At 37.9% G+C, this 144179-nt stretch overlaps 3 protein-coding genes across 9 annotated transcripts; all 3 read right to left on the reverse strand.

Annotated features, from left to right (window-relative positions):
• Positions 1-52063: 52063 nt before the first annotated feature.
• On the reverse strand, positions 52064-61546 carry FBXO5 (F-box protein 5). 2 transcript variants are annotated; one of them, XR_014317207.1, is made up of 6 exons: positions 61411-61546; positions 56294-57027; positions 55886-55976; positions 54508-54669; positions 52797-53139; positions 52064-52255 (listed from the first exon to the last, which is right to left on the reverse strand). XR_014317207.1 is itself a non-coding variant. In XM_082757112.1 (5 exons), the coding sequence occupies exons 1-5, from the start codon at positions 61432-61434 to the stop codon at positions 52888-52890; spliced, it is 1263 nt and encodes a 420-aa protein (XP_082613238.1). In that variant the 5' UTR covers positions 61435-61546; the 3' UTR covers positions 52064-52887. The 2 variants fall into 2 exon arrangements, 1 of the variants encoding a protein (XP_082613238.1); XM_082757112.1 differs by having other exon boundaries at positions 52064-53139.
• Positions 59922-74607, reverse strand: MTRF1L (mitochondrial translation release factor 1 like). 5 transcript variants are annotated; one of them, XM_082757114.1, is made up of 7 exons: positions 74023-74607; positions 71821-71900; positions 70423-70606; positions 65233-65396; positions 64296-64413; positions 62340-62476; positions 59922-61879 (listed from the first exon to the last, which is right to left on the reverse strand). In XM_082757114.1, the coding sequence occupies exons 1-7, from the start codon at positions 74321-74323 to the stop codon at positions 61676-61678; spliced, it is 1188 nt and encodes a 395-aa protein (XP_082613240.1). In that variant the 5' UTR covers positions 74324-74607; the 3' UTR covers positions 59922-61675. The 5 variants fall into 5 exon arrangements, with proteins under 5 accessions (XP_082613240.1, XP_082613244.1, XP_082613241.1 ...); XM_082757118.1 differs by having other exon boundaries at positions 70423-70581; positions 71821-71961; positions 74023-74161; XM_082757115.1 differs by having other exon boundaries at positions 71821-71961; positions 74023-74161.
• Positions 74608-80642: 6035 nt separating this feature from the next.
• RGS17 (regulator of G protein signaling 17) lies at positions 80643-110258 on the reverse strand (the record flags this gene model as incomplete). 2 transcript variants are annotated; one of them, XM_082757317.1, is made up of 4 exons in its annotated part: positions 80643-80831; positions 83365-83599; positions 87342-87419; positions 110140-110258. In XM_082757317.1, 4 exons carry the CDS (start codon positions 110256-110258, stop codon positions 80643-80645), a joined length of 621 nt encoding a protein of 206 aa, XP_082613443.1. The 2 variants fall into 2 exon arrangements, with proteins under 2 accessions (XP_082613443.1, XP_082613442.1); XM_082757316.1 differs by having other exon boundaries at positions 87342-87431.
• Between the last annotated feature and the right edge of the window lie 33921 nt (positions 110259-144179).

Genomic DNA, 144179 nt, shown 5'->3' on the forward strand with positions numbered 1-144179 from the left:
GCTAAATTTAAGTAAATTTCTCTGAGTAAAGGCAACTTCCTCATACCTGTATGAACGTGCATGGACAAGCTTAGCAGCATGTATCAGTAGCAAGCAGAAAAGGAGAAAAATTATAATAATTTGGAAAATAAGCATATGAAACTCTAGAGCTTTTTATCTTTTTACTCACAACATGATCTTTGTAGCAGCTGAGACAATATCCTAAACTATACTTTTACATTATTCCAGCTATAATAGAGAAGAAAAGAGAGGAAAAAGGATAGAATAACAGTACCCCCAAAGCTACTTAAATTTGAGTGAGAAAATGAAAATATAAATTAATTTGAAACTATGGTAATTTTTTTGTAATATTTCCTCTTTCTGACAGAAGAAAATCCATCTTTCATTTCCAGGCTTATGCAAGAGAAAAAAAAAATATTTTTCCAGCTTAGGAAACATTTTTATCTGTAGAATGTGAGTGACACAAGATTCCATAACTGAAGATACAAATCACTTTTACTCGATTTAACTAAGTATCTATCTTCTTGGAGTTGTTTCAAAATTTTTACGTTAAACAAATGTGAAGTTGTTTTGTTTGATTGTTTGTTTGTTTTTGCTTTTGTAAGCAACAACAGGACCAGTAAAGCCAATGGACTTAGGTTCATTTCCTATTCCTTGTTTTCTTCTTCAGCTCCAATATCTTGATATGCCCCATGTTTTCTAGAGGAGTAAGGGTATTATCCTTAAGTCTTTTTACATTGCTCTTAGATTCCCTCTGCCTGTTCAACCTCTACCCTTGCCTTTTCACACTTTTCACAAGCACACTCAACTTTATCTCTGTTCTCACATTTTTCATCTGCAATCCTCCCTGAAACCTTTCCCCTTTCAGCTATGACCCTCCTGAGCCACCCACTCACTTCTGCTTTCTCTGCCCATGTTTGGTCAGCCAGGAGGGCATCAGCAAAGCTTGCTGGGATGGAGGTTGGCTGGTCGACTCACATGAGTTTTTATTTGTCTTCAGATCCTCTTTTTCTGTGCAGCTAATCAGCCATACGGAAGGGATAAAGTTGAATTATAGCCATCTACTTTCACAAAAATCAAAGCAACTGTTTGAGATATCTAGACATTGACATGTGTAGCTAACAATGACCAAAATTACTTTAAAAAGGGAAAGAGGGGATGCTGACGGCTACTGAAAAAAAAAAAAATATATATATATATATATATATATATATATATGCTCACATAAACCTGATTTTCTTAGGAAGCCAGGCTAAAAACAGTGATCAAATGAGAACAGTATCTGGCCATTTAAATTTAGTACGTTCATCCGCTGAGTAACTCAAAGCTGTGGAAAGAGAGGTTACTGTGAAGGGTTACCAATCCTATGGCTATAGATTTTCTGCATTCAACCAAGCAATTAGAACATCTACCCAGGAAGAGTAAAACTTTCATGCTTAGACATGAAACAGAGATTTGCTAAAAATTGATTAATGTCATATCCTTCTAGTATTTAAAGATAGATTACAAGCTTCTGTCTGCACTGTTAAAAATCTTGCCAAAGAACATTTCTGGTCTGCAAAGCCACTATGTTTTGTGCAGAATAATACAAACACAAAAATCATCCATGTCTGATCCAAAGTCTATCATGACAGATGCCTGCAAAATCATTCCTGTGAGGACAGATCTTTTCATGGATATTAGACACTGAATACTGCTATGTTGCTTGCTAAATTGGGGTAAAATAGCTAATGTCCTTGTGCTTTTCTCAACTGGAGGCAGGAGCACAGTTCACTCACACAGCTCTATCCAGTATCTATCTGAACATCCAGTACAGGACCTTATGTAATTTATAGATGAAAGAGATAAGTATATGATGGTTGCTACATTAATGAGATAGATAAAAATAGAACAAAGACAAAAGAGAAGAGAAAACAAACAATCAAACAAACAAAAAAATAAAAATGGAGAGAAAACTCAGTTAATAATTTCCTTTAATAGCATTTAATCCAATGCAAAATGTGGGTAGATCTCAGATCTCTTAGTCTAGTAGGGAGCACCCATTGTGAGCTAAGAAAGCATGACACAGAAATGTGATTCTTCTAAGTAAATAACCTGGATTCTTCAGTGAAATCTCTAAATGACTACAACTTTTTACTTAGAAAATGTGTCCATATTAGAATCAAACTCAGGCAGATGTGCTCCTTAAAATGTAACTCAGAAAGTAGTGAGCAGCATGGAAAGAGGGAATGGATTAGCAAAACCACCATCACAGCTCCTTAGTCCCAACTCTCAAAGTTGGAAAAAATTTCAGTGCAGTCCAATGTACACTGTGTGCTGTCTGTTAAGAAAAAAAATGTGCTGTGAAATAGGAAATAAAAGTCCAAATAAGCCCATCACACTTTGAACTATCACTAACAGTGACAGCTGATTTTATGTAAACTCAGTGTATAATTATTGCCTATTAGTTTTCACCAAACAGAAGTCTCAAGGAAGGTGACCTATTTTAGGAAAAATCATAAAATATTGCCACAAAAAAAAATAAAAATGATGTGATGTAGCTAGGTATAATAAAAGATTCCCTGTGGTTATTTCCATTAAAAAAGATACAAGTATGTGTCAATGTCTTTTTTACCAATTTAGAAAAATATGTATTTCCATAATTAGGCTAAATCTATCAAAAACCTATCAAATATGTGTCAAACCTGGCAACATGAACAATGTAATTTCATATGGTCATGCCATCTAACAGGGTTTATATTTTTATGATCATTTTAAAAGTTCTAGTGATAAATATTTCTAAATTGAGTAGTGACTAACAAAAGTAAACTCCACATCTTATACACATTTTTTTGGTATTGGAAGTAGACAGAGTGGGGTTTATGTCGTATTTTATGTGGGCTACATCACTGAAGAACCCACTCAATGTGTATGAAAAGCAGGACTACTTTGATTCTTTAGTTATACACTACTTATAAAAGGCTATTTACTTTTTGAATAAACATCTGTTCCTTTACAAAATAACAATATTTTAGCATCCCTGGAAAACCATAGTTTCAATACTAAGTTTAATGCTAAGTTAAGACAATCTTCTGGGAGAAAAAAAAAAAAATTGGACATCTTAAAATTATCTCACCTTATGACTTATCCAAATTCACAGGCTAAAGTAATGTGTTTTTATACCTTGATCAGCAGACTATTTGCTGCCATAAAGAAACAGACCTAATTTTAACTCAGCCTTTGTTTTGCCCAAGTTAATATTCTGATTTAAATTATATTCTTTCCACAGAAAAGCTTGTTTCATGTATCTGTCTCTGTTTAACTGTAAAAGATATGCTGTGTATTCAGTTAACAAAATGAAGTATTGTGCAAATTACCATCAAGGAAGTCCTCAAGTGAATTAGGGGGTGGACTGCATAATGAGAATCTAAGATCAAGGGCCTAAGATGTAACAGTTCTCTTCTGATGGCATATTTATGCTGCATCTGTGCAAAGCACTAGGTAATGTTATTCTAGAGTAAATGGCTGTGATGCAGGAGAGGATTCTCGCTGAGTATTCAGAGGACATTTTATTTATAATACAGAGCCCTCCAGTGCATGAAATAATGTTCCACAGCAAGATGAGAGGGTGAGGTTGGAGATGCATGAGAAAATAGGCACTGCACATACAAGCTGAGCAGATAGACATCTCAGTACAGATATTGTTGGGTAAGAAACAAACCTAGAATATGTTTTTTTTTTTTTTTTTTTTTTTTAATGTTCTTCAATTCAAACAACAGGTACCAAAAAACAAACAAACAAACAAACAAAAAAAACCTGCAGTCACTCTCCTGTGTATGTTAATGCAAATACTTCCAAAGAGAACATATATAGGAAAGCAAACTAGTGCCGATTTTATTTTATTTTAGTAAGTTAAGATATACAATAGGTAGATCGAGGGCTTGTACATGTCTCATTCCAAGATTCTATCACAAGAACAGTGATTTCTATGGTTTAGATAGTTAGCCTCAGCTATCACTGCAGTAAGTTATCATTCTGCAGATTTGTTCACATCTACAGGTAGTTCAAACATTTCACTGTCTTCTTATACTAGTGATGTGTTTGCTTTAATTTTTATGGCCTAAATTTGCATATTAATGTAACAAAATACTTTAATTCATCAGAAGTGACATCCTTAAAGAAGTATTCCTTTGTCAGTTTAAAATAAAAATAGAAAAGGCAGCTTTTTATCATTGGTAAAGATCATTCACCAAGACTGTGGCAGCTCTTCTCATGAAGATCAGCAAAATCGTTGCTTCCAACACCTTACCACGATTTGCAGCTTTAACAAGATATTTCCAGGAATCTATGAGAGAGTGAGAGTTAGGAGGTAGAAACTTACCCTTTTGAGGAGAACAAGGCCATCAAAAATACCCTTGAGAACAAGGGTAATGAGGGGCGGCACAGCAGGCACCAGAGCTGCAATGCAAGGTGATAGGGTCAGGACCCCAGAGCACATTAGTGCATAGGATGGAGGGAAGACAACATGGAGGAACCAGCCTTGTGGCAGCTGGCTGAGACCTGCTTTTGCTATGACAGATGGTGGTAGGTCATAAGGAAGCTAGCTTCTCTGCTTATTACTGATCTCACTACACCCCTGGGAGGCATGTTTGCTGATATCTATCAGTTTATGGACATCCTTGTTCTTTCTACTTCATAATAGAAGTGTCACAGAACATTTATGAAATAGGGACTCTCGATGTTTACAGACCTTGAGCACAGAGCTCCTTGCATACATAAACGTATTTGTTCCTATCCCCTTTCTCAACAAGAAACAGGAGCTGAATCATTCTCATCAAAATGTCACTGAACTTCTGGTTTAGGCTGCTGGCAGTTCAGCTTTCAAAGCCAGTGTCCAGGGACACACAGCTCTAATAAATTCGATGGAAATAACACTGCCACTTGATTGACTCAGACAGTGACAGCAGGTATCAGGCTTGAGGTCCATATGACTGCTTAGTGTAAGCTCAAATCTTCAAAAGCTAAATACTATCAGATTAAAGAAAGAAATCCTGTGCTTTTGACTGTTTTTACTGTTCATTTTGTTAAGTCTGTATTTTCTTTTTAAAACAATTTATTACTGGGACTAAATAGTATAGTTAATCTCCTGCTGACAGGTTCCATCTAGCTCCGCTGATATTGTGAAAAAGAAAAACAGAAAAAAAAAAGAAAAAAAAAAAAAGCATAGAAAGATATGGGTATTTCAGTATTTCAGTTGTAGCTGCAACACATTATCAATTTTATTTTGGGTAAAACAATGAAGACTTAAACTTTTGTGAGTAGCAAACTGTTGCTAAGGTTTCTGGACACTACAGTGAGTCCTAGGACTCTATATAGAAATTTCCTTAAGATGCACAGAACTCTTTTGATAGTGTGTTAAAATAATATCTGTCTGTTGGGAGCCATATTCTTCATACAAAGACCTTCAGCCAAAAAGGGCTGAAACATTTTTGGTCATCCCAAATCAGCCAGGTTACATATAATGTAGAGCCGAATATTTTCAGTGATCTATCTGTTATTCTTTATTATTATTTATTTATTTATTTATCTTTATGCTTCGGGGTTTATTAATTTACAGATCTTCAGTCCTTTTAAAGCAATGTAAGTTCCCCCCGAATCACAACACTAGTCAGGAAGATCATTCATGTCATTCACTAGACTGTTGAACACTGGATTAATATTTATGAATGAACATGTGAAAAGTCTGCCTTTAACATGTAGACATCATTAGCTCTTGTTCATCATCATAACTCGCAGTATGTGAAGGTATCATTAGGTTTTGGTGGAGGGCCACTGAAATAATTCCATAGATCAGAACCAAAGCTGATAAAAAAATATATAATGATAATAATAAATGTATATATATATATAAGAGTTGTGTATGTTCAAGTAACCTGACCTCTTGCTGCTTATGCTAAAATTTGGACAGACTTTTCAGGGAATTTTGTGAAAGTCAGTAAAGTAGCCAGGGTGACAGCTGCATGATTTCTGATATTATAAATAAGCACACTGATTTCTAGGCATCCAGCCATAAGCTCTAGGCAAGAGAGGTGTGAAGTACTTTGATAAATACAGCTTGAGTTTAGAGAGGTAATGGCACCACTATAAGGTTTGACTTGTGTTGGTGCTTTAAGTTTTGAATATCCACTGTTCAGACTTTCCTGGTTTGTAAGATTTTGGGGTAGAGGAATCTTCTGTTAAATCTTCATTATCATAGTGGAGGGAAGAGGAGCTAGTGGGTAAATGGGTATACCAGGTGATGTCCTTGTCCCTGGTAAAACTACATCTGTGACTTCCTGTTCTGTGGCTGACATTGAATTCTTGATAATGATAGCACAGTTCAAATAAATAGGACTCTTATTTGGGTTGAGATAAATCTAGCCAGCTCTGACATGGTGCTGATCTAATAGATGTAGAAAAATCTCATAGATTTTTGTCTTTTTACAATATGGACATCTACGGCTGATCTTCTGTCCTGGGCTTCTTTGTTAATCAATAGATATATATATGTATTTCTAAGGTATCTTAAGCAGATATCTCAAAAAAGTTGGATTCCTGGAAGAGGTATTTCTTCCCAATAACTTCAAAGGGATAATAAAGTGAATGTCTCAGATGCAGATGTCTGCATTTTTGGATATCTAATGATTAAAAAAAAAAAAAAACCTGCTCCATTTACCTCAGATCCTTATATCCAAAATGCTTTCTTCATGACTTCTCTCAAAACGTTCGATCATTTAAGCTTAGCGTTCGGCATTTGTCTTTGCTGAATTGCGTCCAATTTATTTAAATGATTTCCTTAATTTGTCAAAACCTTTTTTAAGTCTGTCCTCATATATGTTTACAGACCCTCACAGCTTGATGTCATTGGAAATTTAATAAGCACACTACACTATTTAATCATTGACTACCTACTCAATGATTCAAGTCACTAATGAGAACATTGATGAGAACCGGGCACAAGACTGATTCTGCAGATCACTACTCAATACGTAATGTTAGCCAACAAAGAACCATTAATAACTACTAAACATGGTTTCCTAACCATTTTTGCATCTGCCTAATAGCAATTTTGTGAAGACTTAACTTCCCTATTTTGTGGAAATGTCACACAAAACAGTTCAAAAACAATAGCGGGGCCAAGATATACAGTGCATATTATCCTGTATATTCAATGCTTCTTATCTGCAGGGGAGAAAATTCAGAAGGTATGATTTGTTTTTCACAAATCTTTATTAGTAGTTATTCACCCTTTTGCTGTTTTGGGAATGTTTATAAAACTATAATTTTCATATTTTCATTATTACAAAAAATGAAGTTAAGATAACTGGTCCATAATTTCCTACCTTCCTCCTACTTCCCTTAAGTGTAAACATTATATTTGCCCTCTTTCCTTCAAGATCTTCCTCTATAGCTCTATAGCAAGCAACACTATTAGTCTGTGCGGGCTTTCTAGGCTATGCAAACAGACACTGAGAAAAAAAAAAAATCTTCTACATCATCAGATCCTGCCCTGGTGCAGAGCTACACAACACAAAAAAAAAAAAAAACAGTATCTCTTGTGTAAAGATTAATGGGTGACTCCATTCACTGATGATGTGAGGATGAATTTTATGAGTTACAGAAAAATATTAAAAAGTTAACTTAAAAAAAAAAAAAGTTTTTAAAAGCCTCAGTTCTTCTCTTTTGCTCTTTGAGTTCTTGTTACTTTATCAGAGATCTCAGTTTTTCTACCCTAAAACATCTATGGATTATTCAAAGGAAGATTTTCTGTTTTATGATGTCTGATAAACTCCATGGTTATTGACACTAAACTCTCAGAGGGATCTTGACAGGTTTGAGAAATAGGCTGACCAGAACCTCTTGAAGTTCAGCAAAGGCAAATGCTGAGTCCAGAATATGGCGAGGAATATGTTGGAATATACATATGTTGGTACAGGCTTGGGACTGACTGTCTGGGAAACAATTTGACAAAAAAAGACTTGAGGGTGCTGACAACAAGGTGATCACGAGTCAGCCGTGCATCCCGAGACCAACTGCCTTCTGGGATGTACTAGCAAGTGTAGAGCCAGCAGGCCTGGGAAAGTGATCCTTCCTCTCTGCTCAGTGCTGGTGAGACCACAGCTGGAGTACTGTGTCCAGTTTGTGCTCCCAAGTACAAGGCAAACACGGACACACCAGAATCCAGCAATATGGTCATGGGCTGGAGCATACAGTGCATGAGAAGAAGCTAAGGAAACTGGGATTTGTCAGCCTGGAGAAGTCTTGGAGGAGACATTATTGCCGTCTACAACTACCTAGTCAGAAGAAACAGTGAGGACAGACCCAAACCCTTACCAGAGAAATACAGTGAAAACACAACAGGCATCAGACACCATGAGTGTGGTGAAACACTGGAACAAGCTACCGAGGGAGATTATGGATTTTCTTTGGAGATATTTAGAGTGGACTCAGCTGAACAAGGCCTTGAATAACCTGCCTAACATCTGTTTTAAGCTAATCAAAGTAAAATGAAAAATAAGGAACATATTTTAAATGGTAAGACTGACTAGATATTAAAACAAACTTAGTTTTGTTTCCATCTCTCAATGTTTGAATACTACTGCAAAGGTATGATTTTGTTCAAAAATGACCCATCTCAACAAACATAAAATTGAATAATATTCTAGGCTTGTACTGTTCTTAAAATGAAGACAAGCTCTTGGTTTTGGAGCACTTGAAGAAAATAAATATTTCTCATATGTTAATCTCTTTTGTTGTCAAAACAAAAATAACACTATATTTTGAATTAATTATCTTATACTTTTATTATGTCTAATCAGTGGAAAGTATTTTGCATTTACATTTGTATTTACTTTCCTATATTAATTTTTACTTTTATAGATTAATATTGAACACTATAGTTTCTAGAAGTATACAGTTATTTCCATTTACAAGAAATATTACATAAATGTTGAATCGTATTTCCTGAACATAATGAGAAAAACAAACTAGCATTTAAGTAATATTACATTTGAAGAAGAGAGGAAATAATACGGGAATAACAGGAAATTCTGCACTGCTGTTTTTAAACCTCCAAATAATTTCCCATACCACTTGGAATCTCACTTAATATGAATGAAGTCATTTCATATAATTCATCAGTAAAAATTCTAGAGGGCTACTTTTGCTTCCTTTCATGACACTCTACATTTTTTTTTTCTTTTGTTATCACTATTTGTACTCCTGGGAAAAATAATTTGACATTTATGTCAAGAAATGAATATGGAACAATATGACAGATCTCTCTGGGAAGATCAGAGAAGCTCCATTACACAAAGACAACAGAGATAAGACAAAGAACAGAGTTACTGAGTGAAGAGAAGAAAAGATAGGTGCTAATTACCCTGCAATTTCTTAGTACTATGCTTCATTTAATATCTGAAAAGTAAAGCTATGTACTGATCCACATAGCTTGTTAAGTCAAGTGGAGTTTTTTTCCAGATCTGATTAGTTTAATGAGCATGTAATTTCATTCAGAGCTCCATCTACCTAATAAAGGGCAAAAGGATGATTATTCATCTACTGTTTAGAAGAAATATCATGGTAAGTGGCAAAATTCCATGATTTTTTACCTTTCATTAAGGGGACATGTGAGGAATGATTTTCCTGTTCAGGACAGCTTTTGGGATTCTCCTAGCTAATTGCTGTTTCAATATCCTTGATGGACTTTTTTTTTTTTTTTTTTTTTTTTTTCCTATGCCTGTGCCCATTAAATTTTGAATGTGGCTATTGCCTCACCTTGGAAAACAGTATCTTCATTACAGAAAGTTCCTTTAACAAGTTTGGGGAAATCAGTTGGTGTCTGCAGTGAGTCACAGAGCTGCATAGGGAGTAGGTTCTAGTGGTTTTAAATTATCAACATCACAGAGTTTACAGTGGCATTTGACATCCTGCTCAGCCTACTAGATATGGTGGAGATGCAGATCTGAAGGCAGGGTACCTGAAGCCCATCAAAACTAACTGTCAGACATTCAGTAGCTGCAGAATGTCTGCAGAATGCACTGCAGACATTCAGTAGCTAGAAAACCTAACTGAAATGAACTGTTCAATGAGAACATTTTTCTGCCTGAGCTCTTAGAGGCAGACAGACCCCATATAGGAGAGTTTCCAAGAGAACAGCATAGAGGTACATGCGTAGCAGATGTGACTCAACGTGTCTGCTGCCAGAAAGGTGCCATTTAGCTCTGACTATGAAATCAATTCCTTCTATTAGCAGCCTCACCAGAAAGCTGGTTTCCCTCTCCTGAAGACAAATGTTCTCAACAGTTCAGCAGTCCCTGCAGCAGACCAAGGAGACCAAAGAGTTAAAAAGTGAAAAAAAAAAAAAAAAAAGCAGAAATGTACTGGCTGCTTTTAGTGTGACCAGTGTTGCCTTAATTATAGCCAAATAAACACAAGGAAACAGAGATTGCTGAGTTTAAGAGTACAATTTAGCTGTGTGTCTTGTCAGAGACATTTCCCAAATGCACACTTGCAAGCGAAGACTTATAGGACTTTTACCAGCTCTTTCCAAAGATCTTCTAACTAAGATGGGTCTCTGTAATGAAAAACAATCTGCTGCTTTTTGCTTTTTCATCTTCCTTCTTCTGTACTTTTTCATAACTTCACTTTCACAGAAGTTAGAAATGGAAAAGGACCTTCACTGCTATTCCAATTTTTCATCAAATCTCATTCTATATATACAGAGATACATCCACATAAAGAAATCTATACAAGTTTAAAAAAATAAATAAAGTATATGACATGTATGCCTTAACCACATATAGTTAAGAGAACAAATGCTTCTCTAAACTAAAATAGATCTATACTATTAATCATAGTATAATAAAATCAATCATTTTCAAATGAAGCATTACTCATGATACAATGTATCATTATTTTAACACATAGAAATAATTTACATCTTTATAACTAAATGTTCACTTTTAGCAACTGAAGAAATCAACAGATACTTACTTCACTACTAGTAATGGTAACAAAACATACCCTCCAACACAAGGTTATGTAAAATAACCTTGTCACCAGATCAAAGGTTGACTCTACTGGAAAGCTTGGTTGTGCTACTGAACATTTTCTGGAGAGGTATTTTAGATCTTTCAGTTTCAAAAAGCAGCTTAGATTTTGAGAAAAAAAAACTTATTTAAATATTATTAGGGAAAAAAAAAAAAAGAAAAAAAAGAAATAAAATCTTCAGTCTTGTCCCTTAGCTGCATGAAAAAGAGCAGAGATTAAAAATTTGGGTGCCTAGAGAGCGGAGAAGAGGGAAGGGCTAATTGTACACACTGCTGTACTCATTGTCACACAAAATGAGATAGTGGGGAAAAATATAAAATGTAAGTGAGGGATAAACCCCAAATGATGTGTAGAACCATAGAATGAGCTTCTTCCACTTAATTTTAACCTTGTGAAAGTTAAGCACCAAGGCCTATGTCTCTTCATTAATGATAGAAGTAGTCTGAATAGTCATTAATGAAGAGACACATAGGCATATTGAAAAGTACGTTTATCCAATGTGGCTGTGATCCCATTATGGGATGAATTTGCTCTCTAAGGAATCTGACTTGTTGTTGTTGTTAAATGGGATTGGCTAGAAGAACAGATGAAATTGTAACTAAAGGAAAGGTTCACATAAGATACCTATTTTTGATAGTCAGATGAAAAATGCCCCACTCACACCTGAAACAGCAGGTTTCAAAGAAAAAAAAAATAATCAAAAATAAGCAAAATAAACAAATAATTGAAAATGAAAAACTGAGTTGTTATGGTCTATCAGTCTCTCCAGATTAGTAACATCTGTTTTATCAAGTAGATATTCCTTTTACAATATAAAGAGAGAAGAGAAATATCTGGTCTTTGAAAATTGAATATTATCATTCAAAATTGGTCAATAACAAAAGTATTAACTACATAACCTATTTCACAAACATAATTAGATTTTTTGATATAGAACCATTCATAGTAAAAAGATTTTATATTTAATAGAATTTATATAACTAAATAAGATGTGCAGATTTGTCTCAGAAAATAAGCTCTGTAAAAATATAATAGCCATTTAGTATTTAGTTACTTCAGAGAGACTGTGAATATACACAGACAAATTATTTCTATTGTACTGCATTAGATATCAGTGTGTGCTGAATATTCAATTCCTGATTTAGATTGACTGAGAACAAGTAACTGGTATAGCTGACTGAGCTCTCTATTCAAACTAAGTGTTGCAGATTTATGGTGAGCCCACTTGGGATTTACACATGTAAATAAAAATAAATTTAACAAACTTTCACAGGGATACAAGTCTGTTTCAGAGTCCTGTGATGCTGAGCTATGATCATTTTATGTAGGTTTACAGTTTGGGTTTATCCAGGTTCCATTCTAAATAGGACCTTTTATCACATGCAACACTATCTGAATGCCTTACATGCTTCTTAATTTTTCTTGTTGTTATTTTTATTTTTTTTTTCTTCCTTTTTTTTTCATTCAGATAGCATAAACAATTTATTCTTTTTCATCTGGAATTTCATCGGATCATATAAGTTATTTAACTCATTTTTTTTCTGTCTTTTATATGGGAAAGCTTGATAGTACTAGTAAAATAACTGGAAAACAGATGAATGAATCTTGAGAGGTTTCCTTCTGTATGTCCTGTTTCAGAACAGGATAAACAAGCAAAGAAGGTGCTTATTCCATGTGACACACCAAAATGAGGAAAGAAGGAAAGAAATGACAGAACCAAAAGAATGCTGTCCTAATCAAATTACTTTAATTTTTAATAAATTAGTTAATATGGCCCGATGTTAAACTTATAATTTTCCATTGATAATTTTACATGTGTTGCAGCTGGTGGCTTGCAGATTTGCTTGGAGAATTTTTCTCCAAGCAAATTCAGGAAACCAAATTGTGGCAGCTTATACTTTACCTGTGCCTAAACAAGTTGCTGCTGCCACCCCTTCTCTTTAGAAAGGTGAAAATGAACCTGTAAATAATGCCATGCTTCTACAGCAATGGCCAGCATGGAGTAGAAGGTGTCAGCAAAAAAAGATCACTGTCTGAGGTGCAATTAAGAAAAACTATTAAGTTGAGGGATTTATTTATTAATTCAACAGTAGTCAGCAGAAAGTTGATGTTCTCCTTAATAGGTATCATGTTTGATGAAATATTTCTCTGAGTTTTTGGTTATTAAAAATGAATGGGAATTTTCCATAGGTATATATTGTTGCCATTTCTCATTCTTAACCTCGCATTTTTGTCACCAGTGAAATATTCTGGAGTTCCTTGCTTGCCTAGATCATGCAATATTTGCAGTCTTTGATAATAATGCTTACACTTGCTTCATAAGGGAATTTTTGTATATGTATATGTATTTACAATTCTGTAAGTGTTAATATCTAGAGTCCATGGCTTACCAGTGTTTACTTCATCACAGCTGTGCAAGGAATAAGTGTCTGAGAATGTGAAGTTCTCCATAAGCATTATTGGAACATACGGACTATGGATTTGCTGACAAAGAGGACCTGACAAACAGTTTTTCACATCAAACAAACAAACAAACAACAACAACAACAACAAAAGAACATGGCAAATCCAGTAGTGTTTCACCCCTTACAAGCTTTAAATCCAGTCTTACTTTAAATTCTTAAATAGTCAATCCTTTGCTGGTCTGGCTCTACTAAGCTTTATTTCAAAGATATGCTGGAGATATGCTGGAGGGAAAGGATGGACCACCCAGATGGACCTTGACAGGCTTAAGAGGTGGGCCTGTGCAAACCTCATGAAGTTCAAAAGGGCCAAATGCAACGTCCTGCATTGGGGCAATCCCAAGCACAAATACAGGCTGGGTGGAGAATGGATTGAGAGCAGCCCTGATGAGAAGGACTTGGGGTTGCTGATGGATGAGAAGCTCAATGTGAACCAGCATAATTGCAGCCCAGAAAGCCAACAGCATCCTGGGCTGTGCCAAAAGAAGTGTGGCCAGCAGGTCAAGGGAGGGTGACTGTGTCCCTCTACTCTTCTCTTGCAACCCCACCTAGAGTACTACATTCAGCTCTGTGACCCCCAGCATAAGGACATGGACCTTTTAGAACAAGTCCAGAGGAGGGCCACAAAGGGCTGGAACACCTCTCCTACATAGACAAGCTGAGAAATCTGGGATTGTTCAGCCTGGAGAAGAGAAGGCTTTGGGCAGACCTTATTGCAGCCTTCCAGTACCTAGAAGGGGGCCTACAGGAAAGAAAAGAGACATATCAGAAATTGTAGTGATAGGAAAATGAGTAAACTACAAAAGGGTTGATTTACATAACATGTAAGGAAGAAATTTTTTACTCAGAGGGTGATGAGGCACTGGACCAGGCTGGCCAAAGAAGTTGTGGATGCCCCATCCCTGGAATTGTTTAAGGCCAACTTGCATGGGGCTCTGAGCAACCTGGTCTAGTGGAACGTGTTCCTGACCATGTCAGGGGCATTGGAAATAAATGGTCATTAAGGTCCCTTGCAACTCAAGCTGTTCTATGCTTCTATGATTCTGTAAGACCTGATATACAGATCAGGGCAACCAGGCATCACAATTAACTTTACACCAGAGAGAATTACAGTGAATGTTCAGCACATCAGTTCTAAACACAATTCCATAATACTTCCTGTGGCTTGGGGTCTGATTATTTTTCCAGTTTTAATACTAAATCTGTCAAAAGGTAGAAGTTACAAGAACCAAATATAGTCAAAAATAAACACTTATTTTGAGGAGAATTTAGCTGAAGAAATAAAAATTATTAATAAGATTTGTCAGGAACATGAGAAGGAATGAGCTAATCAGGGTCAGTAATCAAAATGCAAGAGAAGAACTCAAGACAGATAACAGCAGAAAATCCACATAGATCTTTGCAAAAATGTTCCTTTTGGAGGAGAGCAGAAATGCTTTCTACATTTGCATAGCCCATTTTGTGTGTAAATAGAAGAGGTTTCAAAACAAAGTAATGCAGTAATCAAGATTAGAGGATATTCAGACAAAACTTCTTTAAAAAATAAAACATACTGTTTCTGAACAGCTGATGGGGACTTGCAACCAACATGTGCTGGATTTGGTGCTAGGTGGATCTATTGTTAACTGGATTTTAAAAGTATTCCTGTAAACTGGAAAAGTTATTTTTTCAGAGTTTGAAATATTCTTGCAAACAATTCCTTCTCCCCTTTTAAGCATTTTGAGTGAGAATAGAAACAACTTTTTGTTTGTTCATTAGTTATTTTCCCAATAATTCAATGGGATAATATATGATATCTTTATTTATTACAATGCATATGCACACAAAATAAAAATAATTGTAATTATGCAAAGGAAAATAAGCATAAAATTAAGTTATAGTTTATTTATTATAACCACTGTCCTGATAGAAGGCAGTGTAAAGTAATGATTAAGTAGGCATTAGGTGGAAAAAATACAGTATAGAGAAGGAAAGTGAGTTGCTCAAAGCAAAGCAGAAATTACAAAGCCAGTGATCTTACAGCCCAGTGTTTCTAATCTCCTGGTCTAATTCCTAGTCACTCTTGCACTGAGAGTCACTATTCTCATTTCAGAGAGATTTGGGTAAGTGTCTGTCTGCCCCCTGGAGTTTTAAAAAAAAAAAGTTTCAAGAACTTCCTATACCCAATAAAATTACAAAAGCCATTAAATCTGAAGAGGAAAAAGAAAAATGTGCAGTGTTAAGATTAACTCTAGAACAAAAGTAATACAGTAGTAACAATCTATCTGACAATAATTAATGTCTCTCATCTTTGAAATCATTAAGCAGGGAAATTAGAGGGAATTCAAAGGAAGTGATTGATTGGCCCTGTTTATATACTGCATAAATGGAAGGGTTTGTTTGTTTGTTTGTTTGTTTCTTTTCATGCATAAGCTGTGACCACTGTCTACTGTAATTGCAGTGTTTTCTTCAGGTTTTTATTGGTTTATATGAGCATCTACCAGCTCTGTCCCACAGTCATGACTATAGAAAACCTTCTCTTCCCACTTAACTTCTGATCAGCAAAGTTTTGTTACTTCAAAACACTCCTGAACCCTGCAGAAAACATCCTTCATTGCTTCAATGAACAATTTGTAACTTGAAGCTACCTAGTCCCCTTTATTGTCTGTTGCTGTTACCTACTACACTAGCATATTCCTTGCAATTAATCTATGAAGCTTGGTCTACAACTGGGTTTTTAAGCCCCTGGAAGGTGTGATTTGAGAATTATGTTTTTACAATTTTAGAGTATCATGGTATTTTGGGTAGGTGTACTGAGGTAAGAATGCATAACAATATACGTGTGTATAAGAACTCATAGTTATTCAGAAGTAAACAAAATTCTGATTTAATCCAATGTTAGGCATATTCATTAAGTTTATTTTTTTAAGTTTCCCAAAAGCCTGAAGTAAGGAGTTACTATGGCAAGAACAAATTAAATCAGAACATTGTAAGTTCTGACCCCTTTCTTCATTAGAGGACTGACCTTTAACCTGCTTACATTTTAAGTCATATTTCTTCACCATTTGATCAATTGAAACAGGTAGAAAAAAAATATTTTATGCAAATAAATGGAATACAGACACAACTTTTTTTTTTTAACTCTTTCACTGATAAGCAGCTGTTATATTGCCATATTTGTTTAGATTTTTCTAGGAAAACCTGTCCTAGTACAAGAGTACAGAATTAGCATTTCAGTCTTTCTCCATAAAGATACTGACAGCATCTATCGAACGTTTTTGAACTAGGAGTTATCAGAGGCTGCTGCTGGAGTTTTCTCTTTCTCTTCCTTTACTGATCTCTGCTCTCCAACCAAGCTGACATCACAAGAGAGCTGGCACATGTCCCAGGTTCTTTTCATTCTGTGCTGGAGGAGTAAAGAGAGGGCTGTGTTGGGAATGTTGAGATCTGCTCCTCCCCACTGAGACCCATCCCAGCACAATCACTCTTCCTAAGATCCTTCTGAATTTAAACACTGAATCTGTGATCTGCTCCAACACTTTGCAAAGCAGAAGAGAAAGCAGAGGCAAAATGAGACCTCTTCCGTCTCTCTCTGTGATGACGCAGAAGCCATGGAAGTAGTGTTAATGTGGAAATGGTGAGACTTTAATACAGTGGTACTAATAATTTGATATCATTTGGTGTGTACATTTAGACACAGAGTTCTGTCATGGTCTGCCAATGATATTTACAAGATCCATGTACAACTTTACTGAACTACATACAATGGTGTTTATGCTGCCTTTAAAAATAGTCTTACTTGTTTATTGCAAAGACACAGGATAACACAAAGTTGCATTTCTTCCTGTATCTGCACCCTATTTATCTGTGATTTGGTGATTTCCAGCTGTACATCACAAGTAAAGACAAATACCAGAACTGAACTGACGAGAGAATTATTGAAATAAATGTTTCTTCTAAATTTAGCTTTAAAAAAAATCAAACTCAATATTGATGTGAAGTCTGCTCCTTGAACTTTCCTTCCTCTGCCTCCCTTTTCTTCTATTCTGTTATTGATAAAATGCAGAACAATAGAAAGAATCTCTATTAGTTATGGTTTCCAAAGCAGAAAAATATTAAAGTAATCTAAAATATCAAGAAAGTAAGTGAAAACCAAACAGTTATTTTTATAAAAAGAATTTTGCAGGAAAACTTCAATGAATGCTGTTCACATTTATAATTTCCATTATGTAGATGGTACCCTTGAAATCTAGAACAGACAAGCATGTTTCTTAAACATGCTTAAGAAAACATTGTAGGAGTAAGATATGAACTGAGGATTCCTGATACTGAAAATCCACCTTCTTTTTGCATATCCACTGATCTTCACCTGCATTAGCCTGAGGGATTTTACAGGCAACCAGGTCATCAAGGAGCCAATGAATACAAAGTGGTGCCCAGTGACAGGACAAGGAGCAATGAGTACAAACTGAACAAGAAATTCTGTCTAAGCATGTGAAAAAAGTTTTCGCTACTGTGATGGTAGTCAAACAGAGCCCCAGACAGGTTGCCCATATTGGCTGTGAAGTTTCCATCCTTGGAAATTCTAGACTGGATACAACCCTGAACAACCTGGTGTAGGTGATCCTGCTTGAGCAAAGGATTGAACTGGAAAATCTGCAGAGGAACCTTCCCACCTCAGGTATTCTGTAATTCTTTGTAAAAGAAACCACTTAATAAACATAGCTTATTTGAAGTAAATGATTATGGAAACTGATTGTGATGATCTCTGGTGATATAGGCATTTACTTTAATGAGGCAACAACTTTTGACAATTTGTGTCAAATTGTCAGAGGAAAGATGAAAAGTTGGTGTATAGAAGAGGCAAGACTCAATTAATAGCTAAATCCCTGGCTGAAGCCAGACCATATTACCCTAGAGGACAAATATTGACATGCATATAAAAAATACCTCACACCAAGCCATTCCCAGTGAGTAACACTTAAGTGGGGCAGAATCTGAGCCTGCCAGGCTGCTCAGAAGCTCGGTTTGATGAAGGGAAAGAAAAAAGAGACATTGTTACCTCATCTCTGCTACAAAGCAGGTTAAATAGTCATTTTTATATATACATGATCAGCCTGGATTCTTATACAAGATATGAACCACTATATCTGACTTCTCATGGGCTGAATATCAAGTAATGGGCTTCTGCTTCATATACGTGTGCTATGAGGACTATCTCATACCTTTGTCTCTGGCATGTGGTGATTTTATGGCATTGCCTTCCATCAAAGGCGACACAATGCAGCAGGACCTTGAGTTCAAAAAGTTCACTAAGAGGCATTCTCTGGAAGAGCACCTAGCACCCTCTTTCCTCATGTAAGCTGCTTCTGCAAAGTCCCTGTTGTAAGTCATTTAACACAGTGAGGTGTTGAACACTAGAGATTAGGTGACATTTCTCAGCTGAGAAAAATTAGCTCCACAGTCACCAAAAACCCCAAACCCTCTGTTTTGGAAACTCAGATCTTCTATCCTATTCCTCCTCTGAAGAAGCACCATTTGCTGATGTCAGTCACTGATGGGCCTGTGTGGGCTGAGGAAAATTTTTCCTGCTGAGATGGTGGGTGGAAAACAAAAGTAAAAACAAGCTGTAGCAATTCATATATTTCAACACAGGAATTTCAAAAATAGGATTCTATATTTACCATCTTGTTCTTTTACATATGCAATATAAATTTTAGGAAGGAAATATACTTGCTTTAGAAAATAAATATATGCAAATCTTTGCCTGAGATTGAAAACTTCCTCTCCTCTTGACTTGACTTCAGTAAGGCTTTTGACACCGTCTCCCACAGCATTCTCCTCAAGAAACTGGCTGCTCTTGACTTGGACTGGCACACGCTTTGTTGGGTTAGAAACTGGCTGGATAGCCGGGCCCAAAGAGTCGTGGTAAATGGAGTCAAGTCCAGTTGGAGGCCAGTCACTAGTGGCGTTCCCCAGGGCTCGGTGCTGGGGCCAGTCCTCTTTAATATCTTCATCGATGATCTGGACGAGGGCATTGAGTGCACCCTCAGTAAGTTTGCAGATGACTCCAAGCTATGCACGTGTGTCGATCTGCTTGAGGGTAGGAAGGCTCTGCAGGAGGATCTGGATAGGCTTCACTGATGGCCTGAGGTCAACTGCATGAAGTTCAACAAGGCCAAGTGCCGGGTCCTGCACCTGGGGCGCAAAAACCCCAAGCAGAGCTTCAGGCTGGGAGATGAGTGGTTGGAGAGCTGCCAGGCAGAGAAGGACCTGGGAGTGATGGTTGATAGTTGGCTGAATATGAGCCAGCAGTGTGCTCAGGTGGCCAAAAAGGCCAACAGCATCCTGGCTTGCATAAGAAACAGTGTGGCCAGCAGGGCTAAACAGTGTGGCCAGCAGGGCTAGGGAGGTGATCGTCCCCCTGTACTCGGCTCTGGTGAGGCCGCACCTCGAGTACTGTGTTCAGTTTTGGGCCCCTCGCTACAAGAAGGACATTGAGGTGCTTGAGCGGGTCCAGAGAAGGGCGATGAAGCTGATGAGGGGCCTGGAGAACAAGTCCTACGAGGAGTGGCTGAGGGAGCTGGGCTTGTTCAGCCTGGAGAAAAGGAGGCTCAGGGGTGACCTTATTGCTCTCTACAGATACCTTAAAGGAGGCTGTAGCGAGGTGGGGGTTGGTCTATTCTCCCACGTGCCTGGTGACAGGACGAGGGGGAATGGGCTTAAGTTGCGCCACGGGAGTTTTAGGCTGGATGTTAGGAAGAACTTCTTTACCGAAAGGGTTGTTAGGCATTGGAACAGGCTGCCCGGGGAAGTGGTGGAGTCACCATCCCTGGAAGTCTTTAAAAGACGTTTAGATGTAGAGCTTAGGGATATGGTTTAGTGGGGACTGTTAGCATTAGGTCAGAGGTTGGACTCGATGATCTTGAGGTCTCTTCCAACCTAGAAATTCTGTGATTCTCCTGTCCTACCTCCTGTCACTACTGAAATAATCAGTACTGCACTAAAAGTTCTGCAGTCGAGGAGCAGTATTTCTGTTGGTTATGTTGTATCACAAATTATACCTCTGTATTTACTCTATTTTCTTCATTTGGATTTAATTACATTGGGATTCAAGCAAAACACAGGCTGCAGCTTGCTCTCATGCATTGTTGCTCTGGTAAAACAGCTCTGAAGAGCAAACAGGTGGGAAGAGAGATTAAAGTGATTTCATTCACTGAGGGTGGTATGTAAAACATAACTATGTTACCAAGATGATGGTTGGAAAAGCTGCTACAAGTGTTTTGTCCTTAAGAGGCTGTTCCTCCTTGCACATTTTAAGCAGTTTGAAAAGATTGATTTATTTTTACAGAAACTAAGCTGAGGCACATAGTGAAAGAACATCTCAGACTGCTGCTATATCTAAAACAAACAAACAAACAAACAAACAAACAAAAAAACCACTAAATTGTTGTTGTTGTTTCACTTTTGTTGTTGTTTTGTTTTGTTTTAAGTTCAGATGCACAAACATATCTACAACTCCAGCTAAATGAATTAAATGAATGACAGAGCTACTCCTTAGTAGACTCACCTTTGGCTTGATAAAAAAGGCATATTTCTAGTCTCTACAGAATGAAAGTTCCCCTCTTCTGATTAATAAATCATATATATTCTGAAAAAAATATTATCCCTTTTCATATCTGGAATAGAACTTATTAACAACCAAGAGCTGATTAAAGCCTATGCATATACAACATAAGAATTGCACAATAAATCATTTCAAAGCTGGATGCTATTAGAATGGATTGATTTCATGTAGAATAACTGAATGTAGAAAATGATGAAATTTAGAGAATAGGATTTGATTATTATATTGCAGAGGGAACTGGGGTCACAGGCCAACTAGAAAAGAGTATAATTCTCTTGATAGTAAGGTGGGATCTAAGGACAAACAGGGAGTGATTTACAAACCATCAGTTATACACAACAGCAGCCAAGAAAAGGAAGCAAACTGAAGACAAGCAAAATTTCCTGGAATTTCAGTAACGTAGAGTTCAGAAAAAAATGTCAAGGGCTGAAATGTCTGAAATGGGCATACAGCTGAAATAACTCTGAAGTGGAATAACTCTGAAATGGGTGTAAAGCTAGTGAAAGGAGTTGTGCACAGTGAGGACTGATGGGTGTCTAGCAACATAGCAAAAACAAATGTGTAAAGCCTAACTCAGAGAGATTTCATACAAATCCAATTGCCTTTCTAATAAGTACAGTGGTATCTGGCTCAGACCCAAGGGCGGCATGCTACCTATGAGCAGGTTTTACAAAACCACAGATGATGTAGGCCAGGTTTGCTGAAACTTGTTATCATAAAGAAAGAAAAGTCCAGAGGAGGTATAGTAGGGAAAGCTGCAAGTGGGATGTCCTGTGAGTGGTGACTGAAGCAAGGTTTATGTAGATGGTTGCGGCTTGCTGGTGTTCTGGGGCTAGAGCCCCAAGCCAAGAAGAAACGGAGGGAATGGAGGGAATGTCTAAATATATATGAATTACTTGAACATTAATGGAAGATTAAAAGAGAATAAAAATTAAACAAATGAGGAAAAATGTCATTTTAATTAAACTAATTCTTTGTATGAAACAGAAGATAAAACAAATATCAATTATTCATAGGGAGCCACATCCATTGGGTTAGATTAAAAAAAAGAAAAAACAAAAAACAAAAACTAATGAATATGGCTTTTACTCATTTAAAATGTTTATTTAATGAAAATGAACCATGTGATGCATTAAGGGATGATTATTTAAAAATAGCATCATTTTATGATGCAGAAAAAAAAAAAAGGCAGAATCTTAACAGTTGCTTTCATTTATATTTTATGTGCAAAAACCCCATCATTAAAAAAAAATAAGAATCTGACTTTCATTAAATCAAAGTTACTCAAAGAAATGTTGCCTTCTCATTTCCTCTAAAACTTACTCTCTTATGCTAAGAAAGTGTTATCTAAAAGTGAGAGCACAGGGCTGTAAATTAAAACACAAGGCTGCTCCGTCACAAGATCACAGATTCACTCTTTGACATTGGGACAGATTTTATGGCAACTTTATCCTAGCTTCTGCTGACTATTAGCAGAACTATGTGAGTGAATTTCCTGTGAAAAATAAATAAATAAATAAAAAGACAGATAGATTAATGAAATTCTAACTTGTCATTTGTCTATAAAAGAGAGTTTCTGCTCCTGTTGTGACTCACAGATGGACACAGCTCTGGAGCTTTGCAGTTCAACCTTTCCCAGTTAGTGGAGCTACAACGAAGATAGTCATATGAGCTAGATAATGGCCACATCTGCACCTCATCTTAGCAAGGTCTTTTGCAAAAATAAAATAATAATAATAATAATAAAGTAATGATAATTTAAAACAGCCCATACCTTCTCCAAATAAATCTGTCAACATTACTAAAACTTTTTTCATTCCTTATGCCACATTTCAGACAAAGGTGCTCTACCCTACTAAAATTTTCCCATTCTGACCCCAAATGAAAAATATTTTTATAGGAAGGTCAGTAAATGAGGTCCCTCTCTCCCAGCTTTGATGAATTCTAATGGAATTATTTATTCAACATGCATATATTTTACTTTATAAATAAATTGGTAATTAAACAGCAGTTAAATGAACATAAAAGGAATGTTCACTATACTATGCCCACTCATGCATTTAGACTGTGATGTCCCAATGATGCAGGGATTATGTTCTTTGTAAGACGCATTGTAAGTTACTATGGTCGCTTCCACTGTTTAGGTCAGCATAAAGAACAGCATATCTTTATTACTAGGTGATATTTTTCTAAGGCATCTAATACACTTAACATTTTTCCTCTATTTTGTGTGAAGTGTTTTTAAGTGAGAAGATGAGCTTAAAGGATAGCATACAATCATGGCCAGACATGTACCCTGCAAACTAAAAAGAAAAGTGACAAGTGCTCTCTCAACAAGTTTTTTGCTTGATCTTAGTGCTTATGACAAAGAAACAGAACTGAACTGATTTTCTGTGCACTCACTGGGATGTATTATCCATGGATCACATTTAAAGTGGAACTAATAATTTTAAAACAACTGTCATAACTATGTGCATGTCTGCTGCCTGTAATGAATTCGATGACATGTACCCAGGGATACAATTTGCAAGAAGCATCGAAGATATGAGTAGTTCATGGTTCAAAAATAGCTGATCTTAGACCTCAAATGGCTAAAAACCCTGACGTCACTGAGCAAAAAGAAGCAAGATAAGAAAGCAGCTACATATAGAACTAACATTTATGCTTGACTACAGGCAGTGAAGACGTAACAAAATTGGTTAGCTGATGAGAGACCCTACAGGAATTTTTTGCAAAAACTGGAAAACAGTGTTAAACTGACATTTACTCAGCAAGCCACCAACCAGAAGTGCTTGGGGCACCCCCTACACTGAAGGAAAATGCCAGAGCTGTATAATGAATAGACTTTGATGGATCCCACTGACGTCCCAAAGGTTGCTCTGTTTCTATTTTTTATTTCTTTCATCTGATCTTCATCCATAATTTGACAAACTATTTTCAAGTGTCTATTTCCTTGTAATTTATACATTCCAGGCTTACCAAACACATTCATTATCTTCACCCAATCACCAATCACTTTTTTTTTTTTTTTTTTCCTGTGGTTTAACTGACACCATAATCTGAAATCCAGTCAGTTTAGAAATATCTCATGACCTTAAAAATGGCGACAAACATATTCCTGAAGACAAGATCCCTCCAATTTTTGTGCTCTTAAAGTCATGTTCTACCATGTCTTCCTTCTTTTTGCTCCGCTGACTGAAAGAGAAAGAGACATAACACACACACACACATATATATAAGCTATATAACTAAGAAAGGTTTTGCATACTTCTCCAAAATATTTTTCCGGGCACCAAGAGGTAGGTCAATGGCTGGTGTGAGTCAATGTGATGTATGTCCCACTAAAATAGGGTAGCTTGTCTTGTTATCGAGAGTGACCCAGTCTTTTTCAGGATAAAGCTACGGTACTTTATTAAAACTCATCCATGATAAAGCTCTTATGTCTTCTACCTCCAGTGAAACACAAACAGAAAAAAAAAAAAAATAGAAAAAAAATGATGACCCAGACAAAATGCAGCAGTATTTGACTTCTGAGCTCCCTCACTGTCTTGCATTTTTGTGGATCATGCATTGGTAGTTACCTGGCATACTTCTGAATTTTATCAGGTCTCTGTTTAATTTGAAGAGTATTTTTATTAAATTTGTAAGTCACTTGCTGTCTAACAATAACATTAGCAAGCCTAGTTATCTTTTATATACTCTGAAGAAAGCCAGGTTAAACCTAGTAAATTGCTAGTGACCTACTTAGCACTTACAAAGGTCTTGTGTTACAGTCTACTGCTCCCTTACTACACTATGACTTAGAGTGCCTCCAGAAGGAATAGTTTCAAAACAAATATCACTCAGTCCAAGTCAAATCACAAGGCAGAAACTTGAAAACTCTGACTGCACCATTATCCCCCGAGGAAAAAGATGGGCTCTCAGACAACCAAGGCCCAGCATATCAGAAAATATTGCTGTGAGAAGTTTGAAAGGGGCTCAGAAATGAATATCATTGAACGTTCCTCAACAGCAAAGGCACACAGGGAGCATAAATCTCAAATGTAGATGATCAGTGATGAATGCATCACCATAATAAAGCTCTTTCTCTTTAGTGGGATAGGGGATTAGGGGAGAAAAGCTTTTGTGCAGCAAATGTTTTTTTCCTGTATTGAAAGACGTGGCCAGCTGAAGAGAATCAAACATCTGGAAGATGCCATCTATGAGGAAAGATTTTCAAGTACTTAGACTGTTGTTTCAAAGAAGAAAAGAAAAAATTGTTTTCTGTGTTTGCTATGAATAGCATAAGTAATGGGCTTAAATTGTAGCAGTAGGGACTTAGCTTTCTAATAGAATGAGTAGTCTATGGGAACTGCAGCATCCCCATCATTTAAAGGATTACAGGAACAAATGTCTGTCAGGAGCAGTTTAAGTGCAGGTGAGTTTGCTTTAGGGACAAGGAAACAAACCAGGTGAGTTTCTATAGCCTGATTTGTTATAATTCTAAATGACAAAAAGCTGTTATCTAAAATCATGGGGTCATTATCTAAAATCAATGCGGTCACCAGTGGGGTCCCTCAAGGCTCCATTTTAGGGCCGGTACTTTTCAATATTTTTATAAACGATCTGGATGTAGGAATAGAGGGTATTTTGAGCATGTTTGCTGATGACACCAAACTTGGAGGAGTTGTGGACTCAAATGAGGGCGTAAAGGCCTTGCAGAGGGATCTGGACAGGTTGGAGAGCTGGGCGATCACCAACCGCATGAAGTTCAATAAGAGCAAGTGCCGGGTCCTGCACCTGGGACGGGGAAACCCTGGCTGCATGTACAGACTGGGCGATGAGACGCTGGAGAGCAGCCTAGAAGAGAGGGATCTGGGGGTCGTGGTAGACAGCAAGTTGAATATGAGCCAGCAGTGTGCCCTGGCAGCCAGGAGGGCCAATCGTATCCTGGGGTGCATCAAGAACGGCATCGCTAGTAGGTCAAGGGAGGTGATTGTCCCGCTCTACTCTGCGCTGGTGCAGCCTCACCTCGAGTACTGTGTGCAGTTCTGGGCACCACAGTATAAAAAGGACATGAAACTGTTGGAAAGTGTCCAGAGGAGGGCTACGAAGATGGTGAAAGGCCTGGAGGGGAAGACGTATGAGGAACGGCTGAGGTCACTGGGCCTGTTCAGCCTGGAGAAGAGGAGGCTGAGGGGAGACCTCATCACAGTCTACAACTTCCTCGTAAGGGGTTGTCAAGAGGCAGGAGACCTTTTCTCCATTAACACTAGTGACAGGACCCGCGGGAACGGGGTTAAGCTGAGGCAGGGGAAATTTAGGCTGGACGTCAGGAGGGGGTTCTTCACAGAGAGGGTGGTTGCACACTGGAACAGGCTCCCCAGGGAAGTGGTCACTGCACCGAGCCTGTCTGAATTTAAGAAGAGATTGGACTGTGAACTTAGGCACATGGTCTGAACTTTTGGGTAGACCTGTGCGGTGTCAAGAGTTGGACTTGATGATCCTTAAGGGTCCCTTCCAACTCAGGATATTCTATGATTCTATGATTCTATGATCATCTCATTTCCCAAAACCAAAATTATTTTATGAGTATCCCAAGTTAACACAGAGGTATAATCAGTGTTTTCTTCAGGTCTTTCTTCATTAAAGAGCAGACTGAACTAATGAGCAGGGTTTATATTTCTGCATGTGCACTAGGGGAAGGATTCAGTTGCTCTTTCATCAATTTAGTGCCTTCTCAGCCACTCCACAGTTCCCTTCTTTTTTCCTAGTTGCTGCAACTAGGCAAATATTATGCCATGATATGCCGTGAGAGGCATATCTCTCTCATGGATCTGTGCCCTGCTGGGACATGGACAGCATGTAACCAAGACCAAGTCCCACCCTTGGTGTCTGAGCTCTTGTGATCAGCAGCAGCCTTTGGCATTGCCTGGCATCCTCCCAGCCCCGGGCCACCACATGAGATGTGGGTTTCATTGAAGTCCTGTGTGAGATACCCTGGAGCCTGACAAGTTGTTTGCTTACAGCCAAACACATGAGTTGAGCTCCTTGTGTTTAAAGCAAGAATGGAGATGTAAAATGCTGCTTGATACCTACTGTATGTAACACATTTTGAGATCACGCTCTGTTTAAACAACCTCTCACAATAAATCATACTTCAAAGAATGTGTAGTTTTGTTTTACAACAATAGGGGTATACTGCAGCAAACATAATGTGCAAAAAAAATAATAAGAAAAAACTTCACATGCAATTTTGGGAGAAAACTAAATACTTTATGAGCTGGTGTACTTATCAGTATTCTGAATTCTATTCTGTCTGCTAGTCAGAGGAGAGATGAGGAAAGGTGAGAGGGACTTAGTTTGAGACAAATCTCTTTTTGTTGCAATAACATTTGAACTTATAGGTCTGCTAAGTACTAAGGTTAACACAGATTTAACCCACTAACATTAAATATTAATGTTTTATCTTTCTTTTGCATTTTAAATCAAGAATTAAAAATCTATTTGTTCCCAGAAACTATCCACAAAGACTGGAAATCTTTTCTTTTTTTTTAATAAAACTTTTTTTTTTTTTTTTTTTTTTTTTTTTAAATTAACAGGAAAATCTTCAACATAATAGCTTTTGGATTCCCATAGCTTCCAAAATAAAAGCAGAGATCATTCACACTGAGCTCCCATTGACCTCATTTAGAACTCTTTATTAAGGTACTACTTATTAACAACAGGACAAACAAAACTATGTTGGTGTTTTTTCCATAATGACCTATCTATCTGAAAAAAAAAAGTGTGAAAAAAAAAATATCTAGAATTCCAGAAAAGAACAAACCTGAAGGTCTTTTACTCTTTTATGAGTCAGAAGAAATAACTATTATGACTTAAGTACTTTGAAAATATAGACTCTAAAAAGAAATTGTGACTCCTAGATTTCTTTTTCCCTACCTTCTTTTTCAAATGTTTTCCAGTCATCTCAGAAACTCTTCTGAAGCCTTCACAAACTTAAAACTTAGTGAAGAGCAAATTCTGAAATAAAAATCTGATTTTTTACTTATTAAATAAATCCAAGTTTAAGTCCATGAAAGCCAACATTTCATGTCTGTGTCATTCCACATTCAAGTGTATTTTCCTAATGACAGTGTGTTCAGTTGAGAGGACAATATACACAATCCACCAGAAGTCCTTTTTTTTAATAATAATAATAATAATAATAATAATAATAAATAACAACAACCTTGAGAAGGATTCTCTAGACTTTATCTGTGTCAGGAGGTTTCTGGGCCACTTTTAGTACCAAAAGCTTGATTAAGCATGTCTGAGCATGGGTTCACAATTTCAAAGCTGAGTCACAGATGCCCGTTTTGTATTGTGTTTGTAAGACAGACATGGGTCCAAAGCACTGTTAGTATTCCAGTATATGTTCACAATTCTTTCTTTCAAATATTCCATATCAAAGAGTGTAATAATGGCTCTGATTTTCAGCTGTTTCACATTTTGTGAGCTGGTATATGGAGTCAATCCTACTAAAGATAGTTCAACTAAAAACTACTTCTGCTGCACTGTGGAACAAGTTCATCCACTTTTCTACACTTGCATTTTCCAGCTTGAATTTTGAACCCTCGGAATCAAAATTATTCCTAGATGTATTTACCTACGGATGTTGAAAATACAATGAAATTTCCAAATGTAGGAGAAAGTCGAGATCACTGGAATTAAGGACAGAATTCTGTAGATGAGCTCAAGAGCTCATCTAGTCCAACTTCTTATTCAAAGAAGGTCCAACAAAAACAGGTTTAATTTAACATATCTGAATAATGGGCAGCTATTTGAAAGTGTCCAAGACACATCCATTCTACAAAAATATACCTCTTTAAGAGTGTGTTTATGAATAGCAAAGCGAGAATATATTTTAACTAGAAAGTAAAGGGTGATTTATTTTCTACAAGAGATTAATTTTGTGCTGGAATGATCCAATGTACTCTGCAGAAGGAACATGAAGACAACAAGCACAGGAAGTAATAATTGAAGATTAAAGCTTTCGTTACCTTGAGTAGGTTAGCATGCACTTGTGCAGGTTCCAGTAATACAATTATAATTACACTGCATAAAGGTGCAAGAGCTGAAGTACCGTTTTATAGTTCTTATAGGCAGTTAGCCTTTTTTAATATCCTGTTCGAAGATTAAAGCTTGGATAATAACAAATAACTCTTGTTTCCTTCCTATCATACAATGGTGAAACACAATAAAGCTTCAATAATTAAAGAAATATGTAGACATCATGGTGATGAACATGGTACAAAGAAATTAATAAATTAGACAATTTGGTAAACTTCCTTTTCCAAACCTCAGCAAAATCATACGCATGAATGTGTAAAAAATGAATTTCCTAAAGGAAGCTCACATTATTACAAGGTAACAGTTATTGAGTAACTACAAAGTGCTGTTAAGGAAGTCATGCATCCATCAGAGAATTGAATTTATGCTTCAATAAAGCACTAAATATTTGCATTGCATTTTAGAGTCAGAGGAAAGATGCTCTTGTGGGTTCATCCTGTCTTTTTGCAAAATCCCATTTCTAAGCTATAGTTATAGACAATGCTTAGATTTGGAATATGAACATTCCTTTGTAATATTAAACTGCTACATGAGAAGTGTTACCATAATAGGTTTTTAAATCAATCACAGAAAGAAAAAGATATCTGAATTGAGAACTATATTTCTAAAATTTAACTTTAGTTCCTCTGAAGATTCTGACTGCCGTGACTGAGGAGAATAGAGAGGGATTTGCTCTGCTACTTGAAGGATACATGACCTTCCTGAAGCTGTATTTATATTTCTCCAAAAACAATAATAGGCTTTTGCTCCTTAGAGAGAATAAAGAAAAGGTATGTCTCTCTATTGGAAAATCCTTTGAACAAATCAGTTTTACCAAATCTTTGTGGTCTGGAGGAGGTTCTGCTTCCTGAGTGATGGAGATGTGGTTTATAAACAACCTGGCATTTAGTACACTCTAAAGCACCATTGATGTAAAGTCCTGGACCTCACAGGAAAGACTGTCCTACAGCACTGAAGTCAAGCTCAGGCTTGACTTTGGGGATCAGTTTTGCTGACAAGGTGCTGAGGGTGCTGGCAGACAGGGAATTGAGCATGAGCCAGCAGTGTGCCCTGGCAGCAAATAGCCAGCCAACAACATCCAGAGCTGTGTGGAACGGAGCACAACCACAGATGGAGCAAGGTGATCATTCCCCTTTAGTCAGCATTCATGGGAGTATCATGTTCAGATCTGGAGTGGTGTTAATGGAGGGCCACCAGGATGGTCAGATGCTGGAGAACTCACTCTGGGAGGAGGTGTTCAGGGACTAGGGTTAGTTCAGCCTAGGGCAGACATGGCTTTTTTGGTACCTAACACCAGCCCCTCAGCACCTATAAGGGAGGTCAGCAAGAAGATGGATCCAGATTCTTCAAAGCAAGGCATGGCAGGAGGATGAGAAATAATAACCAGAGATAAGCCTGAGCAACTTGGTTTGAGCACAGAAGTGACCCTGCTTTGAACAGGAGGTTGGACTAGACACCTCTTGATGTCTTTTCCAGGCTGATTTATCCTATAACCCTATCTGTTCCCAGAAAGAAACCAAATAGTAGAGAGGATTGCAGCTCAGCATGAGTCAACAATGTATTGCTGTTGCCAAAGCATCAAATATCATCCTGGCAGGTATAAAGAGGAGCAGATTTGCAAGACTAAAACAATCTTTCTTCTTTTTTGTACTAGTGGTACTTCCCAAGCTGGAGCATGGTTTCCAACTTCAGGCAAAATACGTCAAGACCAGCTCCTTGACCCTGCAAAAGTAGAGTATAATATCTGACTTTGAAGAACACATCCTGCAAAAGACAAAGATTAGGCAAAGGGAAGTAAGAATGGTCAGTTGTGTATGCAAAAAAGGATGTTAAACACATTTTGGGTGATTACTCAAAAAGGAAATGGAACGGTGGGGAAGACTCCTGTCTTCAAATGCATATGAGGCTCCTGCAGAAAAGAAACCAATAGTTTGCCCTCTTCTTGAATCACGAGTAGGAATAGCCTTAAATTGTAGCAATAGATTAAACAGCCACATATTCCCCCTTTTAAATGGTATTGTTTAGCCATACTCTACTCTGCGGTTATTTGTAAAGCCTCATTTATTGTTTGCTGACTCTTTATCTGTTCTCTAGTTAATGTGTATTTTTATATAAATTGTATATATGTGCACTGTATATAATTCAAATAGCATTGCTCAGAGAAAGAATCATAGTTTTTCATTGAAGGATGTGCTGTTTCAAGAGAGAAAAAGTGACAAACCTCTTCATGGTACACATATTTCAGTATCTATAAAGAAAATAGCCACAAAAGACAAATGTCTTGTCCTCCATGACAGGGGGTGGGGGGTGCAGAGAAGTAAATCGTAGAATCATAGAATACCATGAGCTGGAAGGGACCCACAAGGATCATCAAGTCCAACTTCTGGCTCCACACAGGCACACCCAAAAATCAGACTATGTGTCTGACAGTGGGCTCGGTGCCTTGACCACTGCCCTGGGGAGCCTGTCCCAGTGCCCGACCACCCTCTGGGTGCAGAACCTTTCCCTAACCCCCAGCCTGACCATCCCCTGTCCCAGCTCCATGCTGTTCCCTCGGGTCCTGTCGCTGTCCCCAGAGAGCAGAGCTCAGCGCCTGCCCCTCCGCTCCCCTCCTGAGGGAGCTGCAGGCCGCCATGAGGCCTCCCCTCAGCCTCCTCTGCTCTGGGCTGAAGAAACCATGGGACCTCAGCTGCAATTCTCTGCTATGTGTTGAATGAAAATCTTTCAGTTAAGCCTTAAGTCAAACCTTCAGCTGCTAGTTAGGTTTTGTTCAATCTTGATTTAAAAAAGGCTGACACACCCCCATGTCTAGAAGCAGGACAAAACCTCAGATTTTTGTATGACCCAAGTGAGACCTTCTTTTTTTTTTTTTTTTTTTTTTTTTTTTTTTTTTTTTTTTTTTTTTTTTTTGTCGGTGTACTGGATGAGGTACATGGTGAGGTTTTGGTAGTGGGGGGTTTCAGGGGTGGCCTCGGTGAGAATAGTCTAGAAGCTGTCCCATGTTAGATAAGGGCCAGGTCCAGTCTGCTCCAAAGGGACCTGCCAGTGGCCAGACCTGAGCCAGGGAGAGACGCTGGGTGGGCCTCTGGGAGAGCAGATTGAAGAAAGGGTAAAAACAAAACAAAACAAAACAAAAACAAAAACAAAACCAAAAACAAACAAACAAACAAAAAAAAAAAAAAAAAAAAAAACTGTGGTGTAACAGCAGCTGGAAGAGGCAGTCCTGCAGGCCCCCAGGTCAGTGCAGCAGGAGGGCAGGAGATGCTCCAGGCAGGCAGCACCAGTTCCCCTGCAGCCTGTGCAGAGGCCCCTGGTGGAGCAGGCTGTCCCCCTGCAGCCCATGGGTCCCACATGGAGCAGATCTCCACGCTGCAGCCCCCCCAGGGGTGGAGGAGCCCCCGGGGGAGCAGGTGGATGTGGCCTGGAGGAGGATGCGGCCCATGGAGAGCCCCCGCAGGAGCAGGCCCTGGGCCGGAGCTGCAGCCCATGGAGAGGAGCCCACACAGGAGCAGGGGTCTGGGGGGAACTGCTGCCCACCCGTGGGGGACCCATGCTGGAGCAGTTTGCTCCTGGGGGATGGACCCTGTGGGACGGAGCCGTGTGGGAGCAGTGCTTGGAGAGCTGCTGCCTGCGGGCAGCCCCAGCAGGCTCAGTTGGGGAAGGACGGCATCCCGTGGGAGGGAGTAAAAGTTGGAGCAGGGGCCGGGAATGACTGTGAAGGAGCAGGGGAGACAAAACATTAGGGACTGACCACAGCCCCACTCCTCGTTCCCCTGTGCTGCTTCTGGGGAGGAGGTAGAGAAGGGTGGATGGGGGAAAGGTGATTTTAGTTTGATTTTAGTTTCCTACTGCTCTAGCCTGTTAGTAATAGGTAATAAATTATATTAATCTCCCTATGCTGAATCTGTTTTGCCTGTAATGATAATTGTTGAGTGATCTCCCTGTCCTTATCTCAACCCTTAAGCCCTTTTCATCATATTTTCTCCCCCTTTCCCTCTGAGAAGTGGGAGAGCAAGAGTGGTTGTGGTGGAGCTCAGCTGTCCAGCTGGTTAAAACCACCACAATCAGTTATGTCCAGAATAGAAGTCAGGTTAGGTGGAACCAGATCCATCTTTTTTATTTATTTATTTATTTATTTATTTTCCACATAGCTTCCACTTGAGTTCTACCTAAAGGGAAATTATACACCTGTGGGGCTTTTCCTCTCTCCATACAGATTTCTACCATGCTGCCTGCATTGGGAAGGGGATGTTGCTTTACTCAGAACTGAGAAAACTGCTCCCATTCACTTTCTGAGTCCTCTGAATTTCCCAAGCTTTACGGGTTATTACCACTAACCACTGCAATCATTCCCATGGAACCCAAATGGCCTACTTTCCAACACAAAAGCTAAGGCATCTCTGAGGTCACAGCTAGGTGTACTGATAAGACAAGGTTGTAAAAAGAAACATCTACACTACCACTGAGTTCCTGGAGAAAAAGGACTTTGTCCCTCAGGGATGCAATGCTGTGCTACAGAGGAAGTTCTCCCACTGCAATGCTGGCAGGTGGCAGCAGAGAAGACCCAGGGGCAGGAGACAAGGCAACCAGGAGAGGCTCCAAACGAAAAGCTGGATGTGGTGTTGGACACCTCAGTCGTGACCTCCTCTGTTTAGTCATCTTCAGCTCAGAGGGCCATGTCTTTGAGTCTTTTATTCATTGGCATTTTCTGCTAGCTAGCTAGCTAACTAGATAGGCAACAGTTAATCACCATCTGACCCACCCTGCTTACTGGGCCAGTGAGATTGTGGCAGCTTGTTTTGCTTACTGACCAGATGAATTTGAAAAGTAAAATGTCATTGCTTGCATATTTGCTGTTGTTAACACCAAGAAGGCAAAAAGCCCTACCAGCTTTATATATCTATTACTTCTGTAGATAAACTCTAAGAAGGTGGTGTTTTTTTTTTTTGTTTTTTTTTGTTTTTTCCCTTAACACTGGGCATTTATTGAGTTTCTGTCTAATCTTCAGCCAGGCAAATTGGAGGGCCAGGGAAGAATGTCACAATATATACCACAAACTGATCTTTGAAAAATACCAGTCCGGAGGTGGAAAAAAAAAAAAAAAAAAAAAAAAAAAAAAAAAGGTGCATACTGGTGCATTATGAAAAAGGCCCAAATTCCCATTTACTTCTTTATAAGGAATTGATCTAACTTGTGGTGAATAAAAATTGCACAACTGCATCTGAATGTTTTCTTTAATTCTAATTTGTAATGAATCCCTTTATGCTTCCTACGTTGTCATCTGTCTCAACAACATTAAATTTCAATTTGTTGACATCTGGTCCAGTCTAAATCAAATCAAAGATGTTTGACATTGCAGAGCTGTACGCAACAAGCTCCAGACAAACAGCAGAGGTTGGGCAGAATTTCTCAAACACTGCAACAGAACTCCCTCGTACTCAATTCACAATGAAAAATAATGTGATAATCAAGTATTAGAAGAGAAAGAATCAATAATTAAAAAGGGAAATCAGAGGTCTGGTTCTTTCTACTTTTTAGAACTTTTTTATAATTGTGAATTATAATAATTCTACTGAGGTCAGCAGAATTGATCTGGTAGAAAAAAAAAAAATCACATTTTATCACTTTGAACAAAAGTTGGTTGATTTTTAATATTGATATGAATATTCTTTATTATTCACAAATGCATCATTCTAGTCCTCTTGTAAAACTGATATAAATAAGCTTCCTGTAGCCAAACTTTTCTACCTGAAATGTTGTCTTATGTAATGGATAAAACTTTCCTCAGGAAATCTGAAGCAGAGTCAGTAAAGCAAGTCAGAAACAGAAGGTTCCAAAGTAGGAAATGATCTCATGTCTTACAGATTGTCTTCTTTCTTACTAAAAATCCAAAATAGATTAGCTGAGTAATTTTTAAACCTTTAAGTCATTAAAATGACTGAAACATTTTCCAGAGTTACTTGGGAGGGAGAAGAGCTCTTTTCCACTATCGGAAGTTATTTTGTTCGTTAATGTCTGATTGAAGCTTTGTAAGGGCTTAAAGGTATGTAAATTTTTGGAGCCTGTATGAAATAGTGTTTAGACTCTAGACAGGGAAGACAGAAACAAAAAGGGAGTGAAGATGTATAATGAGAAAAAATTAGGGTGGAAGTCAAGCACCCCTGCATTGTCATCTTGGCTCTGAAACATTTTGAAGTGAGCTTTCAGCTAGATATAAGTTCTTACTTCCGATTTTTCTTTTGTGAAATGTAAATAGATTATAGGTTTATGAGAATTAGTGTGCTTGTACAGTGCTTTAAAACTCATAAAGTGAATTTAAACAGAGGACATATCCATTAAAGAATGGAACAGGAAAGGTAATTGCACAGGCAAGATCTAGGAAGGGGAAGATTTAGGTGGCATTAATGTTTTCATTTCATCCAGTGCAGAGCTCCTGAGGAAAAGCTGTCTCTGTTAATTTCACTAAGGTAATTGTACCCTCCTGGCCCTGCAGACCCTTTTAGACTGTCCATGTCCACATCAACCAGAGCACCATCCAACAGGATTTCTGGTCCCTTGTAGTATCTCCTGGGTTACATTTTGCAAAAGAATCTGCCTGCCTACACTGCATTGTAGGTTTTCCCCAGGTGGTTACAGAGGTTTAATAGGCAACATCCAAGACATCTGCAGTGAGATCTGTTCTCTCAAATAACACAGTCTTTACAGTATAATTTCATATGCAGTTTGAGCTCAGTTGTCATCATTCCCAAACTAGTGGCTGCAGTACTTCACTGAAATATCCTTTTCATTATATGAGTTTACATTAGTCCACAATATACATAATGCTTTTTTGGGGAGTGGGGTTTGTGTCTGTTTGTTTGTTTAATTGAAGATTTCCATACCAAATTATTAGCTTTGAAAATGTAAAGATCCCCCTGAATGAAATAATAGTTATAAGAATATCACTGTAGTGCTAAATACAATCAAGAGAAAGAGTTGCGTCTTTGCAAAGGCCAGTGGCATTTATCAATATGTTGTAAAAAGTATGAATGCATACCATCCTCTGGTAGAACTGACTGTGTGACTGAAAGAAAATAAAGTCCTTTTAGCAAATAGATCAACTCACAAAATGAAGTTCATGATTTTTCTTCAACACCCCAAAATGTGCTGAAAGACCCAGCTTTAGCCCAGAGGATGATACAAGCTCAGCAGCAGCTAATCTAACCTATGACCACCTACAGCTACAGGTGAAAGCTGTGGAGGGTGCATGAGGAAACATGATGATGAGCACCTACAACACTGTTAGCAATCTGATGGATAACTTTGAGCTAGCGTACAACTATTTCTGCAGAAAAGAAACATGCAGGATGGAAATGTGACCAAATCAGAAAATACTAGTATATATATGCAGAAGAGTGCTGTTCTCTACCCAATGCCATGGAGATGCCGCATGTCAAAGCCCCACAACAACCATGTACGCTACAGGCCTGTTAAGTGCAGCCGCTCTTCGCTGACCTCAGTTTCTAAAACAGAAATAAATAAATAAATAAAAAGCAACACAGACATACCTAGCAAGAAGAGCTCCACATGAAGACCCTAGGTGCAACAACCTATGTGAAGTGATTTTGTGGGCTCTAAGCAGCTGCAGACACCATCTTGCAGAAGGCCTGTGTCAAGACCAGAGGCTCTATTTGGTCTATTTTTAACTGTAAGAAGTGCACGTATGATTCAGTGTCATGAACCTCCCTACTCTCTTTACCTGTTGAAGGATGATGCCAATCCTGTATTCCCCCACCTTCCACCTCCAAGTGTGTTGAAAGATCTGCCTGTCATATTTTAAAACGGACCTCACCTTATGTTGAATAACAGCCATTAATATGATCCTAGGCCACCAGACTGTGTGGTTGGTCATAAGTGCCTGAAGCTATTGAGACTTCTTCAGTATGCCTGTTGGGGAGGAATGAACAACTCAGGCCCTTCACCCTCAAGTTATCAGCTGCCCCATAGTGGGTGATGGATGGGCAAGCATTTTCTAGAAGTGCTCCAGGCAAGGATCTGCTACCAAAAATCACTTCCCATAGAAACCTCCATGCAACCTTTGCTCCTGCAATCACCTGAGGAAGTTGCTTCTGTGAGGGAAGAGGGAAATAAAATAAAAAAAGAGTCTTGACATCCTGCTTTTCTTCCTTAGCCTCCAGGCTTCTATTTTGGGTAAAATGGGCAAATTCTTCTATTTTGGGTAGAATGGGCAAATGCTTCTTCACCGAGCATCTGCCAGGAGCTGAGGGGAAGGGGATGGATGGAAGTACGTCAGCTGGCTGCAGTCTTCTAAGGGTCAGTTCTGAGTCACCTAGTCATCATTGTTACCACTTAACAAACAGGATGACCAATGCCTTCCACAAATGACTAAGTGGCTATAACTTTTATTTTCACTTTTCTCTCTTCTTTTTATTGGGTCTGGTTTCTCATGTCAACACTTCATAACTGTCTTTAAAGTCAAACTTTCAAAGAGTATCCTCCCAGACTCAGTTATACATGTTAAAGGGAATTGAATTTCCAACCTAACAGCCTGAAATTCAGCAGCACCAGGGCCACATCCTAGCTGAAGTATTTCTCTCTGGGCTGTCTTACTCTAGAAGCAGGTTGACATGGTGGAGCACATGGAGGTACAGGACAACACATGCCCTCATTCCTACCTGCTCTCCCACATAAATATGTGTCAGAGGCTTGTCCTCTGCTGTGCTAGTGCACTGCTGGGTGGATTGCTAGGATTATTTGCATTACTCAAATAGCCACACTTCTGAGGAGAGGCTGAAGTGTGAGGCAGGAGTATCCTGGAGTCTAAATCCATTTTATATGTCACCTGCTGGACTGTGGTGCTTCCCAGAAAATACTTCCCAGAAAAAAAAACTAGCTGTTAACAGTATGATAGTTGCAAAAAATGGTCTGCAGAGGAACACGTGTTCTAAACACATTGTTATTAAGGAACCATGTAATTATAATATTTTGGTGATCTGATAATAATACCTCACTGAATTATCCAAAGTAATAACATCTCAATATATATATATATATTAGAATATTATATGTTCATCTTTTCTGCTTGAAAAATGCTGTTACTCTCAATGTTTCAGCATCATCAATTCAATTGAATAATCAATATTTTCCCTGGAAGAGCATTAAGAAGGTAGAATCAACATAATTTATTGTTCTTTAGCCACAAATCTATTGTGTGATGATGAATACTATGATAGGCTCAATTTAACATGACTATTATGGACTTACATACATGTATGTGACTGCTAGGTTTTAAACTTGCCAGTAATAGCAAGAAACATAACATAAACTGGCATCTACACCTTTGCAATGTTGGAGCTAATACACCTTTCACTCAATGATCAAATGCTTCAATGTTCAATGAAATTATTGCAAAATTATGCTAATGAAAACCACAGGAAAATCAGGCCCCAAAATCATTCTTATAGCCCAGAAATTATGTAGACACAGTTTGAACTGATCCTCATATTCTGTAAATCATATTGATACTTTGATTTACAGCAGCTGAAAAATCTGTCCCACCAAATATAAATTATAGGCTTCATCTGAGAGAAAAATCCCTGGGAGGCTTCAGCTGATATAGAATCTATGTTCTGTTTCAACGTGTTGAGTCTGTGTATTATCAGTGTATGTCAAAATCTTTAGTTGCTGAATAGCACACATTATACTCATGCGTAAGTAATGCATGGACAAGTTCAATAACCAAAGCTGTGGTCTCAGATCTCCCCTTTCCTTCCCAACCTGCAGCAGGGATTTCAAAATGAGTCTTTCTTTCCGCCTCCATGGCATTGCTCATATCTGCAAGCCTTTACCCCTGGCTTTCTGTCGTGGTGCACGACCCTTTTAACCTCTCTTCTTAACCTTCCAAAGTACCTTGGAAGTACAAAACTTGCTTTCCATGTTCTTGGGACAAAGCAGCACACTCAGCTCAGTTATCAGACGATGTCTATCATTCCAGTGCTTTTCTTCCTGGGTATTTTTAGGGATGTGTATCTTTCCTGAGAGATGGGTCAGATATATAAATATATGGTAATTTATTCACTCTAATTACTTTTTAAGTTCCTACAATCCATCTATCTAGAAAGTAGGTATACTATCCCTTGAGCGACTACAGAAATTGCTTACATTGCTTAAAACATTTGGAATGTGAATAATGCATTTTTCCTTCTCAAACAGGCTTCAGTCACTGTAGACAGGAATAAGATGAGGCAATTCACCACAGTGTCCAGAGATGTCTTGACACCACAATCTGGGACTATGTCTGTTGTATTGCATAGCCTCCAGTGATTTCCCTTCACTTTACTGCTTTGGTTAGAGATCTGAATGTGAACCAAATATTACCCAATAAATTCTCATTGCCATAAAGGTAATTAAGATTGTGGGCCAAACTTTAACCATGTTTTAAATGTTGCAGTTTCAGGAAAGATCATTCTCTACTAAAAGTTCAACTGGTGGTGTTAGAGCAGTTTAGCCAGTTCTCTGTGGCTACCTCTACACAAGCAAATTACAAGTTACCTTAGTAGGCTCCTGGGCACTGAAATACCTTATCCTGTAGTGTTAGAGCCATTAGCCTGTACCGACTAGCTTTTTCCCAGATAATTGCTGTGGACTGTTCAAAAGTTAATACAGTTGGTGGAGATTGCCTTCAACGGGTCATGTGCACACAGCCCACCTCTTTGGGAGGCTTAGGGTGTTTGTCAGCATAGACATTGGCTGTCAGCCTCAATTACTATGAATGTTCCTGGGCATTTTCATTCTGCCATCTTAAGCACGGATTAAAACTGTGTATACTCTTAGCACATTAGCATATTGCAAAGCAGAATTTACCCTAAACACTACTGGATGGGCTTTAAGATAAAATAAATCATTTCCATGAAAACTAGGACTAATATTGAGTCCAGGAACTGTTGCCACACTCAGCAGATAAACAATACTTTCTTAAACCTCTGTAACACACTCAAACATTTGATGTCTAAAAGTGTAGCCTACATTATGAATACCTTAAGGCATAATACATATTACTACTACGGTGATTATTATTTCATGAAAAAAAAAAAATAATAAGCACGTATACTAGTTAGAATGCCTGGGCTGAAATGGCTGAAAGCTAAGGACATGTCCCTGTTACATAAAGCTTTAAAACTATTTCTTTTTCAAGTAAAGGGATGAGTATGCACATGTAGTCTGTCTTCAATCAATAATACAGCAATGTCATCATGGACAACCGCTTCAATAGATTAAAACACCCCCAACCTCTTTGTAATTCAATATGGTGGGAGGAGAAGGTCATGGCTTTATTCATTCCTCTATTAAAATTAAGAGGAAGATGTATTAACTTTGAATCCACATGATAATGTCTACAAGCCAATATACTGGGCAATAGCTTTATATTTTAATTAAAATAATAACTAGAAACTGAAAGACTCAAAGATATTTTCAGTGCAGTAATATTTAAAACTAAACAGTGATAAAACAAGGTAAATCAAGGAATATGTAAGTTTCAAAAAGCACTGGTTAATACATCAATAAAAAGATAAATTCAATTATGTTTTCTCATCTTGAGCTCTAACATCTTCCTCAAATAACTTTTGGAAATTAATGATAACAACATAGGAGCACTGTGCTGGAATTTAGTGCAAACAGGAGTTAAAATCTTTATGCATGACAAATATCTGATGAAAGGTAAAAATCTACGGTACTTACGTTATTTCAAGATCTTCTCTTTGCCTTCTCTTCTTTAGCAGAGGACCCTTACTTTAGATGCATGCGTGGGTACTGGTATTGTTGCTGGCATCATGAAAACTGTCAGAGTTCCTGAGATTAGATATGATTTTATACATATTTATAGCAGAGTAAAGAAAAGAACATCAATATAAAGCTAGCCAAAAGTTGGATGATTAAATTAATACGATAGCAAACTTGAAATCAGGGCCAAGTTTAGTACTCTGAATGTGAGGTGGCACCCATGACAAGAACTCTGATGTTCATTACAGCAAACCCGGCAGCAGGAATAAAAAATATCCAGAATCACTGCATAAGTGTGACTGTTTCTGAAAGGTTGTATCAGTGAGGGTTTCCACAAGGGAGGTCTGCACAGGCTTACTCTGAAATTGTGTTCAAACTGCCCTGGCCCAAGATCAAGAACCATGTGTGCATGAACAAAACTGCTGTCTGAAAAGCCTTTGCAGAGCAGGTAAGAAGACAGCTTCGTCTCTCTGCCCTGGTGGCTAAGTGCTGACTGATTTTGTGTTTTGTTTTGTTTTGTTTTAAGTAGAAAAGATTGTATGTACATGGGTTAAATGTGTGAAGGTGTAATGGTACATCTCTTGCCACCTGGGAGAAAGTGGCCAGTATGGCAAAGCACTGTGGTGATTCAGCTTCTCGGGCACTACCTGTGACAAGTTAAAAATTATATTTTAGTAAATTTATAGATTATAAATATGTTACATTTTATAAATACGTAATACAACTTGAAATTTGGGAAAGGAAACAAAAATGCCAGTTTAAAACTCTGTAAATCCAAAATAAATTCACAACTTCAGAAATTTTTATACGACCTGCCTACTTTTAGCTAGCTCCTGTCACAATAGTTGCAGGGAATAAAAACTAGTATTTTACATCTAACATACTTTGTATTAAGATTACGTAAATTCTCTATAGATAAATACAATAAATACACGTACAGAAAACCCTGGAATAGAAGTATTCTTAAACCTTATTTGCTGAATACACATTTAACTGTTTTAAAATAAAGAATGTATGTAAATGTGGCAATGAAAGCTTTCAGAAATATTTTGGAACTTTACAATTTTATTGAGAAATGTGTTGATTTCTTTGAAAGATAAATCTATTAAGTTCAAAATAAAGCAACAGTAATAAGTAATAATGTAAGTGATGGCTTTTTCTTTCCAGTTTATAATCCTTGCAAACCCATAGTAAGCTATATTTAATTTGTTCAGATAGAAGAGGAAAAGCTACAGTAACCTTCTACCATCCTCTCCACAATTAATATTTTTTACCCTCTTGTCATGTTAAAGGGAACTTACCAGAGTCCAACATTTGCCTGTTTAAGAGCCCTCCTAATGGTTTCACTGAGACAGCTTCACAACGTTTAAAGTAATTAGTAGGGCAAGAGAATAGGCACTGATAAATACACTTCATGCAGTGATACTATTGTTATTATTACTTATGGTAATAGTGCTAGCAAAATGTTATCCCAGGTATTTCTCACCAAAGGGTGAAGGTGCAGAGCTTACCAGGGGGACTCCCTGTCTCAGTGGAGAAGAAGCACAGCCCATCAACTGCCTCTGTTAGGTATTAGGTATTAGGTATTAAGCAGTTTCAGCATGTACTTCATTAAGCTCATTATCCTTCAAGGATGTTAATTTTAATATTCATTTAACAAATAATGAAGCAAAAGCTTTCACTCTGGGCACTGTGACCTTCAAGACTCTTCTGCCACCAGAAGTGTGCTGCCCTGCCACCACAAGATTCCTGCCTTCGGCAGCCTCTCATACCAAACTTGCAAACCTCCATCCACGAAGATTGCATAAGAGATAAACAGAAGCAGGCTGCTCAACTCCCCTTTGCCCAATGCTGGTGCTTATCAGTGATGCTAACAACTCTGACTATTCTTCATACCTCTGGAGGCTCAAGTCACAGGCATTTCTTCCACTGATTTTTTTTTTATTTTTTTATTTTTTTTTCACAGTGAGTTACACTTACATACTATAAAATAACAAAACCATTTCTGCCTAGTTAGCAGTGCTTAAAGTTAATCCTGTGTTTTTACAAGAGCATAAATTTCTGTTTTCATTAGTCACATGAGCAATGAATATGTGACGTATACCTGAGTGGGCTGTACAAGTGTACATCACTCACCTGCAGTAAGAAGTTACATCAATGGGTGAATCCTACATCAGAAAGAAACACTAAGATTTTGCTTCTTCTGATCTTCATCTGGTCTAAAAACTGTCTGAGGCATGAGCTGAGACTGGTTTTGTTGTTTCAGACAACCTTTTTTTTTTTTTTTTTTTTTGTACCTTTTATAATTTTTGGTATTATTATTGTTGTTGTTAATATGAGTTAACCACTTTAAAATATAACCAATTTAAACCAGAAATCTTTCTCCACATTCATGTTCCCTAAAAGCTTCATTGCTTGTTTGGTCACTGTGTACCGTAAAATAGAAGATGCACCTTTGATTTTCAACTTTAATTACTATGAAAAGCAGTTTGGATAGGAGAAGATAAAGCCCCAGAATTTGGAATCAGAAATTCCAGGATGTATTTGTAGCTGAAACCCTTAATGATCATGGACTAAGCATTTCATACCTCTCGGTTTCTTTACATTTAAAATAGAATAACAACACTCATCTCACTTGTGAAGTTCTTTGCAAGTTACAGATAAGAAAATTATATGTGATTTAGGTGTGGTTCTCTTATTCTATCCTTGATTTACGTTCCAATAAGAATGAAAGTGAGACACATCTCACAAAAATCAAGTTACTGCCACACTTGTTCACTTCTCATTCCTGCCTTACAAGTTAATATTTTTCATTATTATTAATATTATTGAGTACTTTGCATTTTTTTTCTCCTAGAGTAGTTCCTGAGTAAGGAGGGCATATGATCTAACTTTTTTAAATGTACACAACCAGCAGCTTTGATCTTGGTCACCAGGATTTATGAAATTAATATGTGAAATAGTAATTACTGAGATCTATTTTGCTTCAGTGTCAATATGTATAGATAGGACATTGATTTATTTATTTTTTAACATTAATCATATTCGAGACTATCATGTAAACAAAACTCAACATGCTAAATTACTGTCAATGCCAGAAATTTGGGAGAACCTAACTATAGTGAGCTGCTCTGTATGAACTATGAAAATCTTGCTCTTGATTGAAACTACAGTGGAAGAGAGCCTTTATTCTGTCATGATATCTGATATACAGCAAAGCAGTTTTCATTCCTTTGAGAAAAATACAATTCAAATTTTAATCTGTTTACAAGAGTACCAAGAACACTGCAGAACATTACTATTTCTGATGAGAAAATGAGTACTCTGACTATTAACATACTGAGAGTATAAATAGAAATATGTAAGAAGTGCACTCCTTACATCTTTCATGTCTGTTTCATAGCAGAGTGGAAGGACAATGGTAGTGGTGTAGGGCACTAAGACATATTAATAATTTATAATGTATTATATATATTTATATATTAATATACAAATGTAAATACAGAAAATATAACAGCTATTTAATGAGGTGAAAAGACCAGAAAAACTATGAATTGCCTCGTTTTCCAAAACTCCCTATAAAATGTATTCAATGAGTCTGGAAGTCCTGCAGTATTTTTTTCTGATTTATTTATGTTTAATATCTGATATCTTACATGGTTTTTTACCCTACTTCAACAGGTTTTTCCCACTACAGCTTCTCATTACTTATCACATAACAGTGATTAGCCATAAAAAATTATAAAGACATGTGAGCAAGCCATAAACTTCCTGGGTTTTATTCTGGCACACATATTTATTTTATTTTATTTTATTTTATTTTATTTTATTTTATTTTATTTTATTTTATTTTATTTTATTTTATTTTATTTTATTTTATTTTATTATTTTATTTTCATCTAGTTGTACATAAGTAAATGCATTGCAGAGACTAAATGCTATTGTGCTGCCTCTTGTGAGATTGTTTTTTTGTTGTTGTTGTTGTTGCTTTTGGCAACACAGAGCTTTTTAATTTAAAAACAATATGTGTATTTTTACAAGCAGCTGGTGTTTAAAGTATGTTTGTAAGCAAATTGCAATTGATGTCTTCTCTCCTAATTTGGTACCCAGGGACAATCTTGAAAATTAGATCTACATATGACTAACAAAAATTTGTTGCACAATGTAATTAACTGAACCGAGGTAGACCCTCATAAAATGACACTAAATATGAGAGGTAAGTCTCAGAGGTCTTGTGTCATCGTGTTTGCATTATGATTCATGCCTGAGCAAGCTACCACCTAAGTAAGCCCTTTGAAGCAGCTTTCATCACTTTTGAGAAGGTGAACTGCGCACCCTGGTGGAAATACAGGAGATACAGGCAGAAAGCAAGAGTTTGAGGAAGCAGTAAATGTTGAAGCACCAGAACCATAGCTGGATCCATATAAAGGCCCTCGTGTGAAGCTGTAGCCACTGTGCATTACATCCTCCTGAAACACCCAGGAGCTTCTTCTGAGCCTGGTCCTTCTGCTGTGCTCTTCTCGGCCAGTGGTGCCGGCATGGGCCCATCCCCACACCTCTTCGAGGTCTCACAGGGGCCACTCATATAGATAAGTACGCACATAGAATATAGAGGGCTACTATGAAGAGCAGATGAAGACTGCCTGAACCTTATGTGCCCAGTGCACATGCTTTTGGTTAGATACTTTTGGTTAGAGCCAACGCTGACCTTCAGGATACTCTCGGTTTGAGCGAGTCCTTGGTGTATCTCGTGTAACTAGGCCATTTAGAGCAACATCAGCATCCAAACCTACCAGCCAGGTTTGGCTATAAGGTACCATCAAATGTCTAGAAACCCTTCCTCTGTTCCTCACTGTGCCCCAGAGGGACCAGCTATGCCACCTTGTTCCATGGTTCCCACCCCTACCCCTAGTCCTGCTCTGTGGCCCTGCTTTTCCCCTGCCCCAAGTCTCACATTAGCCTTTTTCCCTCCTCCTTTTCCCCTTGCCACGCACAGCTGTGTCAGCCAAGGTCAGCAGCACTTCTGGCACCTCCCCAGAACCAGTCCAGCAGCACTTAGGAAGCGGGAAATGGAGCAGAGGGTGTCCACAGTTCCCTCTGTGTCCTCAGTAAAGCCCCTGCCCAGCGAGGGGACATCCTTGGGACCATCTGTGAGGCCACAGGCTGGCTCTGCCACTACAGCTAACTGAGAGCTCAACTTGGCTTGTATCCCTCCCCAGCGCCAAACAAACGCCTGCAGAGTAGTCAGCAGACATGAGGAACTATGTTTTTTTGTTGTTGTTGAGTTTTGTTTTTAATTTTTACATCTTAATTTCTCAAAATACCTCCCAAGCCTTGTCTCATGTGAGTACAGTGCTGAAGTACAGTGAACACACTTCTGAACAAAAAGTGTGGAGCAAGGCTAAACCTTAAGGGACAAACCCACAGCCGATGAACCATCTCAGTGGCCATTACAAAAATGTATTCTTTCGTTTGAACCTCATGAGTATTTCTGTGTGTGCCTACAAGTTCAAGGACACCCTTGTAGTTTTGTTTTCTGTTAGAAATATCAACACTTTGTTTCCCACCTCTCCTTGTGTGCCCCTGGACTTCTTCAGGGGAGAAACAACTCCAACAAGGTAATGTTAACACAAGTGGCCCTGACATGACAAATTGTTCATCCTCAAGTAGAGACTCCCACTCTAGCAGGTCCCCACCTCTGTAACTCCTCATCCTCTATTCCAAAGATTAAATACATTAGAGGGATAACCTTTTCTGTCATGGGAAGTGTATTCCAAAATCAAGCATGTATTGCAGAAGTTGCCTGGTCCATCCTTTGATTTCAGGTAATGGCATTTCAGCTCAAGACACCAGCTCCTCCAAAACACAAGAGAAACACTGTCTGGGAAGTTGTCTTATGTATTCCTGATAAGCCTTTTAGATATTTTGCAAATTGGCAGTGTTAGCTTCTGCTAGAAGACAAGTCCAAGTCACTCTGTAGCAGTCACAGGGCTGATGCTTAAGCTGATCAGAAACCAGATATCAAATCCCTTTCTCTTCCCCAGGTGGAACAGTCCCAGCTCTCTCAGCCTTTCCTCACAGGAGAGGTGCTTCAGTCCCTTCATCATCTTTGTGGCTCTTTGCTGGACCCTTTGCTGTATGTCCACATCTCTTTTTTACAAGAGAGCCCAGAACTGGACAAAACACCCCAGGTGTGGCCACACCAATGACGAGTAGAGGTGAAGAATCACCTCTCTCAACCTTTGTCCAGTGCAGCAAGAATAGCATTAGCCTTCTCAGAAGCAAGGGCATATTACAGACATTTTTGTTCAGACCCATGCTGGTGAGATGGCTCTTAAACACTGCTTCAGAGTCATGGCTTTGCTCTCTGCTTGTCACTACATGGGCACAAGGTCGACAAAAGAAACTTTATGTTTTAGGTCAGACAATCACGTCTTGAAGAAGACATGTATTTAGCAGCAGTATAACGCTTTTATAGAAAGTGCATATATTTGTTTAGGTGTAGCAAACAAATACATATTCTGATAAATATTTTTCAAACGAATGTCAAAATAAGTAAATAAATTCAAGGTATGGGATTTGTTCTTTTAATCACAGATTTAATGTAATCACCCTAGACCAGAGTAACTGGATGGATAGCTATAGTCAGCGGAAATGGAGGAAATATACTCTGAAGTGAGCAAGAAGGAAGTCAATGAATCTGGCCTCATGCAGTGTTTCAAGAGCACCATCTTGTGGTTTTCCCTTCCCAGAACATATTTTATATTTTTAAAATCTCTATACTACACCACAATTTCCTCAATAGGGATGTCAGCCCTTGGATTTAGGAGTATATATTCTGGGAGTTGATGAGGCAATTCTTATTGCCATCTTAATCTAGATCCTTTTTTTTTTTTTTTTTTTTAAACTCTGTGAGTCAGGGAAGGATACACTATTTTACTATTTTTAGTCTTTACTATTAAATATTCTGAGCTTTTTTTTTTTTTTTTTAATTTATTTTATTATTATTTATTATAGTGGTTGCTGCCAGAACTTTATGTTTTAAACATTTAATCAAACAAAACATTCAGCATTATAAAACCTAGCTTGTTTGCGGTGGAGCATTCAGCTACTGACAGAATATCAGCAGATTTGCCATGGGCTAGACATCAGTATCCCAGGAAAACAGGGAGGTTGTGTGCTAAACCAAGGTGCCAACAATTCTGCCAACAGTTGCATGGTTGAAGTAAGCTTTTATTTTTTATTTATTTATTTATTTTTTTGGCTTGGTTCTTCCATGTCTCATGGTTCTCATGGCACAAAACCTGCTGCTGGAAGATAAATTACACTGATATGTGCATGCAAACTCATCCTTATTTTTAAAAGTGATTATATCATCAGTTTAATCAACATCTGACATTTCCTTAGTTTTTCTGGTTGCTGTGGTGGGACAGCTGAAAATGTCTTTAATGTTTTCCAAAAAGAAGTAAGCACCTCTTTGAACTGCTCAATAGCAACAGATGACCTCCTTGGGTTCTTCAGATTAACATCATCAGTGCAGGAGAGAAGAGTTGTCAAATGTGGATACTTACTGTTGATTTTCAAGTCCTAAATCCCTGCCTCTACCTCCCCCACAGGGAGAGGCAATCGGGGTGAAGGTAAGAACCATTCTGGTATCAAAGCTTTTCAGGCTGGGGGAATGGCTACTAACTGGGGTAATTTACAAAGCAGAAAAATGCCCTGCCCTTTCTTTCCATGTAGATCCATGCCCAGAGATAAGCAAGTAACTTGGAGGAATTTGCATTGCACCAACCAGCTAAGGAACTCTTCCATCCTGCACTGGTAACACACATATTATGGGTTTCCTATGCTGTTCATAGTAGTCCTTGAATTTCCTGTAAAATTTTCCAAGCTTCCAGGAGTCACAGAATCGTTTAGGTTGGAAAAGACCCTGAAGATTATCAAGCCCATCAACCAGGTATTTATCACCCTTTGTAGATCTGAAAGGTGCAAGTACTCTGGCTAAGAAGTTTACCTTGCTCCTGCCATATCACTGGGGCCATGAGTTGGCAAGTCTGAAAGCATTTTTGACAACACAGCTGTAGTAATTGGACACTTATTGCGGTATTGTAGTAATTGGACACTTATTATCTCTGTGTGGCAACTGCCATGCCATTCTCCTATGTTAGTTATTAATCTTGTTTTGATTACATATCAAAGGCAGGTTCAGGAAGAGCTCGGCACAGACATTAAGAATAATTTGCATATGCTACTGTGTTCCCACTTTTGGCACTTAATTCTTCAGCATTCGTGAGATCACAAGCTAGTACTAACGTGTAATGTCTCTAAAAATAGCAGCTTCCTCACTCAGCAGTAGATGCTGGTATGGAGATGGAGATTGACTGTCTACTCTGTTTTTTGTTTGTTTGTTTGTTTGTTTTACACCATTCACTGAACTGGAGCTATTTGTGAGGAGACCAAACATTATGTGGCATTCAAGAAGATGCATATGGTTTTCATATGGTTCCAATGCTATGCATCATTGGGAAAGATTTCAACTACTGGGCAAGATTATCATTAAGGAAGAAATAGCAGTGTGACCACCATAGATTCTCATGCTTCTGTTTAAAAATTTTGCATAGTTTTTTAACAGGTCCAGATCCTTAAGAAGCTATCACAAATGGACTCCTCTGGGATATGAAGCTCCCTGCTCTTAGCAGAAAGTAATTTATGATAAGGTTTTCCTAGTTTCTATGAACACATATTTGCTTGCTACACTTAAAAAAATATAGGTGCTTTCTATAAAAGCTACTAAATACAGATTCCTTCTTCAAGCAGTGATTGGCTGCACTAAAACATAAAGTTTCTTTTGCTCACCTTGTGCCCATGTAATGACAGGCAGAGAGCAAAGCCATGTCTCCAAAAGAGTGGTTAAGAATGCTGGTTAAAGTGGACTCTCATCAGTGTGTATAAATACCTGAAGAAGCAGTGAAGATAGAAGCAGGCTCTTTTCAGTGGTACACAGTGACAAACAGGACAAGAAGCAATGGACACTCACTGGAATATAAGAAGTTCCCTTTGGACAACAGAAGTCAATAATTCTTTACTGTGAGAGTGATGGAGCACTGGCATTGGTTTCTCATAGAGGTCGTGGACTCCCTCCTTGGAGATCTTCAAAAGCTGCTTGGACATGGCCCTGTGTTTGCTGTACTGTTCATGAACTTCCTATAAGATTTTCATAATTTCTAAAAAAGGACCAAGAGTCACAGAACCCACAGGTTGGAAAAGACCCGTAACGTTATCAAGTCCAACTATTAACCTGACATACTGAGTGCCATCACCAAATCATGTCCCTAAGTGCCATGTTCACATGTCACTGAACTACTTTCAGGGATGGGGATTCCACCAGTTCCCTGGGCAGCCTGTTCCAATACCTAACCACCCTCCCTTTAAAGAAATTCTTCTTGACATTCAACCTAAACCTCTTCTGGCATGACTTGAGGCCATTTCCTTGCATCCTAACACTTGTCACCTGAGAAAAGGGACCAACACCCTCCTTGCTGCAATTTCCTTTCAGGTAACTAGCTGTAGAGTGTTATGATGTCTCCCCTCAACCTTCTCTGGTCCCACTTCCCTCGGGTGCCCTGAAATACCTTGTTTTCTAGTCTTTTCATCTTTTTTGTTGCTCTTCTTGAAACTCAATCCAGATATTCAATAACTTTCTCGTACTGATGGGCCCAAAAGTGCACACAATATTTCAGGTGCTGTATCACCAGTCACACTTTGCATTTCATTTCTTTTCAAACTCAGGTTGTTATTCAAAGCAGTTTATTGATTACTTTCCAGATTATCAGTTTATGCTTTTGGCTTAGGACTCATAGTTTCATATTTTGTAATAGATTTAACATAGGGTTCTTATTTTTTTTTCCAGTAGACTATCCCTCACACCCCACCCTGAAGTTAGGGAAAAATGTCCGTTTCTTCATATTGTTCATATCCCCATGATCACTGAAGCCACATAGCCTAATTCCTTCCACATAGCTGCAAGTAACAAGGAATTTTTCTCAAAATTCTGCATAAGCAAGCAGAATGCTTAAACAGATAAGTTTCTACAGGAGGGAAAAATAAAAAGCTGTCCTTCACTTTCTCTGTGTACAAGTCATTAGGCTTATTGGAAAGTAGATACAGCCTACATTAGTAAGTTCAAAACCTGAAAATCTATTAAGTTTGTAACATCCACATTCAGCTTCAAAACAGACAAACTTTAGAATCATAAAGCTTGGAAAAGACCTCCAAGATCATCTGGTCCAACCATCGCCCTAACACCAATGTCACTCACAAAACTGCATCCCTAAGCACCACGTCCAACCTTTCCTTGAACACCCCCAGGGACGGTGATGCCACCACCTCCCTGGGCAACCCGTCCCAGTGCCTGACTGCTCTTTCTGAGCAGAAATGTCTCCTAATTTCTAACCTGAACTTCCCCTGGCACAACTTGAGGACATTCCCTCTGGTCCTATCACTGGTTATCTGCGAGAACAGGCCAACTCCCAGCTCCCCACAGCTTCCTTTCAGGCAGTTGCATAGAGCAATGTCTCCCCTGAACCTCCTCTTCCCCAGACTAAACCACCCCAGCTCCCTCAGCTGCTCCTCACAGGACTTGTGTTCCAGGCTCTTCACCAGCTTTGTAGCCCTTCTCTGGTTCAGGGCTTTTCTTGAAAAACTTGCCTTTTTCTTTTACTGTGGAATAACTATGAGTTTACCGGCAGCAAGCTACTTCTATAACAGCATCATAAATTCAGTCAATGCAACATCTGCTACAATGTGTTAGAACAGAAATTACCAGCAGTTACACTAACACACTTTAGGTGAGCTGCAGAAACACAGCATGAGAATGGATTTCGAAGGTTTTACACAAAAACAGGAGATTTGGTCATTATAAATATCAGAAATTTTAAGCAGCACTACTAGCAAAGATGAGAAATGAGTATATAAAGTTATCTGTTAAGACAACAAACAGAAAGCTCGGAGTTACTAACCAGATTGTTGAAAACAGCAATTTATTTTCACATTTACAAGACAAACAAAAAAATATTTAAAGTATTTACAAATATACACAAATATTAAAAATGTATATATAATTTGGAAAATATTGGCAGTTTTTTTTAGCAGTATTGCCATGATACAGTACTTTCTTTTTTTAAAGAAAAAAAAAAAAGCTAGAAAGAGTAGAGTATCATCACAGTTCGAGGAAAAAATGTAGTTCCTGAATGAAGAATGAAGGAAGAAAAACAACATTTAAGTTTCAAATAAACCATCAGAGAAAATGGTATTACAAACATTCACATTTTAAAATTAAGGCAAAATCTTGAACAATAAAATCTAGAGTCCCACATAATTTTATTTTAAAAGGGATTTCTCTTAACGTTTAAAAGGGACCTCTCTTGACATTTTCACTATCAATGTTTTTAAAAGACTTTTGGAACAACAAAAGTAAACATTTAAATAAAACACAGCTTAGCTTTTTTCCTGTTGGCATCCAAGAATTGCCAAGATTACTTGCCAAAAGCTTTTTGTTTGATATTTTTGTGGTGAAGTTTTTGGAGACTGGAACATGGTAGACAAAAATTGTCAAAACAGTATTTAAAATGTTTCTAGAATCCATGCCCTGTATTTTTTTTTTTTTTTTTAACTTGGAAATCAGTAAGACATTTTAAAATGGTTATTTGTGACTATTCCTAGGAATGCCTAAATGGAGCTGTAACATTAACTTTTTTTTTTTAAATATAGAATAATGTCAGAATTACATTTAGCATCTTTAGGCTTTGTTTTCTTTGCTGAAAAATTTACGTCCTAGAAATCTTTTATGGCACATCTGACAAAGTGTATCAGGACGGATCATAATCGCCGCAGATTCTGTTTGCTTTTCTTAGTCCCGGGAAGTGGCCCCATCTTAGAGTTTGATTTTACTGGCTTGCCGCTCACACAGTCACTGGAGCTGTGGTAGCAACACATGCATCTTGTGCAGAAGTCAAAGCCACAGCCTTCATAATTGCACGTTGCTCTTTGCAGGTAGGAGTCATACTTTGCAGGTGAGCCACAGCGATGGCAGACTTTAAGGCTTTCAGTGTTTTTCAAAGTCTTGGCAGCCTATTGAAAAAAAAATACACAAAAAGTCATAAGTGGGAGGTAAACACATTGCAAACACCCTCCAATATTAACCACGTGTGACAAAACAAATTGTAACTTCTCTCACTCTAGAAACTACAAATTTAGCTTAGTTATGGTTGCATCAAGTTCTGATGGAGATTGAACAGAAGTTACCAGTTTTCAGTTACTTTGGACTGGTTTGGAGATAAGTAATTTATAATTCTTAAAGGACAGTCAGACTAAATGCAAACCAATAAGAAAAATAGCCAATCAAACTTCTGAATCCTTCAAATCTCATCCAAGGATGGTGATTTAGTCAACTTTAAAAAATAAAACAATCTGAATTCGACCGAATTAACATTTGCAAAGATAACAATTGAGTCCAGATATCTCAGCTGTGGGGTACTCACCTTGAGACACCAAATGGAAACAATTCCTACATTTACCCAAAGAATTTGTTTTTGACACAAAAATAGATCCACCGTTCAAAATAGCTCAACATTAGAGATTATGTCACTCAACTATTAAAAACAAAATGCTTTTATAATAAGTGTGTACTTATACCAAGTGTATACTTATACCAAGGCAAAATAAATTTAGATTGTTTTAGTGTACAGTTGCACTTTCAGATTTCTAATGCTACTAAGTGCTGTATACTAGTATTAGAGCACTTTGATCATATTTTTCAATACCATTATATCTTGTCTGTTTTATAAAAAAAATAAAAGGTGAATGGAAATCTGTTAGCAGTTGTTGACCAAGTAAGTATCTTAATCAAAACTCCAAACATGGGACACACTACAAATGTGTAACTAAAAAGGTAATTGTTACTAGAATCCACGTGTCAGATCAGTGTCAGATAATTCTTTCAAAAAGAAGCACGGAATGAACAAGAGAATTATTAATTTGTTTCTTTTTTTTTTTTTTAAATAAGAACTAGTTTTATTATTTATTTATTTATTTTAAATAAAATGCCAATTGGTGTTGAAGCAAATTAACAGTTTTTGTGGGACTGTATAACTGGAAAACACGTGATTCATCGTAAGTCCATGGGAAGTAAAAGGAAATGACTTAAAGTTTTCATGTCTGATCAAAGCCAAAATTTAAGCAAAAAAAATAAAGTACTAAGCAATTGTGATGGTACCTAGACACCGAGAGAAAAAAAGATGCACAACTTCACAGTATGTGTTCTCCACTTTGTTTCTACCATTGTGTTAAAATAGACTCAATAAGCAAAAGCTGGAAGCTATATTTAAGAGTTACAAGCACTTCAAATTGGAGATACTACTTTTAGAAATACACTTTACAACCTGATGGTGTGCCAGACAACATGTGAGAAATTAAAGATGAATGAAATACACCAGTTACCTCTGAAAACTCCATGAGCCTACTGTGATTCTTAGATGCTTTGGATCTGCTGCCTTTTTTACTTAGGCTGTTTGGCAGAGTTGCTCTCTGAACTGAAGCTAAAGCCGCCCGGTAGAGAATGTAGTCCCTTGTTGCAGCATGTTCTGATGTCTTAGTACCATCCTAACAAAGAGAAAACAAGAATCAAATTTGAGAATAGACTTATCTGGCAACAGTTTAGAGGATACAAAGTGACTTTTTGTCTAGCAGAAATCAAGAACTTATTTTTGTGATCTCTCCTCTGGCTAGGTTTCCAATAATAAAGTGTCATAGCAGGTAGTATGCTAACAATTTCACCTTAGCTTTCTTAGTTATTACTGTTAGAAACAAATAGAGTTGACCCCTATTTCTGACCACCATTTGCAACCATTTTATATTACTCAATGCAATTTAACTTCATAATGACACATTATTATTTAAGCAGAATGTCCACACTGCAATGTTTTAAAGCACAAAGCAGTATGTCTAAATCTTTAGAGAGAATAGGAATGCTTGTACATTTTATTTCTAGGAAGTATACTCCACCCTCCCCTCCACTGATTTTCTGTTTGCAATTCAGGTTAAAAAAGTGATACAATGCTAGATGAAAATCAAACTTTATGGCATAAATTTTTATATTGGTGGCATCCAATGTTTTCATTACAACAACCTAGTATCATGAAGTACTAATGAAAACTCAGACTAATTAACTACCTCATTCTGTGACAGATGCCAAGTCTCGCTTCATTATCTTCCCTTCTCTCAAAGAACAAAAGTACTCCTAATGTTCTGAGAGAGTCCTGCCTTGATAAGGTGAAAACACCAGTGTGGCTGGATCTTGTGTTTATTGTTTCATATGGCAAATAAGCAATAGGAGTAGCTTATAGTGCAAAAAGCTTTTTGGATGTCTGTAGCTAACATGTTGGACTTCAGAGACTGTTGATAGAAAGTATATGCAAAAAATCTGAGTCTCACAGTCAACCACTTAGTACCTTTGAGTATCTCTCCCTTCTGGATGAGTGGGGATGCTGAAGTAAACAAGCCTCTGCTGAGAGGATCTAGGGCTTGCTTAGTGGGCAGCGCTGGAACTGACACTGTCCTTTCTTCCTCTTTAAACAGGACATGTGGAAGCTCTTAAGAACATCTGTATCTTGTATGATAATCTTCTCAGCTCTAATCTTCCTTGGGCTCCAAAGTCTGTTTATGGAACTACCATGAATTGACTAGCAACGCTTGAGATAAGGCATCCTAACAGGACAAACTCATACACTCAGTGACTAACTCTTCCCAACCTAAGAATCTCTCCTGTGAGGCTGGGAAGAGATGTGGCTTAAAATATCCTACAAGCACAGAAACTTACAGAAAGGTTTTTCACAGCTTTACTGTACATTTGGAAAGCCCATTTATCTTCTTGCAGAATCTTCTTCCACATTGTGCTGACTTTGGCAAAACTGTAATGACAATACAAACATGTCAGTTACCTTTTTAAGAAAGCTGGAAAGCTTGTTATTTAGCAGTGGAAATAGCTATTTATGCATTTTTTTCTTTCATACAGAAATGGGAAATGTTCACAATTACTGCCTTTACTTTCTAGGGAAAAGACATATTGCCCACAAATATTATGGATTACATCACCAGTTCTTGTTTTAGTATATTAACACATAATACTAACCCCTAAGAAAATGTCAAAAGTCACATCTAAAACATTAGGCCATCTGATTAGGTAATTTGCTTTCACCATGAAATACCTGAAGATCAAAATACTTACTTTATTAAGTCCATGTCACTGAGATGCCTTAAGATGTTTGCTAATATATGCTTCAGGTTCTTTTGAAAGAGTTCATCAAGAATGTCTATTCTATCTAACCCCATTTTCTTTCCAATCAGGTTGTGAAATTCAAACTTTCCCCTAAAACAAATTCTGTCTACAGCAGTCCAAGATTTGAGATTTCTTTTACCACTTTTTTTCAAAGTTGAGCAAATCATTTCTTCATAATGGATTATTGGCAACAAAGTCTTCTTTGAAAACTGTACTTGGTTTTGGTTCTTCAAAAGACAATGCTCTGGTGTGCCACAGAGATTTCCAGCCAAGGGTATACTATCTTCATGTTCTATTGTATCACTAAATTGATTACTTAACATAGAGGAATAACCACTGTCCTCGTTAAGTTTACTATTTTCCAGTGCCTCCACTTCACAGATCCCTTCATCGAGTCTTTGGTTTATTTGTTTGTTTTCTTTGTTATGTACAGGCCTTCCTTCATCTTCAACATCTAGATTTCTGGGGGCTGCAGGATATGATTCACTAAGGAGTATTTTCTGATGCTCTTCAGCACAGCTTTTACACAATCCTTCCTCATAATTTGAGGGGCAGGACTCTTCCAGTCTTGTTTTTCCAGCAGACTTTGATGGCACGAACCCAGTGCGAAGAGATGTACAACCAAAATCGCATTTCATTTTGAAAGAGTGGCTAATATTCGATTTCATTGCTTTGTTTGTATCCTGCAAGTGACAGTAAGGAAATTATTACAACATATTACAAACTGCAGCACAAACTGTTTTTGTTTCAAAGTGATCATGCTTTCCTTCTGAAAGTAGGGATTTTAATCTATTATCTAACTGCACCTCTAGCGGCTAAACACATAAAACCAGTGGAACTAAGGATTTGATCAGCCACACATTAAGTCTACCTGAGATCTTCTCTTAGAATTTGACCTTGACACTGCACATAGGATGAGAAAAGTGAGTGGATGATTTACACTGCCGCCATTCCACCAGTACAGATTGGTTTCAGACACACCAATGCCTCCACTTCCTGCCCTTGATGCAATGATATGATAAGGACATTTGCAGTCCCTGCGAGGGACACTGGTGGCAGAGGGTCTAAAGGCCTCTGCCACAGTGAGTGACAGCAGAGTGCCCAGGCAAGGGGCAGAGCTAGGCTGGAGCTGCCCAAAGGGTTTGCATCCATGCCCAGAGGCAATGCTACTGGTGCAGGGCAGGTACCTGGCATTTTTAAAGGCGAGGAGGGTAGGTGGCACAGAAAAAACTTGGGTGCACTCACAGGCCCCGGTGAGTTCCAGGGTAGTGCAAGGAGCCGCAGACAATGGTCAAGGTGAAGCAGACAATGGTCAAGGTGAAGCGGGGTCTTGCTTACAAGCAGGATTAAGCGGGTGCAAGGGAAAGGCATGGGGACTGGTAGCTGCTATAAGGAAATGGAGCCCTTCTTGCCCTGCTCCGCTCCCCTCCCCCCGAGCGTGGTGCTATCTATATTCGCGACCGCGGGGGATGGGCGAGGGCTGGAGGGGAGAGGGAAGCCATCGCTGCCGCCTTAGCCCTAAGGAGGGGGGATTATTGCCAATATACTGTGCAATCGGCACCGAAAAAAAAAAAAAAAAAAAAAAAGGTCTGAGCAGGTATTTTGGGAAGGGGATTTTAGCACTCCCAGTGGCGTGGAGCAAAGTAGGGGAGGACTGAGGATGTTTCATGATATTCCAGGGAAATACCCGCTTCTTCGTGCCCACGTTTGGGGGAGGATGGGGGGAAAGAGAGGACGGAACGCGCCCACGGCTTTGTACACCCGGAGCGAGGCGGGGGGCAGCAGAGCCCCCCAGAGCCCCCTCCCCGCCGCGGTGCGGCCGATTGTCCCCCCTCAGCCCGGCCCCGGGGGCTCCCAGGCCAGCCCCGACCCCCCTCCGGGCGGGCTCTGCGGCGGCCCCCTCAGGGCTGTCAGGGGTCCCGTTGGTGGCGGGTTTCCCCCCAAAATGGTGGCGGCGGGGCGGGCAGGGCTGGATGCCCCCCTCCGGCGGCACGGTCCCGCGGGCGGGAGAGAGGCAGCACGGTGCGCTGCGGCCCCTCCCCGCCCTCCCGCTGCCCGCCGGCGGGATCAGCGCTCCCCGGACCGGCGCGGGGCCGGCAGCGCCCCGCATGCGGCTCGGCTCCGGCGGCCGCCATCCAGCCCGGCGGGGGGATGCCCATCCACGATGCCCCTGCCCGCCTCCCATCGCAGCGCGCCCGGAGCCCCGGACCCCCGAAGCCCCGCCGGAGCCCCGCACAGCCCCGGCGCAACCCCTCGGAGCCCCGCAGCAGCCCCGAGCCCCCGGCGGCGGCGGGGATGCCCCTTGCGGCGCGTCCCGGCGGGCGCTCACCTGCAGGGCTGCAGCCACCGCGTCCCGCGGGCAGTGAGTGCGCGGCCGCCCTCGCCGTGTACTTTTAAAAACTTTGAATTTGGTATCCAAAACCGCGCCGGCCAATCGGGGCCGGCGGCCCTGCCGACGCGGCCAATGGGGAAAGCCGGCAGGAGGCGGGGGCCAATCCGGGCTGCGGCGGGCGGGGCCGGCCCCGCTCCCGTTTTCCCTCCTTGGCAGGCGAGGAGCGAGCCGAGTGGCGGGGCGGTGGCGCGCGCGCGCCGAGGGCGGGGCCAAGGGCATCTCCCGCCCGGCCGCGGCTCCCGCCCGGCACCCGCCGCCACCCGGCACGGTCCGGCGCGGGCACCGCCACCGCCACCGGCCCCGCGCCCTGCCCCGCGCCCTGCCCCGCAACCTGCCCGCACTGCTCGCCCCTCACAGAGCGCCCGGCGGCGGGATGAGGACGGGGAGGCAGGAGAGCGCCTCCCGGCTCCGGTCCTGCCCGCCCTGCCCCGCAGGACCGTTCCCTCCCCGGTGGTCACAAAGAGCGAGAGGTTTCTGCGTTCCCGGGGAGCATCGGGCTCCCTGATGCTGCCCTCCTGCAGCCACGCTTATGGGCGAAGGGACGCGTCTGGGGCGTTCGCTTCAGCTCGGCAAACACCAAGTGTGGATTCGGCCCCCCGGGAATTGCGCCTGGTGGCGGGGCTGACATCTCCCTGCCTCCCCCTGGCTGACAAGCTGCCGCTAGCACGTGGATGAAATGAAGTGAAATGCCTGCGTTTCCTCTAAAGTATGATGAACATCAGTAGCTGGCAGCAGACTGAGGTACAGGCTGTAAAGGACAGGATCCTACCACTGAAAATATCATCTCACAGCTCAGGAAGGCTGCATTTGCACCAAGACTACAAACAAGTCTCCCATTAAAATGAATACAGGGCCAAAAAGAGACTTCCAGGCTTTACGGTGTAAAGCCTGCCATGGCAGAGCAAGGAGGTGCAACACAGGGTATGGAAGTCCACCTCGTACAACACCGTCAGTTCAACATCCATTTTCAGACACCTCTGCCAACCTCCTGCCAGGACCACAAGATGTCTGGGTTTTCTCACACAGATCCAAGGGTGGCCACTCACAAGGCAGCTCACGGCTGTTGAGGAGGCAGACTAGAACAGGGAGGCTGTGAGCATGGTAGGATCTGGCCAGCAAGGCCACCAGCTGGAACATCACGGAAGGTTTTGAGGTGACAAAGACCCAAACACTCCTGGGTTTTATGCAGTAGGCCAGTGGTTAGACCAGGTTAATGTCCTTTTATTTGCTTACAAAACGAGGAAGCTAGAGAGAAGAAATCTCAAACACCTTCTATCATTTGGTATAAAATAACCTGGCTTTAAGTCAGAGAGTGTGACAATTGCTCTGTAGTTTCCAGTTTGCAGCACAGATCTGGTAGGAATAAAGACCTCAGTCCTGGACTCTGAGCTTCATGTGTAAAAAGGTATTGATTGGAGCAATGTTTATTTTTACTTTCTTAGGTACCAGCTGGAGTTGTACACCTTCTAGTAAATCTAGACAATGGTAAGGTCTCAAAGGAAAAACATACCTCACCTCATGCATACAGACACTCCAACATGTTAATGTAACGTATGCATCTTTAATTTGAAGATTTGGAATTTAATCATTGTTACCACGCACTATTTCCTAGAAAATAAAGCTGACCAAGGTAATAAGTAATTCTCTCTACATGTATTTTTATGTGCTTGTGTTCCAACTGAAGTCTTATATGTAATAAAAGAAGATAAACTGGTAACAACCGGTTTTGTTTTTTCATTCCTCACTAAATTTTATCTAGCGTCCTCAAACAATGAGTTTCAATTAGCTCCTTGCAGCAAAGTGCTGCACTTACTTTGTTCCTACTCTGATTTCTTATAGTAATTTTAATTAGAAGTCTCAAAATAAGTATCTGTATTCATGGTTCCACTCTTTCCTTGGGTTCTGATTTCTTGTCTGCTGGTAGTTATATTTCAAATACATTCCATGTGTATAAACACATGCATACATATGATGCATGATGGGATAACATGGCATGGAGGCAGGTTTTGTGTTAGTATATTGATATTTGGGATTGGAAAATATAGTCTTATTTACCCACAGATATAAATATGTGCACACGTATCAGTAGATTAAAAAGGCAAGTGTTATTTTGCTTTCACAGAACACGTGTTTTAAGCTGCTGTTAAACTGAATAGGTCAAAACAATAAGATGCCACTCATGTTATGTAAACTTCAGAAAAATCAATAAAATAGAGAGCCAATTAAAATGAAGGAGAAATTGTACTCCAGAAATGGAGACTGAAGTCATACCAGCCTTCAAGATAACCAATTTGTAATGTTTCTTTTCAATTTTGACTAAAGAATGGAACCATTCTTTTCAAAAAGATTCCACATATCTTGTCATTTTGCTTCCAGAGCTCTTGTAGAACAAGGAACAATATTCTTAAACAATTCTTCATGCCTGATTAATAAGGGCCAAAGGGCCATGAACACGTGAAGAGATACACTTTGAAGAATTTCCTCTCCCGTGTCACTTTTAAGTCATTAATGAGTCTTCAGATTAGTAGTATTTTCATTTATTTATCACTTTCTTCCTGTCACTCAAATAAAAAGGGATTTTTTGTTATTTCAGGTAAACTACTTGACACTATCAATGTTCAACTACTGTTTAAATAAAACCTGGAACTAGAAATAGCTTGTTTTCAATGCATACCTTTTCAGAGTGGTGTATCAACATCTCAGTGGAGAAGGTTAAAAATTGCAGTTACTTCTGGACCAGTCAAATTTACTTGTGTACTTCTGCAGCGATAAAGTCTTTTACTCAGCAAGTAAGAAAATTGTTTATCAGTCATGAGGAAACAAGCTGTGGTGTCTTTCATGATCTGAAAAGTAGTTCTATTTTCTGGATGATACTCCAAAAAGTTCCTTTGGCAGACAAGCATCTACATCTGTTGAAATGACTTGACAAAGAGCAAGGTTCATTTTTCATTTTCTGAAATAATTTCCATCAAAGATTCATAATCAGCGTGTTCCCTCAGAGTTTGTATCATTTCATCTAGCATTTCTTCCCCTAACATAAAACTCTCAACATGATGCACTGATCTGCTTATCCTGTGGTCAGTAATCCGGTCCTGTGGAAAGTTGTATGTTCTGATCTTCTCTGATCTTCCTTTAGTCCCAATCTATGAAACAAGAAGCAGCAGTTTATAAAACTGATTAAAAGCCTTCTTAGAAAAAGGATGAAATGTTGATTAAGCATTTAAAGCAAATGCTTTCTCCTCTTTTCATAAATATGTAATATAAATATATAGTACATAGACGAGTTCAGTACGCATACTTATTACACTTAAACATGCAAAAGATGGATTTTACTGTATTTTTTTCTAATACCATTCTAGTTCTTCACACTCTAATCCAGTTTGTTTCATTAGGTCTCTAGAATTTACATACCACTGAAACGTTAAGTCTGGCTAATACACAACCTTTATTGCTGAACGAAAAGGTAATTTTTTCCCCTCATGTAAGTCCTTAATGGGCTCCTGTTCCTCTATAGTTCCATTTACTATTTTTGGTTGAGCATAGAATAAAACATCCCAAAAAATATACATATGTAGAGTTCTATCTTTATAAAGTGAAACTTACTTGAATCTTTCGAACACTATTTCTCTTTTTGGTTTCTTCTTCCAGTTTAATGTTGTATAGTTTAGCACAAAGCATTTGCATAGCCTTTTCTTTGTTTCTAATTTGAGATCTTTCTTGCTGACATTCAGACGCAACCCCTGCCAAAAATATCATGAGATTTAACACTTAACTGTAACACAAGCTAGAAATGCCAAAACTCTTTTTCTTAATATTTTTATTATTTTAAAAATTAATATATATATATAAATTTTATCTTCCAACACCTATTTTGGAGTAGGAATGTGAAAGCCCAGCCTCATTAGTGTCTTATGATACATTTTGAGAGAGTGCAAACTTTGAGCCAGAAGACAAGAAATTTGATTTGTTGTACAACAGGTAGAAATGAAATAAGACACACAATGTGATCTGACTTATAGAAGATTCCTTTAGTACCTGTAGTTTTTGGCCTCAGTTCCAGAATATTTAGGATTTAAATAGCAGTAATATACACTAGGTAGTGAGTATACAGAATAGACCAAAGTGGGCACTGTTTTCTTAAAATAAAATTTTAAAAGTGTGGTTTTCCTCATCAAAATATATACACAATTTGAGTTAAAACAAGAAGCGAACAGCCTAAAAAAAAAACACATAAAGGGAAGAAATATAGGAAGAAGATAAGAAGATAGTACAAGCTACGTTTTTAATTGGATTTATTTTAAGCAACTCTAGTAAGATTATTTATATATGATATATGAAAGAGTTGTTTAACAACAACTTTTGGGGTCAAAATGAAGGCTTGTAAACAGAATTAGGAGGAGAGACACATAAGAAGGAGAAGAACTTTTGTAAGAGAAGAAAGATCAAGAAGAACAAAGATTCAAAAGATGGAACAAGAAAAGTTCAGGAGATAAGGTGAAATCCAAAAAAAAACCAAAAAAAACCTATGAACCATCTCTATTGTATAATCACAAAAAAAGCAATATATCTTAAGATTTCTGTAACAAAAACTAATTGCCACCAGCAAAAACTAAGGTCTTTTTTTTTTTTTCCCCCAAACATGGAGACAATACAAAACTCTTGTAATCTGAAGCAACTTTTTGTCACCATATCTTAATCAGAATTCTACCATCTCCACTATTTACCTTCTACTTTACTGAGGTGATGCAACAAGTGTAGAATGGATTTACGTCTTCAATAAATATGAAGAAATGGGTGGCAAATATATGAATATGTGAAGATAAGCACGCTCAGGATTACCCTGAGGTTGTAAAACTTGACTAATGTTTGTGGTAGAGAAGAGGAAAAGTTAAAAAGCAATGAAAGTCAAGGCAGCTGTTGTGGATTGCTTAAAAGGAAGTAAAAAGCTTAGAAATGGCAATAAAAAAAGATATGATGGCTAAAATCAGGTAGTCGTTGAGGGCGTATCTTATCCGTCCTCTTACATTCCCTAACCTGAGCCCTGGGGGTGGACTTCCTAATTATGTCTGTAATCTATGGGAAAGGAGCCAGAAGACAAATGAAAGCTGGCATCCTAATGCAATAGATCATATTTAAGCCAGCATTTTAATAAAGAAAAAGAGCCAACCTCTCTTTCATGGAATAGAAAAGAAAAGGCAAATCATCAGATTTAAACCTTTGTCTTTTTCATTAGTTAAAAGCTTAAATATAGCTTTTTTTTCATGGAAATTGATTTGAATACTTCACGAGTGTCATGCTTAATGGCAAAATGGGTAGTTACCTACTAAAGCTTTCACTATTACAAACAGGTGGGTGCAAGACTTTTTTTTTTTTTTTTTTACACAATATTAGTGATATTTTTGCACACATAAAGCCTTTACAAAAACTCTACTCTACTGTTAGCCATGTTTGAAACTGTTGTTTCAAAATTCAAAGATCTGTTTGAAATTCAAATTTCAAACGGAAATTACGACAGTAGTTTTACAATGTAGATCTTATGGTAAGGAAAAAGTGAAGCACCTGTTGGAATATGAACTATCCGTACAGCACTATCTGTGGTATTGACATGCTGCCCTCCAGCTCCACTAGCTCTCTTTGTTTCTATTCGCAGATCTTTCGGATTAATTTTCAGCTTCATCTGTCATAGGAGAAAAAAAAAAAGTCAAATATGCATAGTTGTTTTATTTTATAAGTCACATTCAGGCAAGATCAAACTGTTTTTCTAGTTCATGAGTGGTAGCTCAGATTCACTTACTAAATGCTGGGAAATCAGAAAAGATAGTTTAAGATTTAACATTAATCTCTGCACCCTCTCCCAAACAACTTAATCAATATCTGAACTTGACTAGATTGGTTTCAGATAATACAGAACACAGTGATTTTCTGGTTCTGGAATGGGGTGGTGATCTCTATGAGGAAGGAATGAGACAACTTAGGGAGTGCAGGAAGGAATAACATTTTTTGACAGTTTGATAGGCCAACATGAAATAAAGATCCAAACAATGTTTTAATTCTTAGCCTGTTGTTTTTTAGCCAAGCAAATACAGTAAGAAAAGATTGTCACCCACACATTTTGGAAGGGAAAAGTGAGGATACTATAAAATTGTGGAACAGGAAGTGCTAAAACAAATCTCTTTGAGCTCTCTAAACTAATTCAGTCCTTTTAAACTGTGTCAAGTTTTCCATTGAACATGCAAGGCACCATTACAGTAAATTAGTGACATAAACTGCTAGTGAGTTTTTTTGAGATTAAGATTTTGAGGAAAAAACAGAAATTCTTTATTTCCCTAGACAAAAATAAGCAAAAATATGATATAAAATTTTAAGATTCAAAAACAAAAACAAAAAAACCAACAAACAGTAATTAAGAGAGAATAGTAAGACCAACAGAAAAGATGTGGATATCAGCAACATGGCATTGCTTATGGTAACGTCTGTTATACTAAAATACCATTACCTCACTGGGTTGGGGTAATATTGCAACAGTCATTGTGCTGGTGTGAATGCGCCCTTGTTTTTCTGTCTTTGGCACGCGCTGTACGCGATGCACTCCTCCTTCAAATTTCATGTACTTGTAAGCCTCAATACCTGCTATACTGGCAACTGCATGTCTTAGGCCACCTTAAATAAAAAAGAAAAACAGTTGTAAAACTAAGAAAAACTGTTCGTTCTATGCTTTTCTGTTTCAGGCTTTCTATTTAGCATCATTGTTGATTTATTATTTCTTAAATTTTATTAAGTTGTTTGTTTCTTAAAATTATGAATTCACCATTTAAATGCTTAGGCAGAATTAAACCCAAAATGTAAGGAAACTCTAAAACCAGACATACATACTCGCACAAAATGTTAAGTAAAGGACTGCCAAGTTCTTTGTAAAAAGTCCATTTTATTTTTTATATACATAAAAAGGTTTAGTCATGCACGCATGCAATCCTCCAACCATAGGAGAAGTCTAACACACACCAATATTAAGTTTATATAAAGATCAAATTTTGAAAGACACCTTCAGAAACTACATTCAACTCTTTTGACTGGTATTTGAGAACCTTACCATTTACTGGAAAAAAAAAAATACTCAAAGTCTTTAACTTAGTGATGACTGATGTTACTCTTTCTTCCTCCCCTGTCTTTTTTTTTGCATCCTACCCACATCCCATCCTCGCTCTTTCATTTCATTTTACTCTTTTAATCTTTCAGAACGAGCAGAACTCTAGCTCCTGTCCCCCTTACCCACATGTCAAATGTTTTGCTGGATAGCAGTGTACTAAAAGCTAGCACCTAACCATCAGAATTGGAACTTGGAAGTAAGACCCAATATAATCATGGCTTCAAGACAAAGTTAGTTGCAATACTAGCTGATGGCATTCTATCTCCTTGTTTGACAGCGTGCAATCCCTTCAATTTTGCTAGTAAAACTGTTTGAAGGATTAGAGAACTGATGGCACTACAAATGAATATATTTTTTTCTTTGACACCTGCTTTGTTTTTTACTCTAAAAATCTTATATAACCTAAAATAACACCTTAAATAATTCACAGAGGTTGACTGCAGAGCTAGCATCAAAACATACTTCCTCTGATACATATATAAAAACAAGTACTAAAAAAAAATATAATAAACAATTTCTGCACATGAGGAAGAAACCAAGCCACATCAGGAGTAAAAATAACTTGAATGTCCACAGTTCTATGTCACTCCTGACAAGCATTAATAATGTAATAAGCAGTTCATAGCAAAAGCTGATGTTCTCTCTTTTCTCCCTCACATGTACTGGGATTGGTACATCTATCATGGGTATCATGTCTATTTGTCTATCCATTTGTCTATCCAAATCTGTCTATTTGAGCTGCAGCTGCATATGTGACTTATTCAGGAGAGTTTATGTTTGTGGAGATGATCACGTGACTGTGACAACGTTGGGCTTTACACAAGACTAAGTAACTGGCTTGAAAGACAGGCATTTATTTAGGTCATACTGCCTTACTGTTGATAATTAACTATTACCAACACATGGTAAACTCAGGTTTAATGTGAAACACAGTCAAATCCAATGAAAATTCAGCAAACCATTTACCCAAAAATCTTCAATATGGCAGATACCGCACAGGCCTGTCAAACACAGCTAGCTCTTACTAGCTCTGTGTTTGCCTCTTTTTTTAGTTAGAAGCGTCCCCCACTGTCCTGAAAAGGTGAGATGCACAGGAGGGTGCATGTTTGCACTCCCTCATTTTTTGTATGTCACCTTATACCCAGACTGAGACAAAGTCTGATACCTGTTTCCACATGCCACTAGCAAGCAGCAGCAGATAAACAATGACATGTGGGTTTGTGCTTTAATGTATGCGTTAAACCTCAAAGGTACTATTTTGCAGTGTCATTCTTTGAGGGTAGGTCAATAATGTCAGTTAAGAGTGGATTCAGACAAATTCTTACTTGCAGCTTTGCTTAACATTCACCATATTTACACATGCTCACATTCAAACTTCAGACAAATCCTGGAACTCTTTGAAAAGGAGAACTTGAAAAGGAAACTTGATGTTTTAACATAGGACCTTGCTTTTGCTTATGCAGTCTTTAAGAATTAAGCATGGATGAGATGCAACCCACTAGTATACCAGCAAATACCCTTAGCTCAGTTCTTACTCAACACAGTATGGACAAAGTGAAACTGAGGACTGGGAAAGTAGTGGCAATGCCATCTACAATGCTACTTACTACTTATTCCCAGCCTCTCAAGCTTTGAAAGATGTGTGTTCGTACAAACGAGTAAGATCTGAAAATTCACTGCAAGAGGCAAACAAAGGATAGGGCTGCCTTTATTTTTCCTGTAAATTTACATCCCACCTTCCTAAATATTAATCTCATCACACAGGCAAGACAAAACACTTCAATATATATATATATATATATATATATATATATATATATATATATATATATATATATATGTATATATCCATTAAAGACTAGCAGCTTCAAAAAGGAAAAATGGCTATATATTTGTTAGATTTATATATGACTGATTTCCTGTATAAGGCATTAAAAAGAATGTCTCTGATGGTGTGGGTTCAATGTCTAAGATCTGTGCTTTCAGTTCTTGCCCCTCCCATCACTTGAACTGTGCAAATGGCCTCTTGACCATAAGAAAATGTATTAATAATAACATGTCTAGATAATAGACAATATTTAATTCAAGTCCCATGAAATTCAAGGTTGTATATTAACTGAATTAGCAGTAGCCACTCTAGGAGATTCTGAAACAGAAAAACTGAGTTAATGTGCTTGAACTTCAAGTAAGTGACTTAAGAACTCTAGAACAGAAGTTCCCATTTGAACATATTTACCAAAATAACACTTTTTAAAATTGAATTGTTAATGATTTTAAGAACTCAGAAATGCAAGTGAAATCCCGTAACAAATTATATCAGCATTATCTGACAGGTGAAAATATGGGTCTTCCTCTTTGGAAGTATTACAGACAACAAAATGAAGCCTGTGGCTAGACTTTCACGTTCCCAATTTATGATATTTGACTATATTCCTCCACGCAGTCCAATTTTAGTAATCTATTCACTACATTAACAGTGAATCAAGAACTACACTTCAGCAACAAAAGTTTTAAGGCACAGAAAGTCTCTCATTAGAAGAGCAAAGTTGTTCACCGACATGAGAAGTTCAATTAGGAGAGTCATGGATATTTATTTTTTGTAAATTTCTACGAGAACAGAAAAGATTCAAAGTACTTGAAAATACTACTTATGTAGTATCTTGTACTCTGTGAACAGAAGAGTTGGAAGATGCTATACATTCCTCAAAGTTTGCTAAAAGTACTTCTGCAACTAAATGTTGACTGAAAAGGCACGCGTTCTCACACTTTGCATACTCTGACATCCTGGCTTCTCCCATCTTCAAAGTTCCACAAGCAAACTGTATTCTTCATGTTTTTTCCAATGAAACCCAATTTTTAAAGAATTACTTTTCATTTTACCCATTACTTTTTATTGACACCTATTCATTAGAACTGTTAAGAACAAAAGTATAATTAAAACTATGAATTAACTGTCCATCATTATAAAAAAGAAAAGGATGCTGATGAAAGTACAAACACAGTTAAAGTTTCACAGCCATTCTGAGCTACAACTTGTAAACTGCACAAGTACCCACAGCACGATGTAGGTTACCAGAATGTGCTAGCTTTACTCACCACAGCATGTATGACAGCAAGCTTGCAGATCTGTTAACACAGAGTCAGCAGATCTGGCCTTCTGAGAACTGTGGCTAGCAATTTGTCAGTCAAAAAAACCTTACTCCCTGCCATCACTTGAGCACATCTCCATGTTTCAGACTGCTGTTTCGCAGTTAGCTTGAGCTGACTGAATCTTTTGCTGCCGGATGGAAAGGTCTTGATTTTCTAACTACCACCACTGGCAGCCACACATTTCTGCTTCCATTCTCCCCATAAGTATTTTTCCTCTTCTCCTGTGTTGGATAACCTGAAAATGAATTGGGTTTTTATGTGCTACTTGTCCATTGAATTAACTTGGTAATGAGACTTTCTGCACAGATGAAAGCGTAAGTGCAGAAAAGTTAGCAGCAGCACAGAGGCAGAAACCTGATTTCTGTAAAACAGCCTTACACACCAGCTGGATTACACTATAATGAATAAATAAATATCACTGCTTCTGTTTGTTATGTAAACCTATCAATCCCATCTCTGTAACACACTGCTACCTGAGATGACCAGCTAAACAGCTCATCATCATCAAAAGAACCAGTTTTCCATCTCCTTTCATTCAAACACATTGTTCCTTATTTTATGCTAGCTGAGAATTTGACTCAACTCAAACTAGGCAAAAGACAATTCCAGTCTGAGAAAGCACAGTCTTTGCCAGTTTAAGGGAAAGAACATCAGAAGAGGACTTTTAAAGGTAGGACTTAATGGAGTAGGATTGCTTAGACAGGCACAAAGACAGTAAGTGATAGAACAGAGAAAAATTTCTTTTCACAAGCATCATTAAGCTGCTAAACTTGACTACTTGTGAAATTTTACTCAAAGGCTTTTTTAAATAATTAGATGTCTTAGCTGTCTGCTGTCTCAACAGTTCCTCCACTTTGCAGATCCATTAGCTGTTATACAAGCACACATGCTTTATCCAAACATCCAATTTCCTTATATAAACCCTCAGTTGACATTTCAAAAAAATCAAGATGTTTTGGATTAAACACCAAGACTAGTTTTAATTATACTGTTTGCTTCTCTGCCAAGAAATAATAAACAGACTTTCAGCCTGCCTCTAAACTGATCTATAAACACAAGAAATATGTAACCTGTATTTGTAAAATTAATATAAAGCTAAAACACATCTACTCGACTTTCTGCATTTCCTTCCTCCAAACACTTAGTTTTATTTATGTTTTTGAAACTACTGAATGAGAGTTTTTTTCCTCCATATTTTATCAGTACTTCTCAAATGTAATTTCACTCTCAAATACAGAAGCTAAGGAAAATTGTACCGTGACATCCTACTTCTGCTTCTAAAAATAAGTTACACAAATTAGTTTCCTGCACTTATGAAATTCCAATGGCCTAGGAATAAACATTTCAGCTTAAATTAAAAAGTTACACACTTTTTTTATTGTTACTGACCTATTTCACTGGGAAAGTATTCTAATATTTCAAATTTCCACTTTTTATAGGCAGCGTATCGTTGATACATATCGAATATCTCTGACGTGAACAGCATGGCTTCCTGTCCTCCAACTCCAGCGGTTACTTCCATGACAAGATCACTGTTGTCTGTTTCTTCTGAAGGAATCAAAAGCAATACTATCTGTGAATGCAAAAACACCCATCTAAGATTTCCCTCTGGCAGTTCAGTCCAGAACTGAGATTATATAAAATGCCATGCAAGTCTGTAATTGATCTACTCTGCATTCTCCTGTATTAACTCACGGATTCTCCAAAGGGCTGGCCTCTCAGTGCTTTCTGACAACCCTTGCACTAATACAGTGAGGAAGAGGGAGGGGAGGATGCTGCACTGCAGAAAGGCTCCCTGTGTCTCTTTGTAGTAACAAAAGATTTCTTTTGAGACCCACAAAGCTTCAAAGAACTTTCTGTAAGTCAGAAGCTTTCATAAATTAGAAGCACCGCACCATTTGGACACCATAGGATACACAATGATTCTTGCAAGGAAATTAAGCATTTGCCTTCCCACCAAATTCTCTTTTAACCAAACATCCAGTTCAGAACTAAGAAGGTATGGATGCTCTGGAGTACATTCCTTCAACAGTAATTCTGCTCCATTATTTTTATGTATTTAAAGGAAAGATGGCTTTATTAACCCATAAAAAAAAAATAGTAATTTTGCAGTCTGGATCAAAATTTTGGATGATTTATGAATGCTTTTCAATCGTCCTTCTTTACTAGCATCAGGTAATGCTTCTTTCTACTTCAGCCTTCTTTTACTTCCTTTAGTATATATATATTATAAGATGACTGTTGTATTGATGTCAAAGGAATAAAAAACGTGACAATACCAGCTTCTACTTCATCTGTAAAATTAGGAGTATGTAACGGTTTGTTTACTTAAAGATGCGTATTTTATACAAAATACCATAGATACTATGTAGAAACTATATAAGGTAGCAGGCTACAGCAGTTACATAGTATTAAACTATTTTTTACAGAAAGACTAGTGTGGGGTACCACATAATTTTTTTTTAAAGATAAAAGCTGAACATCCACAAAGTCACACCCAGGCCAGACAAAGCATAGCACCTACTTACTGAGATGTATTGATTCAAAGAATTTCAGATATAAAGTAGGCACTTACAGACCTATACACCATCTACAGATGGTAAATAAGTCTATTTGCCATTTGCATTTTTCTTAGATTAACAGACACTGGTCAAGGATTATAGTTAGTGGAGGAGGGTGGGGATGGAAGTAAAAGAAGAGTTCATCACATACATCTTCTTTCAATTATGGCTATTTGGCTTATTTTAAGAATGACAAAGAAATCGAGGCTTTTAAAGGGAATCTAACCTGGTGTTTCAGTTCAGCTATTTCTTCTTCACAGGAAATGATTTCACTTTCTGCAAGCTTCCGCAGATCTTCACTTTCATCTGGAATATTTGAGCATGGTTAATCCTCAGACTTAAATCAGTGCCACTCTCAGAAAATCTTCTGAAAAATAACCATACGAAGAACTTACTCTACTAAACAAACAAACAAACAAAAAAAAACAAAACACAATAAACCTATCAGAAAATGAGATTAATATTATGATCTGTAATGGAGATAAACAGTATGTACCAGTTTTCTGGTATTGTTCAAGTGGGAGATGCAGGAACATCTGAAGTACAGGTAGTTCCACTTCGACACAAGAAAAAAAATGTGTATGGTGGAGTTGGTCAAACACTGGAGCAGGTTGCCCAGAAAAGTTCTGGAGTCTCTACCCTTGGAGATATCCAAACCCTGGCCAGATACAACCCTGAGCAACACACAGTGCATGACCCTGCTCTGGGTTGGACTGGATGATCTCCAGAAAGGTCTTCCCATCTCTGCTGCTCTGAGATTCTAAGGAACTGCTTCCTGTATTTCCCTGCGATAGGAACATCAAGGATTTAGAAGGCATAAAAGTCCCACAATTAACACTCTTCATTAAAAGGACCATTACCCTATTGCTATTTGTAAAAATCTCAAGTCAGTAGCAGTAACTTTAAGCATTCCATCTCCACCTAGTTATTCCAGAACAGCTTCAAAGCTTCTAACTTATCACTAAGAAGAAAAAAGGTATGAAAGAATCCTTGCATAATAAGAGGAACTTGAAATATTTAAGATGTCACTTGACTGATCACCACTACAGTTTAGAATTAGACTTGTTTTTCTATACCAAAGTTTCAATAAATTCTCTTTTCTCTCTTTTTTTTTTTCCTGGTCAGAATCAATCTTCACATGGAAAAATAAAAATTCAGTTTAAGCTACCTCTGATCTGCACTGACTCACCTCATGTGCCCAGAAACAAACAAACAAACAAAAAAACTTCTCTGAAAATAAGAAAATGGCACTCGTATTGAAAGAGTGAGTGGAGGGACACGGGACACATAACTGCAGCAGAAGAAAAGGAAAGACGCTAACCATTTCTTCTTTGTGCACAGAGAGCTTTTATATGAATTCAGCCAGGACTAGAGGTACGCTCTTACTGTAAATCCATACCTTTTATCACTGTAATTGCATTTAGTCACTAACACAAATTTAAAATAATTTTTTTTTTGAATTTACAGATCAAGTTTAATATCTGTTGTTTTTTTTCCCCAAATCACCTCTGCAAGAAGGAAACTGAAAAAAAAAAATAAGCACGTGTAAGTTGTTCATATAACAAGAATGCTTTACCTACACCTGGTGTGAAGAATGTATGGTTGACTAGCTAACTGTAACACTTTAAACATGCAAACTCGATCACCTGCAACTACTTTTTTACTGACTGATCAAGGGCTAGACATTAAAGCTAACAGAAAAGAGGACAAGAATTAAAGAATTCTATGTCTAGTACTGTTAGACTAGAAATTTATTATGTGAGTATTAAGAAATAATCTATTTAATACCAGTTGCATTTTTTAATATGTAAAAGCAATATAAGCATTAAAATCATTTAAGATTAAAATGTAAAAATATTTTTAAGGATGAGCTAAAGAAATGCTCATAGTTACTGCCTAAAATTTTATGATCACTTCACTTTGATGAAGTTCTACATCAGGTTTTAATGACACCATCACCTTCAGCAGGTTCTGAAAGGGGATAAAAATCCTTCATTTCATTTCATTTCATGGGAATGGAAACTAACGGGTTCAGGTCAAGCGTGAGCTTGTTCAAAGGATGCATTTCCTATTTGAACAGCGGGATGGAAGAAAATAAACACGATTTGTTTTCCAACAGCGTTTTAAAATTCTCGCTCCCAGGGGAGCCGCGCTGCTGCCACCTGCAGCCAATGCGGAACCCAGCCCGCACCCCGGGGCGCGCCCCCGCGCCGGCACGTGCCCTCCCGTGTGCACGCGCAGAGATGCCAGCCAATCGCGCCGGGCTATGCAAATCGCCCCCCAGGCTATGCAAATCACCCCCCCGCCCGCCCAGGAGGCCCAACGGCCCGCCCCCTCCCACCGCCCCCCCCCCCCCCCCCCTCTGCGGCGGCCTCTGGGGCGGGCCGGGGCCGGGCCGCCGGGCTCCGGTCCCCCCGCCCGGGCTCACCTTGCCCCGCCAGCTGCCGCGTGTCACGCAGCTCCTGCTCCTTGTCGCGCAGCCGCTGGATCCGCGCCGCCAGCGCCGGCCCCGCCTCGCCGCTCGCCCGCGCCTCCAGGAGGCGGCTCAAGGCGTCGGTGGCGAACAGGCCGTCCAAGCAGGGCCGGCCGCTCAGGCTGCGCCGCGGCTGCGGCTGGCACGGCCCCGCCGCCGCGCTGCCCGCGGCGGGCGCTGCGCGGTAGCTCCGGGCGGACAGCGCCGCTGCCCGGCAGCCGTGCGCCGCGCGGAGGGCTCGCGACAGCAGCCGCATGCTGGCCCCCAGCCGCCGGACGGTGGCCCCGGCCGTCCTCCCTCGCCGGCCCCGGCCCTGCCGGAGACAGCCGAAGGCGCTCGGCCGTCTCCCTTCCGGGCTTCCGGAAGCTGCCGAAGAGGCTCGGCCCCGAGCCCAAGCGTCGGTGCTCCGCTGGCGGAAACGGCCGAAGGGCTTCGGCTCCTTTCGGCTCCCTTCGGCTCGCGGGGCCGAGTCCCGGGGAGGGGAGGGCGCGCTCTGATTGGTCGGCGAGCCGCGGGGCGGGGCCACGAGCTCCTGAGGGCGGAGGAGCTGGGGCGGGACGGGGCGGTTGTCGTTCTGAGCAAAACAAAATTAAAGAAAATAAATAAAATATAAAAATAAAAACTCGCCGAATGTCCCGCACTGTATCGCGACTTTATAAAGGGCTCCTGGGAAGAGAGCCCAAGGGGGTGCTGAGGGGGTTCGGCAAACGGGGCGGGGAGGGGGGGGTCTGGTTGGTGGGGGCCGCCTGGTGGTGAGGGGCAGCCTGGTGAGGGGCTGGGGCTGGGGCTGGGGCTGGGGCTGGGCTGCCTGTCCGCGGGGACCTTGGTTTGGGTAATGCCATCAATGAGAGCCTTAGCTAAACTCAGAGCGTGGTTTGAAGAATATACTTTATTATAAAAATGTGCAACTATCCATAAAAGTTTATTAGGCCGTTTATATTACAGTAACTGAAGGGATCAAAGTCAGGTCTTTGCCATTCTCTTGTTCCTGCTCACGTCTTAACAGAAGGAGGCAATCGGACTTTACAGCTAAGTTACACTGATGGAATAACAGCAACTTCAACATGTTAAATCAGCAAATTGTTATCTTCATGAGATAATACCAATGGTGCAATATCAAAAGTAAGGGCAGTGCTTGCGCGCCCAAGTGATTCCAGTAGTCAGGAATAAAAGCCTGAAGTCTTGTTCCACTGCAGGCATCCCAAAGCAATATAGACAACATGAACACTTGTGATTTGGAATATCAAACATTAAAATAAATGGTAGGATTAAAATATTTTCCTGTGATGCAAATGCACTGCTTTTGAGTAAGGTTCTGACAAATTATGCTGTAACAGTATTTTATAAGTAAAATTACACTTGAAGACCTCTGTGGAGGATGTGCAGTGTTGGTAGCTAGCCTGGCATAAATAAATAGCCTGGACTGCTGCTCATGAACTTTTCTTACTGACAGCTTCCCTTACGCTCACTGCCACCAGCCTGTGACATTCCCTGTACGCCTTCTTTTCAGAGGGATGAAAATAAAAATGATTGAATTTTTACCCTTTCATACGCCAAACACGTTGGTGTTCCGAGAACAATGAAAGAAATCATGAGAGTTTTAACTTCTTTCACTGCCTGTGAAAGAAGTACACAGAGCTTGGGAAATTCAGAATAAAAAGTGATTTAATGTAAAGCTTCTGGGAATAATAATAATTAAAAAAAAAAGTTTTGTGAGTAAATGACTGATTGTCAGCCTTTGAATCACCTTTATTGTATTTCTGTGTTAAATTGGAAGGATGGATTTCCAGAGAGTGATAGTTTATGGATAAAGGCAGGGGCAAAATCTGGCTTTTGGCATGACGTTAAGGTAATTGTTTCCCAAAAGTGCAGACAATGTTCATGTCAGTTCTTTTTTCATCTGATGTTGGCACCATGATCGCATTGTCCTTTCATCCCGCAAAGGTCACATCTTCTGGCAGAAGTATTGAGGACCAAGGTGAATGGGGCTGAAGTTCTGTCACTGCAGTGTGTGCTCATGACAGAGGTGGACAGGGCTGAGAGTTTGTCACTGCAGCGACATCCTAGGCTGCTGTCAAGTGCTGCTTTTGGGTATCTCCAGAAATAGCAACTCAATGGGTTGAGAAAAATCCCATTTTGAAGTTGGTAGTTAGACTTGGTTCCAATCAGCTTGGGGCAGACACTGCAGCTGTGTATGTGCAGCCACAGCTCTTTGCTTTGTTGAATTTGATGAGGATTCAGGCTGCTGCAGACTGTGTTAAGGCTGTCAGGAGCAGGCTCACCGGCATTGTATACCTGTGAACTTTACTCCTGGTGGTGCAGGGAGCCGCTGAAGTTAAGAGGCTTTCTTGTATGAGCTTTGGTTTTGAGTCAGCACCGTGCAATACATATGCTAAATGGGTTTTGCAACACTCACTGGATATGGAAACTACCTGTTCCTTAGTGGGCTCATAGTGTGGTCAGTCCAGCAAGCTGCTCTCACAGAATGAGCTTCCTACCTCTTTTAGATGCTATTTCCGTGCTCAAATGCTCCTTATGTTCGCATCTGATGCTAAGGGGAGTGAGTCTGGCATCAAGTGACTGTTCAAACCTGCTTAGTTATAGGGTGGGTCTGCCGTATATTGTTGGTTTAGACCACAAACTAGCAGACATGTTGCACGCTTGTAATTTAAGAGAGGGTATTATTAGCTTAAGTGTGATTTCAGCTCTCGGTGATCCTGTGATGGCTCAAGTGGATTCTGCAGGTGCATGGGCACGCTGTGTACCGCCAGGGGAACTGGATACCATACCACCACACTTCCAGGGGATGCTGCCTGGGCTGAGCTGGCTGACGGGCACTGCAGTCACCTCTGTCAATGACTTCTCTTTTCTCCATCATACCTTCACTCTCCTCCATACCATATTTGCCTTCAAGCTTGAACTTATCTGTGTTTTTGTTTTATCCTGGGTGTCCCAAATTATTTTTAGCTCAGTTACTTGAAATTTCACTGCAAACGGCTAAGTTGAACACGTGCGTAATACAACATAGACTGAGTTTCTTCGAAACCTAAGGGTCTCAGGAGTGTAACCAAGTGCTTATTTGTGGCTATTTGGTATTAGGCTCTGTTTGACAGAAAAGATTAAACACCAGGAAAAAATGAGAAAAAACATATCTCGCTTTCTGTAGTGCGCTTGCTATATACATTCTCATGAAAAACTGAAATACAAGGTAAATACATACATATTTTATTCCAGGCTATAGAATAAGTGTATTTAGGCAGTCTTTCAAAGTGTATTGTACACTGCATGCACAGTAAATCAGTTTAATAACTTGACTGTTTTACATTTTGTGTTCAAAGAACTGTATGACAGGCAATGAGATCATGTTATGGCACGATTTGTTGTCCATTTGGACTATATCCATTTTTTGCAGAAAATTTTGGGAAATCCAAACTAGTAGATGAAATGTCTATTAATCATTTTAATATGAGCATTTGCTCCAAGAAAGAAACTTCATACAAGTTATGGTCAATTTACAAATCCCTCCAACTAGAGGATTTAAGATAAGAAATTTTGAGCATGATTTCATTGCAGTATTACACTGAAGATTGGTGTAATATTTATCAAAATAATGAAACAGTTTCCAAATACAGGTTTTGGAATCCTTTGCTATAAATCAATATAATATTTTAGGGCCCACATGGTTAACTTTAAAAATGTCCTTGAAAGGATGACTTGTCTGTGCTGACAAGAACTTCTACCTATGTGAAGTATCTTATAAAGATAGGTTATGACTAGCAGGTCACCATCAAATAGTAACATTAAGAATATTCAAGTCTACATTTGTAAAGACTTTTGCATGCAGTTTTGTCTCTTACACATTGTTTAGATGTGTGAACTAAATGTTTTGTGCCTCAAACACCAACAAACTTGAAATTACACTGTATAAATATATACATATATGATGCTGTATATGTTTAGTACCACAGTAAATACAACTGTAATCAAATGATACTAGACATATGTAGACCATAGTTAAATTCCAGTTAAGAAAAGAAGCCAGAAAAAATCTTTTTTTTTTTCTAACAGTATTTCACAGTAGAAGGAGGCAGTCCTTTCTCACTGACTTCCCCCCTCCCTCAGGATTTGTAAACATCGTAGCTATTATTCTATCAGTATAATAATTGAATATTTTATTCATAATGGTAAGTAGCTAACCAACATGAATAAAGTTGTCATAACACAATAACACTTTCAGACAAAACAGTTATTTATTAAAAGAAACATTTATAAATATTTTGTCTTGCATTTTAAACTACATTTTCATAAATAACAATATTTAAAAGTGCTGAATATGGTAGGATAGTCAGCAACGCCACTGTAAACAGATTTGTTTTCCACTTTGCAGATTTTTTTTTAGATCCCATTTTGTCAAACACTACAACAGTTAAAATATTTGCATAGGGAATAGAGAATAGCCCTTTTAATCATCTCCTGAATTCTATATAAATTACAAAACCAAATGAGTTTAAGAAACAGTTCGTTAAATTGTTCATATATATCCAAAAAAAGCACATAGGTTTCAAGTAAAAAGAATGATTAAAAAATTCCCCGGATTTGCTATTTGAGGCATGTTCAATAAATTAAAAAAAAAAAAAAAAAAAAAGAGAGAGAGAGAGAGAAAGAGGTAGTAAAATAAAGGGAAAAAAAGGGAAAAAAAAAAAAGCCCCAGGAAATATACTAAGACCTGCATCCTACCAGCTACTGTATAGAGACAGAGCAGCCTCGGTAGCAGCGGCTTCATCAAGAGCTGGCACCAAGGGCTGCCTGCACGAAGCAGCTTGCTGGTTGGAGCCAAGTTTGTTGGGGCCAGATTCCACTCAGTTACACAACTGTAAAACCTTTCAGTCCCATCAAAAGCAATAGGGTTATGCTGTGTTTAGTCCTAGGAAAGTGAGAAGAACTTTGCCTCTTAAGTCTTAGTACAAGACCAGAGTTGTCAGTGTTAAATATATATATACAAACACACATGCATATATATATATTTAACAAGCATTCAAAGCAATCTCATGGTATATTATTAGCAGTTTGTGAGGGATGCTAATGCTCATTTGTCATGTATAAGGTAGGTATGAAGATGTTGGGATTTTTAAGTTCCAAGTCACTGTCTCTTTAAACATCAAAATGCATCCTAAAATTGGACATTTTTTGATAAAAAGGCCAAGCAAACATCTATTAAAAACACCATAGCAGCAAAGTGATTGAGTACTGTGCTGCCTTAGCTCTGATTTAGGGCTTACTACAGGATTCTTTACCCAGGAAAGACACCCACTGAGTTTCGGTAGGCATTTTGCCTGGCTAAGGACTGCAGATTTAGGAGCCCTTGAAGTTTGGTTTAATATCACTCTCCAAACCCCTTGTTTTCAAGGAGTACTCAAACTCAATGAGGCTAGAAGTTAAGATAAATCTTCTTTAACCCGCCACCTTGTAAAACATTACTTTGTTTAAAAACATTTTTTTGACTGGATTTAGCTCTCAAAAAGAATCTTACAGGACAGATGCAATTCATCAAAATGTTCTAAAATGCTCTAAAATGCTACATGTAGGCAGTCTTTTATTAAATTTCTTTATTCAAAAAACTAAATTATCAAGATTTTGTTTGTTTTTCTTTTTCTTTTTTTTTTTTTTTTTCTTCTTTTCTGAAGTACATAACATTATACAACAGTGTTAGAACTGGATAGCCAGTCTTTAATAAATCAATTACAGTATCTGACATCTGAAATGTACATTGAAAATCTTTGTTCTTTTAACAATTAAACAATATCAGCGCATAGATTGTGTCACCCAGATACGGATCCCTTTAAGTGGTTTGTGCTTTTTTTTTTCTCTCTTTCTTTTTACATTGCAAACTCTGTAATGAAAATGCCACAGTTTTGGCAGTGAACAACCAGAGGAATCCTCCGCTTGAATTAATTTTAAATAAACAGTGATAAATAGCTCTTTTTTTTTTTTTTTTTTGTCTGTACAGAAATATTGGCTTCAAAAAGTCAGTGTATTGTACTCAGTAGAGCATATTGAGTAATGCTACACCTTAAAAATTGGCTTTTTTTCAGTTAGTGATGTTAAAAAATGCAAGCCTCTTTCTGGTTTGCTGCAGTTGTTTCTATGTACCATTAGACTGTATTGCACAAAAAAGTTCTTAAATACAGATATAATTTATGTTATTGGATTAAATATTGCAACAACTAAGTGGTAAGTGAAGCAGTTTTACCTTGCACATGCAGTGTGAGGATACACAAGGAGACTGTTCATAAAACTACAAATACATCATTGCAATCTTGACTGCAGTTGGGTGAAAGGAGTGTGAAACAAATGTATTTTGGCAAATCCATTGTTCCCCTCCCATGCCATCTCAAGCAAGGAGGACCTTGGTAAAAATGTAGACATAGACCATAATATGTATTTGTTTCTTCACAGTAGCCTGAGTAGAGCTAAACTGTAGTTCTCCAGGAACCCAGCTCCAGATGTTATTAAACTACTTTTCTTCCATCCCGCCCACCCAAAAAAAATCAAGTAATTTTATTTGAAAATTAAAACTAAGTTTCAGAAGTAGAGCCTGTAATACTTTCAACAAGAGACTTATAAATTTGAGAGTTCAAAAACCTTGGAAAAGAGTCTCTGTGCATTAGGGTGTATATCTGGAGTTGAGCATCTTCATACATATGAGGACTGGGATCCAGCAAGTTTCTGTTGATCACTTCTCTCACCCGGGAATCAAGACTAACCTGAAGAAGATGAGAATAGACTGATATTAAACAATAATGCTGGAAAGGATGTATACATCTCATCATTGCATAGGGCTCCACAGAACACCCAGAGGTTATCAGTTTCATAGTTTATTCAAGTTATGCTGTTTGTCTTTCACAGCCATCATTCTAAAATGACCACACACAACTACAAAGTCAGACAACTAACTCAATTTTGGTTCTGACCTGTTCTTTTCATCCATATTAAGAGCTGTAAAATTAAATTCCTCTCTTTAACAGAATACAGTGCTGCTAAATAAAGCTCTGTTATTATATCTTAATATGTTATTATATCTTAAAATGTTTTATCTTTTTACATATTTAGAAATATTTCTCACAAAGGCTTTTTTTTTTTTTTTTTTTTTTTCTTTTATAATTTGTGGTTGGATCTTTAGAAATTTCCCATTCAACATTTCCTATTCTGATTCATTTTTCTCTTAAAGACCTGTTAATATCTGGCAATTTATACTTTTGGGGTATCATGTGACCATATTGAAGTTGTTAGGGAGCTTCAGCTTTAGCTTCTGAAGGTGACACATTGTCTTCCAGGCAATTTCTCACCCAGGTATTTTTTAGATTGACTTTGGTGCCTAGCTGACATACGGATGAACGGGCAGGCACGCTGGGCTATGTGGCCAAGCTTAACAAGCTGGAGGGGTTACTCTGATTAAATGCTTTGAGACACAACAGCATGTGGGGGTATAGCTTATGTAGTTCTGAGCAGCAGTGTTGCAGCCTTGTCTTAGGAGTTTATTAGAATAATTTTAAATCCTAGACCAGTGCCTATCTGTAGCATGGAAATGACATGCTAAGATTGAAGCAATTGCTCCCCCCATGACACACACACATGCGCACACACAGGCACTTATTTTAGCAAGACCAGTTTATGCAGCTAGCTAATTGACTCCTCATTACCAAATAAAAGGGCTGGGACAAAAAAGCTCAAATTTGGCAGAATGGCAGTGTCATTTTGCTATTGAATATTGTAAAAGTTAATTGCAGTTATAGAGTGAAACAAAAATTAATTAGGAATCTGTTAATTCACATTGTAGTTTTTCTGTGACTCACTAGAGCCAGATGGCAAGAGTAGTTGCAATTATTAAAGTTATCTCCTTGGTAAACAGATGTACACAAGGTATTTGTTTAGTATACTAGGACTTTCTGCCTCAATGACTTCATCACTGAGCAAGTTCCTATGTCAAAGTCCTCCTTTCAGTTCCTATGTCAAAAGGTTTCATCTGGAAGGGGATGCTGTGATGAACAAGAATTTTAAAGCTCCTATGCTGATCTAAAGCATTGCAAACTCTTCTTATTTGCCTCATGGAGCAAATAAGTAGCAATTGGGATGATGACATCCTCACACATCCAGAGGATGAAGTTTGTGAGCAGTTTTTTTAAACCTTAAGTCAAGCAAAACTACTTTAGTGCTTAAATTGTATCTGCTGGTTCATGGAGGCTTAGAAAGACAACTGAGTGTTTAGTACATATATGTGTACTAGAGACACATATATATGATCAGGAATGCACATTATTTGCTTGCTATACTGGTAGTTGTCTCATTCCAAAGGCAAAATACACATGGTATCACAAGAGAAGGGAATGGAGTTATAAATGGCTGGTCGCTCCCTTCATAGTAATGAATTTTCAATTTATTACTAAAAGGTAAAATGTAGCAAGCCAAGTCCACAAGTGAGCATAAATTAGCATAATGCCATTGAGGAGAAAGTCAGATGTAAGACAAGACAGAGTTGCTAAAGGTACACGACATGGCCTAAGAAACTCTTCTACAGTGCCTGTATATTTATTTATTATTCCAAACTGTGATTTGATAGGGGATGCTTTTACTCAACTTCAGGTGAAGATCATTTCAGTTTGAATATCGGAGGAAGTTATATATAATTTCCTAGATGTTATCATACCTTTCATTAGAGAAAATATGTGATCTCACTTCTTAGAGATCAACTTAGACTAGTTGATCCCACATAGGAATAACCAGAACAAGTTTTACTTTTTTTTTCCCGGCCAGATGTTGCAGCAGATAAATCTGTTCTGATTATGATTTAAATTCCTTTATGTTGTACAAGACACAAACTGTGAATTTATTTCATGACTGATTTGTTTTCTGTTAAATATTGAGTATTTTATTTGTCATATGATGCTGAAAATTTTGGTGCTGTTTCTCCATAAATCCATTTCTATGATGTATTTCTTGTTTTTGGCAGACACACTGCATTGTTAAAGTAGTATTCTCATTTCTCATCCTGCTTCTGGAATTTCCCTTTTATTCCTCTCATATGGAGAGCTTTGAGGAGTTGTGGCCAGTGATGGTAAATGGCTCAGCACCTGTCAGCACTTGTTCTATCCCTTGCTTTCATGATCTAAACTTCCATAATAAGTATTGCTCTCATCTGACAGATGAGGCAGACTTTCTGACCCTCCCTCTGGCAATCCAGGGTATAGCATATCTGCTCTGGAACATCAGGAAATGCAAATCTAACATTTACAGCTTTACCTCTTTTGGTGAAAGTATAGAAATGTAATCTTCATAAATAAGTCTTGCTTTTTCTTCAATAACTTTCTTGTTCTGTTCCTTCTTTAGATCTTCACATGCAAGCCAGAAAAGCAGGTTCTCTTCACTATACTCTGTTCGAAGAAACTCTCTAAAAAGGTTCCTCCCAGCTGGTGTTTTCATCATCTTGTCAAAATTCTGAGCCCAAGACAAAATTTCATCTGCAGTAGGGTTTTGGCTGCAAAAGCAAAGTATCATTACAAACATGCTTCTATTTTTGTAACAGTGTTTTCATACATTCATCCAAAATTCTCCTTTCAATTGCACTTTAGTCCAGAGTGAAAACTGGAAGCAACAAGGCTTCAGCAGTGACAAGAGAATTTTGTTCACTCTTCACTTGTGCATTCATAATGTCAATAGCCCACTAAACTATGTTTAATATTAAGAGATGTGCACTTGGCTTTCTGCAAGGTTTCTACTGGTATTGTTCACTATCAGACTCAAAGAAAATTCCAGCAACAGGACTGAATTTCTGCTTCTGCGTTTAAAGGAGATGTGAATTGAGGCAGCTGACAATAGGTTCTTTTTCATGATGGGCTTGGAAGACACCTGATGTCCCTGCCTGCTTCTGATAGGGTTTGGCCAATCACTGCCTGCCACACGATTTGGTTCAGCAAGGACAAGAAAAACAAAAGGCTCTTGGCAGCCAAGAGCATACTAATGAGCCCCAACAAAATAGTAATTCAGAGAGCTTTTAAATTAGCATATTTCTCTGTGCTTGTACCTAAGGGTTGCTAAGCTTCTCTCTGTTTGGTGCTATTGACCTGAATGATGATCTATTGGCATGGGATGTGATGAATGTTTCTGGCAAAATTGAAGAGAGAAGAAATGGGAAAAAATCCCCATTCCCATTTTCTGAAAGAAGCTATTTGCAGAGCGGATGCACGGGATAAGTGAACAGAAGACTAATTCGGGTTACTAATCCACAAATGTACAAATCAACAGCCTGAGAAGGTCATACTCCAAGTTACTTAAAAACAATTAAAATTACTTAGCTCTGAGCGCTCATCCTCCCCTTCCTGATAGGATACAATGCAAGAGTTTTACTGGATGTTGTTAACAGTGTCTGTGCAATCATGTTGCACAATAAGTGACATTTGTCCATACGATTTCAAGTCCATTTGTCAACTCCTAGTCTGCGTGCAAGGCAGACTGGATGACAGGAAGCTATTCATGGTAGTTAAGATCTAATAAATGAGAAAGTGTTCAACATTGAAACTATCCAGCAAAATAGTTGCAATCTGAAGCAAAAATTATAAACATACAGATTTAAAGTTAAAAAGTCCTCTCTCTGAGGAGAATGAAGCAAGCCTGCTGAAGTAGATGGAGCTGGCAAGCAACTTGTGTTTGGAAAGCATCTTTACTACAGTTGGAAGTAAAAACAATATGAAGAAAAGTACAGAATAAGACCATTTTGATAAGGTTTTGCTTATAAAGATATTTTTCCCCACTATATTGTATGTCATTTCGTTAAAAACTGCTTTCCTGTTCCTTCTCCAAAATGCTAGTTTCCTGAGGAGATTTGTGAAGAATACTCTTGTACTATATCACTATATCAGTTTAAGGAAAGATTTATGTGCAGAATCTCCAGTTTGATAAACTAAGGCTCATTTCTGTCTAAATAACTCATCCTGATATTGGGAAATAAAAGAACAACTCCCTTTCTGAAGCCTTGAATTTAGTAGACGTTGAAACCAACCAATACACTGCAGTAGGGCAGTGTCTGAATGTTCCCTGTTCCCAGGAAATAAAAGGTTGATACTTACATGGGATATTTGAACCTCTGGATGTTCACTCATCTCCTGCTCAGATGTAGCTCTAACATACAGCACATACTAAGGCCTGATGTATGCTGGGAGAAGCACCATTAAGTTAAAAAGGAAGCATCATGTGTGGGGGACACAATGGACAGAATGAGACAAGGGTCATCCTGCAGCCATTGTGACCTTTGGCTCTCATCTCCTGCATTTTTGCAACAGCAACTGTCTGGCAGTTTCTGCAGAATCCACTAATTTAGTGGGTGGTGTAGACTGAAAGAGGTATAAACATGACAGTTTACCCAATAAGCCTTTCAAATGAATGGATCTATCAGCAACTGAACTGTGGAAGCTAGGATGTGCCTAGGAAGAGGCAGGAAAGGTGAGCACCCTCCCCATCAGCCAAGTAACTATTTTGCTCCATCATGCATGAGTTGATGAACTTGCAAAGCTGGTGAATTTGTGAGTTAATGAATTCATGAATAAATGAAGTTGTGAATCAGAATCTTAATGAGTTAGACTAGTCTCTTAAAAGGCTACTGAGATCCTTTTTTTTTTTTTTTTTTTTTTTTAAACCTAACAAGCTCATGCAATGAAGTTTGATTCACAGAGTACCTTGTCCTGTAAATTTTACAAGTTCAGACAAACCAAGATACTAACCTTAGCTGATGGATGTTATCTGACATAAGTTTCACTAGAAGTGAATGCAAAAATATGTTTTGCCATGGGCTAAATTCAGGTGCTCTGAGTATGATCTGGAGTTACTGGTCCCCACTGGATTGCAGAAGGATCTTAAGTTATGTAGGATGCATTTTTATGTCATGGTTGAGCTGAATTAAAAATTTTGGAATTAATATTTAACTAAGTAATCTCTTTACCTGCTACCCCTGTGCATTTTCCTTGAGTTGAAGCACCTCAGATGAATACCAGCTTCAGTGTAGTTTGTGGTGGGGGAGAACTGGAGGCAAAAGAGGAGGGAGCAGAGAGATGGCATGGGTGGCAAACCTCTTTCTCCCAAAAGGCAAGGAGCTGTTAATTCATAGTTTTGAATTAACCACATCCTTGTTTTGTGAAGCCACGCCCTTACTTTCTGTTAATATTCCTCTGACAGACATTTCAGGCTTCCTGTCCTCTGCCTACCACAGACAATGATGTTGAGAACACAGGATCTCAGCCATGCAGGCTGAGCTCCCTGACTAAACTCTGTTCTTCCTTTGCACGGCAAAGCTACAAGGCTGAGTGTTAAACCCTATGAAACATATAATCCTAGATGGAAATGTCACAAAGTACCATAGATATGTTGTGATGGAGGGTTCCTGTAAGTTCTCTGTAAGTAACTTGAATTCTGGGGTGCTCAGCATAATATAACTGAAGGAAATAAATAGTTAAACCATACTCCTATAAACCTAAAAAAAAAAATCTGTCAAATCAATTCACTAGATGTTCTTTGTCAGTAAGAACAACAACAAAGAAGTCTATACTACTTATAACTTGTGGAAATTTTTTGATTTTGACCTCTCAAAAATGACTGCGAGTAGCAATGGATAGCCTGAGATGATTGGATTGGTTTTAAAATCGGTCATATTCTCTAGAGTTAAGTTTTAATTTACTTTTTATGGGATTAGAGAAGTCAAGACCACTGACAGTTCAGCATGTTTCCCAACAGAATAAATACAGGCCCAACCTTCAGACACAAACAGAAGCTCAGACTTTTAATGCACATTTGCCCAGCTTTCAGAGTATGTGTTTCCTTGGTTAATTCAGATGAAACCATAGTCCAAGCTGTTCTACAAAAAGTAGCCATGTTAAAAATCTGACTATAAAGTACACTTTTGCCCAAGTTAGTTTTATTTCTTGTCTGGGTAAGCAGAAAAAAATGATCCCACAAATAGCATACACTTCCTATAGAGTCCCATAGATCAATGGAACCATTCTTGCACCTCCCATTTCTTCCCATCATTCTTTACCGACAAATGTGAAACTGTAAGTAAGCCTGAATGTCTCTGTTGGCATTTCATGTCAGGCCTCATTTTGCTTCCTTTTTTCTAGAAATTTTAGGAGGAAAAGTCATTAAAAGAATATTTCAGAAGCCTACAAAACCAAAACAAATTAGTTACAGGCAAATTAAGAAACTTTTACTGGACAACAGTTTGACCAACTTACCATTCTTCTATGACTTGGATGCTCTCCATTTTGGTTGTATGTGTTGGCCTTCCTGCATTGTCTCCTCTATCTTCATTCCTAACAGTGAGGCTGCAATGTAGTACAACACTTTATTTTGTCTAGAGAAAGTTAATTTAAAACAATGACTACAGAAATGCAAACTTTCAAAAGATATAGATGTATGTAAAATGTCATTTTTCACTCTTGCCCCTAGAATTTACACTCAGATTTTGGAGAGAAATTTTTTATGACATTTTTTTTTCCCTGTAATAACTATGAATGTTAATTAACAGTTGGTATTAACATATGTGATTTTTATTTATTTATTTACAAGCTGAAAGACAGACAAAAACTTAAGGTCACTGTTGGAGTGATTTCTCTTGGGAAATTTTGGATAATATTAGTAGCAATAAGGATAAGGAGGATAAGAATATCTGAGTCATTGATCAGGGATTGGTGCCCCAGCAGCTTTGGATGGTTGTTCATTCTTTACGAACATCCCCCTTTTTTTCTCCAGGATATAGTGGCAGTAGATGGCTTGGAAACAGATCTCAGCTGTGGCTGCTGCTTATGATTTTCTCCTCTAACCCAAATTTCTTTTTCATTCCAAAAAGTTAAAGTTACTGACCTCTAAACAGAAAGGCCTCCATTAAAGTCATATTACTAGAAGCAATGAAAATAAAAACTTCCTTTAGGTAAAGATCTAGTTAATTTGTATTTATTATCATTATTATTTGATTTTTTATTTTTGATTTTTCTTTCAAGCTGGTAACTTGCATCACTATTCTGTAAATCTCTTTTTAATTGGATTTGGTTCAGTAGTAGTGGCTTCCCCTGTGTGTGCTCTCTATGAGTATTCTGGACCATGGTATTGCCAGCAAAAACAAAGTCCCTGATAACTTCTGAAATAAAGTGCATTTTGAAATAACATCAGTATTCATATTAGAAACCTGGTTCCAATAATTAAGCTTATGAAGTGAAACATAGAAAATGGAAATTTCCCTTCACTGTGTGTTTCCCGCATATTCAACTGAGGGAAAACAAGCAACCAAGCAAAAAATTCCCCCGTCCTAGTCCCAACAAAGCTCATATTTTGAATTTAGTATTCATTGTACAATGATGTTCTCAATCATTCCAAGTGGAGGTATGCAAATATATGTTTATAGCATAAGTGTCTCCCTCCCCCACTAATCGTAGTAACTTCCACTCAGTTCTAAGAAGAAATGCCAACTTTGAGACATTTTTAGCACAAATAACCTTTCTTCCTAGCCCTTCTGCATTGATGAGTTTCATCAACATGTTTTCAAGCATTTGGCAGAGTGAATAGGGCATCTCAACTACTCTTCTGAAAATTGGCAGTTTAAACTTGCATGTAAAGCAGAGCACATATTAAGACTTAAACATTACAAAGACATACACTTTCAAACAAAGCTGTTTGATGCTGATTGCTCCTTCACTTACCTGCCAAGACCTTAGTTCAGGCCCTTGGTCCTGCTTCCCCTGTTACAGCGTAGGAATGCAGCTCCAGTGCTGCTAAGGTGTTATGGTGTCATCAACTGCTGCAGGAGAAACAACACATCCTGAACTCTGGGGTTGGCAGGTAAAAAGCCTTTCCATCTCCTCTGACCTGTTGCTTGTCAGTCTATAGAGGGAACACCCATGAAAACCAATGGGAGTTCCATATATAGAAGGAGAAAAAAAGGGACCATCCACTTTCTGTCTTGTAATCTTTAAGTCCGCACATGTAACTGCTTAGGGTTTACTTTGCATCTGGTTGGAGCACAAAGTGACGGCGAAGGAGAAGCAGGAGAGGCACAAAGCTGCTCTCCCTCCTCCTCTTCAGTCCTCCACTAGAACAGCATTCATTTGTGCTCTCCTCTGGGTTCAGAGAACTGAACCATAGGGGCCATGGGGGCATGACACAGCAGAAGCAGCAAACAGTGTCAGCTGGGAATGCAGCATGGTGTTCACCTGAATCCTTCTAACAAAGGCTGCCCTTTTCTTTCATCTATCACATGAGCAGCAGCTAAACCATACTGAGATAATTTACTTATTGGACAGTAGACTTATTGCAAGGTTTGGATGCAGAGTCTTACTGGAAGTGGAAGGTGACTCATCTGAGAGCAGCTAATCTGCCCTGCTAATTTAATTTGATGTCTGGGGTCAGATATTGATGGCTGTGCTCATGCAAAATCTCTGCTAAACTTCAGAAAACCAATATGGGCTGATGAAAGGGGAATACAAGTAGTGAGTAGGGAATGAGAAAGAGAAATAGACAAATGGACAAGAAATCCATGTTGGCCTCAATGCCTTTTTTTTTTTTTTTTTTTTTTTTTTTTTTATCAGAGGAGTAATGGATAGGCCCTATGCATTTTGATTTTCTGCAAGACTACATGTTGGTAAAAGTTTGGGTTGTGGGCCAAGAATGCAACGTACAGTTTCTGATATTTATACCACTGTGTGATAGTGCAAAGGGCACACTTGGCCCTGATACCTTCATTTCAGCAGTCATAGCTGAAGTTCAGTGGCTGAAGTTAGTCATCATTGCAAAACAGGGAGGACTCTAAAAGAGGTGTTAGATGTGGTTGGAACAATTTCTCAAGTTTGGGTATTGTATTCAAAACTGTGCTAAATTTATAATATATCTTGGCACAGATTCTACATTATGTTTCTAGCGACAACAACTAGCCCTACATTTCAACTTTGATTTATATACATCTGTCAAGACTGGAGTTACATCGGATACATTATTTTTGCTATGTTTTTCCTGTGAAAGAAACCATCCTTTTTATACAGAAGTACATTCAATTCAGACATGTCTGTTTTCAGTCAAGGAACTGTTTTATGTTAAGTTAGAAAAAAAAAAATTAAATATTTACACATTTGTGACTGTAAAACTAATTTAAAAGCAGCCTTTAAATAACACTGATCACAATAACAGACTGCTACCTTTTACATCAAAATGACAACACTACATTGTTATTTGCTAAGTTGCTATCTTCATTTGAAAATACCCTATCTGCTCACATTTCTCTGTGGAATTCAAGCATATCCTTCATATACTACTCCATCATGGAAACTAGCTGATTATGGCAGAAGAATTATTTAGTGTAAAACTAAACTAAATAAAAGCTACAGGATAAAGATCAACAAATGGCCTTACATATTTAAGGCTCTCAGAAAAAGGAAATTGCTGAGAAGCCTTATTAAAAATAAAATAAAAAAAAAATAAAATAAAATAAAAGAGAGGTGTTCTAAGGAGATAGAAATTAACATCTATGGTACCAACCAACAGAGATCTTTAAAATGTAGGGACATAAATTATCTATAATAAAACTGCAACAAAACTACTAAAGGATTAAAAAGAGAGAGTTTGGGCTGCCTAATGTAAGAGTTAAGTGCAAAGCACAAGCAGTGTTTTGTTTTCTGTTCTTTTGGAAGATTTGTTCTACCCATATTTGTGCTGACTTTATTTATAAGTATAAATAAGTATAAGTAATTCAGTAAGCCCAAGTACTTGACTTTGATGTTGCTTTCAAATATATCTTGGGTTCTTGACACTTATAAAAATAATAGTTGCTTTAACTACTGCAACAATATTATTATGAGTAATTTATATTTGAAGTCAGTACAATTCTATTTTGCTACTTCACAAACTTTATAAGTAAAAATGTTAATGTCCAGGGATTGCTTAAAGATGTATACAAATTGAAAATATTACCATATATAATGTTAAACTGGTCCAGGTTCCTAGCTGATGTGTTTTTAGAGAAAATAGTGGGATTTAGAAGACCAACATTTATTTATTTAGCTATATTAATCACCTGTTAATATCCGTGTTCAGAAATTAAATAGTTGCTCTGTTGAGTAATTACTTTAATAAAAAAATACTGCAGCCCACTGGTGCACGGTGAGGTAAAAAAGGCAAGCTAATAGGATAAAATCATCAAGAGAGTTGGAGCAATTTAAGAGCAAGGACCTCACTGCCTGTCCTTCAAGGTGTTTCCTGCCAATGGTTTTAGCTTTTTTTAAAAGCTGCTTAATTTCTCTACTGCTGCACTCACCTATACTGCCACTAAGAAACTGAAAATTAGTTAGAGCTTGGACCTAATCTTTCATTCTGTGTATATCCAGTACATGAATAGCCTTTCACTGTTTTCCAAACATCAGATTCTTATATACCAGTAGCCGAAATCTGGTAAATCAATGAAATTACTGTTACGGCAAGAAAATTGCCATGGTGACAGGTGCTAAGACTGATACTCTGCCAGTGCATGGCTACCACTAGTTACTGTTTACTCAGGTATTTTCTGGGTTATATGCATCATATGCAGTATATTATCCCAGTATTTTGCAATTATATCTGACACTGAAGGCTGACAATTAAAGCCTGTCCTCTTAGTGGCATTTATTGTGTTGCCATGAAGATAAGGAGTAGAAATCAAACTGGGACATTGTACACTTATTTGGTGGGCTGATGGCTTGCCATTCAGGAGATCAGTGCTCAATTTCTACTTCTTTGCTGATGATTATATTTTGGCCTAAATCTGTGCGTGTAATGCAGTAGGGCCATGATCCTTTTAGTCACTGCTGTAACACAACTGCTTTTTTTATTTCAGCCCAAAGGCCACATAAGTCAGTTGCACACATATAATCTAAAGGCAGAATTTGGTTTCCAGGTGAAAATCAATATTCATTTCAGGGCCTCTGGATAACAGATGAATGTTCTGACATGTTTCACTGGTTTACCCTCTGAAAGACTATATCTTGCTGGCACTACTTTTCACCTATCCTACTCCTAGGAAATTTTGTTACCATTGGATTAAAAGACAAAATATTTTTAGGTCTTAGGTGCAAGACCCAGGAAGGATTGTTTTGATGCTTGAATCCAGCTTCCAGTTTAAGCAAACTATATGCGGGACTACCATAATTTAAATAATAGTGAAATAATAGGGATTGTATCACTAGAATAGCGATACATAGAATAGTGATTAGTGAGGTGTAGATTAAAAGAAAAGGTGTTTTGGGTTTTTTTTGTGTGTGTTTTTTTGTGTGTGTGTTTTTTTTTTTTTAAGGAAAGGAAAGGAAAGGAAAGGAAAGGAAAGGAAAGGAAAGGAAAGGAAAGGAAAGGAAAGGAAAGGAAAGGAAAGGAAAGGAAAGGAAAGGAAAGGAAAGGAAAGGAAAGGAAAGGAAAGGAAAGGAAAGGAAGAATGAGATAAAGATGTATTTGAGATTTCAAAATTCCACTGGCAGACAATATATTGTGGCCCTTTACCTGACAATGTTGAGAAACTCAGGTCGAAGTTGCCAAACAGATTTAGCCATTAAATATTTTTTTCAGGATGGTCTGGAGGAGGAGAAGCCATTTGCTAAACCAGGAAGTTAGTAGATTCATTGAATGGTTTGAAACACCCTCACTGTGGGACTGCTGTGGGGTCTTTCAAGATGTTCTGGTGAAATGATTCCACTTGGTAAAAATAAGAGGTTACATGATGTGGAAATAAGAGACTCTTAATGGCAAAACATTGCATAATGAATAATTATATTTTATATAAAGTACAATATTTTTATACCATTGAGGGGAGAGCCTGAAAACAAGAACATATGATCACTGAATTTTCCTGAAAAGAGGAAAATGTGTTTTTGAGTACTCTGCGACAAAGATGGGCAGTAATCCTAGATCTCTGCCCAGCTGGGTAAATACCTTCACTCTTCAGTATAAAATGGTAGTTCCTTTTCCTGTCTCCAAACTCTTTGATTCCTTCACTTTTTTTTTTTTTTTTTTTTTTTTTTTTTTTTTTTTTTAATAAATGTCTGATATAAAACATGCCATATGAACAGAAATATATTTTTCCTGGGTTTAATTTGTATGGAGAAAAAGTGCATGCTGGTATCTCCTGCCATTTTTGATTGTGCATCAATCTGATTAGACTTTTTTTCAGAAGTTTAATTCAACAGTCAGTCATTGAAAAATCAGCATATTTGCACAGCTCTGTTCAGCTGCTGAGGCAGGCTCTAGTAGCAGTCAGAGATGGATGTGGTCTCATGATGCTGTATGGCAGTAAAAGAGACAACTATACTGGCACCCTTTAATTTCTTCATGAAACAAAGGATAAAGTTATTTTCTGACAACTTCTTTCTTCTGACAGATGGAATATTGAAACTTGAAGGCAGTGAAAACTATGCAGGGTTGTGTTTATGACCAGAGGAGTATAATGATTTTACTATATTGAATAAATCAATAAAAAGGAAAAATAACTGCAATATATTTGTGATCCATTTGTAAAGAACAATGAAGCTATGTTAATCTCAAAATAACTTAGGCAGAGCCTAGTCAGTAATGCTATCTTCTATCTCCCATTTAATGTTGCAAAAATAGGTATTTGTCAAAAGAAATTTAAGAGTTTGTTGTTGTTTTTTTGATTTTTGGTAGCTGAGGAAAAGATGTTTCAAAGTTAGGAAGGGTTCATTTTTGATACAGTAAGTGAAAAAAGTCTAGAATAATTAGTTTGAGAAAAGCTTGAACTAGGGTAATGGATTTTATGAAGAAGTAATGCCCTGCACTAGATATTTTCATAGGGGATGCATGAGCCATCAAAGCCATGTCTTATCTCTGACCTCTTGAGAATTTATATTCTTGTCAGAAAGAATTGCAAGACAGGCATTTAGATTGTTGTAATACCAATATATGCAAAGCATAGAAATGCAGAGCAACATTGATTGTCTGCAAGAAACTGAAGTGGAAACGGTGATCAAGAGCTTTGGGAATCATTTACAGAATGATTACAGGCGATCAGAATCCAGTCTTAACTGAGGCAGCAGAACATGATCATCTTTGTCCAAAGGTAAAGCAGGAAAAAAAAAAAAAAGAAAAAAGTGAAGGAATTTATTTTAGAATTAGTGTCCTTCCTAGTTATTTAATAAAATAAGATTTACAGATCTACATTGAATTCAGTGAAGAAATATAGGATGTAAAATTTTATGTTGAATAAATGTTAGAATCTTAGAAAAAAATAGCTACATCCTATTTGAGGCAATGAATTGTCTCATGCTTTAAACTAAATGAGGGAGATTGTGTCTAGTAGACTGCCAGAGGAAAGGAGGAAAGCAGCCTGTTGGGAAAAAGCCAACAATTACCATAAGGCTATAATCAGCCTACTTGGCAGTGTCCACTGAAACTATAAACTCCTTTCAAAAAGTCCAGGTACCTGTGGTGCTAAGTTTCCTGAGTGCCAGAGTTATATTTGCCTTAAGTGAAAAGATGGCGCAAGAGATATGTATGATACAAATTGTTTCTTGAAAAAAAATAATAATAATGATAATCAAAACAAGCCTACACTCTACCTTGGACACAGCTATTTTAGAGTGAAAAAAATGTATCTGCAAGGAGAATTGAGGTCTCATTCTGCAAGCTTACTTCATATAAGAAAAAAAAAAAAAAGTAGTAGTTTAGTTTTGTTTTTAAATAAAACAGGTATTTGCAAGGTTCAAAGGTTCTCTCATCCTGGAGATTTTATATTGCAGCTAAAAAAAACTCTAATATTTCAAAGCTTCAGAACTTCAGTGAGGGAAAGGAATGTGCAGTCACAAACTTCCAAGTTCATGTGTTCTGTTTAGTTCAGCTTGCACCATGATTGCAACATTCTGACCTGTAACCATAAAAGCCACAATGATAACTAGATGATAACTGATTACTGGCTTTTTTTTTTTTTTTTTCCCCTCCTTATAGGTCACAAAAGGTAAAATTAAAATGAACCAGATGATAAAATAGATACTTTCTTTCTTCCAATGGCTAGAACACATTAAATTTCTCCCTTTCCAATTTTCCTTGGTGGTATTTTTTCTGTTTGATTCAGATTGGTATGTTGTAGTGTGGTGTACTTCAGATTTTTTCTCTTTTTCCATCTCTTTGTTTGAAGAACATACAGCTGAGATACGGTATGTAACAGACGGCTAGGCACTTGTGTGTGCTGCGAATGAGCTTTCAACTGAAAAGCTTAGTGCCTGCTCAAGATCCAGTAATAGTAAATGCAGGCAGACTTCTGGCTCCCATATGCATCTTTCGGCATACTGTAGATCCTGGGGGCCAATGGAAAACTCAACATGGAAATTTTCTGGTCGTATTTTCGCTAATAGGTACAGAAGTTGTTTTATAGTCCTACTATGTTTCATGTTCTACTGTGGTGTGGTAGGGAATACAGCTGACTGGCACTGAGTTTGTGTTGGGTATAAATTGACAGTTGAAGATAATTTACTTCTGAATTTGATTTTAAACACGTCATTTTCCACAAAACAGCATTACTGAAAAAGTAAGTTTCAGATTCATTAAATTTCATAATTTATTTTGATACTCTTAAAATCATTTTTCTTTAATTATACAGTAATCTGTAGCTTTGGTTTCATTCACTGCTAGTAGGTGCTAGTTACTGTGTAAAACTGCTAGTTACTGACAACAAACTATTCATTTATATTTATTTCCAGCTTTAATCAAAATTATGTATTTAATCAAAAATACATTTAAATTAATTATTGTGCTTAGATTTATTAAAGTGCTTGACTTTTAAAAGCTCTTTAAAAAGTTACATTCTGTAATAACAGATTTTTTTTTTATTTTTTTTTTCCCCCAGTAATCTCTCTGATAATTAGAAAAGAGATCTTCTAATAAGAAAATAGTTAACAAGAAAATCCAAAAGCTATAACTCTTAATTTCATGATACATGGAGCCTACTAGTTTGTTATCTCTCAGAGTCCTGCTAATAATTTTTCACCTTCCATTAGAGTCATGTTTATGTTAAGCATTATTGAGAGAAGTTTGAAGAGCAATGCCTGAAAGAATCAAAATCCCCAAACACAACAAAAACTGCATTTGTTTCATGTGTTATTTTGAAGTATCCTTGCTTCCCTAAACCAGTCATGAGATTCCTAGACAAGTGGCTGTGAAGTGTGTGAAGACAGGAGTGAAGAGTTATCTGCATCCTTCCAATACCTAAAGGGGGCCTACAAGAAAGCAGGAAATGGACTCTGTCAGGGAGTGTAGTGACAGTAATGTACACTACTAAAGTGAGGAGTAATGGTTTTAAAGTATAAAAGGGTAGGTTTAGATTAGATATTAGGAAGAAATTATTTACTATGAGGTTGGAACAGATTGCCCAGAGAAACTGTGTATGCCCTGTCCCTGGAGGTATTCAAGGCCAGGCTGGATGGGGCTTTGAGCAACCTGGTCTGCTGAAGGTGTCCTTGCCCATGGCAGGGGCATTGGAATGAGATGGTTTTTAAGGTCCCTTCAAACTCAAAACATTCTATGATGATCTGTGGCCAAAAAATTCTGTGCCTACACACAAGTATCTTGGCCTGTTTGCTACAGTATCTCTAATATCTACAATGCAGCAGCAATCCAGATGTGACTAAGGAATTGCTGAAAATTAACCTGTGTTTGTTTCAGTGCTGCTTTTGCAGTGCTCTTTTTCTGTGTGAAGAGCTAGCTGCTTGTTTTGCAAGAAATTTGAGAGTTTAGAATGAAATACACTTAAAACACTGTAGATGAAGAGGAGGGGAGTCCTACCTTTCTTATGTAATTTTGAACTAAGGTATGTGAATGCTTTTCTTAAAAGGATTATCATAAGGTCAACCCTATTTTAATTCAGAAGCATGAACTTCCTCCTGAAAAATAAGAAATTTCTCAGTTTATCTGAGATTGTATATTTCCGGCATGCTTTGAAGGTGGGGGAGAGCAGGCTTTTCAATAGCAGTGCTTCCTTAATACCGTGCTGGATTCAGGGTAGTTGGTCAAAGTCATTACAGATGCAACTACAGACCATAAAAGAAAAAAGAGATCAGTAAAAATTAAGGTTTAAGCTATCTGCATCATCGCAGTCTATTAAGGTCTGGTCAGTTAAGGCATTTAGCTCTGTTCTGATGCTCTTACTTTTGCTATGCTACTCCTTAGTTTGAGTAAAAGTGGAATTGAAACCAAGTGATCTAGTGCTTAAGAGTATAATCATCTCTTTGTTAATGGGAAGTCTTGGACAAGATTTTAGAGTTTATGTAAGATCATTATATAAGGTTATTAAATTGCATCCCACATGCCACTGTGAAGGTAAATCATCCTTACTGAAAAATGAATGCTAAGCTAAAGTAAATCACAGAGGCTCGGTAAAATCAGTACCTAAAAAGGTTTGAGCAAATCTGCAGCACTCCACTTTATTCCCTTTTCAGTATATTTAATAATTTAAGATGTAACAGATCTAAAATCTGATAACTCTTTCTGTTCATAAGAGACAGTTGAAGTAATAGTCTCTTTTTAAAGCCATGAGCTATATCATCCTGCTGTATTTTCCATGAAAGTAGAAATCAGTATAAATTTGGCAGACAAAGCTTTCATATTTGTCCAAACTCTGCATTTTCCTATTTGAGCCCACAAATAATTTGAAAGCAAGGCCTTGTAGAATAAAAAAATCAAGTGTTGAGTTTGATTGTTATCAAAGATTTATATTTGCAGTTTGATTTTTGATTAAAATTTTCAACTGACTCTTTCTGAACATTTTTGTGGAAAACATTTTTTTTTTTTTTTCTGAACATTTTTGTGGAAAATGTTCAGAAGCAGTTTGATGGAGGAGAAGCTAACCTGCTACAAACCCCCTGACAGAAGGGACATACTCCTAAGATAACCACAAATATATCCACAACAACAAAAGTTTTGCAAACATTCAAGATCTGAGTTTAGTCTTTCTCCAGTCAAACACAGAATCACAGAACCATATCATGGCTGAGGTTGGCAGGCATCTCTGGAGGCCATCTAGTCCAACCCCAACTCAAGCAGGGACACCCAGAGGGGGCTGCCCAGCACCATGTCCAGGTGGCTTCTGAAGAGCTCCAAAGAGCCCCACAGCCCCACAACCTCTCTGGGCAACCTGTGCCAGTGCTTGGTCACCTGCACAGTACAGAAGTGCTTCCTGATGTTCAGAGGGAACCTCTTGTGTCCATTTCTTATTCTGAACCCTCTTGTTCTGGCTCTGGGCAACACTGAAAAGAGCCTGGCTCTGTCTTCATTGCACCTTCAGGTCTTTGCACACATTGATAAAAAAAGAGTAATTATATTTATATTTCAGATTTTTTTTTTTTTTTTTTTTTTTCAGTGAACGAGGGAGATATTCCCAGGGTCAATGAGAGTAAATTCAGGCTAAAGAATATGTGAAAGCAGTCTTGTCTTTTTTATGGACAGTCTTTCAGAAAGCCAAGGCTTGCTGAACTTGCTTTTCTCCTCTCTTCTTGTGTGACTGATTTAATCTACCTAGCTACAGATACCGCAGCTCAGCAGGCAACCAAAGGCAGATGGAAACTACCAGTGTGCACTGTACTTGAAATTCTGAAATAAAGGACAGTATCTTCCTCAAAGTTAGACTAGTACTGAGCAAAATTTGCAACTGTGCAAAACAAAAAAAATGTGATTTCCTAAACTCTCCTTTATTTTTTTTTATTTTTTTTTTATTATTTTTTTTTTCTCAGAGGTATTTTGTTCTTAAAATCTTTAAGAAAAATATGCTTTCTGGTGGATTCTACTGCAAGGAGATTATATTACTTTTACATAATGGTAGCCACACCAGAAGCTATTACATCTTTTGGGAACTTTGAGTCTCCTCTAGGATCAATTTTTTACATTTTTTGGTCTCACATAAAGAATGTAACGTCTGTATACATAACAAATCCATTGATTCAATTTGACTAAGTTCCTTTACCACTGATTCTTAATATAATTACTCTGGCTTTGTTTTGTTACAGTAGGGTTGTTTTTTGCTTTAGGCAAGATTCAACTTAAGGGTGTATTTCTCTTGTCAGGTCACCCAACAGCTCACTAGTCTGGCTGTCAGCTTCATTCCTTCCTTCCGAATAAGACTACCATTCATATCCTGTTTTGTACAATGGATACGTCTAATTACTAGACAATCTGCAGTGTCCTCACTCCTGGCTACAGCTATTTTGCAAGCAATTCCTTCATATACTTGACACAATTAAAAGTGGCAGTCGTCTAGTGTTCAAAGAAATAGAAATTATGTGAGGGTAACTGGATGAATAAAAGCCCTCCAATCCATTAGTAAGCAAGTCTAATAGTCTCAGTTTATTCAGATAAATGAGTCTAGTCTTGATTTCAATAGTGTTTTTGATTATTTTTGTTTTAAAGGGATGAAAATAGCAGCAACAGTAAAGAATTCACTCTGACTAGGGTCGCTCCTTTGCTTCTGTAGATTTAGTGGCTGTTTCTAAATGGGAGAAGGTGCATTGGAGCATTCATACTAAATTCATAATTTTTCATAAAGTGTTTTACAATTCTTCAATTATAAAGAGCTTTATGCATTTATCAAGTGGAATTCCTACCATGAGGCTTATGAATAGCTTATTTTATTTATGAAATTAACATGGGCCAAACTAGTTTATACTTATCCATGCTACAATCGTATACGATGGGGATCTTCCACTTAATGTTTGTCCACCTAAGAAGCTGGAATTACAACTGTCATGCCAGTCTGTATTTAATGCAGACAAGCTTCTCTTTTGATGGGTGCCAACTTCTGGGGTCCAGATATTGTTAAACAAATTGCTGAGCTGACAAGCGCTTTCAACGAATACCAAAAGGAACTGTAAAGAGCAAAAGGAATATCCATTGCTCCATAATGGGTGTTCAGTATCTGCCAGTATCAGGCCTAAATCAGCTACTTTGGAAGAGCCAGGATTACCATCTAGACCAGTAAGTGTGCTATGAAATTATTAAGAGTGACTAGACAAGATTCTCATCTTCTTTGCCTTTCTGCCTCCCATAATGAATATCTGACCCACTTTCAAGTGCAAGGATTTCCATCATGTAAGTTTTATCTACTAGAGGTGCAGACTCATTTCCATGATATTTTTTTTCTCATTTTTTCTCTTAAAAGCGCTAGGCATTTATTTCTGTTTTAACTGACATTTTAAACCGATTTGGAATGATACATGGTTAAAAAATAAGCCATCATAAGATGGAAATTTTGCTGCTAACAGATTTAAGTAGCCTAATATTTTTCCCCTTCCAGCTCAGAACTGCAGGCTGCATTTATTCTTGCAGGGGTTGGGAGAGTTCTCTGGCACTGAGGCTTACTGACAACCCATAGCTCAAAATAAAGACCATATCCAAAACAGGGGTGGGTTCTGCACATGCAATAGGTCTCTGTCTGTAACTGTGCCAAAACTGTCAGGGAGGTACCAACTGCTAACAATTTAACAGTATGGCTGATTGCTTGAGCCCATACTGGCCCCCGGACCTGTTTAGTTTGCTAATATAGATGCAGTCAATGTGTTTAATTTGAGTAAGATTTTGTTGGCTTTGTTTTTGCATTTAAATATTTAAGCCCTTCTTACACTGCATGATGAATAAAGCTCTGAGTATTTGCAATGTCACTTTTGCTCCTTTAAGATGACACCATCTATAACAAGCCTTAGTTGAGCTTGTATTTTGATCTCAGACACATTTTGATCTTTCACATCTTCATTTCTGTGTTCTTCCACAGACTCCTATGTTAATGCATCCTTCTTTAAATATATAATTGACAAATTTTCTATAAGGAAAAAAAAATAATTAAAACAAAACAAAACATCTGGGTAGATTTCAAAAGCTCCATACTCCTAACAACTGAAGATCACCAAAACTGTAACACAAACTGGACTCAGGCATCCTCAACAATCATTCCTTTCCTTCCTTCCTTCCTTCCTTCCTTCCTTCCTTCCTTCCTTCCTTCCTTCCTTCCTTCCTTCCTTCCTTCCTTCCTTCCTTCCTTCCTTCCTTCCTTCCTTCCTTCCTTCCTTCCTTCCTTCCTTCCTTCCTTCCTTCCTTCCTTCCTTCCTTCCTTCCTTCCTTCCTTCCTTCCTTCCTTCCTTCCTTCCTTCCTTCCTTCCTTCCTTCCTTCCTTCCTTCCTTCCTTCCTTCCTTCCTTCCTTCCTTCCTTCCTTTCTTTCTTCCTTCCTTTCTTTCTTTCTTTCTTTCTTTCTTTCTTTCTTTCTTTCTTTCTTTCTTTCTTTCTTTCTTTCTTTCTTTCCTTCCTTCCTTCCTTCCTTCCTTCCTTCCTTCCTTCCTTCCTTCCTTCCTTCCTTCCTTCCTTCCTTCCTTCCTTCCTTCCTTCCTTCCTTCTTTCCTTCTTTCCTTCTTTCTTTCTTTCCACAGAAACAGTCAAGCTGTGCTCTAGTGACAGAAAATCTGTCCTGACATTATGAATCTTCCTTCAGACACCATTCTGCAGACATCAGGCTGAACAGCATTTTGGCACAGGCAGGTGGGAAATGGGCATGAGTGGCAAGGAAGAGCCAAGATGCTGATGCTCTGAAGCTATCCATCTCTTAAACAGCCTCCAAGAAGACAAGCTGCTGTACCCCAGTGGAGGTGATTCTACCTTCACTTTCTCCTCCTGTAGTCTCCTCAAGAGCAGCTGTCCCTGAATACACCCTGCATGCTGTGCCAGGACAGAATCAAGATCATTTTCTAAAGTTAACTAGATTTAGTCTGCTTTTTCCTTCTAAGGAGCTACTATCAGTGTCTTATGTATTGCTGAATTAGAATGAGCCTTCTGTAATCCCAAATCCCCTCTGAACATGTTCTGATTGTTCTGATTTTTTTTTTATTTAATTCCATTTCCTTTGCAGAATTGTTTGCTTGAAATAGGACTATTTTCTGCAGTTAAACTCTGCTTTTTGATTGATAGATGTTTCTTATCTCAGCAATATTATGCACATAAGAATCTATGCATTTGGTTTGTGAAGCTTCAGAAACATTTATTAAAAATTTGCTAATAAAAATTAAACATTAAAAATTATGTTTATGTTCTACCATTCTCTAACCTGCTTGTGTTTTCACAGATGGGTAGAAATGTCACTATATTATTAATTTATTTTTTACTGTATTTTATTATTTATTTATTCATTTATTTTTATTTTTTTTTAAACTGTAATTATATGTATATGTAAATACATGAGCCTTCTCAATATGAAACAAACTTCATAGTTTAAGATATCAAAGACCTAATCTTGAAAGCTTGGCCAAGAGAACATAGAGCTGCTTTTGATGTTAATGAAGATTCCACCACTAGCTTGGGAGCAAAATTAACAGCCTGGATGCATGATAAGCTATTGCTCCATTCCTCACATTAGTCTTCTATTTTACAGTGGGGAGGAACAAAGTTATCTCATACCTTTGAAAGTAGAAACATCTGTCAATTTACATGGAGTTATGCTGAATTTATGGTGGTACATTTTTTTTTTCAAACCAGAGCTTTTGGCTAAAAATTCATTTGAAATAATGTGTATAAGCTGAACACGTGTGGTATCTTCTGTATCTTTGTTCTTCCACTCCAGCAGCACATTAGTGACTACCCCTTTGCAGACACTGGCAGAAATATATGCAGTGTGTGGCTTTCTGCTTTCTTCTAGAGAAACACAGGATTCTGTTCTACTTTACATGTCCCAGTGGGGCAGTGACCTGCACCAAGGCCACTTCCGTGTGGCAAATGGTCTGTTGAGACTCCTTGCTGCGGGAGTCAGTGTGTGGTCCAAGGCTGCACAATACCTTCAGCAACGGGCTTTGCAGGTAGGTGGGGGGAGGCTGAGAAGAAGACAGAGGGAAGATAGGAAGACAAAAGGTGATGGATGGAGTTGAAAATAGTGATTTCTGGGCTGCTTCCTCACTAGGGAAGATCAGATTAGCATTTCAGACCAGGGCTCCACAGTGATTGAGGCAGGCTTTCACATGAGATTTAACAAGTTAATTTTAAGTTTTCTGTAGTTGATTTTACTTTAAATTCTTTTGTCGTTGTTGTTGTTTGTTTGTTTGTTTGTTTGTTAAATTTTCTGTATTCCTTTCAGTTTGCTGTTAGTGTTTTGATTTCCTGCCTTGGCCTTTTGCTATCTAGACGTAGATGAAGGAAAAATTGTGAAGTTTGCTGCAGTTAGCATACCTGAAACCCAATCTGTCATATGTTCACACTTAATGGCATTATTTATGTAGAAGAAATGTGCTCCCCTCTTTCAAACAGTGGCATTTCACATCTGTTTCACAGAGAGGTGCAGGAAATGGTCAAAATCTTTCTCTGCTCACTGCCTCTGGAGCTCTGGGATTGGACCTGCCCCAAATCACATCTGAGATAAATTTGTGTTCCGGTTCAATGGGAGAGCAGACTTCCAGGAATTATTAGGCTAAAACTGACAATCTGGCACAGTGTCACTGAAGGGTACAAGCCCAGAAGTTGGCAGGTCAGACTGTGATGCCCTGGGAGAGCTGTGTAAACAAGCATGTACAGAGCCACCTGTCCCCCACCTGCCCTTAGGAATGAAGCATCCATAAAACTCCTGAAAAATCACTTGCCCATTTGAATTACAAAGCAGAGAGAGACCATTACATATCATACCCATTAAGAAGACAGGATTCTCTTCTTTGATTTTTAACTTCAGAGATCATCCCTTTCATTTGCTTTAAAGGGAAAAGATACGCGTTACCTCTCAAATATTAACACAGTTTATGAAAGTATGAAACTTGCCAGGCTGCTTTCTGTCATGGCCTCAGCACTCAGGATTGGTGGACTTAAAGATAAGGTGGTTTAAAACTAGTTTTCTAAAATATCACTTTCACTAGTATCTGTGACAGGTTATGTAATGGATTTTGTACAGCGTTAAATTCTACCTGTCAGGAAAACTAGTGCTTTTTTCCTCAGGAAGCACCAGTGCTGCCCATTGCAATATGATAACCCGAGGCAAAACAAGTGAGGCTGTCTCACAGAAGCATATAGAAAAAGTTCCTGTGCTAGCTAAGCCCACTACCCCTCAGGATAAATTATTCTGCAGGGAAGAGAGGGAATGTTTTCATCTTTGACCTCTGTAACCACAAATGATAAAAACTGAAGGAAGTTCTGTGATGTTTGAAAGTATAAAAAGATTCAGAATTGAACATCTTTTCCTGTTAAATATATACATATATTTAGAATATCACCTTCTATTTCAGTAAAATAGAGTGCAATAGTCTATGCTTCCATATTCTACACTACAGAACCATAATTCCCAGTACACTTTTACACATTTGCTTTTCTCAGGTCTGACATTTTGAAAAAATACAACATAGGGAGTTGGGTATATCTGATTGTGATGCTAAAAACTTTAACAAAATGCCAGAGTGTCTCTGCTTGTACCAGTTCCTCTCTAGTCTACTCCTAGCATAAGAGTTCTGCTGCAGACATGCTTGGGAAGTAGAATATAGATTTTAGCTTTTGCACACATTTCAGAAAATGTGGCTATAATTTATTGCATTACATTGTTGGGATTCTTTTGTTTGTTTGTTTTTGTTTCCATTCTTTCTTTGATTCTTTCCCCTCCAAATTTTCTTCCAGAATTAAAAAAGATAAAGCAGCCCTGACTATAACCCCCAGAGATTGCCTTGTGTAGAGTCATGCAAAGTTTAGACACAATTTTTCAGTGGCAAACTAACACCAAATATGCCAGAAAACAAGTATTCATCTCAAAGTACTATAGGTGGGAAGTACAGATTTTTATTTTTATTTATTTTTATTTTTATTTTTATTTTTATTTTTATTTTTATTTTTATTTTTATTTTTATTTTTATTTTTATTTTTATTTTTATTTTTATTTTTATTTTTATTTTTATTTTTATTTTTATTTTTATTTTTATTTTTATTTTTATTAGAAGGGAGAGGTTTCTTTCCAACACAACTCTTGTTTACTGCCAAGCTGGCAAATACCCTATCTTCCTCAAGATCTCTTGGGTGTGGGAAATTAGTCACAGAAAGGTCACAAGAAATCAAATGGCAGGCACAGATTTTGTATGGGTCACGCTGCTGGACATGGGAACACTTCTCCCTCTTCCACAAGTTCTTCAGCAACTGCTGCAGGTCTCATTAAAATTCATTTTAAGGAAAAGGCCATCCAGCTCAGATACATGAATCAGGCTACAGAAGTAGGTATGATTGTGTGATCAGCTTCACTCATCCCGAGAAAGCTTTGTCATGTCCCCCAGGCTCTCATACAGAAAAGGTCTGGCAGGGCACATATTGTCTTCTGGACCTTCTGTGTATGGTGAAATAAGATAGGTCTTATTAGGCATCAGGGTGTCCAAGAGCTTTGAAATTCACTGAGCACCTTATAAAAGGAAGAGAGGATAAAAAGCTGTGACTTCTCTGGGTGGGAGAAAAAAAGAGGAAGCAAAGTAAAATTGGCAGATAGCCAATATCTCCATGTTTGCATCTTGAGATTATTTTGAAGAATGTGATTTACAAATGTTAGCAACGGAGTGACTAGATTGATGTCTGCTCAGGAAGCTGAATTAGTGGACTGTTAAAGAAAGTGAAATAAAGGTCTTCCTCCACATTTACCTTGCCAGGCTGAGCTCAAAGCACTAAAGCCATAGCACTAAACACTAGTGCAGCTCTCTGAAGACAGTGAAATTGAGGAAATTGTAGATAGTCATTCGAGGACAGTTATGGCTACTTGAATCATTTAAGTTATACCTCATGAGGAAGCCTTTTCTTATCTCCTGTATGGGAATGGTGTTTTGTGGTGGCTTAAGACACAGGGTGAGATTCAGTTTAGCACCTTAGGTACCTAACTTGTACTTATATACTAGACACTTCAGTGAGGCAGTCCTTCCAAAGTAAGCACATAAGGCTTATATCTGGTCAACAGAGAGAAGAAGGTTTTATAGAAGGCCTTCAGAGGCATATATTATTTGCCTCTGAAGTAAATGGACGAACTTTTGCTATTGAGGACTTCTGAAGTACTGTATTTTTCCCACTAAGGAGGAACCACTTATGATTAGCTAGTCATACTCAGGAACCACCACTTAAAGGCTTAAAGTAGTTGAGCAACTTACTGACCATACCTATCAAAATAAAATGCCATCTTCTGGAATCTATTTATCTCCATCTTGGCAATCTGGGCGAACCCTGTTCCATCCATTTAAACTAAGCAATTTACTTTCATGACAATTATTTAAAATTTCAGGTTGGAAATCAGGAGAAATTTCTTCTCAGAAAGTGTAGTTAGGCATTAGAACAGGTTGCCCAGGGAGGTGGTGGAGTCTCCTTCCCTGGGGGTGTTTAAGGAAAGGCTGGACATGGTACTTAGTGTCATGGTTTAGTGGGTGATATTGGTGGTAGGGGGATGGTTGGGCCAGATGATCTTGGAGGTCTTTTCCAACCTTAATAATTCTATGATTCCATGATCTGTACCAATGGACATATTGGGTTTGTTTGGGATGGAGTTAATTGTCTTCATAGTAGATTGTATAGTGCTATGTTTTGGATTTGTGGAGAAAACAGTGTTGATAACACACCTACTGCTGAACAATGATTACACAGTCAAGGTTCTGTTTCTTACATTGCCTCACCAGCAAGTTAGTTGGGGCTGCACAGGAAGCTGGGAGGGGACACAGCCAGGACTGCTGACCCAAAACGACCAAAGTAATATCCCATACCTTATGACATCATGTTAAGCAATAAAACTGAGGGGAAGAAGGAGGAGGGGAGGACGTTTGTCATTATGGTGTTTATCTTTCTAAGTAACTGTTACACATGATGAGCCCAGCTTTCCTGGAAATGGCTGAACATCTGTCAGCCCATGGGAAGCAGTGAATGAATTCCTTGTTTTTCTTTGCTTGCGCATGCAGCCTTGTTTTACTTATTAAGCTGTCTTCATGTCAACGCACAAATTTTATGCCTTTCACCTTTCTAGTTCTCTCCCCAGCCACCTGGGAGGGAGGTCTGGGTGGGGCTCAGATGCCTTCTGGTATTAACTCACAATAATAGAAATGAGCTCCAGAAGTTTATTACGTTTAGGAAGGAATTATTAGAGAAAAAAAAAAAAAAAAAAGTTTGTAAAAATATGTACTGGATAATTTTGGGATTCAACCTGTTGCTGATAACAAGTCTCTGTTAGGCAAAGTATTATTTCTCCAAACAAAGGTGTGAATATTTGCCTATGCTGTTATGCAAACAGAAGACTTAATGCCTATTCTGATTTTAACACAGGGTAGAACAAAAGGAAACAAACATCACATGATTCACAAAAGATATTTTTAGAATTGGAATGATTTGTATGGAGATACGAACTACTGAACTAGCTCTTCACATAGACACAAGGGAAAGCTTTATGCTAAAATCTGCCCTCCTCCCTCCCCCCTTTTCTATGAATAGTGAGGAAGTTGTGGCATTAAACGATAGTGATATAAGAGCTGTCCCTCAGTTACGTAAGCTGGTGGAAAAACAGAAGAAAAACCTTCTTATCTTAATATTGACAGCTAAAGCATTATTATCACCATTAATAAAGCCAGCTACATTTCCAGACTGGTATCTCTTGAGAAATTCACGTTACTCAAAAATCCTTGTAGAACTAGGGAATTGCATTAGGTCCAGAGAACCTGTTACAATGATTGATTAAGCCTTCCTGTTACATGACCCTAGATAATTACCTACTGGGAATCATCTATATAATGAGTCACTAGCAAAGTTTATGTGATTTTTTTTTTCTTTTTTTTTTTTTTTTCTTTTTAGGGTAAGTAACTGATGCAAGAACAGTAATTTGTACTCCACCTGGACAGCTCAAATTCACCAAACAAATTTGGCACCAGAACCAATTACTTCATTTTAACTCAGATTCGGAAGTATTTCATGCTGTCTTTTTCAAAATTTGTCTCGTCTCTTCTCTTTTGGGGTTTCCACTGTAGAATCACAGAAGATAGAGCTGGAAAAAGACTTATCATCTATTTTATCTCTTTGATTTTAGAAAATACAAGGGATATCACTACCTCCTTTGATTGCGTGTTTTGCCTTAATTCAGAATATTAGCTTAAACTGACAGAATTTCTGCATGTTCAGTGTAATCTACATTATCAAAAAAAATTTATAATACCCAAACCCTACCATTCAACATTCCCTTCCTCCCCCCCCCCCCCCCCCAAAAAAAAAAAAAAAAGACAGAATATCAACAACAAAAACTAAATACTAAATACTTCCAAATACTCAAGCATTTGGAAGGACGGAAGGACATCCTACAATTTAAAGCAAATACGTAATGGTATTGCATTCTAAGGTGTGGAGGAAGTTCAAGGAGCACAGAGCTCATGAAACATTGCAACAGAGTGCACCCATGGTACACCTATGTCTTGACTACTGCAACAGTTCTGGTCACACATCTCAGACGGGATAGTAAAAAAGGAACGATATAGAGAGAGACACAAGTAGTTGGATAGATAGAAGAGGATAAACCAAGGTCTGGGTCAATTTCTGTATCACAGAGATTATAGAGGAGACTATGTAAGAAAACACACGTCAAGGGGGATATGACAGAGCCTTTCTAACAAATGATCAACCTGAGTACAATTATTCACTGTTCCTTATAATCATAGGAGCAAGGAGGCATCAAATGAAATTATTCTGTAGCAGGTTAAAACAAATAAGAGGGGTTAATAATTTACGCAGAACAGAGGTCTGCTGTAGAATTTATTTCTATGGGAAACTAGATGCCAAAAGTTTAGGTGAGTTACAGAAGTAACTTCAGAAAATCATATGGCAAGGTAATAAAAGAAAATTCCATCAAGGGCTACAAAAACCAGGAAGTCCCTAAACTGCAGATTGCCAGAAGTTGTGAGTTTTGTTGGGGTAAACATGAGGATGTGGATGTTCACTTCTTTTATCCTTTCCTTCTAGCATCCACTACAGCATCCTGAGGTAGGATGCTGAACTAAATGGACCTTTGGTCTGTAATAGTGTAGCAAATCCTATATTGTGCCTTTGTCACAAGCAGAAGAAAACAGCAGCAAAACATCCTCCTGTTTCTTTCCATTAAAGGCACTTCTGCCCTTTTGCTGTATGGAATGAACACATTGCAAAGTATCTTTGTAAAAGCATGAGCACTCGTTCATCTTTGCTCCAAATATCCACTTACATGTATTTTTAAATGTACTGGAGCAAATAGCCTCTGATTTTAGATTGGAGCTAGAGGGCTGATTCAAGTGAAAATAACACAGATACACAGATGAATGGTCACTCCAAAGAGACTGAACTCTGTATGTAACAGGATGCACAGGCTCTGAGCACTGCAGGTCAATTTCTTTTTCTTTCAACATTGACTGTGTTCATGAAAATAAGAAGTAAAGACTTAATGTTTTTCAAGACACTGAAAATTTTAAGCTATTTTTGAAACTGTCTTTAATTCTTTGACTTTCCAAACCAACACATTGTTCAGGAACAGACAGGCAACCATAATTACTGAGCCTTTTTTTTTTTTTCATCAAAATTTTGACACACCAGTTAAAAGGTGAGGTAGAATTCAAGGCTTATGATTTCAGATTTACAGAATATATATATTTTAACAACTAAGAAGTAATAAAACTCCCCCCCCCCCTTTTTCTTCCTGAATGAAAAGAACTACAATATCAAAAGTACGAGCAGAAAAAGTCCCAACACTTTGAACACAATATATAAAACGTTCATCATGAAGTCTCTCACATACAAGTTTCAGGGGTGAAATTTTCTTATTTAGTTATGATTTTGATAGGGTAAATATATCTTGAATGTACTATTCTTTCATCTTCCCCCTCACAAGGTGTCCAATCAAATCAGGGAATTATTCAATTTTATTTTATTTTTGTGCATGTGAAATGTTTAAATTGTGCCTCTTGGCAGAAATCCTCTCCCAGAAGTTTGCATGTTCCCAGTACTTGGCTCTTTCCATTCTCATTGTTTACCTGTGGTGGATATGGAACCAAATATACTACAGGACATACCATGAACAGCTGCAGCAACAGCACCAACAAAAGCAACATGTGTTGTTGGGCCTTTGGTTTCCAGGTGCTTGAGACACAGCTGATGTTCCTTCATTTTGTGACTGCTGCCTCTTTCTCATTTCAGCTACTTCAGTGCCCAAGTGGCTATAAGAACACAGACATAAGAGATGTACAGAATTACTACAGACCGTCATAAAGTACATTCACATTTCTACAATAACCTCTAATTCTACTGGTTCTCACAGCTTGTGGCAATGAAAGCACATGGCCATCAACTTTGGTGGCCAAGTCATAGTTCTCCTGTGATAAAAGCAGTTTCCAGAAGACCACATTTTGGTGACAAGTTTATGCTACTGTGCTTTCAAATCACATCTATTATCACTTTGAGTGGACTAACAGGACTGTTATTACCATGCTGAACACCAAGCTACACAGCTTGGATAGCACTTGGTAAGGACTGAGTCGTTCATTACCATATGACTATCACTGCTTTTTCCGTTTTACTAAAAATATGGCAAAATGGTTATATACTTCAAACATGAGCTGGAAAGTGATCTTTATTTTTTAAGCCAGTACTGACTTCGTTGGTCAATGTTGGACCAGAGAAATCAATATAAGTGTTGTAAAAGTCATGGGCAGCAATAGCTGTCTGTAAATAACAAGCCAAGATTACTATGTGTCGTAACTGAGATGTTTGCTACTTGAGAGCTATTTTCTGTAAATAATAGGAATAATATTTATTTACAAAATACTTTTTCAGCTTTGGGACTATTTTCTGGTGACAGATTTTCTTTTGCTCATTGCCAGTCCTTCCTAAATTTTATTAGGCCAAGATATTTTTCTTTCCAGTGACTTGCACTATGCAGCTAGAAGTAATATTCCATGCATTACTTAGTTTTCAAAAGAAGCTATAACTTTACTGCCAGGTTATGTTATTTAGGAAGGTTTAGATGCCAGAGTCCTTCTAATGGTTCATGTCTTCCTTGTACAACTATTGTTTTCCCAGAATAAGAGTAAATGCAAATTAGAATAAATTTGGTACTTCTGTCTCTGAAAAAGTGCAAACATTTCAGTATGGAGAGTGTTAAAGTGTTAAACAGAAGTTTAACAGTGTTAAACAGAAGTGGATTGAAGAGGGCCTGGTATGAGCAGCACATTCTCTGCTCTTTGCCCTCAGGCCTCCTGTTGCAGCCAGGAGTGCTGTGGAAAGTCAGGCTCTGGTTAATTTGCCACCTGTGTACATGATGCACAGGTAATGGAGAGATGTCTGTACTCCCTCTACATGCATTCAAAGAGCAGCTTTAAGAATTTGCATTTTACATGATTTCTAAAACTCCTGAATTTCTTCTGTAAAAGTGTACTTATAGATAAGTTACACACAACACCTTGTAGCAAGAACATTAAGTCTCAGAGCTTGAACCCATGCTGCAAAACTCAGGGTTGGTGCTCATTTTAGTGTCTTGTGCAGCTAACTTTTTGGTATATGTTGAAAAACTGAGTCATTTCAGTGTTTTGGTTAAACTGAACAATGAACAGCCATTTTATATTTGTTTCACATAAAATGGTTTTGATTTAAGTGGAATTAAATTCCCACCACTTTGGGGATTTTCAGGAATACTTTCAGAATTTAAATACCTGTTTATGCTATTGATATTACTTCTTATGGTTTATAGTTGCTGAATTCTTGAAGATTAGAATTACATTTAAATATATATATCTATAATCTATTGTAAATATGTTGTTAACATGGAATACTTTGATAAAATTGAAAGAATGACCATATTTCTACAGTAGATAGGAAGGAAAGGAAAGTTGCAGCATAATGTGTAGCTTAGACAGTGACAGCATGGAGCCACTTTCTCCAAATTACAGTGCTGAACTTCTGCTGACTATGCATGATGTAGTTAAATTATTTCATAAATAGCTGTGCCATGCTGTGAATAGTACTTACTTCAGCAGGTGCAATGACTATGGGTAAAGAAATTAAAGCCAGATATTTTCACAGGGAACATTTGCTTCTTACAAAATAGAGATTCTTAAAATATTTCTACATAATCATAAAATGTATTAGTTTCAGAAACCAGTGAGATTACCCATATTTAGACATTTATAGGGCTGTAATATTGAAATGAAAGCAGCCCATGTGATCAATCTCTATACCTGATATCATGCATTTTTTACACAATTTTAGCTACATATATAAAATATACTATTACCTTTGTTGAAAAAATGGCTAGAATCTCTTTCACTATAAATACAAGTTGGCAGGATAAAGGTTAGCCATGCAGACATAGTGATGACTGTTGTGACTTTTTTGTACTTTCACAATAACTAACACAGCACAAGATGCTGCTGCTACTAAGATAGATGACCCTCTGCCTTTGCTTCTGCTGAGCTCACAGCCTCTCATTCCCTTGCTTGAGCTGTCCCATTCTCTGTGCAGGCAGCAGCATTTGTGCAGGCAAATTCACTTGGTGAATTGGATAAAACAGTAGACATGATTAAAAATTAATATAAAGGGGGTGGGAAATAAATTTAACTTTGTTCAGGTCCAAGTTTTGTTCACCTTGGGAAGATGTGAATACCTGGGGTGGAGCAAGGAAGGAAACAGAGCAGTACAGCACAAACATAAAGAAGGGGAAGTGAGAGTGGGGACTGCTGCTGACAGTCCTTGCTTATGCTGACATGAAATTATGGTGAAACTGATGGGAGATGTTCTGCTGCATAAAGGTAAAATCCATAACTTTAATTCCCAGTTCACAACCATGTCTGGGGACAGAGGCAGAAATGTGATTTCACAGGAGTGGTTCAGTGTCCCCAGCCCTGCCCAGCAACATCTACCATTGAAACTTCTTCAGTGTTCACCATTTGATATGGACTGCAATGGCCAACCTTGTCAGAGATTTGCAACTCTGGCAGTATATGGTAACAACACAAGAGCTGTGAGGAAATGTGCCTTCACTGCAGACTATTTCAGGAGGCATGGTTTCCTCCAAGGCTACTCATAGCCTACAGACTAGCCAGTCACTAGAATGATACTACGTGCTTTACTATGCTCTGGCTCTGCTCTGGAGTTTGAGGAGGGACATGACCCATCCTGTTCCTTACCATGCAGTCTCCAATCTGAAGTCTATGAGAAATACAAGAAATCCACCCTGCTGTGCAAAACAATAATATGTTTACTGAGGATGAACGAGGATAGGTGGAAACTTTAGTTTCATGCTGATTTTATTTTAATGTTCCAGGTTGAATTTGCGAATATCAGATGTCATCTATGGAAAACTGTAATTGATTCTGTTAGATTACTTAGGATTCAGAAACAGGAACATCCTAATTCTTGGCTGTATTGACAGACTGAACCACAGATAGAGGATTTATATTTGGCGCCTTGGTCCAAGGTATGAAAAAGGAATTTAGAATCTTTAATTCAGCAATTAAGTCTAATGAGATAAACTGTTTTTCTGAAACCAAGTGTGAAAGTTAGTGCATAACTACAAAGGAGTAGAATACTGTGAAAAGATATTGAGCACACCTTATAGGATAGTAATACAAAATGTATCTACTATCCCCAAGACTTTTACCTTTTAGGTTTTTCAACATTTTCATTCTTCTCTAGCTTGACAATAATACCTGGTTGTGAAGGTGGACCTTTGTCCAGTAGAAGTATTATTTTTCCTTGATACTCTATATGATCTCTCAGACCATCATAACACAGGTTGAAGTTTCCTCTGCCAGTTTTACATCTGATTCTTTGCCTCCATTTCATGGCATAGTTTACTACTATTGTTATGATTTACCTTTGTGTTGATCAGAAATCAGAATAGTATTCTATTTTGCTTGACTGACTCATTCTATTGGGGGTAAATAGGTATTATGGCCCTCTGAGCAATACCATAATCATGGAGGATTTAATTCTGCGCATCTGCTTCCCCTACCCTGCAGCTGAGGAAAGGAACCCCAGGGTATAGCAACTGTTTATTATACTTGTTACAGACAGGTAGTTCATATAAACTGCAAAGCAAGAATATTTCTATAGCCCTATGAACATCCTCAATGCTCCAGTGTAAGAGAAATATGAAAACTAAAAAACCCTTAGAAATTTTAAGTTTGGCGTAAGGCTTCCTGTCAGTTGTGGAACCATTGGCATAAGGATCTATTTCTGTTTATATGGTGTAATTACTACTTATTCCACTGGGTACTCAGGAGTAATTATTCGAGAAATTCCCTTGTGCACAGAAAGAGTATCTTAGGAAGAGAGCTCAAAAAGGAATAGCTGACAGAACATTTGGTTTATTACATTTATACCCGGGCAGTTCTATTGAATACTAACTGCAGTAATTTCAAACTCTACACAGTGCTTCTTGAAGATGAAAAGAAGGCAATTTCTGAATGTTTCCACCTCCCTATTCCTCCATCTTCTGTAGAACTTATGCTAAGCTTTCCGAATGGTTCCCCAAGAAAGTCCCAAGGTGTTCAACGCAGCACAGAACACAGTCTACATTATTTCAGTGACTGTAGTGAAGTCTATTTTCTGATTAAATAAGAATATATATATATATATTTATTTTCTTCTCTGACCTCAAAAGCCTGACATTAGTACCTGAAAATTACCTGAACTTTACTTTTGGCACTAACACATCCAGCCCTCTCTGCTAGTGTTGCAGCTTTCCCCTGCATATGACCCTCCTATAAGCATTTCTAATCTGAGGATTGAGAGGGCATACCATGGAGCGGTTCAGATGCTGGGAAGTCATAGAAGCATCTTGAAACTCCATTAGGGACAGATATTTTTTGATCATATCTTCTTGAGCCATTCCCTAATGTCTGTTTGGAAAAAGAGATATCATATAAGGGTGCAGATAAACACACACCATCATTTTCTACAGCAGGCAAGTGGTATTATGTCTTTTGTTGCAGGTAGGACACATAATGACTTAGCTTTCAGGACAGAATTGGAACAGAATCAGTTAGAGCAATCTGTCTTTTGTCAAACTTCTTCAATGGAAGAGAAAAAAAATCACGTTTCATCAGAAAGAAGCAGTCAATGACTTCAGGATATTGAAGGTGATTTACTCTGCAGGCTAGTAACCTAGCCATTAAAATACTTTCTTTGGGTGATCTAGCATATCAACTCTTCTGCATTGCTTTGCTTCTTTTAACGTTGATGATAAAGCACCAAAAGCTCAGCTGCATAGCTTGCATGAATTTAAACTTTTTATCAGTTTATACTAGCCCCAGATGCAACTCTACTGATGCTCACAGATGCTTGTGTTGTTCCTGAGATGCAAGAACAACCACCACACAGCAACAGCCTTTTATTTCTGCTGTCTTTATACTAGAGTGTCTTCAGTGTGCCACAAGCTAAATGAAGATAGACTGGAAGATTTTATTGAATGACTGTGAACTATAAAGTTTTTCATACACCTCTGGCAATATTGGCTGAATAGTGAAGTCAAGACAGAAGAGACATGAACATCCTTTGAAGTGCCCCTCACCACCTATACAATCTTCATAGAGCAATGGCAATCATACTCTACCCAAGAGAAACCTTGACATGAATACATTCTCTACTTTGCCACTGGGTCATGATAACCACTCAATATTTCACAAATAAATGAATATAAAGTAATAGAGAAGGATAAGCTTACCAGAAGGAGAAGTGTAATTGAATTACCGTGGGCTCCATTTACTTATTCCAAGGTATTTGTAGTCTATTAAAAGACAATTAGAAGTTATTGGTAAAAATGGAACTTTAATTGCTTTGAAAATGCTTACTTGGAAAATGCCAATTAATTCCAGCACTATGGAAAGTTTGAAATGCTTGTATTGTTAAGAATGCTAATTTTTTGGAAGGAAAGATCAAACCAAGGGGAGGAGAATTGAAGACCCAAGTGCCTCCAGCAAAATATCTTGCTCTTCTATCAGTTACTGCAACTTAACAAGAAGCTTCAAGACCTGTACATCTTTTCTGTGCAGTTATCTTTCTCCTGCTCTGGCAATGTTTGACTCTTTCTAAAGTCTTTCAGAAGATCACAAACTGGACATTCTGTCCAGTGATGGAAGGAGAAGAAAAAGAAATTGTGTGGACACTTGGCAGAAAATTTTCAGATATTGTGCATTTTATTAGAATACAACACTGCTCCGTGAGTGTTCATTTAACCTGAAACTGTGCAATTTGGCTGAACATTCTAAAATTTTTGCCTTGTGCAGAGTAATATTCTTTTTATGACTTTGCCAGACAGCTTCTGTGCTCATAAAGGATGTCTGAGATTTCTTTTTATTGTTTTATGGTGAACTTAGTATGCTTAGGAAGCCCAGCTTAAATCTCTACAATCTCATCAAGTAGATATGCATTTGTACTTTTGAATCAGAGGTTACTGCTAAGAAACAAAACATTGAGCCTGACAGCAATGCATTATTGAAAAGTTTGAGATGCCTACATGTGGTTTTTTAAGGAACTGTTCTAAAATTATGATCAAGAGCACTCTACAGCCTTCAGGAACATTTTTATAAAAAGCAAAATGTAACACTCATCAGGAAACCTTTTATCTTTTTTAAGCATATTGCTTTTATTTATGTGTGTTTGAGAAACATCTGAGAATCTCATTTTATGCTATATATATATACCTATTGTTTGTGGCTAGCATGGTTGCCACTGATTTGGACACATCAAGCCACTACACTTTTGAAAACTGAAAAGATATTCTCCTCATAGAGAGGAAATACAGATTTTGACATATTGATAAATAATTAAAGAAGTGTTTGTTGAAGTCCATGACATTCCCCATAAAGGGGACACTAAGAAGACACTTGAGAACACGTACAGCTTTACTGCAAGCATTAGGGTTGTAATTTCCAAATAAGTTTCTCTATGCTTAAAGCCAGTTTTGTGTGTGAAAGAAAACAAAAATCAAAAACAAAAACATAAACAAACAAACAAACAAAAAAAACACACACACACAAAAAAAAAAAAAACAAAAAAAACAGAAGTAATTTTTGGGGATATGTGAACTGCATAGATTCTCTACAGTCTTCAGCAGGAATTTAAGAAAAATCATAGGACCAGTACAAGCCTTGGTACCAAATGTAGGGGAAAAATATTTGCATGTACAAGGCAAGTATCCAACAAGCTTTAATGTTGGTTGACTACATTTTCTGCACATAAGACCATTCAGATAGATTTCCGTAGGCAGAAATGACAGCAATTTTGCCTAAATGACTACAGCATTTAATCAAATAAATGCACAAAACTTTCATTTAGGGTGCATGTGCTACTACAGGCTGAAAAACAAAGAAGGCATTAAGGAAATGGTTTTAGGGTGAAAACAGATTTCATGAAATCACTTTGGACATGGTCCTAGTCTCTGAGGTGAAAAAAATCTACATTCTTCTCTGTAGAATGAACACTTGTGCTCTGTACTTCTTAATCACCTTTATTATTATTATTATTTAAAATTATCTTCAGAAATGGAAGTTGAAGCTTTAGATAGAAGTAGCCTCCAAAAGGGTTCTGTAGCATAGGTCTTTTGAAATAATGAGATTTGCTCATTGTGCTGACTTTAGGTTCACTGATTGACTTCTGAGGTATACTCTGACAGGATCTTTGTGTGCTTCAGCCTTCCTTGCCTCAGACACCCTCAAAAGAACAAAAATAAATAAAAAAATAAATAAATAAGTGAGAGATTAGTGTGACAGGGAGAAGGTATTTGGTTAACACAGAAAACAAAACAAAACAAAACAAAAACAACAACAAAAAAAAAAAAAAAAAAAAAACAAACAGGGAAAGGAACAGAAAGTGGCATGTGGGAGAAACAAGTTTAGGCATGTAGCATTGCGCTGGATGGCTTGGAATAGTGGGAGAAGGTTAATACAAGCACACCCTGTGGATAGGCTTGATGGGAGCCAGATGCAGCAAGTAGCTGCCAGTAAAAGGCAGCGGCAGATTATCCTCATGCTCTCCACATATCATAGCACCTGTGAACTTTATGACCACAGAACTAAGGACATATTTACCCTTGACAGGTAGTGCTCAGGCTGTGTGCATACACATCAGCTCCTGTGCCTCTTCCTGGTGCAGTTAGCATCCTCACTTCCCTCCAATCTATGCTACTTCTGTTGAACTTGTTGCAAGCTCCTGATATGTCTGGTCCTCCAGTTGGTGCTAATATTTGCTAACTTGAAGGAGAGGAGACTTCTACTTGGTACAGAGGACATGCTCTTTCCCACCATGCTGGCTTTTGGATCCACAGCAGTTAAAGCCTTGGCTCTTTCTACTGCACAGTGCTATTGGCATGGTTCTTGGTTCCACCTTGCTTGTTTTTCATTCATTTACCTTCTTACCACCTCCAGACAACAAATTTATGTTGCCTTTTCTGACTTCATCCTTACCTGTTAACCCTGTTTCAAGAGTTTCTGCAGGATATGTGTGAGGCTATTCTATTAGTAATGTTTCTATTACCACTCCACAGTTGCCTTTGTTTCCTTCTCCTTCACTCTCACCCCATGTCTGTAACTACTTTAAGTGACCTGTATCCATGGTAGCTTGGGATTTTGGTGTCTAGCCCTTGGTGTGGGTAACCATTTGCTCACCTGCATAACAGGTCCAGATTTGTGGCAGTTCTATTTCTCCTCATTCCTACAGTTAAATCTCTGCCATGTCAAACTCTTCATTACGTTTGACTCTCATAGGCAGGTCTTGGCATATCAGTTTGTGCAGGGCTACAATTAACATCCAATAACGTACACAGGATAATTCAGCATGACACAGGAAGGATCCTTTCCATCCATTCTTTATCATCTGTCAATCTCTTGGTTATCTTTACTGCTGACGAGATCTTTTTGTGGTTTTGTTACTGTCTAGGTAAAGATGATTTGTACTAACTGATGCTAGGACTGGTGCTATGCCATGGGTGCAATAATATCATTGCATGAGGTAAGAGGATAAAGCACTGAGTGCTTTGCAAGGAAAAAATTCTAATCACAGTTTTGACTGTGTATCTTCCAGACTGCTAACTCATTTTGGGGATATGAACTAACAGTAACTCATATAATTAAAGACACACAGATGTGTTCTTGAATTCTTCCAGGCTTGGCTGCAACTTACTTAGCACTTCTTCTTATTTAATTTTATGCTTTTATCAGGGCTATATAGGTCATTATTTTTCAGTTTAGGGAGATATATTGATTTTTACCTGAATGGCTCTGCTGCCATGACTTTTTTAGATTGTAACATTAGGATGAAATACACCGTCATTACCCCAATCTTTGCAATAAATTGTAATCAAATGTTCCTTGAATTTTGTGTTTTTAAAATTAGGGAATCTTGCATAATTTCAAAAATTGCCATGGTTCTTATAAGTTCTCATGCCAATTATCTTCTTGTCTTGTAATGTGTCTGTTCTCTCTGTGTTCCTAGGTGCTAGGTAAAACAAACAGACAAACAAACAAAACCAAAACCCTCCTTTTTTTTTTTTTTTTTTTTTTTTTTCCTTCTCCCTGTTACTCAGTATCAGGCACTATTACTGACAAGAATGTCTCAGACTTTTTCCATCTCCCTTTTCTCCTCCCCTCCTCCCCACAAATAATATAGCAAAGCTTTGTCCTCATTTCCTCATCCCTTTCTGCAGAAGCAGCTGTTGATTCCACGGTTGGAGAATGTTTGTAGTCTGAACGCATGCATTTCCACTGGTCTCACTGTCTCCTGGTACTTCCTTTCTCTGTGTTGGATGCTGCTTTCCTGTTAGTCACACATCCCTCGTAGTGACTCTCACTTTACCATCTGCTGCTTCCAAGTTTCATGTCCTACATACAGGTCACATGAGGGGATTCCTTACTTATAAAAAGAATATGTCCCTTTTCCTTATCAACAGCATGATTTGTGGAGGTGCCAAAGTTTCAGGGAACACTGTGGCCACAGGATTCCTCACAGTTTCACCAGATCCCTGTAACTGATGCACTCACCCTTTCCACCCCAGGCTGCATGTCCCTGGTTGCTGGCTGGGCCCTCACTGTTGCAAGGGGATGCAGGAGCTGCTTGTCACAGCCACAGGGCAGTCATTTGGAGGAGCTTTTATCTGTCTTTTTGCTTTTGATGAGTAAGCAGCTTGTTCACCATAAATAAATAAATAAAATAAAATAAAATAAAATAAAATAAAATAAAATAAAATAAAATAAAATAAAATAATATAAAATATGGTCTGAAGTAAAAAGGGAAGCTGACAGCAGTAGGGAAATGGAAAGAAAATGAACAAATCTAGAAGGGACAATGTGGTTTTACCTGACTAAATCTTCGGTTAGAACCATTTTGGAGCAAGGAATGGAGTGGGTATCAGTTGGTTGGTTATGCGTCTTGTAAAGCCTAAACATTTTAATGGGAGACTTTTCTGGTATTTGCATGGAGATATAAAAAACATGTAGAGCTTTCAGCTTCTGTGTGCCTTGATATATATATATATATATATATATATATATATATAATATGTATATATATATACATATATATATATACACACATATATATATATGCAAAACAAACATTTCACCAACAACATTTACTTTAGTCAGAAAAGTAAAAATTCTGTCCACGTCTTGTGGAAAAGCTGAGGCACACCCCATGTCTGACACATCTCTGGGCAGTGGAAACCACCAGTCTAGGCCCTGAAGTTGTTCTGTTCTAAGAGGCACTTCATAGCTCTGCTGTGCTACCGACGGCCTGCACAGCAACACTAGGCAGATGCTGCTGCAACAAGACTTGCTGCAGCTCATCTGTCAAGGCCACTAGACAGCACAGGAGACAGAAAGAGATTTGTGGAAAAAAAAGAGAAAGCAGAGTTCCAGGTGAAGCCCCTTGCCATTACAAGAGATGTCTAGAACTTATTCACTACCTTTTTTCATGAGAATAAGCAGGTTTTCTTTCCTCTCCCTTGCCCTTGTTTTATACCTTCCCTTGCTGGAAGGATTCCTATGTATAAAGGGGCAAGCTCCTTTGTGTGTCTCATCACTTGAGTATCTGCCTCAGCTGACTGAATCCTCAGTAGCTTCAGGCTTATTATCTTGCCTGGAAGGCTTTTCAGGAGCTACGCTGTCCTACTGCCACAAATTGCTGCTGGTACTTTATAAGTGGTGGTGTACACTTGTAGCACAATCTTTCTCCCTAAACATGGAGGTATGATGCAAGGGGAACAGAATAAATGTCTAAATCATACAGAGAGGGGCTAACAATCGTACAGGTTTCTCTAAGTACATAGAGATTCCCAAAATGCCAGACTGAGGCAGGGAGTTTGAGACATTCTGAAGTGAGTATGGGAAGTCCCTAAAGTAAGTTAACATGCTGTCTGTTGGGAGGGATATGAGGATGTACAGAGAATGGAAACAAAAGCAAGTATTATTTCTTCCCTCCTTTATCTTCCTATGGTCATTCATTTAATGTCAGTTTTAAAAATACAGATTCACAACCATTCCAGTAAACAAAGTTTTGTAATAAGCTGCCCATGTATTCTTTCATATTCACCAACAGAAACGAATAAATTATGTCTTCCTGCAGGACCTGATAGCTATTGAACTATGAAAGACTTGCATAATCCTTCAGAATGGAAACAAGCAAACAAAAATGATATAAAGATTTTCTTCCTTCTTTTTTTTTTTTTTAACCTAAGAAACATGTCACTAATATACTCTTAACAAATAAATTCCTAATAAATCATTGCAATAAAAGCTCTTTTAGCTTTTGCACAAATACAATGCTAAAAACAATTTTTATTTTTTTTTTCTAGAAAAAAAAATATTATAATTTTTCTTCTTGGGAAAAGAATATTTGAACTTGGGAAACATGCTCCAAGAGTAAGTAATGCTCCATAAGTTATTTTTACTCCTCTTTCTTTGTATGATGTTGTTCTTGAACAGAACAACAGAACAGAACAACATCATACAAAGAGTTGTTGTTTCAGTTGTTGTTCTTGTTGTTCTTGTTGTTCTTAAGTGTGTGCTCAGGGAAGGCTGCAGTGTTAGTGAGTTTATTTCAAAGCTAAAAAAAAGAGAGAAAGAATTGCAAATCAATTGATGCTCTGAAAAGAGCAAAATATATTTAAAGGCAGGAAAACCTTTTGAAGACCACTTATAAGGGAATTACAAAAACGGGTTACATAAAATGTCTATTTTTAATACCTTATTTTTATAAAGTTTAAAGGCTGGAACTTGAAACTACTCAGCCATGGTATAACTTTCATGATTTATCATAATCCAAGTATACTCATTGTACTGGTATTAAAAAAATCTAACACTCAGACACAAGGGACAGAAAACATTCTATGGAAACTTGAAACCTTTGAAATCTCTGGGAACATGCAAATTTTGGTATGAAAGTGTCACGTCTAGCCAGATCTGTATATTTACAATCTCACTAGTCTTATGCTGGGCATTAGAACAGATTTACAATTACCAGCTATATTACTGTGCAGCAAGGCATTCAAGTAGCTCTTGTGCTTGAGTATGCAATGGGATAAAGTGAAACAATTTAATTTAGATAAATAGATCCCCAAAGATCTATCAGCAGACGAGACCTCTTGGAACACTGTCTTCACAGATCTCTGAACAGAGCTTGATGTGAATGCCTGCTATATCACCTCTCTCCCTACCAAAATCCTACTCGCTGGCAATGTAGTGTGTTTGATATCCTCTCATGTTTACTGCCACAGAGATTATAGGTTCCATGACAGAAGTTTATCAGCACCCTTATTTTTCCAGTATTACATATTGTTAAAAAAAAATGAGTAAAAGAACTGTTCCCTCTAGACAGTGAAATATGCTTAAGTAGTTTTCTGGATGAATTTTAGAAAATTATATTTACAACAATTAGAGGACAAGGTACCATTTTCATTATTTAAAAGATATGTGCAAGAGCTCTGGAATTAATTTTATTTACTGGAAAACTATCTCTGTTTTAAGTATTAGACAAGGTTGCTGCTTCAGGAGGATGTTTTCTAAGGCTGCATGTTGTGAATTAGATCCCTCTGATATTGTTACTCTTTCACTAAGAAAATATATATACATATATATTTAGTTTAGTCCAGATAAATAAATGAGACTATTCTTTGGGACAAAAGATGATCATTTAACACAGCTGTGCATCCTCAGATCTCTACTTGTTAGGAGGTGTGCAATTAAATGCAGTAATAAATAGGAACAGAGGCTTCACAGAGAGACACTGAACACAGTCCTTCTCAATAAAAAAGACCACTGCTTTGTTTCAAAAACTCTCAGACTAAATGATGCTTTCATCTTATGTTTTATATTTGACTCATGCCTCTTGCAAAGTTTTGGCATATTCAGTAAATGCACAACTGGAAAAGCAAAACTCAGCATTTCTTCCCAACACACTTGACACATGTCAGCATGCCTAATGCCAGTCTGCCAGTCCTTGCTTGTTCTAATAAACATCTCTTGAAGTGGCTTTATTCCACATTATAGACAAGAATGGAAAATCCCAACAAAGTTACTCAGCTATGTTTGGAGACAACTTGTGGAGAAGCATTGCCCAGAGGAGAAGTGGTGCCCAGAGGAGCTCACAGATGTGGAAACAAATGAGGCCACAAGATGTGGCAGGCATGGGCAGCACCCTCAGAGCAGTGGAGGCAGAGGTCTCTGGATGTATCTATTCTGAATGGAGGACAGCTGGTAAAGAAGAAGAAAAGATATAACAGATATTAGCCCTTACAGGAACACTATTTTTTTCCCTCTCAGTGATATTATGGGTATTATTTTTTCCATGTTTTGTTTAGCTTTTCTTTAATGTTCAGCTTGCATATTACTATCTGTTGCCTTTCTCTTCTCTTCAACTGACTTGTGCACCAGCATGCAACTAACAGCGGAGATTCCACATATTTGCAACTAATAATCTGGTCATTTTTCTATTCCAGCGCTGACTAGTAAACATTCTTCTGTGCATTTGGTCAGATCATCAATTTATGTTCATCAGCTTTTCCTGAAGTTTGCACAGTCTTTCTAATGGCATATTCCAGCTCAGCTCCTTCATTATTTTCCATGCTGGACAACCACACTTGTGTTGTTTGCAGTCTGCTGTATATTAGTTCTAAATGCTGTTGTAATTCAAGCCTGTTTTTAAAATGCATTTTATAATTTTCCTCACTGTCCACACTATCAAATTCCTGCTTTATATTCAAAATTTCAGGCAGGGGCACTTCATTTACCCATCAATAATCATATTGCTAAGTTAATTCTGGGTCTTTCATCAGGCTGAGCACCTTGCCTCAAATTGTGGTCTTAGTTTGTTTTTACAAGGACCTTCCCCAAATTACCTTTAAAAATTAAACCAGTCAATAACTCCATTTCACTTGCATATGTAATTTCTTGCTCAAAAACACATTGTTTCTGAGGCTCTTTTCAGTGTATTTTTCACACTTTGAACGTAGTCTCATGTTTAACCATCTCTACTTCAATAAGCAAAAATAATGAAAAATGTGAGATTCTTGAGTATCATCTACTTTCAGAAATACAAATGTTTCTGCTTGACTTCTTTTTCTGATAGCTCCGGTTCCTGCCAAAATGAAGGCATGTCTGAAACTTCTTCATCAGCCTTCCCCATTTCCAGTGTTTCAGTTCCCAGTGGAGGATAATCTGCTCCTTTCTTCTTCTGAAGCTGGGGTCTTTGTTTCCACTGCTACTTTGGCTGCTCTGAACCAGCATCTGGATGCAATCAACATCCCCCATAAAGCCACTGCATGACCCACCCCCCTTACCCCTAGAGCTGAACGTGTGAGGGGCCTCCAGTGAAGCCGTTGGGAATAAACTACCCCTGCAAGGGCTGAGATAAGTCCATAAGCAATTCTTACTGCAGGAGGCACATGGCAACACAAGGGAGAGTTGTTTTTTCTATTTGTATGTAAATACATCTGCCACCCTTCCCTACCATGTAAAGACAGTGTTTTTAATGAGACACAAACAGGAAGTGGTTAAAGGAATGTTTCCAGGCAATTTATTCAAGTTGATTAATCATTACAGATAATCTGAACGCAGCTAATGAAAATGACGAGAACTCAGAAGTTGAGTACTCCTTTGACACCATTTGCTCCAACACAAAAGCTAATTCAGCTGTACAAAAATAAATGACTTATGAAAAATTATGTAGGTGATGTAGCTGGCCATTATCATTCAGTCTTGCATCAGGTATCTTACAGGCTTATCCATAAATACAACTTCCAAATAACCTGCACTAGCCTAAAATGTTTGTGGATGACTTGATAATATTCACAACTGTGTTTGCATTTTTCCCCAGAAAGATAGACACAAATTAAATGCTGATGATGATAGCAGATAGCAGACAAATCTCTTCACGGGTATTTTCAAGTTCCATAGTTTAGAAAATGCAAAAAATGCTGCAGAAACAATTAGTTGTGTCTTGCTGTAAGTTACTGAACATTTAATCTGATTCTGACAAGGACTAATCAGAATTTCTCTGTGACTGTTGGAAAATGGCATTTTTGCAACATTACAGGTTCCTAAAGGGTGTGGTGGTGGTGGAAAGATTTTGCTAGTTATGCTCTAAATTTCTGGATGGGGGAACCCTCCTGCTTTTCAGACTTGTTCAGTTCAACATTAGACTGCTGCTGCCACTGATGCCATGCTTCATCAGTTTCCCAAGTGTTGGGAGCATTTGCTAGATTTATTTCCCATCGTGAACTGTTTGCCCCTTGCTGCCTAAATCACATACTGTGTCACCACAGTCTCTATACTGCAAGTGCATCATATGGGAAACAGTGGGTAGAGAAGATCTTGATGCAATAGAAAGGTACCATTATGCAATTAATGCCTTTAATACTTCAGCCAGAGTTGTTCATGTAATGCCTTGTTATTCTTAAATGTAAGTTCAGAAGTTTTGTGGCTACTTCAGTCATTCGAGACAGAATTGTTTAAGTAAGGCAGATCTCCATTGGATGTGTAGTCTCATTTTTTTCCCAAGTTAATCTGCTTTAGAGCCAGAAGAGGGGCTTAAAAACTTCATTGGCACTTCTATCAGTTGTGTGGTCTTTTAAAATTCAAATTAATCCAGAAGAGTAATTTTGCTGGAGTGGGTCCTTTTCTACTCACATCACTTATTATTTGAATTTCCTATATTCAAAGTATTTTTTTCTTTGTATTCCTCAATTTCCACTTTAGTGACAACAGGCCAAATTTGGAGTTCCCTGTTCAGTGATAAACACAACCACTCTATTGACTCTCTTGCAGGTGTTCTTCCTCTGCAGCAGTGTCAGTAGGCCTAGGTTTTCCTCCACAAATTAGGAAGGTCATGTTTGTACGTGGCACATGTACAAACAAGATGAAGCAAAGAAGAATTATAATCAATTTATGGGAGTTACAAGGGATTCCTGTAACAGTAACATTCATGTCCTCTTTCAGAAGGAAATTCATGTCCTCTCAAGTCAGAAAAGTATCCTCATTTACCTTTGAGTATGTGACAGTGATCTATTGTCCTCTTGGTAAGTCTAGAGCTTTAATGTCAGTGACACCCAAGCAAAATAAAAACTTATTTTTACAGTTGAAAGAAAAACTTCAGACATGATAAAAACCTGAGCATCTACTATGCTTTTGTTTTACTGGTCCTTAAAATTCCCTCCAGAGATTGGTCTGTTTTAATGAGTTAAGTGTCTAGGGGGGCTCTGTCCATTTTGTCAGTTCTGCTTCAGAATTATACATGGTGGATTTCCTCCCAAGGATAGTTTGATTTCTGTTAAATAAAGAAATATTCACCATAGCTTCCAAACATAATTTATTCAAACTCTCTTGAAACGTATTGACTTGGGTGTTCAAAGTGAGTGATTTGTAGCAGTGAATAAATCCCTCCCTGGGGAACAAAGGTGTCTGCTGAAGATGAGACTTGGAGAGAATCCCAATGCAATCTCAAGTGCACAAGGAAAAGATTAATTATATCTGTCCCAAAAACACTTGTGGATAGAAAGCTGGAATTGCACAGAAGAGACTGAAATCACTATTGACCTCTTGCACATTAGCAGAAAAACAAAACAAAACAAAACAAACAAACAAAAAACAAACAAACAAACATAAAAACACACAAAACTAAAAAATAATAAAAGGAATTTGATTTGGAGATTTAAAAAGGTTTTAAAATCTCTTCAGCATCACATTTTCTCCCACTAGGAATGCAGAAATTCCCACTCACCCTACATGTACCAGACCCTTTTGTTACTGTTCTCACTGTACCTTTTTCACCTCCACAGGTAAAGCTCTTGCTGCAAGTACTGCTGCTGTCTCAGTGCACATTTCCACCTCTTCTGCTAGCAAAGCAGCTGTGGTAGCAGCAGCAGCAACAAAAGTGGTGGGAGGTACAGCAGCAGCAAAGAGCACCCCGATAGTTTCCTGAAAATTTAGCCTAAAAATGTGGAGATGCTTCATAAGCAAGGTTAATCTGTAATTGGCAAAGTAATTATTCCGGTAAAATATTACAAGAACTGGTAGATCTCTGACTGTGTACTTACGTAGTTTTTTGTAGCCCTGCAATTAGCAGAACATAAGCTATTCAGTGGTCATCACCATCACTAAGGCTATTCAATGGAGTAAAGCTTTCCCTTTACTAAAGATTTCTACATTATTTATATATATATATATATAGATACAGATACTAATGAAAATGAGATACTGATGACTGATTTTTCTTGTAAAATTTCAACTTTTTAGCCACTGGCATTGTGGATGTTGATATACTACTACTATGTCCTGCAGAGGACATATTAATAAGTGCAGTCAGGGCATTAAGCAATCCCAATTTGGCTATGCTAGATCCCCATGCTGTCACAGCAAACAAAATCAGTAATGCTTTATGCTCCCTATGAGATTTCTCTGCGAAAGGAGCTGCCTTATATAACATCACCTTAATTTTATGCTCATGGTCCTTAGCTTGCCATGTAAATATTGTATTTTTTTTGCATAGTGTCCAACTGCCAGCCAATTCCCATGTCAATCTGGAATAAGCCTGGTCAGGAATTTTTCAATTAATTATAAATTAGAAAAGACCATGTTTGGCAAAACCAAAATTGACCGCTGAAACAATTGTTTATGACAGATGTCCTCTTAAAAAATATTTATTTGAAAGAAAGTTTGGAAGTTGCCAAAGTATCTCATTGAAATGTTTTTTGTTTCACTTTTTTTTTTTTTCCTACTTTTTTTTTTTTTTTTTTTTCCTTTCTAAACTGAGGCCAGCTTTGCAAAGGGAAACTTTTGCTTTGAAACTAATCAATTTATGTTGGAAAATGAAATAAAAGTATTCTAAAAAATCAATGTTTTCATTAATCCAAATTTATTTCCACATTTTCTATTTAGGAAGGGTTATTACATCTGAGACAGTTTTTTCACTATTTAGGACAGAAATATTTTGGAAAATGTTAAAGATTCTCAACGTATGAAAAAAATGCTCCTGCCTCTGCCTCTAGACTGGAGCTTTTCAGGACCTTGTGTCTACTAGTTCCTATAGATTCTGGAGAGTTAAAAGTGGAATACAATCCTTTTATGATAATATCAATTTCCAAACTGCCTCTAAACCACTAATTTTCTAGATTTAAAAGTTGTATGCTCCTCTGTATTCCAATTTGTCTTGTTTTCAAGCAGTTATTCTGAAAAAACCCTGAGTGCTTCCACATGAATAGAGAAAACTGCTGGCATGATTAAAAATGGGAAAACAATTGAGAGGAGAAATCAGAGCTCAAGTTATAGAATTTGCAAGTAGTTGGGGAAAAACAAACAAGCAAACAAGCAACAAACTAATATTTAGAGAAGAAACTTAGAGTGCTTCTTGTATGCAAATATTTGTTTGTTTGTTTGTTTGTTTGTTTTAACGATGTGAACAAATACCTTAAATTCAGCTCTAATGAACAGATTATTACTTATTCAGTGGTGTACACCTCATTATTCTACAACAGAAAACAGTGTTCCCTCATAGAAAGTTACGAATGTAACTTAAATGCTAAAAAAAAAACTTTTTAGCTTACTAAAGCTTTTCAACTTAATAAAGTGAATGGCAAACAGTAGAAACAAAGGCACTGGGTTTATCCTTTCTTCTACAGCAAATACATATTAGCTAGGAAGCAATTTAGTTATTCTGTGTATCTCACAATAATAAGAAAAAGAATATTTAGACATTCAAACAATCTAATCTCTCCTGTTACAGTCATCTGGACTACCTCTCTGGATTAGCTCATCCCCCTTTGAGTACACCAGCAGGCAAGTATGATTGAACTGAAGAAATGGGATTCTCTGGGAAAAATGGGGATGAAAGGCCAGAGCTTTGCACAGTCAAGCATTGTCAAATAGTCAAGGAGTATACAGAGAATTATAATGCTACTGAAGTGACATTATCTTGTGGGAGAGGAGCAGCATGACAAAAGATGTTATAAATTTTCTTTTGTCTTTACCTCCCATGAAGAAAATAGATAATATGCACCCTACTTATTAAAATTTGCTTTCTGTTCTCCTTTCAGAACTGTTTCATTTGCCTAGGTGGAGCTCAAAGTGGCAAATACAGCAATGACTGTCATGAATTTGCATTTGATAGAGTCTTCCAGGTCACAAAGGTGTCCTAGAAAAGTTGGAGGAAGGCAGATCACTGTTTTTGCCCGTGGTCAGACATGAAATTCTGTAGCTGTCTAGAGGAACTACCATACAAAATGGACTGGCAGGTATAGCAGTTAGTGCTGATTTCAATTTTAATTTTTAAGAAGAAAATGATGAAAAAATCAGATATTAACAGGAAATACATTTGACTATCATATTGCTACTTGCTTTGTATGAGAGCAGACTTGCTTAAGATATGCACCTAGCAGGAAGAGAGGCCACAGCATATGAGATTTACTGACTAACAGCAAGTCAGCCGTTAGCATCAGCTGGGCTGCATATACATGTATGTCTATATGTCAGAGACAGTAAAGTTAATTCCCAAACTGATACAATTCGTTATACCTAGCTTTGCTTTAATGTCAAGACTATGCTGAGTCATTTTCCAGTGATCTTGGCCAATCATCTATAAGATTTCACTTTTTAGTGCTTTGTGTCATTTTTTTTTATTATTATTATTTTTTAATTCTTCAGGTGTTTACTTGTCTGAAGTTTCAGGTAAACCTGGGCAAAAAAAACAATCTTATAGAACCATAGAATGGCTTGGGTTGGAAGGGACCTTAAAGACCACTTAGTTCCAATCCCTCTGCCATGGGCAGGGACACCTCCCACTAGATCATGTTGCTTAGGGCCTCATCCAACCTGGCCTTGAACACCTCCAGGGATGGGACATCTCTAGGTAACCCATGCCAGTGCCTTAACACCCTCTGAGTGAAGAAAATCTTCTACATGAGAACCATAAATATGGCAATATTGACTCCTGTCCATGGCAACAGAAAAGTGACCACAGTCAAGTTTACTCAACATTATAATAAGTTATTTAGTCCTGATTAAATCTCAGCACATGAATTGTCTGGAAGGAGTCCTTTCTAGATACCTGAATGGGTCAGGGTTGCGAAATTGAGTGATATACAATGACTGCTGCCTGAAAAGCGCTGTTTCAAAGATTGAGAAATTTCCCAAAAACTTATTTCATGAGATAAGGTATCTTTTATTTTCTTACATTTTTTCTAGGGGCATTAAATTATAAATATATCTAGGAATTACTAATCACTATTCAACATCCCTTTACTCTTATACCAGAAAAAACATATAAACTGGTGTTATAAAATGAAAAATGACTAATGAGCTGTAAACTTTACATGAGCTGTTGGAGAAGAAGTGCAATTTAAAGAGCAGCTATAGTGTACATCAAAAGGTAATCATTTTGACCAATGAAATGATAAAGATGCCTAGGTATATTTCTGAGTTAACTCCAGCTATTATAAAGTCACCATTTTTTAGGCGAGAAAACAGCTTTCTTCACTACCCATCATCACATTGCACTTGCACAGAACTTTCATTAACCTCCCTGGGCCAAGATATTAACCAGGTTTTCAAATAACCCTAAAAGCAAGTTTTGGTTTCTTAGACCTGGCCACATAAATGTAAAAAGCAGCACAGAAGCATAGAAGATGTATTAGATGTATTTTCAGTGTACTTTTTTTTTTTTTTTTTTTTTTTTTTTTTTTTTTAAGAATACATAAAAGTACTGAGTTAGGATGTAGAGCACAAGATTCTTGAATCACTCAAATTTCTCCAGTTAGGATTACATACATTTGATTCTAGATAATGTGAAAATGTATTTATTTATTTATTTTTTACTCCTATGAAGGATAAGGGAATAGAATAGAATGCAGACAAACCTTATTCACCTGATAGTCAGGAAGCTCAATTTTGAGACGTCAAACTGTTAAAATGATTATTTCTGTAAAAACTCAGGCTTGGATATACTGTGCTTCCTAAAGGAGTCAGTATTACTACTAAGAAAATGCATAGTACAGTTTGCATCCTACTCCTTCCTCAAGAGGATGGCTTATGACATGATGCAGGAATTTCCAGGTGTTCACCTTGTTTTCCTTTTCAGAGGTGGTTCTGTCAGCTGTCTCAGCACTTTCTACTCCCCTTCTCTATACTCCATCCTTCCTTATGCTGTTTCATTGCAATTCAGTAGGTGCTTATGCTTTAGCCACAGAGATGTCTACTCTAGAGCTCTAGTGGCAGTTTGTAGCCACTTGGCAAAAAGAAAGCTTTATCATCATGCCAGGAAACTGCAATTTGAGTCTTTGAAAAGCAGTGCAGTTTTAACAGACTGACCACCTCAGATTTCAAGAATTATCTCAGTCTGGCTTCCTGCTGTAGCCATGCCTTTTTAGTAGCTTAGCTCTGAAAGTCTACTACCTCAAGTGAATTTATGGAAACTAAGCTGCAGCCAAGAGAGTAATACTTTGGTCTTCAGCAACAAGTCAGATTCTGTCACCTAAATGATATGAAAGAGACTCTTTTTTTTTTTTCTGTTCCATGCTGAATGGTGTACACTGTTACTCCCTAGCACATTTTCTTCAGTGACAGCTGACATTAGTCATCCTGTGAGCACACCTGTAGTTTACATGGATTGCTTTGGCACGCTTGCTTTAGGAAAGGTAGCAAGACAATGTTTTCAAACTCCTCACACACCCCAGAAAAATCCAAACCTCAAACCAACAACAAGCCTCACATACCACAGCTTTTTGGAAAAGTTTTTTTTGTTTTTTTTTTTTTTTTGTTTGTTTGTTTTTTTTTTTTTTCTTTTCTGGAGTAACCAATATATGGTCTTCCAACTAAAAATGGCCATTATCCTAACCTGGATACAGACTGAATATATCCCTCCTTCTGATACGGAGGATTTTTTTTTATTTTTTTTAATCAAATGGGGCCAATAATTGTGGTATACCAATAACAATGTGGTACTGGAAAAAAAAAAAAAAAAAAAAAAGAAACTGTACAAACTGTACTAGATGGAAAAATTGAAATTATATATAAACAGGTAATCATTCAAGACACGCTTGGCAAATTTTTATGGTAAGAATGCTATCACTTTGGAAGATAACTTAATAGAGAGACAGTACAGGAAAGCCAGTTTGCTTCTAATGGCATTGCTATGGTGTAATGGGGTTGAGATGGCTATATTCAAGACAGATGCTATTATTTGTTCTAGTTTTACCATAAGTGACACTATGATATTTCCAAAATCAAGCCTGAAAGCCCATTAAAAACGTCTTGCTGGCTTGACTCATAACAAAATGTAGGATTTTTTTTTTTTTTTGTATCCTGCTGAATGGAGAAGCTTTCAGAACACTCAGCTTGATGATTCCTAGCTTTTACAGCAAAGTACAAGGCAAACTTAGCGGTCTAGTGATATGCTTTTATCGCCCTTTCTCTTTTAATGGTGTGTCTTTTTCCATCTAAGTTACTGAAGCAATGGATAGAAATGTTGCTTCCCCATTTATTCATTTATTCTTGGTTTTGTGCATTTGTGTTGCTTACATGGGAGGCTTATAGAAGATGGTCAGTCTGCTAGTCTCACACAAAGACATTTGCATGTTTTTGAACTGAAGAAATTAGTTCTGTGCTCCAGATGCAATCCAGATAATTGAAGTATAATTCAACATGAAAAGCTATTTCTTATTGCACTTTGGTTTTAACAGTGTTCCTTTACAGTAAGCTCTCTGTATTGCTCTCACAGACCACACAGATTCTTAATTTGATTTTTCTTCCAGAGTTCATCTTCTCTGCTGTCTCATATCCTAAAATCTGACACTGTATGAGCAAGAAATTCCTTTCAGGAAAAAAAACAGCCATACAGGATTTATGTTTATATTGACTAGTTAGAAAATCTGTTGAGTGTGTTCAATTTTACACAGAAGGCAGCACGCAATCCTGCTGTAATTCACATCTGGCAGTGTGTCAGTAGAGGAGCCCAAGGCATTTTAAAAGTGTTCAGATTACATAAAAGAACATAACTTTTAAACTTTCTACAACAGCCATTCACCACAGCTTTAATAAATGATTACTAACGGAGGTTCCACTTGTGCCAAAGTTAGCCACTATACCCAACTGATCAGAAACAGCCAATAAACTGGAGAGAAAGCATAAGCCACTAGGTGAGGGCTATCCTAAAATTTAGAATTCTGACTAAATTTGTTGCTTACTGTCTGAATTCTATCAAGTTATTCCTTTCAATAGGAATTGGTGACTGTAGGTTGTGAAATGATGTATTGCAGTTCTTCCTGTATAAAATATATATTTTTTTGATTTAATGAAACAAATCTGTGATTTTAAAATCTTTCCAGTTTTGAATCAAATGACTCCAGACTTCTTACTTTTCTGTTGATTTCATTGACGTGTATGTAACTGTTTGCAGTTATATAGCTAGAGGATGCAAGAGATGCAGATGTAATTCCCTTTGCAGCTCGGGTTGGCCTTAAACATTGCTTTCTACATACAGGTGTAAGAACATGTGATTGAGTATTGGGTGAGCTGAAAGGAGTCTTTTTGACCAAATAGTCTAGCTCAGACTCCAGACATAGTGTTTTAAGATTCTGACTTGGACAACGAGAGACATAAGAATGACATAAGATGTGCAGACAACCAGATGTCATGGTTTTGGCTGGTATAGAGTTAATCTTCTTTGTAGAGGCTCACGCAGTGCTGTGTTTTGGATTTTTGATGAGAATAATGCTGAGAACACACCGATGTTTAGTTGCTGCAGAACCGTGCTCACACAGAGCCGTAGACTCTTTGGTTCCTCATGCTGCCCTGCCAGGAAGGAGGTTGGGGGTGCACCAGGAGCTGGCAGGGGACATGGCCAGGATGCCCAACCCAGAATAAACATCCCATACCATGTGATGTCATATGCAGCAGTAAATCTGGAAGGGAAAGAAGGGGGGGGGGTGTTGGGAGTGATGGTGTTTGTCTTTCCAATAAACCATTATGCATGATGAGCTCTGCTGTCCTGGGAGTGGCAAAACACCCGCCTGCCAATATGAAGCAGCAAACGGATTCCTTGTTTTGCCTTTCTTGTGTGCATGATTATTTATTTATTTATTTATTTATTTATTTATTTATTTTTTAATCCAGGTAAACTCTCTATCTCAACCCCTTAGTTCTTACACTTTTACCTTTCTGATTCTCTCTCCTCCATCCCAGCTGGGGAGAGTGAGTGAGCAGCTCATTTAGTAGTGGTGCTGAGCTGCCTTCTAGGGCTAAAACAAAACACCAGAGAAAAACTTTACCTTACAAAACTTTGTGATTAGTGTTTAAATAAGCTATTGTGTGAGGCCATAATAGTGGACCTGTCTGCATTTAAGTCCTGGCTGGAATTACAAATGGTGCTGTACATTATTGTGTCATTCTTATGATCACAACAGTTTTGAGCTCCCATATATGACTCCTGTCAGACTAATAATTTCACAGAGTAGGGGAACATACATGAAAGGTTAAAAAAAAAAAAAAAAAAAAAAAAGTGTTCTCTTTTCAGAAAGAAACAATCTCAAAATTGTCTGATACAACTCCCAGAAGAGTTCATCTCCTCATCTACAACAAATGGTATATCTGCAAAAATTCTTTCAAGAAAAGGCATTCAGTGCATTCCCCATCCACGTTTGGTGAATATCTTCATCCAGATGAACTATCACAAGACTTGATTATATAGAAAAATAGAAATAGAAAATAGAAAAGAAAAAGGAAGAAACTTGTATTTAGAGGAAGAAATTAATCTTCTGTTTATGTACAGAAGATCTATGTACAGAAGATCTATGTACAGATAAATATCTTTTAGGGTGTCTGGTTGGGGTGAACATCCACTTAACTGCAGGTATTTGAAGAGAACTTGTCAGGGTATTTGTTGCATACAACATTTACTGTAGGTTTAGTCTTTGTCCCAGGCAGGGACACATATTTTGTTACTTTTAATGTGTTTGTTGTTGTTGTTGTTTGTTTGTTTGCTTTTTTTTTTTTTTTTTTTTTTTGAGTTACAGTTTAAACAACTTTTATTAGCTATTCAATGAGTTAAAAAAAAGAAAAGATCAAACACACTTAATTTCAAAAGTTAAAACTGGGGCCCAATAGAACTACAATGCAAGCAGAAAATAAATAAATGAATAAATAAATAAAATAATAATTAAAAAAAAATCATACAGTGAATATGGGCATTTTTACCAAGATGAGGAAATGATAAAACCAAACCAATGCCTCCCTCTACTTCTAGACCACTGTGGCAATACTAGGCCCCCCCAGAGCTGATCTGCTCAGCTCGCTTGAAAATACCAGACCAGAGAACTCTGGCTGCAAAAACAAAACTAGCACCTAGCTTTTAGAGGTGCTTTTGTCTCCTTGTGTGGAATACTGGGCATCTGCAATACATTGACAGGATTAGACATCTCAGATTGAATTGCCGAAGGCAGCACACTAAGCAGAAGCCTCTGCGGCATCTTTGGCTGGCTGAAGTCTGAGCTGCCAGTCCTCAAACTCCTGATTTCTGCTGATGTGTTTCTACCATGTGGTAAGCCAAATCAAGTAGATGTTGTGGCAAGAAACTGACTCTACAGTCATCAGCTGGAATGGTTCTCTGCACTGATTCACATGTGGCAGGGAGATAGAAGCAGCAGTTCTGGTCTGGACTGGATTAAGCTGGGGCACAACCATGAGTGGAGGATAGGTGACCAAAAGAGTACTTTAACCTGTCCCTTCCTGGAACTGAGAAACCCCGCCTGAACTGCAGAATGACTGAGATTTTTGGCCAAGGACCTCTCCTAGATTTGGGACTCTGAGTCATCTGTTTTAAAAACACATTAAGGAAGGGGCAGGTTATGCTTTGAAAAAGGGAAATTATAGATGTGCTTTTTTGCTTTTATTCAATATCATGAAGATTAAAGAATGTAGCTCCAATACTCTCTTTAGTACTTAGGGCAAAAATCAAGGTGTTCCTGTTCCCAGGTGAACGCTGTTGTGGTGGGTACTCTGCTGCCTGTCTGACTAAGGACTGTTTAATTGTTTGATGGGTTTTAGTTTTTTGTATGTTTGTTTTGGGTTTGTTTTTGGCTTTTGTTGTAGTGACAACAGAAATAGTGGAAAGGGACATTAAATTTCTTCAGGACACAATACTGGTGATTAAGACAAGCTTCTTTTGATTGGAAAGGAGAGGTCTGAACTCCTGAGATTCACATGATGTGGAACTGGGGCATCCTGTGGGACTCACATCCTGGCTGGAGCTGTCTGTCTTGCATAGTTTTATGGAAAAAAAAAAAAAAAAAAAAAAAAAAAAAAAGTGAAGAAAATTTTAACAGTTTTTGTGAGGGCAGGGGGGGCTGTTAAACAACCACAGAAAATACTTCTGGCCAGGCTTCACCTCTGGCTGTGTTTTGGAATGACAGTTGATTTTTGACCTGTGTTTTGTGATGAGCTCAGCTGTTTTAGAAAATGAGAAGCACACTCTCAGCATGTCTCTTGGACCAGCCTCCTCTGGGATCTCAGGAAGAAAACTTTTCCTGATAAGAGCTGGTTGTGGCTTACTTAGCTGAAAGCAGTTTCAAGCATAACTGTTAGGAGATTAATAGGCACTCAAGGTACTTGACCTGGGAAATTTGGGTACCTGAGGTTGTGGGAGGAATGGGACGTTGAGGATTCTTGGATACAGAGGACTGAAAGCCAATTAAATAAATCCTAGTTTGGATTCCTAATGTTTATGTCAGACTTAGGCCAAAGTACATGCAGCAGATACTGCCATCACAGATTAAGTAAAGAAGATAAACTCTTAAACTCTTCCTTTCTTATTTCTATGCTATGCCAATTCAAGCTCTGCACATATACCTCATCCTACAAGGCTGAATGCAAATGGAGGTCTAGGAAATGTTTCAATTACATGAAATTGTTTAATATATATATTTTTTTTTCATAAAAAGACAGTTATGCCTGTCTCTCCCCCTTCTATTTACCAGAGCACTGATACGTTGGAAAACAATATTACCAATAGCTATGTTATAATATATTTATGCATTTTCCATAAACAGATTTGATGAGAAAAATATTAGGGAAATTTTGGATGGTGGAAAGTGTTTTTTGTTTGTTTGTTTGTTTGTTTTTGTTTTTTTTTTTTGTTTTGTTTTGTTTTGTTTTTGTAGAGCAATGAAACAAAATCTATTTTGAAATGTTAACAGTATCGAATAGGATACAATGAAATTTTGAATTATCTATAAAAAACAAATAAACCCAGCAACAAAATCTTTGGGAGACTTGCAGTTGGTCTCCAGTAGAATCCCCACATAGAGCAAATTTAGGAATGGTATGAATATTTACTGCTATTAAAAGTTGTCTGCATTCTTTCTCTTCATGGATCTCCAGTTCCAAAGAAAGTACAGCTTTGGAAAAGTTAATCTTTCCATTCAAGAAGAATACATTTGTTCTTACTTACTCAAAGGTGTCTTAATTTATGTGTAGGATAGGATCAAAAAAAAAAAAAAAAAAAAAAGAGAGAGAATATAAAATTGTTATCTGTTTGTTAGTTTTGACCTAGTTGAATGATACATACTTTTGAGTGCCTCAGGAAGAAATTTTAGTTTAGGGAAAATTTAACATTTTTGGTTGGTTGGTTGGTTGGTTCTGGTGTTGTCCATGTGTCATATTTTAATGCAGTTAAATTAACTCTTTTGAGTTTTAAACTACTTTTTAAAGCAGGACTTGAATAAAATCCTAGCTAATGTTCAGGCTGAACAAACATCTTGTTATAAGGACTGGATTACTCAAATGCTACAAACATCTTCTAATAATCAAAATATATTAGAAATAATCAGCTTTTATGTTGAAAAGTGACTGTAGTACTTTTCTTCCATTCCCCTCACTATAAAACTCTGCAGCATTTGCTTCTTCTTCTTCTAGTACTTTAACATTAGTTTTCTTTTTCCCACAACATGTTCCTCTACTGCCTTATGTCTAAACTGCTATCTATGTAGTCAGCTTACTGTTGGTGAGATCTTGCTCTGTTCAGCCTCTTATCAACTAGCTAATGGCTTTCTTCTTCTTGATGTTGCACTGGCAAGTTAAATTCATTGGATAGAAAGAGAAACAGTCTTTCTTACCTCTCTAGATATTCCACTCTGTTCTGCACCAAAAATCTTTCAAAACACTTTGTTCCCAACCTTCTAAACTTCAGTCACCATCAATTCCTCTTGTTTATCATCTCATCTGTTGAAATACTGTCATTCATTTTTCTGAGCTCTAAAATACCTCTCTCCTTCCCATCTCCACAGCACAAAGCCTCCTTCCTCCCTCTCATATTCATTTTTCAGCTCTCCTCTTTTTACTTTTACTACTTTACCCTCCTATTTAATACTTCCAGGTTTGTATCACTGTAGCCATCACTAAAATCCTCTTTTCTTCACTAACATCCAGGCTCATGTTCTCGCTTCAGTACCCATCATTACTGTCTATCATTATAGTCTCAATGCCTGATATGCCTGTATCTTGCATTCCTATGTTTTGAATGTCCCATTAACATCTCCTTGATGCCTCAGTTTTTGCTGGTTATTACTTCTGCTCTTGCAGAATTGTTTATTTTCCTGAAAGATCTGGATAAACAGTTCTGAGATGTACACATAATCTAAATCTTTCTGTAGACTGTCTCTGTCTATAATTCAATTTTCCTGCTCCCCAAGTTCAGCAGTTCTTGCCTCAGAATGTAAGCAGAAAAGCAGGTGGAGAGCCAGGGGCAACAGGCTCACACTGAATATATGACTGTGGAATAAAAAGTTCTTCAGATCATATAGAAGGGCTGTATGCCAGGCAATGAAACAATATTTAGCATCTCAATAGAAGATTCATCCTTCTTAATGAATAGGATAGACTTCTGTTCTGTGGAGCTGACTCAAGCACTTCCTGCTCAGGCAAGGAAATTTTTGTAGTTTTGTGGAAAGAACTAGTCAGAGTTAAATTGAGCTGTCTGCATGTTTTGTCATAAAGTAAGATTAAGCAGATTTTTCTGCTAGGGTGGAGGCCTGTATTCATGTTCATCTTTCCATGTGTGGAAACGTTGGAAGTTTTGCATTACGGTTCTTGATTTGGACTGACATGTTTTCTCATTGGCATCGACTTGTGGACAAGTACTATGATACTTTCATGGAGAGTATTTTTGATTTCATCCTTTAGGATGCAGGAGCACCGTAAGAAAGTATATTTCTGCTCTTATTGTCAGAAGTCACCCCTGGCCACTAACCGTCTATACCACTACAGATCAACTTCTAACCTTCCCATTCTCATTATTACTACTTTGGACAATTCTCAAAGACAATCAGAAAACTTCTTGAATTTTGTTTCTTTGGTTTTATCCTAATTTACAACATCATTATTGTAATTGTGCTATGACTGATGAGTTCTGGAGAGAGACTGACAAAGATTAGATATGCTTGCTAACAGTGTTCTGTGGAAATCCACACCTGAATTCTGATTTTGTGGAGTTGCAGATTAGTTCAGAATCCTAGCCAGAAAAAGCATGTGCTGTGTATACTTTCTATCTGTTTTAAGAAGCTTTGCTTACAGGGGGACCAAAATCATATGTTCTAGCCAGCTGGATGTGTGGGAGGTTCCCATGCCCCATCTACATTGCTGTCTTGTGAACAAGACAAGATTTATTGCATCTGTGTGTGGAAGCGTGATAAGAAGAGGACGAGACAGGTGTAGACACTGGCATGTTGGTGGGATGTGAAGTGCTTCATGGAGTAAACAGCCACTGGACACCCAAAAGGCAAGTGTTCATTGCTTGGGCACAGAGACCAACTCAGTGCTGTCTCCACATATTTTGTTTGGGTACCTGAGCTCCAGAATGTCCTTTAACAAATGGCATGTGCATAGCTACAACCTCAGGGTAGCTGCTTTTTTGATCAGGGGACTTGCCTCTGACACATGTAGATAATACTCATGACACACATTGGCCTCTGGCATGGCACCCATGCAACATCTTAAGAAGGAGATGTGGATGGAAGTGTTTTCAATGTGCTAATTGCACCAACCTTGAACATCACTCAGAAACAGTGAAAAGCATTCAAAGTCTGAAACAGTCTGAAGCCAAATTTAGATGGTTTCTGAAAGGCTTTAATGTTTGTTTGAACAATACAATATTATTATTATTATTATTTTACTATTAAAGAATTAACTGAAGTCGTGTTATAATTGCATTTTTCAGGGGCATTGCTGCCTGTTAATCACATCAGATACATGTATTCGAACATTATTCAGCTATCATAAGTTTGGGCCTGGCCAAATTTCATTTCCCAGTTAGGTCCCTGCCCTGAGTATTTTCCTTATTGCATGTTAACAGCTAGGATGATAGCAAGGGGAATAAAATATATGTCATGCTTACTGTCAGTTCAACCCTTTGCTTGGGTGTAAAGACAACTTTTGAGATGTGAGAGCGAAAGCTTTATAAATCCACATGGTCTGTTTCCATTAAAGTCTGCAAGTGGGTCAACATTACCTAGTTCATAACACAATTCAACTTTAAGAATAATCATGAGCCAATTCATTCAAATGGCCCAGATTCTTCATTACCTTGACAAATGTTTAATTTATCCTGTGATTTGACTTTTCTTCTGAACAAGAAGCAACATATCAAAGTGGATGACATACTTTTTTGTCCTGTGCAATCTCATATGGAGGAACCAAAGCATTTGTACAGTTGTCATTGTTGGAACACTGCTCTTCTAGACTAACATCTAAGTATCTACGCTCATATTTTGTTTATCTAGTTCTACAAGACGCCAAAATTGAGAAGCACTTATAAGTAACTTACCGAAATTTCCTGATAAAGCAATTTTGTCTGACAAGAGAAGTATATTAATGTTTAAGCTTTCCCACATCCAGATCAATGTGGAAATGTAATTTGGTGATAGAAAAACAAACAAACAAACAAACAAACAAACAAAACTTTCAGGCACCTCTAAACCTAGTAGTAAACAAGAATAAATTTGTTTTCTTTTGGGAGAGTGATTGAGAATTCTATTATACCAGATTTTTTGGCTATTAAGTTAGCAAGACCTTGTTTTGTTTCTTTTTTTGTTTATTAGGTTTGGAATGATTCCAAAAGCAACTGTATCAACTTTTAAAGAAATTGCATCCATTAAAGTTACATGAAGTCAGAAAAGCTTTTTGAATTAAGTATATCTTTAATACTAATTAAATATTTTTTTTCCTGAGATATATGGATAGATCTTCCTATTTTTTTTCCTCTCATGTCTTGTTTCTTTTTTATTTTCATTCTAATGCATATAGATAGAGAGATAGATACTAATATTAAATTTAAGGTTGGGAAAATACATGCAGAAGTTGATGTATTTTTTTCCATTTTTTTTCCCTAACTACTATTACACCTGAAATGTTTTTTCTTTTTCTTTCACATTGTATAACTTAGGATGGAAGTGGCTATGGGTCAGCTACCACCTTTCCTTCTGACAACCAGTCACTTGTTCACCTCACTAGTGGTGAATCATTATCAGCAGGCCTCACAGGATAGGTTGCAACTTCATCAGAAATAAGTATCAAGATATATCTTTCAGTTAGGTCCAGATTGTGGAAGTTCATGTAAGTTTTCTTACACAGATGACTTTATGAGTTTTGATGCCATTATTTACAACAAGGAAGGTTCTGTGTCACAGCACTGAAACTCAAGCAACACAGCTCTATGCTTTCTTAAGGTGTTAGGTGCATCTTAGCATTGAATCACCTTAAAATAAATGGGAGTGAGAGGATGACTGTGTAGTAGTCATGCAGCCTATTGCATTCCTACTACAGTGAGCTCCACAGATCAAGTTATGAAGAAAAAGGGCTGGAGGAGGTTTTTCATGAATGGAAGGAGTACTGTTGCCATGGCATTTGAGCCTTCTTTCTTCCAAGATATGGAGATTTTGCATTCTGAGGATTCCCTCCATCTTCTATGATCTGTTTGATCTGAGGAGCAATATGGGGAAAAATATTTAAACAGGAGCAAGATGAATATGTCAGATGGACAAATAAAAGGAAGGAAAAACAATTTAATATGTATTATTGCATAGGAACAAATGGAGAATAAGCTAGTTTTCAATGAATGTATCTGGAAATTAGAAAAAAAAAGGTTTTAAATGGGAGCTCTGGAACACCTTTTGAATAAGAATAGATGTAAGACCCTTCCTGCTTCTAATATTAAATTGATCCAGAATAGGAAGGAAAAGTAAGAACTGATGGTTGGAAACAGCTGGGGATTTGGATGCAATTAGCCAGGGTGTTCCCTTCAGTCTATGTTCTTATTTTCCAGTGTTCCTAAAACTACTCCTAAACCACCTGCTGGAATTGGCCATACTAATAAAAAGCAGCCTAATCCAGAGAGCTGCTGAGCACATGCTGCCAGCCTTGTTTGATAGCAGTTGATTTGCTTGGCACCCTGATGCTCTGTACCTCTGCTGCTCTGTACCTCTGAGGATAAGACTCTAGCACAATTTAAAGTAGTCTCTCACCTATGTGGATTAAGGTTTGATACAGATTGGAAAAAATAAATAAATAAAAGTCTGTTTCATGAATATTGTTCAGCTTGGTTTTAAAACATGAAATACTGTCTGTAGGTGGTTCCCATTAGTATCTCACTGCACGGGGTGCAGTTCAAGTCAGGGTGTCTCTGGCATTCAGTCCCTTTGCTGCATATGATCTCACTGTCCAGCAGAATAGTTTCTATTTAACACAGCCTAAATAGAGCTCTCATAATCACATGTTTGAAATATGACTGGTGGCATTGCATGTAAGAATAGTTTCTGCCATAGAAGTCCATTGAAGTTAATGGAAAAATGCCTTATACGTTAATAGCAATTGAATTATTTGGACAGTTAAAACCCCTGTGAACCTTAAACCATGTGAATTCCAGCTACAACTCAGTCTGCAATAAATTACACTTTCAGACAAATTTAGTCTTCTTATATTAAAATTCTTTTAAACCATATTTACTTGAATTCAAAGAGACCTTTCCCCCTATCTGTAAAGGGACATGTAGTGACTTACTTCTTTTCACTAAGAAAAAACCTACTTTACATTTACTTGGGCCATCAATGTACTTCAGGGCAAATATACTGGAGAAGTTGACTGGGAGTAACTTATGCTACAGCCCGTGGATGTATTCTGTCACTGTGCTATGCACAAGACAATTTATTCAAAATATCTTAGACTGCATTAAAAATAAATATCCATATAATATACATATTAATATAGTATATCCTGATATAGGCTGATGAAAACACCTCCCCTAGGCCAAGCACTGATTAAGCCAAAGAATGTATAGTGTTATCATTCAGAGTAATTTTGGGTTAGCAAATGTATTGTGTATTCATTAGCAGAATTAGGCATGTGTTGACTTGTTAGTCCACTCTTAGCCCTCTTGTTGCTAGTAAATGAATAAAAAAAAAAATATTATAACTGTGATCTCATAGGATCTTTTGTCACACACTAAAAAAAAAAAACAAACAAACACGAAGCCAAAATATATATGCAGAAAATTATTTTATTTTTAATTTAGTAAAGCTAGAACAAGTGTTATCTGA

Source organism: Aythya marila (assembly GCF_965140915.1).
Source record: "Aythya marila genome assembly, chromosome: 3".
NCBI classification, from domain to species: Eukaryota; Metazoa; Chordata; class Aves; order Anseriformes; family Anatidae; genus Aythya; species Aythya marila.

What these genes read in the sequence shown, in the direction of transcription:
- MTRF1L (XM_082757114.1), bottom strand. Translation starts at nt 74,323, where the DNA reads ATGCGGCTGCTGTCGCGAGCCCTCCGCGCGGCGCACGGCTGCCGGGCA. An exon ending in GCGGCAGCTGGCGGGGCAAG is followed by an intron (nt 71,901 to 74,022) that starts GTGAGCCCGGGC and finishes CAAATATTCCAG; the next exon opens with ATGAAAGTGAAGATCTGCGG. An exon ending in TATTACCCCAACCCAGTGAG is followed by an intron (nt 64,414 to 65,232) that starts GTAATGGTATTT and finishes CTCCTATGACAG; the next exon opens with ATGAAGCTGAAAATTAATCC.
- FBXO5 (XM_082757112.1), bottom strand. Translation starts at nt 61,434, where the DNA reads ATGTTGATACACCACTCTGAAAAG. An exon ending in TGATACACCACTCTGAAAAG is followed by an intron (nt 57,028 to 61,410) that starts GTATGCATTGAA and finishes TGTCACTTGCAG; the next exon opens with GATACAAACAAAGCAATGAA. An exon ending in AGTGACATGGACTTAATAAA is followed by an intron (nt 55,977 to 56,293) that starts GTAAGTATTTTG and finishes TTGTCATTACAG; the next exon opens with TTTTGCCAAAGTCAGCACAA.